The sequence below is a fragment of the Epinephelus moara genome, chromosome 11 (genome assembly GCF_006386435.1).
Source record: "Epinephelus moara isolate mb chromosome 11, YSFRI_EMoa_1.0, whole genome shotgun sequence".
NCBI classification, from domain to species: Eukaryota; Metazoa; Chordata; class Actinopteri; order Perciformes; family Serranidae; genus Epinephelus; species Epinephelus moara.
Genome location: NC_065516.1, coordinates 17,919,584 through 18,034,304, shown reverse-complemented (window position 1 = coordinate 18,034,304; position 114,721 = coordinate 17,919,584). Strand labels below are relative to the sequence as shown.

The 114,721-nt window shown below is 40.3% G+C and overlaps 4 protein-coding genes across 5 annotated transcripts; 2 read left to right on the top strand and 2 right to left on the bottom strand.

Annotated features, from left to right (window-relative positions):
- Positions 1-6,199: 6,199 nt before the first annotated feature.
- Positions 6,200-9,078, top strand: mnx1 (motor neuron and pancreas homeobox 1). The gene is made up of 3 exons (XM_050056717.1): positions 6,200-6,810; positions 7,618-7,778; positions 8,262-9,078. The coding sequence occupies exons 1-3, from the start codon at positions 6,321-6,323 to the stop codon at positions 8,544-8,546; spliced, it is 936 nt and encodes a 311-aa protein (XP_049912674.1). The 5' UTR covers positions 6,200-6,320; the 3' UTR covers positions 8,547-9,078.
- Positions 9,079-11,158: 2,080 nt separating this feature from the next.
- nom1 (nucleolar protein with MIF4G domain 1) lies at positions 11,159-23,796 on the bottom strand. Its single transcript, XM_050056213.1, has 11 exons — positions 22,636-23,796; positions 22,428-22,540; positions 20,578-20,773; positions 19,691-20,014; positions 19,468-19,578; positions 18,941-19,111; positions 17,483-17,604; positions 17,200-17,332; positions 13,616-13,747; positions 13,403-13,512; positions 11,159-11,750 (listed from the first exon to the last, which is right to left on the bottom strand). The coding sequence occupies exons 1-11, from the start codon at positions 23,575-23,577 to the stop codon at positions 11,573-11,575; spliced, it is 2,532 nt and encodes an 843-aa protein (XP_049912170.1). The 5' UTR covers positions 23,578-23,796; the 3' UTR covers positions 11,159-11,572.
- Positions 23,797-23,890: 94 nt separating this feature from the next.
- Positions 23,891-68,955, top strand: lmbr1 (limb development membrane protein 1). Its single transcript, XM_050056214.1, has 17 exons — positions 23,891-24,098; positions 29,373-29,445; positions 32,071-32,110; positions 33,241-33,380; positions 33,930-34,033; positions 41,562-41,688; positions 42,729-42,797; positions 42,940-43,004; positions 43,265-43,337; positions 48,121-48,210; positions 49,268-49,344; positions 49,836-49,913; positions 56,746-56,819; positions 57,089-57,179; positions 57,788-57,854; positions 65,310-65,471; positions 66,010-68,955. Exons 1-17 carry the CDS (start codon positions 24,036-24,038, stop codon positions 66,093-66,095), a joined length of 1,479 nt encoding a protein of 492 aa, XP_049912171.1. The 5' UTR covers positions 23,891-24,035; the 3' UTR covers positions 66,096-68,955.
- Positions 59,066-80,575, bottom strand: rnf32 (ring finger protein 32). 2 transcript variants are annotated; one of them, XM_050056216.1, is made up of 8 exons: positions 80,549-80,575; positions 79,757-79,982; positions 79,536-79,678; positions 77,965-78,122; positions 76,112-76,220; positions 71,792-71,959; positions 70,685-70,919; positions 59,066-59,089 (listed from the first exon to the last, which is right to left on the bottom strand). In XM_050056216.1, the coding sequence occupies exons 1-7, from the start codon at positions 80,561-80,563 to the stop codon at positions 70,689-70,691; spliced, it is 1,050 nt and encodes a 349-aa protein (XP_049912173.1). In that variant the 5' UTR covers positions 80,564-80,575; the 3' UTR covers positions 59,066-59,089; positions 70,685-70,688. The 2 variants fall into 2 exon arrangements, with proteins under 2 accessions (XP_049912173.1, XP_049912172.1); XM_050056215.1 differs by lacking the exon at positions 59,066-59,089 and having other exon boundaries at positions 68,818-70,919.
- Positions 80,576-114,721: the final 34,146 nt, after the last annotated feature.

The following is a 114,721-nucleotide window of genomic DNA, read 5'->3' as shown; positions in this document are numbered from 1 at the left end:
TGCTTTTCAGTGAGTGCAATTTTAAGTCATTCTGCAGAAGATAAAATACATAATTGATCCTTTCGCAGGTTCACTTACAGAAACCTTGTTACGGCTTTTACTGAATACATAGTTCACTTTTGCTTCTCAAATCTAGCTTGTATGCATCTCCCTGAAGTTGAAATGTTATAGCCAAAGGCACTGAAATTGAATGGATGGACTGTTTATTTTGATTATATTATGGATTCTATTTCAACATAGGCTATTTGATGGGAGGTTCCCAATCACTGGCACCCCAGTGACACAATCATCTTTTATTAACATGAGAAATTGTTTCATAGAACCCACATATAGCTGGAAAAACACTAAATAAATACATAAATAAAAGGGAGTAAAATCATATTTACAGCTGACAAAGCAATCTCACCACAAGGTTAATTTAGTAGCTGTTCTGAAACAGTTGGGGATAATGCGGTTGGTTGTCATACTTTTTGTCATGTGTAACGCAACCTTAAATTGACAGATAGGAATGGAGTGAACTCACTCTCCTGAAGCTTATTCTGGTCAGAGGAAATTGACCATCAAATACATTTTGTGCACTTGTGACAACCATCCTGTCCTGGGTTTGGTAGTCACACACTATGGGGTTGGTTGTCCCAATGTGATTTTAATAGGGGGGGGGAATTTTTCATTGAAATGCAACAACCTAACACATCTCCTGCATCATGAGAACATTAACAGGAAAAATTATTCCCATAAGTAAATTTTTTATCCACATGAAACAATATGAGGAATAATAAATGTCACAAGCTTCCCCATCTGGTACTTGTTGCTAGCGACTAAGCTAACAGCCACATGTTGTAGCCTAGTTAAGAAAAAACCTGTCTACACAAAACATCTCCCTTTGTATTTGTTATAATTATTTTATTATAAACCCACTGTGTAAAAGCCTGGGAAAAAAAACACAGAAGAGCCAGATATTTGCATTTTGACATGAAAAACACTAACAGCCCTCTCACCTCAATGTCAAGTTCCTTACCCCTGTAATGACCCTGTAGATGACCTCTGACCCCAATTTGAAAAATTCAGTACCAACATTTTTTAACAGAGAGTGAGATCTAATGAATCTGATAACCAACCCTGTCCCCCCCCCCCCTATTGCACAGTAGAGGAGTTTTCTCAGTTGTCAGGGAGCTGTTAATGCTCAAATTTCCATTTTTCTGGTGACTTCTCATCTGTGTTGGCTGAAAAACTGAGACTGAAAGTTTTTTCTTTACCTTGGAAACAGCCAACATGTAAATGGTTAAGTTCTTAACATATTTACATTTCCTTGATGTCTGGAGAAAGCTGAATACAGATTACTGGACATGAGTTTTGATAGAACACATTTTATTGCTCATTCAAAATCTTCTTTAGTGCTAACTGTTGGGTATACAGAATAGTGCCAATATGTATCCCTACTAGGTGACAATGGGGACATTTTCTTCATTATTATTATCTATTTATTTATCTATTTATGTTTGGCTTTCTGGCCTTTATGGGACAGGACAGTTTAAGTGTGAAAGGGTTAGAGAAAGAAAGGATGACACGCATCAAAGGGCCGTGGGCTGGAGCTGAACCTGTGGCTGCTGCAGTAAGGACATTGCCCCCGTATATAGGACCCCGGTGAGACTTTGGGCACCCCTTTTTTTCATTGTTAGTGGAGAAGTACTTTTTTTAAAAAAAAATAAAAAAAATACAAACAGTTAAACCAGTCAAATACAGCTAAAACAACAATGACCTGCCAGCCTAAGGCAACAAAAACAAATTCTGTCAACAAACCCAGGTGTAAAATGCTGCTGAAGGTGATTCTAACTCTTACAGCTTTAAAGTTAATTTGAATTTATTATTGTTTGCTGCTGCTATGTTATATGGTTCATATGAGTTTACTGTTCAATTAATGAACTGAACTGATTTTTTTTTTACTTGAGTAATAAAATATTCCCAGTGTGTTTGGATGTGTTCATCCTCTCATAGTGCTTAATTCCATGTGGCGTACCACAAGGCTCATTCCTTGGACCTATGACAGTCTATCTCATACATAACTAGAGGGAATCTACTGTCAACATAACGCTCTTCACACATAGTTTTCATAAACTGAGAATGTTGGACTCATAACCAGTGTACCAATGTGATGTTTGCAATGCCCTCTTTAAGATTTAGAATATTTCTAATATTGGGACTGGCTTAACTAGAGCTAACACTGTAGCTCCCTTGTTTACTTTTATCTTCACTAGTTATATGTAGACTTTAGCAGCTTATCTTTCTGAACGTTTGACCCCTTATGAGTCTGAACGTAGCTGGAGGTCTTGGAGGGATCTAACAGAGTCAGTATTACTTTTTATTTATTTATTTTTGCTCTGTTATAATTCTGCAAATTGAAATTAACATTATTATACTATGATGCCATCATTGGTTTGATGGGAATTGATTACTGTTTTTTATTTTCTGGGGACTTGTGTTTTTTTACTTATCTGTTTTTTATTTGCTCTATCTTGATTTTAAAACAAGCTTGTTCTGAAAAGTATTACCATATTACACATAAAGATGATAACAGGCCTACTATGATGATTAGTATTAAACGTAGTAAATATATTTCTGTATTGTAGTTTGTACCTCTCATTCTTAAGTCTTTGAATATTTGATACCAGCTAGAGAAGACATGGCTTTATCCTACCAATTTTTACACATATACAAACTATAGGTTCACATAATGAAATAGAATAAGACAGCCTAATAATTCTGTTTTTTTAATTTCAACCTCTCATGCATTTAATTGGATGGACTAAATATAAGAAACATTTTCAGAGCAGTCCTGTCCAATACAGCAGCACTACTTTAATTCAATACCTCTATGATAAAATCAACAAAATGTGAAAATGATGAGCTTCACTTCACTGCACTCAAGCTTCCCTGCCTCAGGTGAAAGAATCAAATTTAAAAATTGTTTAATAGTGAAACTAACTTTTAAATCCACGTTGGTGCATTAGCTTTTGTAGAATCAAAAACAGGCCCTGTCAGTGTCTGTCATAAGATTTTATTTTATTTCATTTTATTTTTTTAAGCTGCAATAGAGTCAAATATCCAAAAAATGGGATATGATGGTAAAGCTGACCAGGAGTTTCTTAACCTAAAAGAAAAGTACAATTTTAGAAAATAATTTTGTGTTCTAATACATATTACTTATTTATTTACACACTGTGCATGTGTTTTTGCATTTTTGGAATGGCCTTCAGCTCATTTTCATACACCAATAAATTAATTTGCTTTATATATTTGATTTGATACTGATTTAGAGATGTATTTATGGGAGATACTTAGCCTATATTATCATTATTATTATTATTATTATTATTATCATTGCACTCTTTATTCTTTTTGTCAACAAACTTATGACTGATATCATCGGGCATGTCATTGGCTGAACGAATAAAGGCTTTAAAAGCAGGAGGCTCAGGCAAATGGTTTCATCAATAAGATGTGATTGGGTCTATATATAATCCTGCAGGCTGAAGGTGACGCAGGTACACTCTCCATTCAAAGCGTATCGATAACACGTCTGTGACAAATTAAGCAGCAATATCGAATTTCATAAAGAGATTGAGATCCAGATGTTTCATTCTCTTTGCTTTAATGATCTCATACTCATATTGATATTTAGTTTATTTTCCGACAGAAATGAGGCAGCCAGTGGGGGTGTCAGACAGGTAGGAAAAATGATTATGAGCCACAAATGTTTTTAAAAGCAGTTTTTACACATTTGACGGAAGCGGCCATTTGTGCCAGGTATTTATGACGCAAAAAGAGACAGTGCAGGTCCCTTTAAATTGCCTTTTCATAATGAACACATTTACCGAAGGTAATTAATATATAAACTATCCCGATTTGTCACTTTGATTTGTATTTTTGGTTAATTGTGAAAGTAATTACAGAGCAAATTAACAGCTTTCAGGAAAGACCAGGGTTTTAGGGTCCGGTTCCATCTTGGGTGCCTTATTAATTTTCTCTCCCCTAGATGTGATGAAAAGGAGCGATAAATCTGGGTGATCGGTGAAGGCCAATACTAAATGGCTCTATATTTCACCGCTGCTTTAATAGAAATATTCATGCGGGGCCCTTAATGAAATTAAACCCGCGGTGGGGACATGGCGCAGCTCGGGCGCGTGGCGGCTGTTATAATAATCATTAGGCGCGCGGCTGATAAAACGCGTTTAATTGATGAGAGAAATGCACAATAAGAGTTTCGTTTGGCGACTTATTTCAGCTAAATGTCCAGAGGTGAAGATGTTTATTTAGCCTTTCGTAATATTATATTTTTATTTATTTATTTTTATTTATTTTTTTAACAAAATAGGCCTAATTGAGAGCAAAGATCAAATAAAAAGTTGCAGAAATTCAGAAAAAAAGGAAAAAGTTTATGCTCGAAAAATTTAGAAAAAAAATCAAAGTGTAAGAATTGCTCATATAATATTAAGACTATGTCATCAGCATTTTAATAAATAATTTTGGACGTTCAGTGGCAAAAACACATCAGTGAATTGACTCTCTCTGTCTCCCTTCCTCTCTTTCTGTTTTCCCCCCGTTTCCATGCAGGCCCACATCCCACCCACATCAATCTCCCCGTTATCATTCTGTAATTGGTCATGATCATCAGGGTCCACAATTAAATGGCGATCCTTTACTTGAAAACTACCCGGTGACTTGTTGATTTCCCCCGAGCAAATAAACGTCCCAGGAGCGCGGTTAGCTGATGAATTGACAAAAACTAATCAGCTTTATTGGTAGACAGGTTAAGGGCAACTGGGTGTCAATAATTCTCATTTTGACCTCCTCTTCCATTAACTTTAAGTGGCTTATTAGACCGAAGTCACCCGGAGCCACGGGCCTATTAGCTCCATCTCTCTGCTCATCACACTTCAGGGCTTTCAATTACCAAATCTTTTTTTTTTTTTAAATTCTTTGCTGCTCGCTACTGCTTTATTGTGCCTGAATTTGACTTATTTTGACAGCCACATATGGGTTTTCCAAAAGGAAGAAACTCAAACTGCCTGCCTTTGGTGATATTTTAATTTAATAAGAAAAATACAAACAATATTTTCTGTATAAAGGGTACAAACATGTAATATTTAATGGAGAAAATCTAATTTTAATGTGCGTAAAAAGTCTGAAAACAAAACTTGGTTTGCTGATACATTAACTTAGAAGCACTGAGGGTTCAACCTAATCAATTTGGTTCTACAGCCCCATTATAACAGGCCAGTCTGTCACCTCCAGCTCTGGAGAGCGACAGAAGGAGGGCTTTTACTTAAATTTCCCTGTTGGCCTCACAGGGTGCTTCGGCTGTTGACGTTCCCTTTTACGCACGCTTTTTTTTTTAAACAGTTTGCCATGTAAATTTAATAAGTGAGAATGAGCCTGATAACCTTACACATCACCTCACATGTTAGGACTGAAAATTCAGTTTTATATTAGTGAATAAACACGCATCCAGCCTGGTTTGGCCTGTGGTGTCATTTTAAATTTCCTATTTGTTTTTAAAAGCATGTTTTTATCGTCAAATTTCAGGTAAAGTAAAACTGAAATGTTGCTTAACCATCTCCCATATCCTCAGGTAAACCATGATCCAAGATAGATCATCCCTTTTGTTTTAATTCAAGGAAATTCTGGACTTACAATAACCAAAATACAACAAAAATTAAGGGAAATTATCTGGAACTATTGCGCCTTTTCCATATCAGGAAAAAAAATTAGTTGCTTTATATGATGGACATTCTGGAGCGCTTATGCTTTAGTAAAATGTTACTACACCTGCTCCTGTGACCTTGGTCAAATTGGTGATGTATACAGTCAGCCAATCCCCAGAAATGCACTCCTATAATCATAACCCGAATAAAATCCTCCTTTAGCCACCTTGGAAACTTTAACTCCACAAACCCAGTGTTATTGAATTATATATAGGCAAAAATAGCATCCAGTTATGTGATGAAAAGTTGAGTTTTATTTCAAACGTTTGCGTCATTTCCCTGTAATAGCAATATTATATAAAAGCAGTAAGGCAGCCAACAGCGTGCTCTACAGTGATTAGAGCAGAGAGGCGTTGTTGGGCTAGCCGTGACGCTTGGGCCAGCCCCCTGCAGACGGCTGCACCAATCGCCTCCATCTGACAGGGATTAAGTGTCACACGGAGCTCCTCTCTCACACTCCGGACCACATCATAACTTTTGAGAGGTGGGAAAACACCACTGACTTCTCCATCGTTTACGCTGTAGCAGAGGCGACAAGGACGCGCACCGGGGGCCCCGATGGAGAAATCCAAAAACTTTCGCATTGACGCGCTTTTAGCAGTCGATACACCCAAGGTGCAGACCTCTCCGCTGGCGCTTGTGACTTCCCTGTCCTCCTCCTCCATCCCGTCGTCTGGAAGTGTTGCAGCCGCTGAGCTGACCACCAGCGCCGAGTCTTTACGCACCGAGACGCCGTCTCCGCCGAGGATTTCCAACTGCGGCTTGATTCCGAAACCGGGTTTCCTCAACAGTCCGCACAGCATGGTTGGATTACATCCGCAGAGTACCGCAGGGATCCCCGCACAGGCTCTCTACGGCCATCCCATGTACACCTACTCCGCAGCTGCCCTCACAGGCCAACACCCTGCCCTGTCCTACTCCTATCCACACGGCTCCCATCACCACCACAGTGATCCCATCAAACTGACAGCCAGCACCTTCCAGCTGGACCACTGGCTCCGGGTCTCCACAGCCGGGATGATGCTGCCCAAAATGTCTGACTTTAACTGTAAGTGGCTGTTTGATTACAGAATGTTCTGGCATTTTTTTTCTGCCTTTTTTACTCCAAATAAATAATGTAAAAAATAATAAATACCTCTTTGGTTATGGATGGCGAACCAGTCTGGTCTAAAAAAGCATTTATCTAACAAATAATACCAATAAATATTTAAAATAATGTTGGCCTACATGATGCTGCAAAACAGCTTCTGTTACTCTGACACAGAAAGGCATGACATTCTTATTTTATTAAAAATAAAGTCAGTTTTTGATATTTATGGCGCACTATTTCCCTCACGATGCTCTAAGAGGCTGTCACAGAGTGATGGTTTTTCTAAGAGGAACTAAAATGGACAGATAATGGACAGTGGGAAAGTAGCAGAGGAGTGTGAAACCCACAGTCCACATGCTATTTGCTCACCAGATACTGCCTTTTTGTTTCTGCTCGTTTTAACAGATTTGGTCAAAATGGAGAGGCAAATAGCTTCTCTATGGAGATATTCATAAGTGGACGACCTTGGTGCTTCAGCACAGAGTGCAGAGATGTAGAGAGTTATATTTTATTACACCATAACAACTGAGGGCTGTCAATTTTGTTCTGATTTTGACGATTGCCTTGACGTTTTTTTTTTTTTAAATTGTATTATCAGTCATGAGCAGACTGTTGGTGTTGGACATTAATCTCTAATTATTTTTATTGTTATTTTTATATTATTCTATAAGTATTATAATTTTAAGACAGGAATTAATAAAAAAAAAGGACTGATGTAATGGTGTATGGAATTGATGTTTTTTTTTGTGCTTTGTGTTTTTGCAGCTCAGGCTCAGTCCAACTTGCTTGGCAAGTGCAGAAGACCAAGAACTGCATTCACAAGTCAGCAACTGCTGGAGCTGGAGCATCAATTCAAACTGAATAAGTATCTGTCACGACCGAAGCGCTTTGAAGTGGCAACGTCCCTCATGCTGACAGAAACCCAGGTAATATTTCTGTTTCAGTGGTGACTCATTTTTACCATTTCGGTTCCACTGTCTGAAGACTTCAAATGTATTTTTTTTTAAATTACTATTAGTATTACTTTAACTTGATTTCATATTCTGGAAAGAATTATAAAAGTGTGATTAAATCTCATTGTTTCATCTTCACTGCTTTACACTTTATCCTTACATAGTTTTTCTATCTTTCCATTGGTTTAAACTGTAAAAAAAAAACAAAAAAAAAAAACATAGATGGGCACCTGGAAATTAAAATATGTCACCTCTTTAATATTTTATTTTAAAAAATATGTACTGGATTAAATGACTTTTTATACATGTTTTTAGTGTAGTATAGTTGCAACACTGCAGAGGTCAATGTCAGGTTGACTGGTGACCTTTACGCACTCTTTACGCAAAGTTACGCACAGATGGCTTCCCGTTTTATAGGCTCAAACAAATTAACCTAAATTATTTTCCCCTCCTCAGGTTAAAATCTGGTTCCAGAACAGACGCATGAAGTGGAAGAGAAGTAAGAAGGCCAAAGAGCAGGCCGCCCAGGAGGCCGAGAAGAAAGGCAACAAGGGCGGCCAGGAGAAATCTGACGGACTCGAACAGTCGGACTATAACAGCAAGACAGACTCAAAAAACGGCAGAATAAGAGACTTCAGAGACAGTGACGACGACGAAGGCGATAATTTCATGTACAACTCGTCGGACTGCTCCTCGGACGACGAGAGGAATCACACCAGTGACATAAGTCCGCAGCCTTGAAGCTGAAGAAGGGGCGAAGGTGGCGATCTCCATTTATACAGACTGTGGGGGGATTGTCGCTATAAAAATGCAGTTGCATGTAACCCAACCTCTAATCACCTCCATGGAATTAATGAGCATTTTTTGTCATGAAAGGAATAAAATTTAGGTCAAAGATAGATGATCTTGGTGTCATAATCAAGCAATAAAGCAGGAGATTTAAGTTTAATAATAGGAGCATCACTCAGCACTCGGCTATAGACTGTAAACTGTGACATGTTGCATGGTTTATATGCAAACGCTGTATGCAGTAACATTTCAATAATACCCTATAGCCAACGCCACAGTAAAAAAAAGTCCGCGTCATTTGTCTTAGTTTGACCTTATTTTGTTCTTTGTGGTGTTCCGTAGTGTGCCATATCACGCTGGAAATAAATGTTATGTTTATTTTTCTATACTGTATTTATAAAAATGGTTATCCCAGTGCATGCTAAATTATTGTTTAGCGTCTCTCTTGGTGCAAACAATGTGAAATAAAATGTTTTTATAGAAAAGCTCAGCTGGCATTTTGGCCCCAATCTGTGTTCGAGTGTGTGTGTGTGTGTGTGTGTGTGAGTGTGTGTGTTTTAAATATAGTCCCTTGATTTACGGTTTGCTCGCAGTGTCTCAGCGCGGATGCGAACAGAGGCTCGTGTTTTTCTCCTTGCTCTGACAGGTCGGGTCATGGGAATTACTGTTAATAGCGCTGTCGGATCTGTGCAAACGTGCAGTGAGAGCAAACAGCGAGTAGGCAGGCAGACGGAGGAAACATTTCACACCACACTAGCAATGGGCTCGCATTAATAAACCTTTTGAGCGGCTTGTTGAGGGACATCTTGGCTGCTCAGGCACTATTTTCAGGGCTGAAATCATTTGGAATCTATTAAGCCTGAAGAGGGACTCATAGTTTAATTGTTGGGGATTTTTACTTGATGAAAAAAATAATATGCCAATTTGTTACCAGCCTTTATATCTCGTATAATAGGGGTTGATTAATTTCAACATTTAGGGGGGGGGGCACATGGGTCCATGCACAGAAAATGTTGAGCATCAAACACTTAATTTCCTCCATTCTGGTGAATTTTTCACACCTTTTTGAGCCTTTTCTGCATCCGTTCATTGTGTAAATGTCTTCGATTTTCTCAAAATATAAGTCCTCTGCTACTTCTACACTTTCTAAGTATCCAAGGGGACATGTCCACTGCATCCTCCCCAAAATATACACCTATGCCTACATGTTTTGTATCCAAATATAGACATAAACCGTCAAATCTTACCTGTTTTTTGCACAACATGAGGCAATCTTTTTTATTTTAAACCAAAAATAGCACAACAATAGGTAAGTATAACACACTGTAAGCCGCGCTTTGGGCTAAAAAAATAAATAAATAAAAAGTGGACTTCCTCAAATGCAAACCAAACATCCCATCAGCCTAATTTCCCTACCCACACAACACATTTATTTATTTAGGGTGTGTTATTAACTAATATGTTGATGATCTAATGATGTTCTTCCAGTCGGGTCGTTTATTCTAATATATTTTGATTCCCAGTGTGACTGTGCTGTGGGTTTACACTGTGCTACTTAGGCTACTTTACAGAAAGCACAGTCCACAACATGGGGCTACACTTGTCACCATTGTTCCCGCAGTCATCAGCGTTAAACTATAGCAGGGGTTGACTGATTGTGTGCCATTTGTAGCAGGATTACTAAGCGATCTGTTGGTTATCTTCGGCTGTTTGCTTTAGCTTTAGCAGACTAAATCAAAGTTCAGCTGAGGGTCAAGCCCAAGCAGAGTACACCAGGTAAAGCTGATGGTAACTCTGTGGCTCACGGCTGCAGACAATGGCCTGTGTATGGCCTGCACAGTGAGCCTATTGATCCCACTATCTCCACCTTGTCACTGAGAAATTCTCAAGTTTTTCCTCCCAGTAGTTTCCATCGTTTCTCAATAAAAACACCACTGCTACCCTGCATCTTGTCATTAAAAACAATTCTCCCTTCAACAGCGAAGGACATTTCCTCTGGTTGACCTTGGTGGCCCATGCCTGACCCGAGGCCACGCTCCAGCCTCAGATTGATACGGCCGCACCGATGGAGCTAATTAATAGGAGCAAGTATCAAATGTAACAGAATGACTCTGCTATGCTAACCATGCGGGCAGATACTGGTGTCAGCGAGCAAACAGAATAGGCTAGACTCGAGGCCCCGGGGTCATTTCATCATGGGTGTGTAAACACCGAATGAACGACACCGCCGTCCCTCTCTGTTCTCGCTGCTCTTGTTTATGTCACACTCACAGCAGGCCAAGTGGAAATATCAACAGAAAAGGATAACAACATACAAATATTCACTAATCAGTTGCGTTAAAGGCCCGAGAAAGACTTTATTAGAACGTGCTTTATTTTGTGTAAGAGTGTAAATAGACTCAGTAAAGCCCAGAAGAATGGTTCCAGGTGTCTGGACTTGGCAATATTAACTCTTGCTGTACACTGCCTACACGAGGGCGGGCGCAGAAAAAAACATGAAGGCATAGAAGAGGAAAACTGTTTGTGTCTTTTCACAGTGGAGTCAAACCTTCAGGCAAAACGTCCGTGATTTATCTGTGATTTATTGAAGCATTTATGACCGATGTTTTACAAATTGTGACACTCCAAATATACAAGCAGCAGTATGGACAATGTACTTGGGAATTATAGAAAATATCCAGGGTATTGCTATCAAATCGTCATGGAACTAACACTGTAGTTACTTACTGTAGAATAGGCACTGTGCTAAGACTGGTGTGTGTCTAAAGCATCAGTAACATTTAAAAATCTTCATGGTAACAATTATGTACAAGGACTCCCCAAAGCAAAAATATTAATTTAATATCACAAACATATTTATTCTTCTTTGAAGAAAACTGTAGGTTTGGGTTCGCTCCTGATAACAAGCCCTCGTCTGTCCCACAGTTCTGTTAGATCTGTTTGGTTCCCTGGTGTGTGTGGTTGTGTGTGTCCGCGTTTTACAGTTTGAGCTTGGCCTCTTTGGCCTCCATGGCTCCGGTGGCGACCTGGGCGCGCTCTGACAGCATGGCTGCTTGCTCAGCTGGTCCCTGTGACTGGGCATTCTTCAGCAGGAAGTGGCTGATGAAAAGCTTCAAGCCCTCCCGCAGCATTCCTAGCTTGGGAATTCCTGAAATCCTGGTGGATGGGAGACAATGAGGGACATTGATTTGAGATGTTCACACAGTGGAGAGGAGTGATTTAACAAGACGTGGGCTACTTGAGGTTAACATTCCCTAACAGGTAAAATAAACTTTTTAAGCCATGCTAGCAGCGTGGCTCCATTTTGGTCTCTTCACCAAACTGAAATATGTCAATGGATGGATCGCCATTAAACTTTGCACAGACATTTATGGTTCTGACAGGATGATATGTCAGATATGTTGGTTTATAACTAAATACATAACCTCTAAGTATGTACTGCATATTGCCTACTACACTAACAGTTAAGTATGCCATTACCAGCAGACAGTTGAAATATACTCGAGTAAGGTGTCTTCTCTGCATCACATGACTGTATCGATCATGACATTACCTGGCTAAGCTACTGTTGAATGAAAACTGTTAATTCCAAATGTAAATCAACATAACCTGTTCCACTTTATTTAACAGTTTCTAGTATTATTTTAAGGCAAATTATTATTATTAAATATTTTAATGTGAATTAAATTATTAAATATTAAATTATTCCTCTTAACTGTATAGGCATTTAGGTGTGTTAGGTTACTGTTGTGTAAACAGTATTGACGGCATTGCATTTTGGGACGGTTGTCCAGGAAGCTCACATCTCATACTAAGAAATTCTTGCTCATCTAGTGAACAAACAGGCGTTTCTCGTCACAAACATAATACATTTTTACGTCATACTTAGTATGAATAGTATGTTAGTATGGGATTTCGAGCACAGCCTTATAGGTTTGTTTTTCAGTGTGTCTTAGGACGCATTCACACTGGTGCTATTTGGTCCTTTGGTCCGCTTTAAACAAACCCCGGCCCACTTCCACAGATAGTTTGGTTCGTTTGGAGTTGTGTGAACGCTAATTCGAACTCTGGTGCGGACCAAACGAGCAAACCCTGGTCCACTTCCACAGATAGTTTGGTTCGTTTGGAGTTGTGTGAACGCTAATTCGAACTCTGGTGCAGACCAAACGAGCAAACCCTGGTCCACTTGAAAACTGGGGGTCTCCGTTCACTTGCAAGTGAACCCTGGTGCAGTTCACTTACAGTGGGAAATGCAAACGGACTATCCAGTGAACCAAAGAAAGGAAGTGAACCAAAGAGAAGAAGTGATGTAGAGCACAGTGCATTTTAGGTAGAAAAAAAAACCAAAGCCAGCTGTGCAAACCATGAGAAGCAGAGATAAAAAAAAGAAATAGTTGGAAAATGTCTCGTGGGCAGACGTGGAGTAGTGAGGAGGTGCAGGCGCTTACTGATATATGGTCAGAGGACAATGTATCACAGTCGTGCTACGCACAATGAATTTCTGTTTTCGGTCCTGGCCAATCGATGAGCCGGGTTTTCTTCTTCCTCATGCTTTTTTTCTTCCTGGTAAGTGTTCGTCTCGGGCAATACCGCCCCCAAACGAGCAGCTGTTGTAACTACGTGATATTGTCCAGGTGGTTTGGTCCGCTTTAAAAAGTCAGTGTGAAAGCGAACCGAACCAAATGAAGGTGTGAAATTTTTCAAGTCCCCCGGACTATCCTGGTGTGAATGTGCCCTTATTTTGAATTAATTTACATGTTTAAATCTTCAAAACTCTAAGAACTGAGTATATGAACAAAGAAGCTCACCTTCCAAATATGCTGACTAGGTCCTCAGGCTCAAGGTCCTTGAGCAGTTTGGTGAGCACCTGACGCAAGAAGCGCACTGTGGACTTATCTAGTTCTCCAAACTCTATTACCTACACAGAAAAACACAGAGGTGACCGTGATGAATATGTTTTAAGATTTAATATAGTTTAAAATGCAGTGAAAGCTTCAACCAGCATGTAATGCATCACTTACTTTGAGTATGGAGAGTGAGAGACACTTCTTCTGAAGGAAGTGGGTAACCAGCTGGACCAGGTTGTTAAAGGTGCTGCTGGGAAGGTTGGACAGCTCCCTGAACTTGTCCCATAGGTTGAACTGGAAAGTCATCTTAGAGAACACAAAACATTAAATTAAAAGACTGTACAACTGCAGTAACGATTTCCAAAAACAAGAGGGCTAACAACAGACACGGGCTTCTCTGCACAAGTAATCCTCTCATCCAGATCCAGTTTACATGTGAAAAGCAAACATTCCCACCAGCTCTGGTCCGAGCTCTTTGATGAAGGACAATGGTCATCAGTCTCTGATACGGACCCGCGGCCTACCTGGCAGCAAAGTAGGAAGTGTGGTCTCACCCCCATTGTTTGCAGTCACACTTTGAGTCAAATAATATCAGGAGGTGAGAGGTGCGAGAGGCTCCCACACTGCAGAGGTGAACTACAGGCCACACACAGGTCACACACAGTTTAAGAGAGTGTGTGGGCACACACATCAAACAGGTAAAGCTCTTTATATTTTCTCATGATGAAATGAACGGTAAACTGGCTTCATTGATTGGAGTGAGGTATAATTTTCCACCCAACCTTTAGAGTGCAAATAATCCATTTTCAAATAAGTACCAGAGAGAGTGTACAGCTGGTCATTTGCACTCTTGCACTTTTAGATCAACTGACTTTTTATTTGACTTCATTTTTTATGTATTCTGCCTTCATATGATCAAATGTGTTTTAGTATCATTATGTCATGGTTTTAGTCTGTTTGCTATTGTTTTCACTGTGAATTTTATGGTGTCTTTATGTCTGAAGCACTGTCCCTAATGAATTTTTCCTTGCGTGGGATAATAAAGTAGATCGGACTCTGAGGCTGGTGCTGCGTGCAAACCGAATTCATGACGGGAAAAATAAGTCGGGGTTTTTTTCTCAATTAAAAACATAGTGTCCTCGGAACTGATGTCAAACTGCCAAAAACAAACCGACAAGCTGCAGCAGTGAAACTTGTTGTTTGTCAGGCTATATGGTAGTCTACAAAAACAAAGAGAGTGAGTCATAGCTGCTGGTGAAGGCAGGAAGCGCGTGCCACGGGGGAAATTCCTGTCACCCTTTCAGGGAATTCATCATGTCACGTAATGGCCAGGTAGTAAAACAGCTGTAGTGTATTTTGACACTGTCAGCAAAATTTAGTAAATAGTAAAGCTTACCATTTCATTACTTCATATTCATGTAAAAATACATATATGTCAACTATCTGCATGAGAAATAAACAAAAAGAAAAAATCATCCACCAGTAGAGATCAACTTGACCCAGATAGCCTTGATCACTATAAGAAGTTTCCACTGTGATTTGATATGAGAATCAACGTATGCACAAGGGGAAGAAATACACATTATTAATATTATAGTTGGTTTTTTTTTACTTTTTGCAATAAAATTATGACTAATGAAATGACAATTAATCGATTCTTCAACTGACAGAAAAACAATTTGCGACTATCAATGATTATTTGCTGAAGTAAAATTTTCAAACAAAAACCTGGCCCGTTCCAATCACAAAACTGGGAGGGTTTGCTGCTTTTCTTTGCCTTATGTGATGAAAAAAGAACACGTTTAGGTTTTGGAGCGTTTGTCAGACAAACAAGCAATTTAAAATCATCACCTGAGGCTTTAGGAAATCGTATATTTTATTAACCAACATAAGATTCAGCATATTAACGCACTTATAAAATCTACAGCGACAAATTTAGGCATCACTTTTGATTCTCTGTGGACCTTGAACCATATGTCAATAATCTCGTTAAATCCTGCTACTTCCACCCAAGAAATATTATCAAAATCAAATCAGTTTTGTCTTTTTCTGACCTAGAAAAGCTAATTGATGCTTTTGTATTCTCGTGCCTCGACTACTGTAATGCATTGTTTACGTGCCTCAGTAAATCTTCAGTAGCTCTGCTTCAACTAGTGCAGAATGCTGCAGTTCGTATTTTAACTGGGACAAATCGTAGGTCACACATCACCCCCAATTCTCGCCTCCCTCCACTGGTTGCCAGTTAACTTCAGAATTGATTTTAAGATTCTTTTAATAACTTTTAAAGGTTTAGCGCCGAGTTATATATGAGCTTCTGACTACCTTTGCGCCAAGGTGTGACCTGAGATCCTCAAGCCTACCCTCGATAGTCGTCCCTGGGTCAAGGCTGGTAACTAGAGGTGACTGACCAGGGTTTTGTCATCAAGACCCAGAGGCTCTGGAATTCTCTGCCTGAGGAGATCAGGCTGGCTAGCACATTACCTGTTTTTAAATCATTGCTTAAAAGATACTTTTCTAGGAAAGCTTTACCTTTTAATGCCTGATGTGTACGTTTGTTATTTGTAACTTTTGTGTTTTATTTCCTGTGTATTGTTTTGTTGTCGTATTTCTATGCGCTTTGTAAAGCACTTTGTAATGTTGTTTAGATAAGTGCTATACGAATAAATATTGTTATATTTTGTATATATATTAAAATCATTGTTGGTACTGATCTTGCAAATTAGTTCGAAAGAATTAATAAGAGGGCTCTTTCTTACTATACATTTTTCCTAATTTACTGCCCTCAAGGTAACAATTTCATGTGTTAACTTATGAAATAATTGTTTAGAAGAAAGACTATTAATTGCATGTACTAATCTGACTGTAGTTGTGTTGTAAGCCTGTTTTATGGAACAAGGTTCAGTTTATTTGATGATGACGTGGTTGATAAAATCCAGGGCTCACACACCTTTTTAAAACATAAAAACTATGCCAAAAAGGACATTTTAAACACTTTTAAAAGGAGCTATATGTAAGAAATCTAAAGCAAATAGTCGTAAAATCCTCCTAATATGTCACAGAGACTAAGGAATAATGTTCATATAACATACTGATCTCACCGACAACAATAGTACAGCCAGAATATTCGCATTTAAAAAAATATTTTATGGTCTGCAAATCATGTTTATGTTTTGAATTTGTGTTTTGGCCTGTTGCGCCACCCACTGTCGTCTACCAGTCACGCAGTTACGACTGAGCTACAGCAGCACGGCAAGCAGCATTAGCAGTGTCCCGGTACATAGCATTAGCAGTCTCCTCAGCTGTATCCCGGCAGCAGCGTTAGGAGCAGAGAAGCTGGACTTGCTCGAACGGTCCGCTGGAAAACCGAAGATCAAGGACGGGAAAACCGAAGATCAAGGACGCAACGCGGCCCTGCCACGGCAGCCGCCCGTGGGCAAACAAATCAGTCTCCAGCGTGCCGCTGTCTAGCAACCTCGAATCTGTAGGGGAGGGGGGGCAGACACGACTCGCAGCAGTATTTTGAATTTGAGTGCAGTAACTGTTTTGTCCACATTCTTACATACAGCGCCTTTAAAGCTAAATTCCGTCAAATTCGAGGACTCAAAATTGCAAGTTTGATTACTTTTACAACACTTCGAATTTTTATAATGAGAACTTGCAGGCTCAAGAACTTTCAATAACCCATGTCTACTTTCAAGAATAGTTTTACTTTTTATTCTCAGTTGTCAGTCTGCGTGGGTTTTTATCAGTTAGAGTACCTGGAAGCGGCGATCTTGGGAGCAGAATTTCTCTCCCAGCACGGCGTAATAGGCGTTGAAGCTTTTCTCCTGCAGACAGCAGTCCATCAGAACATGAACAATCTCCCTCTCCTGCTTGTCCTTCAGGCCCATCCTTCACACAGAGCAAATAAAAGGCGTTAAAACATCACCCTTACAGCTGGGCTGCTTTAAAATAAAACACGGCATCTAATATTTCTGTCTTTCAATCTTTGGTAAACCAACTTAACATAAAGGCACGCAGCAGAGGTGAGTGATAACACACCTGAGCAGTTTCTCGAAGGCATCCAGGTAATCTTCGCTGGTCATAATCACACAGAAGATGTTTCTCCTGACCTCGGTGTTCATCCTCTGCTTCCTGGCCAGCTCTAAGACTTTGGCACTGAACTGAAACAAATGAAAAAATGACAATAGTTTCGTGAGACATTAGTAAACAGCTCTGACTAGATCTGCTCGGGCTGCACAATTAATAAAAATATGATCAAAAGTGAAATATGATCAAATGCAATATCCAAATTTTCATTGCTTATTTCCTATTTCATTTATGTTTCTCTTATTTAACCTTGTTTTATTTATTATTTAGTAACTCTTCACCCCATAAGATGTGCATTATTAATTTTCCTCGACTAAACAAGGTCAGGGTGGGGTCAATTTATAAGCCCTCCTCTGGTTTCCGACCTCATCTGCATATTCTCTAACCCACTTTCTATAAAGAGTGATTTGTACTGAATCTATAATTTGTTCCTTTTATATGTGCACATAAACAAACAATAAACTAACAACATAGCATTATAAATGAAGCACGGTGGTGTTAGAGAGACACCCCAGCCTACAAATCACATTCCAGACATAAGGGAACATGCTCATTTGGTACAGAACCGGCAAACACATCCTTATTATTCTTTCTTTTTTTTCCAGTGAAAGTGTAATGCAAAAATGACTCACTAAAATTGTGACTTATATTGTATTCTCTTTCAAAAGGATAACAATATGACTGTTATTTTGCAGACTGCGCAGACCTAGAGCTGAGTGTCAGTTTACTTTTTTGACGCTTGTGCTGATATGATGCCTGAGTTTTTGTACCAATATTAAAACAACACTGACTGCTGACATTGAAAAATATATCTGCAACAGTACCAGAACTTACTAAAAGTGTAAATAAATTAGTTCAAATTCAGCTAAATTTTGATCTATGTGTGCATGAGGAATAATTAAACAAGATTGTGAATCTGTACAAGGAACTTTTTTATACTTAGTGCAGGTGCTATATCTAGTTGGTACCAAAAAGTACTGAGGTTTGATACTCAGCCTGAATACTGACCAATTAGTACTGACCAAAAATGGAAATACTGTCTGTCTTCTAAACAATTAAAATATACCGTGGCCTACTGACACTGTACTAACACATGTAATTCACATAATGATGGTGATGGATGACTGATGTTCGGTGACAAAACATTTACTTTAATTTCAAATCAATGTTGGGGAAAAAAATCAAATTTGAAGATAACATAAAAATAAACGAGTTAATTCAGAAATAAAATAAACCAAATACAACCCTGCAGATGCTAGACATGCTGCAACACAGAGTAATACACACAGTATCTGCTTACTGCAACACGGCATGGCTGAAACCTTCCACATCAAAACACGCCTTCCTCCAACGCAGATCTATACTGAGATGACTACTGTATTCTTGTTATGGGTGGTTTCAGTGCTCTACCTGTCCCTCAGCAGTATTCTGTTTTGAGGTTGTGTTTCCTTGCTCGCCGATCATGGGCGCTCCGCTCCACGAGGAGCCGACGATCCACCAGCGGCCCACTTGCTCTGCTGCCAGGAGGTTATCCAGAGAGACCCTCAGTTTCACGTCGCTGCCTCCCGCACTGCGCTGGATCTGAAGACCACATTTACACATTGTTAGCCATGTGTTCACTTAGCAGGCAAACACTAGTTGTAAAATATTAAAGGACACCACATTCACAGTCCTGAAGTGGAAAACTGTTGAGACAGCCACTCTGCTGGTCATGCTGAAACACTTTGGGTCTGTAAAGGTGGAACTCTGGGGCCACCTGGTGGTACAAGTGGACGCTACTACAGCAATAACTATGTAGAAAGAACACAGTAACCCTTTTCAGTATGAGTGCCTATAGGCTATACATAACAAAAAAAAATCAATATTGGTTTTCACTAATGTGGAGAAATTAGGATATGTCAAACAAAAAATCTGGTCATGTTGTGAAAATCACCCACCAGAGTCCTCTGCAACTTCCTCAGTCTCTCCACAGGCTCAGGATCGTAGCCTGGGATCTTCCTCATATCATTGTTCTTCAAAGCCAGCATAGTTTCCAGCATGAAACGCACCTGAGAACATTCATGCATATAAACTGTTAGGTAAGCTTCCAACTGCAATACAAGTCAATGCAGACGCCAGAAGACTTTAGGTAAAAGTAAAAGGTAATTTTGTTTGCCTTACCCTGGTCTGATCCTGGAACTTTGACCCCACGTCGCCGGCCTTGCGCTGGCCTTCAGAGATGAGCTCCTTGAGAGCCAAAGCGTCGTCCTTCCTCAGCAAGAAGCCGACATTCCTCAGAACCAACAAAACTAGCTCAATGTCCTTCTCCGTAAAGGCTCCGACAAACAGTTTGAGGATATCGAAGATGAGGACAGAATGCACCACCTGGAAGTTGTACATGTGACCGACGATGGCGACCAGGTTGTCACATTCCTTGCTTTCAGTTGGATTTTTGTAGACCTCGTCAAACTTCCGCACGACTGCCTCCAGAAAATGGGCTCCCACCTGGAAAATGATCAAAGGGGAATATTAAAGACGTGGGATTTCTGTATGTTAATATCTGTGGACGATGACAGATAAATAATGGTCCAATATAACAGCATCACTCCTTTAATAATCTCTCAAACTGTGTCGAAAGGCAACTGTTGACTGTGGCGGATTTTATTGATGATTCTGTTTATGGTCATTTACAGGATGGAGAGTCAATACAACCGACAGATAACAATCCAATTACACCTTGAGCAAAGGAAACCAAGGTGTTAGACATCACTTTCCTATTCATTAAAAGAGCATTAGCTTACAGTAGAGATGTGTGAAAGCAGCTTATCTCTTTCAGGAAGAACAAGCCTGCAATGAATAATTTAAAATCTGATGTCAGTTCTCATGTCAGTGGTTTTGTTTTCTCACACGCATGCAGGGCGGCAAAATCAAAGTCTACTCGCTTCCTACTGTCTCTCTTATCAGTGGATGAGACAGTGAACTGAGGGCCCCTGATGGAAATCCCCCCAGAAAATAAAACCTGTTAAATTAAGCTCCATCCGAGCAAGAATTAAATAAGGTGTGTTTACTTCCAACCCGACGGCGTGATGGAGGACGCTGACAAGCAGGACGTGCTCCATCAGGAGTCTGTCAGGCATCAGGGACGGGGTGACGCAGGCTGCCAGCAGCACCTCCGTTAGGGTATCATTCATGTCCTTCCTGCTGCAGCTCATGTACAGCTCCTCCAGCTGACCACTGATGGACGCCATGTTGGGCTCACTCAGCCTGAAGAAGTCAGAAAATTATCACACTCACAACATTGACCTGCAAGAATCCATTCAATGTATATCTTACATCTGCAAAAATCCTTTAATATTTGAAGCGTAAGTTCTCCTCTAATAATGTAGCAAGACTAAGAACGTTAGTTTGTGTCTTGTTGTTAGTTGCAGGACAATCTCCTCCTCAAATCTTCTGTTTGCATTTGCGCAGCAGTGATTTCTTATTTGTCAACTCATCGATTAGTAAATCAAAAGAAATTAATTGCAAACAATTTTGATAATCGACTAACTGTTTATCAAGCAAAAATGCCAAACACTCACTGGTTTCAGCTTCCCAAATGTGAGGGAGGATCTGTTTCATTTTTCTGTCTTATATTATGGTGAAATTAATATCTTTGGGTTTTGGATTGTTTGGCAAATAAAACCAGCAATTTTAAGAAGCTGCCTTGGGCTTCTGGGAAATTGTGATGAGCATTTTTATTTATTTGGCATATTACAGACAAAACAATTGATAAGAAGACAAAAACAACTTGATGATAAAAAAAAAAGTCTATAGCTTTAGCTACAATATGTCTGTGTAAATCCTGATTAGAGATCTACAAACATGCTCCACATCTTGCTGCAAATCACCTGTGAATATTAGAAAGAAGGACCCAGCTGAGCATCTACGGGCAATGGCAACTTTTTCACAGTCCTGGAAACTAGTGCTAGTTATCTCTAAGATGAAGGTAGACTTGCAGATTTTATCTAAAGGGATGGACAGAGCACCCTGAAACATAGTAATAGTCTATTGACTGGAAATATATATATATATATATTATATATATATATATATATATATATATATATGTGTACACACACACACACACACACACACACACATATATATATATAGATTATGGGTTTTTTTTCCAACTGGAGTTACGTAGCTTTGCTCTAACAATCCTGTGAAATTAAAAACAAACAAACAAACAAACATTTTTTATGTCATTCCCTTGATTTCATGAGTATATTTACTGTAATGGATATACACATGTTTGCATTATATGCCAAAAACATGCATGTCAGTACCAAAGTCCTACCCCCTTTCTTTCTGCTAAGTGTGGAAAAGAAAATCCCGATTAAATGAGTGGAGAAACATAACAAATAAATATGCTTCCACACAGGTAGATGGTGCAATTAAGCAATTTACATTCAGTCATGTTCTGTGGCATGTATGAAGATTAATCGTGTCCAGATCTTGACAAAAAAAAAAGCAGCTCTCGTGGCCCAACACCTTACTGAGTCAGTTTTTTTTCTTTAATTTGTTGCCTGTCTGTACATATGTCCTAATGTGTAAGATACATCAGCAGATAACTTCTTACACTTAGCAGAAAGAAAGGGGGTAGGACTTTGATACTGACATGATATCTATGTTTTTGGCATATAATGCAAAATTGTGTAAATCCAATACAGTAAATTTACTCATGAAATCAAGGGAATGACACAGATTTTTTTTTAATTTCATGTTAAAAACAACATCTATCACAAGCTACTATTCATTCCAGCAAGCCCCTGAGTATATTACCTTGAGCAGTGGTTTGTTTTATTGCTTATGAATACAGCATCTGATTTTGTGAAAAGGAGAATGTGCTCTGTCTGTGCTGTGGTGAGACGGTTACCTGTTCACCAGGCCTTTTACGTTCCTCTTCAGTTTTTCTAGCTCAGCTTTGCGTTTATCATCTCCAATGCCTCGCAAGTGAGGTGGCACATACTTGCCTGCTGCAGCGTTGACCTGGACATTGAAAGATGTAACGTGCATCTAGATCCATTGGACAGCATATGAGGTGTCACTGGTAATGAAATAACAAAAGACATAATAAAACTCACAGTTTCTGACTTTGAGCCTGATGTGTCTGCTTCCTCTTCTTCTGGTTCCTCTTCATTTTCATTGTCTGAGTCAGCTGCATCACTTTCAACCTGCTCATCCTCCATTTCCTCCTCCTCCTCATCAATCATTTCATCATCATCGTCGTCGCCATCATCCACCTCATTTTCATCGTCAATTGAACCCATATCTTCATCACTGTCTTCATTCTCCATCTCATCCTCCGCTTCTTCATCCTCATCTGACAGCTGAGAGTCATTCTCATCAAGCTTTTCAAAGTTATCCTTGGCCATGTCCATGTCATCATCATCATCATACATCCCCACAGTCGATGAGCCAGAGTCAAGCATACCCAGGATGTAATCCAGTCCATCAGCCACAAAGGACTGAGGGAGACTCTTCTTGTTTTTCCTCTTGTTTAATCCCAGGTACCGCTCTAACTTCTTTATTTCTCTGTCTTCCTGCTCATTTGCCTCCAAAAGTGCCATTTTTCTTGATTCCTGAAGCTTGTTGATTTTCTTGCCTTTTTTGGAGGATGCTGGTGTTTTGGAGCTGTCTGATTTCTTAGTAGGAGCATCACTGGGCTGTGCTTGTGACACTTCTTTCTTTGCTTTCTCCTTTTTCTTCTTCTTCTTCTTCTGCTGCTGCTGCTGGGGCTGTTCCTCAGCTGATATCCCCGAGGTTTCACCATCATTATGGGGCAAACTGAGGGTCTTTTTACCCTCATAATGACTTTTCATTTTGGCTTTTTTCAGTTTTCGCTTCTGTTTGCGCAGCTCCTTTCTGCTTTTCTTTTTCACAAACCTCAAACCATGGTCATTGTCCCTTTCTTCAGTGCCACTTTTGCTTTTAATGAACTCATCCACTGCCACCATGTACTTCTGTAACACAGCATTTCCCTTCGTCTTCTTCTTCTTGCTGTTCTGCTTCCATTTCCCTTTCATCTCTACAACTTAAACTCAACCGGCTAAAGTAGCCGCTAGCTATAGCCGCTCAGGTTAGCTAACAATCTAACGTTACTGAACTACAGACGCTTTAAAACACAAGGCATACGTTTAACAGAGGCTGAAACTCGTTCCTATTTTAAACACTTAAATATCTTTAAAACGGCACATGTTTCTCCATGAGGACAGTTTTGTTTGTTGACCCGCGAGCATGCGACCATTTACTTCCGGGGTCACGCTACAGACTAGGCGCACGGTGATGACGTATTTTATTTTGGGGCGTTTTTCTTTTTTTCAGAACGGAGCGGGTTTCCTTCGATGTAAACTGTCTGTTAACCAGTCACAGCTATTTTGCAGAGCGAAGAAGACACTGGAGTTGTTGTTGCCATCGCTGCCAGTTGTACGAGCTAGCATGTAGTGACCTGTAGCCTCCTTTTTCTGTATTTGCAATATGAAGAATGGAAGAAGACGATGTTACTATCAGAGAGCAGAATTTCCACAGCCAAGTTCGAGAGTACATCGTAAGTAACGAACGGAGCGGCTAGTCGCGGCTAGCAGGCTAACAACGTCCTCTACTGCACAGAGACGTTAACGGTAGCTAACGTTAGCTTCACCTGTCAGTTTGACACGGCAGGATATAATAAGCTCTATAACGATAGTCGCTTTAATTATGTACCCTGAAAAAGTCTTATAGTATCTCTACTTTATTCAAGCATTGTGTAAATTAAAAACAATGAGCGAACGTGCTAATTAAAGTTAGCTTATGTTAGCTACCATAAACTAGTTGATTACAGTAGTAACTTAGCTGCTGTATTGATTGTTGTGGGACAGAGTTGTATTAATTGTCGTTGCACTAGCAAGATCTGTATCTGGGACGTGGACAAAATGTCCCAGTCCTTAGTAATTCAGTGTTTGTTTCAGTGAGGACTGAGACATCTCTGTAATTGTGGGACACTTAATTTTTTATTTAATTTAAGCTATTTTAAGCTTATATTTTCCAGCACAGTGGCTGTTGAAGCTGCTGATGGAGGGGAGATAGATCATATGTGTAAGGAAAGTATGGGTTGGATTTAATTTAGGATGGCATTGTTTCATAAAAACAATAACAGCTGACAACATTTTATGAAGAATTTAATCAAAAGTCAAAGATCTGTTTGTGATCAGTAACACTGAATTCGACACAAGTAGGTAGGGTTTCCTTAAATACAGAAAAGGCTTTGGTTGTCATGTGTTTAAGTCCTTTTTTATGTTTTATCGCCCTCAATAATGATTTAAGATGCCCTTAACTTCTTTTAATTTGATCTGAACTTGTGGTTCAGGAAGGGAACTTTTTATTTATGGCAGATATTTGTAGAGCTTGGGACAGGAGACATTTCCAGTTCAAAAAAATATGTTAAAATGTATGTTTTTGTCTGGCAAATGTTTCCCTGCTGTAACTGTACTTGTAGTGTCCCTGTGGGCTGGCCTCTTTTAATTGCATGCCACAATAAAAAACATAACTTACTATTGTCTGTGCCTTGAAAATTGCTGTTGCTTCTCTGCCGTGAACCACATTGTTTTTGAGAGTTTCTCATTGTCTAGACATAATTTTAAAAAACAAAAACAGTTTAAGGCAAGAAGGTTCAAGAGGGGACACTTTGTCTTGAGTATTACTGACAGACACTGTTGAAATATAGAAACTATCAAATGTCTCAACAGCAGGCAAGCTCAGCATCTCGGCTGCAGCTTGCACATTTTGTCCTGAGCATCTCTCCACACCTGACTCTCAGTATCCTATATCAACACTCTTAATGTAAGATGCTGTAATGACACTGTGTCATTCAACCGTAGTGCCTGTGGTGAGTCAGCCTATGGATTGATTTCTGCAGGCACAAAATTACTTATATGGTTGCATGTAAAGCTTGGCAATAGGCTATATCGATATTATATTGATACTGTGATTGTGGTTATTCTAATATCAAAGGTTTTATCTTTTCCCTGTTTTAAAGGCTGCATTACAGTAAAGTGATGTCATTTTTTTTAACTGACCAGGCTGTTCTATTATTTGCCTTTACTCCACATTACTGATTATTTATCAAGAATCTCACTGTGTAAATATTTTGTGAAATACCAATAGTCAACCATTGATATTGAAGTATTTGGTCAAAAATATTGTGATATTTGAATCCTTCCATTTTGCCCAGCCCTAGTTGCATGTACTTATTTAGCTGCCAAGGTTACTCTGGGTTGAGTTTCAAGTTGGTAAACATGAGTCAGTGACAGGATGATATGCTCTTATATGAAGTGTGGGAAACTGTTTATTCTGTTATTTGATCTGGTTGCAAAGAATTATTGAAGAATGCACATTGCTGTGTGAAATCAGGTTAACACAGGATAATGTATAATAGAAAAATAACACACACCAAGGGTTGTAGTGGGGTGCTGAGTAGGAAAAAAAGTGTTGCACACTCTGGCTCCATATGCAGATGACGTTTCGCACCCCAGGCTGACTTTAAGATCAACAATCATGATTGTTACTTGCAGCACAGGATAATGTGTCACTAGTTTACATGTGGTTTGGCCGGTAATTACATTTTCCACCGCCACCTCCAAACAAGGATGTAACATCATCAGGGTTTCACATGCTTTTGTAAACAGAGATGCAGTGGGCAGAATTGAGTTTGGAGATAATACAGTGTATATTTCCAACAGGCTTTCCAACATAACGCTACTCTTTCTTTCTGTAGTCTTTTCCTTGTGCATGCATTGATAAACTTTTTACAAACCCAGCTAATGACATAGGTAATCAGGTTACCTATAATGCTTTGGCCTGCATGAACTTATGTTTCACGTTGACACATCCAGGGGGCAAAATTAACTCTTTTGTCCTTTGGCCAAATGGCTTGTGAATGTTTAGATTTTACTAGCTACTCGGTAGATAACCATTGTTTATTTGGCTTATGAGTGAAGCAAATCTACTAGCCACATGCATATTTTACCAGCATTTGGCTCATGGATGGTGCTGATATTGTACCCTGGACACATCTGAAATAAGATTACTGCTAAAATAGTCTATTAATGACATCACTTAAGTTCAGGAAAATACTGATGAATTCATCTGCTTGCAGGAATTGCAGGATCGTCTCTCAGAAAAGATGCAATAACTGTCCCTCAGGTTCAGCTTGAGTTCATATATCATAACGGTGTGAAATACTCTTCCTAAGTTGGTTGGGGATGTTTGCAAACCTGCTTCCTTTCCATGTCCTTCATTGTGTTACCCTGTATATATATTTTTTTATTAGGGAAAACAAAGTGATGACTTCACTAGTGACTGTGGCGTTGACTGGTCTGCTTGTTGCTGTCCATTATCTCTCCCCAAACTGTTGCATTGAGTCTGTGGGTGTTTATCAGCTCCTTGCACCTGATTCTTGAGCCACTGTCCAAAAGAGTTTTGTAGCTCGTAAATATATCAGCTGTCTTTAATTTGGAAAGGGACGGCAGGCGGTAAGAAAAACAGTTTTTGCTCCAGCTGTCATATAACACCACATATACATCCCAGGTTGACTGACAATGTTTGGCATTTCTGGTCGGTTTGTCCGTCTGAAATGTGCACGGTCCGTCTGGTGTCTGGCTGAGTCATCTCATAATCCCAGCTCGGCCGTGATGAGTTGTGCAATGTTGACAGGGTGCAAAGTGCTGAAGTGGGAGCTTCTAACATTAGTTACATCCCGGTCACTGTCACAGTAGAAGGGGGGAATGTGGAATGTGATCCTTCTGTAAGACCATCCCGCTTGTTTTGAGGCCGTGGTTACCTAATAAATCCCATGCATTGGTAATTTCTGGACGACTCTGCGTGTAGTGTTGGCCTAATTAGTATTGTCAGATGTTTGAATACAATGATGCATTGCTCGTTTTTGTTCTTTAATCAAATAAATGGGTCATGTTGAGCCATACTGCTTAGTAATGAATTATTTGTGTTATAATGGGACCAGCTTTTTTCCTTTTTTTGCACACTTCAACAGGCCTATACGAAATGCACAGTTATTTTTGGACAGGAAGCACGCACATTTACATACTGCACAAATACTGAGTGATCAAGTATTATTAGAACATTAGAGGAAATTGACAGATTTGGGTGAGCAAGTCTGTTTGCACTCTTGTGTTTTGATCAGTGTGCAGCCTGGGCACTCCACAAATAAAACACAGTTACAATTAAAGCTATCAGAGCTTGATTAGGTGATTATTTTGACTTGTGGTAATCAGGCAATCAATCAGGTAAATGTTTTGGGATAAAAATGTGAATATTTTCTTTTTTTTAGTCTCCTGTGATACTTAACTTTATATTTATTGTTTGTTCAGTCAAAATTGAATACTTTTGTATATCACCTCGGGCCCTGGAAGCTTGTGATGGGTATTTTTTTGCTTATTTGTGACATTATGTCGACCAAATGACGTATAGCTCAATCTAGAACATAGTCGTTAGATTAATCGATAATAACAATCATGTTAGTTGAGGCCCTAAAAACTATACATTGGTTAAAAACAGCATGCTAGGCTGTTTGAAATGTAGAAAATGCATACATACGTTTACCCAGAAATGTCATGGACTACCTCTCATGTCACACAGTTGGTCATGGGTACATACTGAGGTGTCGATTTTCTCCCACGATCCAGGTCCACAACTGTGTGACTAATCAGGTTATCACATCAGATCATCACAGGTCTGCACATATAGAGCAGTACTGTACTCACTGTGGGCTCCACTGAAGTCTTTAAGCCTTTAATATACAGTGTAATATGCAGTAAGACAATCCCATAGCCTGTAGTATGTGATATTAGGGGTTTAAAGAAATATTGATACACTTGAGTATTGCAGTATGTTTTTTTTGATAATGTATGGATTCTCAAAAACACTATTCATGTTATGCTGTGTTTAAACCCCAGTTCGCTAGATAGTAGTGATGTAATTTATCTAGAGATGTTCTGATACCGTTTTTTCCTTCCTGATATCAATTGCAATTCTTGAACTTGCGTATCGGCTGATACCAAGTACCAATCTGATATTGCTGCATACAGCAACAAAAAAAGACCAGCTGTATGGGTGTGAAATGATTGCTGTCAGTATTGTATGGCATGCTCAGGTTAACCCATTCGTAAAACATGAACAAATACAATTTTCTAATCTTATCTAATTTGACTGTCAGTCATAAAATAATTAGGAATAAATAACAATTCCTTTTAAACAACTTAAAAGTGCAGTCACAAGTTTGTAGTGGTGGGACTTTCTAGTGTAAAATATTGCCAAATTGCTGATATTGTGCGAACGTTAATGCTCTACCTGAAATCAGTTCTTCTTCGGCACTCTAAAACTGTAATTGGCAATGGCTGCACAGCCCAACTTGTTGTGTAGGCTACCCGTTTTAGAGCAGCGAAGAAGAGTTGATTTCTGGGCAAACTGCTGTTTTATCTGGGTGTGAAACTGCTTAAAAGTTTAGTAATAAATTATGTGACATCAGATCAGTGCAGATGGACTTGCTATTTCACTCTTTCACTCCAATGCAAGAACATATCGTTAGTGTAAACACAGAGAACATGAGTCATAAATGATGCATGCATTGCTAGCTCCTAAAATTAGATTCGTAAACCATATCATATTGTCAGATTCTGGCAGATACACAGCCCTATGTGACATACAGGAAAAGGAGGTTTTAATCTTCTGTGTGTACTGTTGATATCAGTGTGCTAATGATTGTGGGTGCTGATTCATCTACACTTATAAAGAATACTGGACTAAGATTCTTATGTTGTCGTTTCAGATTTGCTTCCTCCTGTTTGCAGTCCTCTACATCGTGTCCTACTGCATCATAACCAGATACAAGAGGAAGAGTGGTGAGTGTTTCTGTAAAACATGACCTTTCACTCCGTGGGAACAGAAACCGGCATGATTTCATTGTCCGAAAGCATCTGTAACACTTACACACCATAAATTTGTTCACGGTGGACCCATTTCCACAGCAAACACCACACAAGTTAGTCTGTCTGTCTGTTAATGCTGTGTTTGCTCACACACAGAGCCCTTCATTGTGTTCTGACCAAAAGGAAGTCACGGCCAAGACAGCTTTAGGTGTGTGCATGAGACACCACACCCATGCCTGTAGAGTAATCTGCCACAGTCAGCTCTGTATCAGTGAGCCATATCCGCCCCAGATAGCTCTTAGGACTGTGGCAAAATGAAAAGAATTTGTCACATTGTGACAGGACAGGTTATGTCAGTAATATTGAATGATATTCAAACAAAGAGACTCAAGGGATCTTCACAGGAGGATACGTTTTGTTCATCTGTGACATCTCTGACACAGCAGTTTAGCTACAGCAGGCAGGAATGACTAAAAATAAAAATGTGACCTAGTTATAAAGGAGAAAACAGTGATGAAAAACAAGACGGCCCAGGCAGACATTATGAACTGTATCCCACTTTCACAGGACAAATTTAGTATGTCCAGGTCACCTAGGCTTCCCTTGTCTCATTTTGAAAGTAGACCACTTTGCACCAGAAATCCCTTCTGGAGTTTTGTACAGTAAAAATCTAGGCTGCTCCTCTCCTCACACCTAGTGGTTTGGTAGCCTAATAAATCTTTTCACTTACAGTGCAAAGGAACTGTGAAATAGGAAGTGATCTTACATGCACTGCTTTGAACAGTGTATTTGAGCATATCATCTACTGTATTAACATATTTAGATGATTATGAGACCATGACATTCATTTCTTATGTACTATTTTAATGCTACTGTGATACTTTTTTAAAATAAATAAGAGAAGGACTGATAAATCTGCTGTAAAAAGAACAATCAGTACAGGTGGCATATTATTTTTTTTTATTTCTGCTATGATGAAGTAATGGCAATTACACAATTTCTATTATTTATAACTATTTTTTACTATTTTTAACACCTCAAATTAGCATTAATCCAACATTTTCAATCAATGCTAAATACCAAAATCACTTTAATTTACACTGCTAAAAAGCACCTAAACTTATTTAACATTAATGAACCACAAGGGTCACAAACCAGATTGGTCACCAACATACAAATCAGCCATTCTTCATGTGTTGCTCTGAGGTCAGATCTAACCAGAGCCCCTAGGTTGTCACAAACTCACTCAGGGAATGTAACAAGGAGGAGTCCACACCAGACGTTTATTTAAAACAGACATGAATTATTGAACTCATGTTAACACAAACAACAAAGTGTGTAGTTCAGCAATGGAAGCACTGCACGGATGAGTGTTATGTGTGCTGTGGAGGCTCAGTCATGCAGGGTGGATGCCGGCTGTATTAGGGAAAAGAGCACACAGACTGGCCTTCATAGCTTGGAGGAAGGGCTGGGCAATATATCGACATTCAGGGTTCCCACGGTCAGGGAAAACCTGAGAAAGTCATGGAATTTCACGGTCACATTTTCCAGGCCTGGATTAGTCATGAAATTAGCAAAAGTCATTGAGAGTTTTGGAAAAAATATGTCATATAATGAAATTGTTACAATAATATTTAATGAATAACCTTTTATGTAATGTAACATAATTGTTCTAATATGCGTCTTTGTGTGACTACGTTTTGTTTACCATCACATATGCTTCTTCATTTTCTCCATCTGCACTCTGTCTCACCCTTCACGTATGCCAGCTAGCTAGAATTATGTTTGAATAGAGTCTATATCTGATATATTTGAAAGATGCTGGACAAGATGCTTGAAAAGTTTGGAAAATTTGTCTTGGAAAATGTGTGGGAACCCTGGCTGTTATATTGATATTGTGATGAGACTAGATATGGTCTCAGATTTGGATATCGTAATATTGTAAGTGTTGTCATTTCCTGCCTTTAAAGGCTGCATTACAGTAATATGGTGTAAATTTCTGAACTTAACCGACTTCTCCAGATGTTTTGTCTTTACCCACTTAGTCATTATATACACATTAGTGATGATTATTTATCAAAAAATGTCATTGTTTAATATTTTGCAAAAGCACCAATAGTGAACCCTACAATATTGTTGCAATATCGATATCAAGGTATTTGGCAAAAATGTTGTGGTATTTGATTTTCTCCATATCGCCCAGCCCTACCCGGAAGTCCAAGGTGAACTAGTTTAAGCCGACAATCCTCTCATGTCAGTCATCTGCCTGCAGACAGTGGGAAGGGTGTCGTAGCACTGGTTTTAAAACTATAACAGATGCATGCGGAGAAATAGTCGGCGTTTAAATCCAATTGAAAGACAATTGCGTTGAAAGACATGTCTCAAATACTGCTGTTTGGAACCAATACTACAATAATGCATGTTGGTATTAGCCGATACAAGTGGGAAAATATTAGATATTTCACTCTGCTTCAATGGATACACATAAATAAAAAATGCAGCCAGTGCTATGTTCTTCTAAGCGCTGTTTGAAGTATGATGATGTATGAAATGTGCAAAAACCTCTTTGTGAATAAAGTGTTGTGGTTTCCTTTGTAGATGACCACGAGGATGAGGATGCTGTTGTCAATAGAATATCGTGAGTAAAGCTGATTTCAGTTCATTCTTTTTTAGAAAAGTGTATTTTAGAAATTAGAAAAAGTGATAAAATGAACGAATTATAAGTATTTTGAATGGAATGTTAATAATTAATTGATTACTCGATCAACAGAAAATTGATCTGCAGCTATTTTTATAGTTGATTAATCATTTAATTTGTGAGATTCTCTGGTTCCAGCTTCTCATTTGTGAGGGGATTCTTATTTTCTGTGTTTTATATCATAGTGAAGTGAATGTTTTTGGGGGCACTGAGTGTTCAGTAGACAAAAAAGATGTCACCTCAGGCTCTAGGAAGTTGTGACTGACATTTTTCACCCTTTTCTCACACTCACGCCAAACAGTTAATCAATTTATCTAGAAAATAATCAGCAGTAATCACTAGTTGTCGCCTTATTACTAATAACTACTACATACAATCAAACAGCTTTGCATTAATTCAATGACTGCTGCTAACACTCTGAGTGTCTCACAGATCGTGTCATTAGCCAGAACTGTGGTGGCAAGTATCACGTATCACTCTGTTTAGAGTTGCAGTGCACACTCAGGGGTGTCTGTTGTAGCCGCATGCATCCTGTGTGTTTAGGTCCAGCAGAGCAAAATGGCACCTAAGGGTCCGGCGAAATAAAGGGAAAGCATTTCAGTAAATGAGAACCTTAATTGATATGGCGAAGTGGGGATTTTGTGCCGTCCCACTGAAGACCACTGAGCAGATGGTCACTCCCCTGGGCCCAATTTGGAGCCTCTGCATCTCTACAAATTGCAGGCTACAGAAACACAGCTAGTCAGTGTCTTTTATCCCAGGACTGCGGCAGGGGTGGATTAAACTGAGTAGAAAGATGATTGAAAGTGTAGACTGACAATGAGCCCACTGGCAGGTATATCCAGGACTCTTAGAGAGGTCGATCTCACTGAATAAGTTAAATCGTCACTTGCTTTTACTTATTTAGTCTTGTCAAACTGTGACTTATAACAAGCAATCCAAAATGAATCCCCCAGTAACCAATTAACAGACATCTGATTTGAAAAAGAAAAAAATCTGCATGTGTTAGTGTTTACCTGACTACTCCTAACACTTGTGTCTGTTTGGTGTGTGTCTCATTCCGTTTGCAGATTATACTTGTGCACCTTCACCCTGGCAGTGTCGGGTGGTGCCGTCTTCCTACTGCCTTTCTCAATCATCAGTAACGAGATCCTCCTCTCCTTCCCCAAAAACTATTACATTCAGTGGCTCAATGGCTCCCTCATCCACGGTCAGTACATCTCACAGTTCATGTGTCTTGTCTTCCCCCCTTTGTCTGTTTATTTAAAAATATTTCTGCTCTCCAAAGAAAGCTAATATCTCTCTAACATATTTGGAATACCAGTGATTAGAATCATAATGTACTCTTTACATTAATGTCAGAATCAATATGTGTTGATTAACATGCTGTACAAGTTGCATTGGACTAGCACCCACAGAGATGTTGTATTTCTATGTGGTTAAGATTTCTTATCTGTTTCATCTGCCTTGCCACCACATTGCAGATCAATTTCCGTTTTCATGTCACCAGTCAGTCATGCAGATGCTCATCAGAGTGTGCAACCACCAGCTTTGTCGATAAGGCTGATGGTTGCTGCAACAGCCACCAGGGGGCATTAGAGGCCACGACTTAGGCATGACAGAAAGACACTTGGCAGATAAAACCTGTGCTGGCACTTTGACTCACAACTACATGATAATATTTAAAGGAAAGCTCTCAAATTTTTGAGGAAACCTGTATATTAATATATGAATATTAAAAATTTGACGGTTTGTGCAGGTCTGTGGAACCTGGTGTCACTGTTCTCCAACCTTTGCCTCTTCATCCTGATGCCCTTTGCGTATTTCTTCCTGGAGTCTGAGGGTTTTGCGGGATCCAAAAAGGTACATTGTCTTAAATGTTTGTTGCATTACTTTCATTTTTGTTTCTTTTCTTTTCTGTGTGTTACACAAGATAACCAAGTATCAATAAAAAAGAATTAGAAATGGAGAATTACATTTTGTCAGAGTTTTAAAGTCTGAAACACACTTTGAAAATCCTGAGAATAATTATTAAAATTATTGTGATGCTGAAGTGATTTATTAACCGAGAGTCAAAGGTGAAACAAGACGATCTAATGTCTTAAATGTATGGCTGGAAAACATCTGAAGCTCTGAAATAGAAAAAGTGGAACCTTGTTTATTTTCTGTCTTTTGTGTAGATATATTTGCTTTGCTATCCACGCAAGGGGCTCTCTCTTAACAGCCAAAGCAGCAGCAGCAGCAGCAGGTGTCTTGTCCTTGCCCTCTCCCTGACTCATGCCACGGACTGTAACTGCCACTGCAGAAAGTTCATTAACCATGAAAGTCTGAATCTGGACTTCGCCCAGCGCCACATCCTGACAAACCCTTCCAATAAGGCCATAGGCTGCAAACGCTTCAACACTGCTGCATCGGCCCCACTGATTTAAAGCCTGATTCCTTGTCACCCCCTCCCCAGCCCCCTAAAATAAAACTTCAAAAGGACAGGCTAATAATCGAGTTGTAAGGCTCAGCGAACTTCCTCGTTTAATTGATTACCCCCAAAAAAAAGAGGCTGGGGGCTCGTGTTCCAAACGTCCATAAAGTCGCAGCGACATGACAGCACAATAGAGCCTCGCAAAATGGAGGGGGAAAGATTTACTTTTAATACACCTCTATCCTGTGTCACAGTTTGAAACCTCTCTGGTTTATGTCCCTCCTGGCAAAAGCACATAAAAATTAGTCTGTACTGTAGTGTATAGCCCGTTCTTTTCTTCCCCGGCCCACTAATTTGTTTCGGTTGGATTTCTTGAGCAGAGGGCAGGCCCTGATGTGTAGGAAGCAGGATGAGGGCCTCTTTCTCCTTTTTGTTCTTTTTCATTTCAGCAAGACTGTTTCTCGCTACTGATCTTCCATAAATTTGCGTAGAGGAAGCACTGTTCAATGTTGAGCTGCACTTCCAGGTATATATTGTGTGTGTGCTATGGAAGGGGTGGAGGTGACGCTCCTGTTTCACCTTAAAAAAAAAAATCTGAGCTGCCTGCAGAGTCAATCATGTGGCCGACAGCAAGGGGAATGTAAAACACAGATCCGAGTTTTTATAATGTGATATTATCCCTTTCCCCAATAACAGCATTAGACCACATTGTCATAAGGTTTTATGTGGCATTTTAACCTCCTGGGCTAATGTTATGGCACTGCGAGGTCCTTTTGACTGCGGAAATGAAGTGCATGATGAATTTCACCGCTAACGTTGTAAGGCAGCCTTTTCATGTGGCTGTGTTTACTTTTGACGATGTACTAAAAGACGCCACCAGAATAAAGATGGAAATGTGGATGTTTTTTTCTTATTTTAACTGTTCAGCTCGTCAGAGGCTCTGTCGCCTGAGTGATTAATAGTTTAACAAATTGTCCAAATTGTGGATGTATCGGAGCGACTTAGGGTCTTGATGTCAGATGTTATGATCTGGCTTTATTTGCCGCTGTAAAATGTCTCCCACTTTACTGCTCTGCTCTCAAATCTTTGCAGAAAAGCTGCATCACTGAGGCCACGAAAGGTCGTTGTGTAGCTGTGTACCTCCACAGCATGGTGTATTTGTTGCGTGTAAAGTAGTATTTTAAATGAAGCACTATGTATTGTTTGGCTGCTTTGAGTGCATTGGGAAAGATAAAAACATCCTATTTTGAGGCTTTACAAAGCATTTCTGTCACTTATAGTTGTCTGCACACCACCAGTAGATGGCATTGTAATGATGAGAGCCGTCCCTGTCATCCTTATTAAGATGATCAGCGTGTTCTGGCAGACTGTGAAGACATCAGTACCAGCCTTTGTTCAGACTTCTATTTATATCAAGGGACTTAAGTTGGCTTAATAATTACACATGACGAGTGTGATATCTGGAAGCTATATTTACTCAAAAACATCTAGATCAAGGTAAAAAAAAAAAGTTACATGACAACTTCCTGGTCTATTTCTAGTGTGGTCTGATCTTATTTTCTTTGCACTAATGCTCAGATGTTTACAATCCCCTGCTAAAAAATATGTATTCAAAGCCACAGCCTGAGCTACTAAGTTATTGTAACTTTAGTGTGATGAAAAGCGCAAAATTTCCAGGAGGTTTTAATATTTAAGGTTCTTTATAGCATCAAGAAACGTATAAATCGTGGCTTTGCCCTGAATAGTCTTTTGGTCTTACCCACAGTATTGAAATGTGTTTGATCCTGAAACGAGTTGGAACGAGTCTGACCCCCCGACTGACCCAGCAAAGGGCCAACAGGTTTCATCTGGTAGTAAAAGAAACTCCTCATCAATCTCATCCTAAGCCCTAACCCGCCAATGATGAGAAGTGTGTTTATTGTGGAGGGAAAGGAGGGGAGGGAGGGGAGGGGAGGGGGGGGGGGGAGAAAACGTCTCGCCGAGCAAACCCGCGTGGTGTTACTAAGATACTCCTCTTTGTTGGATCTCCACAATGGGGGCCTGGATATTTATTTCAAATCTCCTGCACATGCAGACATTTTTCCCAGGCCTTCTTTCGGGCAGGGCCAGCCGGAGAATATAAAGTGGTGTTTACATACCTTCCTTTAAGGTCACAATGTCTCCCTAAAGCTGCCTGTTACAATGTTCGTTACCATGGCAACATATTAGTTCGAGCTGGGAATTTAAAAAAGAACAAGCGAGTTGCTCAGGATTTTTTTCCCCCCTTCCTCTCGTGACTCAGTTTTTCTAACCTAAGTGATAAATTCTGTGGCTTAAATGATTGTGTTTCGGATATTTAGCTGTTTTTCTTGATTTTGAAATGACATAGCGTCCGTCATACATGTAGACTGGATTAGTACAACTTGTTTACATAAGTTTAAGTAGGGCAGAGTATTTTGTTGATACTTAGGCTTGACGAAAAAGCCAGGATACAGTCATTTATTCTTTGAAGACTTATCAGTCCGACACCTTTCTGTAATCAGAACAAGCTGTCGTCACTGTAGGATGTCAAATAAAACTGGGCAAACATCAGACAGGACTGAGGCTGCTTCCTTCATTTAAATTCTTCTGTTTTCTGACTCATCAGCCATGAAACCAGCAGGAAAACTGGAGTTTTAACTCACATCTCAAAAACCACGTTACTGAACTTTCACAACTTTTTTTTTTTTCCAAAAAATCCCCCTCCCTGTCCTGAGTTTGAACGATACGATGTGATGCCGATCATTTTCCATGCTCTCGTGTCATTGGTGCTTTATTAAGAAGTCTTATTAAGAGTCTTTAGAAGTTCATTGTGCAGCTTTACAGGGGAGTGTCCCTCTCCTCTGCTTTCTGTCTCTGACACGGTCACTGCGCTGTGGCCGACTGGTTGAAGGATACACTAATAAGGTCCCTGGGCATCTGGCATGTCTTTAGCAAAGAGGGCAGTACTTTTGCTGGGGAGCAAAGAAAAAAAAAAAAAAAAGGGACCCTGCCCCCTCTTTCACTTATTACACTCTTGGCCCTTGTTCCACACGCCCCTGACAGTGAGCAGAAGGATGGTCTGCGGGATGATCTCTGCCACCGCCTGCTGACCTGCGAAGGATTGATGGTGGCAACTAGGAAGCTCCTGCACCACCTAACTCTCTCCCTTTGTCTGATTTCTTTCTTTCTCTAACCCCCCTCACAACATCCAACACAGCCCTGCATCTTCCAAAGCAAATCATCTCTCACTCTCTCTCTCACACTTGTCTACCATTGCACAGTGGTGTTCAACTTCCAGAGGTGAACTCTCTGCTGGATTCGTCGGTCGAAGCACTACATCAAAGACAGTGGCAGATTGGGCTTTAGTTTTTCCTGCAGCACAAGCTAGGCGCAAAAAGCTTGTGAACTGTTTCCAGGCCCTCTGCGGCTTTGTGTAATTGGGTGGATTTGGAGGTTGATTTACTTGGCTGGTCGTGTGTGTGTGCGTCTGTGTCTGTGTGTGTATGTGAATCCATGCATGTTTGTGTGGTGCTGCATATGAAGCGGTTACTTTTCTCTCTGGCCACTACACGCATTTCTTGGAAGTCTCTCTAGTCTTGTTCGAGCATAGCTGCAGTTAACCAGCCCCTCACTCGATGTCGGTGTGAGGATCAGGGGATGCTGAATATTTCAGAGCTGCTATATTTAGAGGTAGTTACACATTTAGAATGGCAAGAATAGAAACTTTCAGCAGGCGCTCTGGATGCCAAGGCACAGGTCTTTTTCTTTTTTTCCCCCTCTCTTCCCTCACCAGTTGACAGTTTTATCTTTGATCAGCGATGATAGCTTAGTTGCACTTTCCTATTTTTATACTGTAGTTTTTCAAAGCACACGTTTGCCCTTCCTTATCTATGTGATGGGGAACATCTTAATTTTCCCCTTGCAAGAATAGGTAAGGATAGACACAACTTTCAATGCCATGCATGTGGACAGATCACTGAAACCAATCTGGGCTCACAGTTCAGCATCCTCTTCCTCCTGCACAGTCAAATCACGTCTGACACAGTGGATTGTTCCTCCAGCGAGGCAGCTACCAGGGATGATAGTAAGGGAGGTGACGAGCATTGCCTTTGCCCTAAATGATCTGAATGGGTAATGATTTGAGTCTTATAAATGATTGAGAGACCTATCTAAAGGGAATACACCTTCAGCATGGCATGGGCAGCTTGTTAAGGTGGACTGGTGCGCTTGAGCGGACGCACGTCCTGCCTACGGCTTCTGCCTGTCCTGATGCATCCTTAAGAGAGCGCGTGTGGGACGTGGCTGAAGTCCCTGAAAGCATTCCTCTCTCACCTCTCCTACCTCCGGGGAATGAGATGCGCTCAGACGTTGACTCCTCTCCTCCACCAGTCTCCCTCTGTTGTTCTCTCTCTCTTTATTTCCCTCTATCGCTCTCCATCTCTTCCTTTCTCCCTCCTTTTTTTCAAAAATTCGTTGGTGGTGAGTGTTTTCCTCGCTGCCCAGTTGCTTGATTGCAGCATCCATCTAGTGAACTAGTGAGTGTGTGAATGTGTGCAAAGGACCATGAGGCAGTCAGCAGGATTTAATGTCCATGTCAGATCTGTGGCTGCGTTTTTAATGTATTGATCTGCATTGAGTGGTGAATTTATTGGTGTATGGCATAACAGAAAATATGCATATATAGTTCCCTTAAAATATGTTATCACGGGGATGCATCTTCTCATGTTAAATATTGTTCCTTAAATATCGCTACAATTTTTTAAGGTTTGTTTTGTGCTGACTAAAGACTATAAGGCCCACTTACCCACTCTAACATTACCTGTCGAGTGGCTGCAGTGTCCACCTTGGCCACACTGGGGCACTCCAGACCCTGCCCACTTTCCTCCCTGTTGTGCTAGAAAATTCTGCACTCACTCACACAGGCTTTTCCTGAATCTCACGTAAGAGGAGGCGAGAGATTGCTCAGTGATAGCTAACGGATGCTACAGGGGATTTTCACCACTGACAGTGAATGGAATCTGAGAAGAAGCTTAAATCCCCATATCACTATCCAAAGTATGGATTGAGTAGTTCAGTGATAATATGTGGACATTATTTTTAGCAAATATGGCTGTGACCCGTGAATGCTCATATGCTGTTTGTGAGAAAGGGTAAGCGCTTTAAAGGATGCTCCACTCCAAAATTAGAAATACATATTTTTCCTTTTTTTCCTGGCGTGTTTTTTATCAGATTGTTTTGGTGTGAGTTGGTGTGAGTTTTGGTGTGAGAGATGTCTGTCTTCTCTTAATAATGGAACTAGATGGCACAAAGCACCAAAAAATACTTATAAAAAACTCATCAGCAATGTCTCTTTCTAGAAATCATGACACGGTTACTCAAGATAATCCAAAGACTCAATTGTAAGCAGTTTCATGTAGGAACTATTTTCTTCTTCTGGACTACACCAGCCAACCGTATCAACAGGCTGGTTTTCCACAGTCCACCTCACTGAAGGAAAGAGGATTTTCATTTAGTGAGCTGACATTACAGCTGAGCCAAGGAGGACGCCATTTATGTTTGCGTCTCACGCTGTCACAAGCACGAGTGTCTAGTCCATGAGTAGATGCACGCTTCCTTCTCTGTGGTGATATGGACGGTGTTTAGTAGAAAGAAAATAGTTCCTAAATGAAACTACTCACAACAAGGTCTGTGGATTATCTTGAGTAACCAGGTCATGATTTCTGGAAAGAGACATTGCTGTTGAGTTTTTCAAATGCAGTTTTGTGGGGCTTTGATCTCCACAAGCCGAGTGCCATCTAGTTCCATTATATTCAAGAAACGGCAAACACCTCTACAGTTGATATCTCCAACACTCTGCAACCCACACCAAAATTATCTATATTGACAAAAAGCACTACAGCTAAGAGAAAAATATGTATTTTTGATTTTGGGGTGGACTGTCCCTTTAAGAGTGAGTTAGAAGTGACTATATTTTAGGTTGCTTAGTAGAGAACCCGGCTGTTTAAGGACAGGTGGTTTGGATGACAATCATGAACTTTGTTGGGAAAGTAAATAAAAACAACTATGCCTTGTCTGATTTAATCTGTAGAATTGAAACCATTTCCATTCTATAAAGCCACTTGATCAACAGGGGGAACTTTCAAAGAGAGACCCCCTTCATGTACCTGTTGGCAAATACTGAACAGCAACCACACAGCCATTATGTTAGCTGGTAACAAATTGCTCATATGTCCCCAATTTAAGCAGCGCTCCAAAGGCAGAGAGCCCTTGTTATCCCGTGCCTGGTAGCCTACCTGACATGTGTATGAGAACGCCTATCTATCTTACAGTGCTAGACAGCTCGGCTCTCCAGCAGGGGGGGAAATGGAAACTGTGTGAACAGGTAGAGGAGAACTTTATTAACCACTCAGCAGTTTGTGACCCGGAAAACCCAAATTACCCCAAAACCCTCTCGTCTACGCGGCCCGGGACACGACCGTGGTGCTAAGGGAGCTCCTAATCGGCCCCAGATGGGAGGCCTGCTCTTGATCGCAGACAGTAGCTGACCCAGCCAGGCTTCATGCTCCTTACAGCACCCCCCGCCCCCTTACCCTTTTTAATTTCACCTCCGCCACCACCAGCCCCTGTTTGAGCCACTTTATAGACCACAATATGTGTGTATAAAAGAGCTGTTTTACACAGGAATCTGTGGGAGTGTTTATGTCATGTTTGTGTGCTGTGAGTGGAAACGATGGTGTTTAATATGAGCGAGGCAGGATGGAGATGTCTTGTAAAACGAATATTGTTTTGTGTTTAAAAAAAAAAGATATAAAATGTAGGTAACACCACCTCCCAGCTCAATGCAATGTACATCAATTTGATAAATGTGTTTTTATGTTGATATCAAATTCTTGTGCTTACTAATATACTGATTCCAACTGAACTAGCCATATCTAATTAGATTTACTTCATGTTCCTGTGCACTTCTTCTGTCAGGGCATTAGGGCGCGTATTCTCGAGACCTTTGTGATGCTCTTCCTGCTGGCTTTGCTCATCCTGGGTATCGTGTGGGTGGCATCAGCGCTAATTGACAATGATGCAGCCAGTATGGAGTCACTCTACGGTAGGTTTTTTTTTTTTTCTTAATTCTGTCATTTGTTCTTGTAAATCTGTTGTTGTTTTTCTAAGGAATTGTTCCACCATTTGGCAATACAAAAAGGCTTTTTTTGCCTCTGGCAGCGCAGAAGATGTAAAGACTGAAACCACTCTCACACATCTCCTTTTAAGGTCCAGTGTGTAGAATTTAGGGAGATAAATTATCAAAAAAGGAATATAATAAGTAGGTTTTCTTAAGTGAAAATAACAACTGTTGCATTTTTTGTGACCTTAGAATGAGCCGTTTATACCTACATATGGAGTGGATCCTTGTCCACGGAGTCCACCATGTTTCTCCAGTAGACCAGATTAGAGAAATTAAACACTGGTTGTTGATGGGGCCATTTACGTTATCACTTTTGCACATTGACCAATGTTAGTTTCCTACATGCTTGGCACACAGAAGTTTCAGTTGGTTGCAATCTCCAATCTCACCACTAGATGCCACTAAATCTAGCTTGGCTAACTTAAAATTCCCTTTTGAAAGATAATGTCTCAAGGCATTTAAAATTCCCAATTCTAACCATCATTATGATCACCTGTAACAATCTTATAAAACCAGGCTGTATGTTCCCGCTAAACCAATTGGATGGCGACACATCCATCCATTTACAACAGATGTAAATCGTGTCACTGAGTCGTGTATACGTTTTTTAGGGAAGCAGAAGCAATGGGATGGTGAAACATAACGGATATAAACATGTCTTTATGTCCTCCTCTAGGCTATTTTTGAGTTTTGGTGATGATAGCTGAGCATAAGCAACCACGGATGGATGCAATCTCAACAGAATACAAATTCATTGGGTTTTGAAAGTACCAAGTAGTCACACAGTGGGGATGAATAAATCATGTACAGGAATCAAAAATGTTTATGCATCAAGATACATTGGTAATAGTTTTGTATTTGCATTGTAACCTTCTGAATCGCCCATAAAATTAAAATTATATCACAAATCAAAATGTTGGAGTTGTGTGTTGTAACTAAATTGATGTATTTATTTTCTGTAGATCTTTGGGAATTTTACTTACCATACCTCTACTCCTGCATATCTCTGATGGGAGGACTGCTGTTACTCAGTAAGCCATTTAATTTCTTCCTAGACACACTGGAAAAAAGCAGAGTATAATTGTTAATTTGATCTATCATCAATTTATTATTGCAGAATGATTTCATGTTATTGTTGTTAAACAGTCGCTCTGTTTTCTGTCTCATGTGTAGTGTGTACTCCTGTGGGACTGTCCAGGATGTTCACCATCATGGGCCAGTTACTGGTGAAGCCAACAGTAAGTAATCAATATTTGTGGTTAAATGTAAAACTAGAAGTTTTCTCTGAAAGACTACAGAGTTGAACTTGAACGCTCAGACTCGAAACCACTTCACTCCTCTGTTCTGAAAGATGTCTGTCTCAGTCGGCCATTTACATGTGTGACAGAGGACTACAAATACATCACCAACTCATCCTCCCATCTGCCATCTCTCCAGTCCCACTTTGGGCCTAATTATAACCCATTTCATCTCTTCCTCCTCTGCTCCCTCCCTTCAGATCCTGGAGGACCTGGATGAGCAGATTTACTGCATCCATTTGCAGGAGGAAGCCCTTCAGAGGAGATTAAACGGTATGTCTGTGGGAGACGTGTTGGCACATTATAGGGGAGGGGAGGGGTTGACTGCCCTATTGGGTGTGATGGAGCGCGCCACACTGGAATCAATTAGCATTGAAAATTCAGCCACACACACATGGACAGACATCCACAGACACCGGCAAGAAAATCCACACAACTCGACAGCGGCCTTTCTCCTCCGCTGTCTTACTCTCATAACTTTCTGCTAAAGGGCAAAGCAGCCACATGGCAAGGACCATATTTTATGTTTAGGAAGTTTTTAAGGATCCATTTAAGACACTCCAGTGTCACTGTCACTGCTGGTGAAATGATTGCCTCATTTAATATCAGGCCTAGAATGGTAACCTGGGTAATAAGATGGAAATGAAATCTTTTACAAGAACTTTTGGCTCGGTCCTGTGGACATTAAAGTGACTTTTTCAGTGACTGAAAGGAGACCAGGAGCCTTGTGCTGGTCTCTGGACTTGGCTCAAATGGAAAGTTTAAAGAGTTTAAGGATGGTGATGATTATTTTTTTAGCCTGCATTTCCTTTTCACGTCCAGACCTCTGTGTTCCCAAATTCCTTGTTTGACGTGGAATCATCTCACAAAGCAGGAAGTATTTGGGCCAAGTTCCAAAACCTACTTTAATATTAACTCAAGCGTGCAACCAAGTGTACAGATGCGAGTAAATGAAGAGGATGAGCGTCCTTTCAAACCAGGGAGGTAAGGGAGATCGCTCCCTGATAACGCATGTTTTCGAATGCCACACCGGCCAGCTCCATAGACTGCCACCAATGCGTATGGTTCCTTAGGGCTCATTCCACGCTGCCCTGCTTTGAACTAGCTGATAGAATAATTGTAATCTGTTCCTTATCACCTCCAACACTGTTTGATCTTTACAAGTCTCTGTGAGGCAGAAAATAACTGTGGCCAACATCTCAATGTGCACTCTGAGATCAAGCTACACTTCACTTTTGCCCGTTTAAAAGAGTGGGAACAGAAGGTGAAGGAAGATGTTGACGTGAATGTATTCATGCACCTACTGTATTTACATGCACATGCTCGATGTTCACGCTCACACATAAATGAAACTAAAGGCTAGAGTGGTGTCCCTTTGATCTGCTGAGAGCGCCGTGGAGATGGCAGTTCAGGAACAGTTCACAGGACACACTCCAGAGGCGAGCAATGTTGTCTTCTTGCTTCACCTGTGTCCGCTCCGCATCCAGCTCCTCTAACAGATTACCCTCTGGCCCAGTTTGTGTGTGTAGACTGTTAAGCCACATCAGTTGATGCGTCAGTGTTTATTTACACATCTGGCCCTTTCTTGTCCTCTCTACATGTAGTTACCCATTTGTAATGGCACTGCTGATTGTTAAATCTTGCGCATCAGAAGGTGAAGCCGTAAATTGGTGCATTGTTTTCTTGTCAAGGGTGAGATGAACCTAATGTGCGAAATGTTATGAGGCATACCCTGAGGAACTCAGAAAACTCAGACTGGCAAACAAAAATCAGACTAGCTGCTAACACTTAAGTCAAGAGAAAATATTTTTACATTTTACATATGTTCTTTACTGCTTTTTAAATGTATTGGGACTTAAAGGTATGTAGGTTGTTCATAATTATGTTTTCATTTGTGTATCATCACCTAAAACTAAGAATTGTTTTGTTTTCTTTGGTTTAAAATGAGCCCTTCATATCTATATAGGGAGTGGGTCCTCTTCCACGCCTGGTGCACAGCCATGTTCCTACAGAAGCCCAGAACGGACAAAGTAAACACTGGCTCTGGAGAGGGCCTTACACATTTTTCGTTACCTAAAGGCCACCTTAGGTTCTCCAATGGGCTGGGAAAGGGACGAGTGAGGGGAGGGGCATTCAGTTGGTTGTAATGCAGAGCCTCACCACTAGATGTCACTGTATCCTACACACTGATCCTTTAAAGTTCCAAATATCTCAGACAAAATAAGTGATTTATGATTCAAGTTATGATTCAAGCAAAGATGCCATACAGTGGCATACAGAGGTCAAGAATTAGTTGCCGATTTCTCAAAACGGTTGCCAATGGCAACCTGGCAACCATTACTTTAGTGCCCTGCCTAGTAAAGCATCTTTGAGATGAATCTTCCATGCCAGAAGAACTCAAAGAATTCGGGTTGTAGGTGCAAAGGGAGCTCCCACCACCATCAAATACCTGCACATTGTACCCAGTGAAATAATAAGTAAGTAAGTTCAACAACTTACTAGCTGAGAAAATATTGTAAAAGTGCAATCTAGTAATCGGAGCACACAAATACACTGCAGCAAAGGCAATGTGGCAGACACACTTGTCCATGCTGCCCTCTTAAGACCCTGATCTGCTGATAGCAGAGCAACAGAGCGCCTGTCCAGATGCTATGCGGCACAATGACCTTGCCCGTGCCTCTGTTGTCTCAGCATGGTGTTTAGCATATGTGTGGATGACGTAATTTTTCGACTGTGGTGAAGGTTGGAGAGGATACGTTGAATTACTCTGGGCCTTCCTGGCTGCCAGAAGCCTCACTCAGCATCTCTGCCTCGCTGTAACTCAGTCTTTTACTTGATGCTGCCAGCAGAAGGAGAAGAAGGATATATTTAACTCCAGTTTAGAGTGATGTCATTGAAGATACTGCAGCTGAAATTCTCACCATTTTCCTCTACAGCTCTGAACAACTGATGATATTGTTCTTTGTCTTTAGTTAAATCTGCTGTTTTTCGTGGCTATTAAGAACTACTGTTTATTTGATCAATGATTTATCTGTGCTGGCTGACGGGTATGGCCATGTTTGGATATGTTATGCACAAAGGTGATAGATTAGTTCACTTGCGGCTGAGCAGATTTGGCTACCCTGAGGCAGTGCTCAGTTCATCTCTGGAGAAAAAGAGCTGTTGAACTGTCCGTGACATTTCCTGTTGTGTTGCGACTGCATTTGCTCGGAGGGTTCAAACTTTCCCCTGCTTAGATCCTGGGACAGGTATCTGCGAGGGCACAGACAAGACTGTTAACTCTCTCTCTGCCTGTCTATCTCGCCTCTTTTGCCTACTTAAACCCATCCAGACAGGGCGTGTCATAATAACAGAGGGAAGAAAAGGGTTTGATCAAAGTGATTGGTCCTTCACTCCTGTAACAAAGATGAAAGATGGTATTTTTATTGCACGCTAGTAACGGTGTAACACTGAACTAATTGGTCTTGATCTGCCAATCACCCCAGGGGATGCAAATGGATACTCTTCCACTTTAGCTCCTAGGGGCCTCTACGCTAGAGCGTCAAGCTGGAAGGAAAACAGAGTAAAATAGATAAATTAGCCTTAAATGAGCCGGCCTTGTGGTTTTCCTGGAGAATCCCTTGCTGTCTTCTCCAGCCCACTCAACCAGTTGTGGCATGTGCTAGACAGCTCCTGACACAAGAGATTATTTTTACTTGTTTGAGATCACATTGTTATGTTCCGAGCAGGATTACTTGTTTTGATGGGAATTCTTAATAAAGATAAGTCAAATGCCATATGCTGCTGAGGTAAGACAAACACAGTGACAAGACAACATCCTCTTAATTAGGAGGCTGTCTTCTATTTTTTTTTTTTCTTTCAGATTTGTTGTGTATGGTGTAGGAGAAATGCATGAAAATACTGATTTCCAACTGAGACAAGAGCAAAAAAAGTGGTGCTTTAGTTTGTTATATGTTAAAACAACATTAGTGCTAAAATAATTAGCCAACTGACCAAAAATCTATCCGCTGTTTTGTAGAGGTGGGGGAAAACATTGATACAACATTGTATTGCGATATTTTGTGTGGCAATATTTATTGATACGTGAATGCCAAGTATTGACTTTTTAAATTATATAAATTATTAATACTGCAAATACAAATTAAACTATTGGCAGCCTACTAGAATTATATATAATATAATTACTTTTTTAGTCCACTAGATACATTTTGCTGCAATAAAAATGTAAAAAAAAAAAAAAAAAGATGGGTATTTTCACCCTTTTCTGACATTTCATAGGCCTTAACTTTTATAAAAGTACGTCTTGTCATATTTGCTAAAACTGTCACTACATCCACACAGAAGTACATAAAACAGATATGTCTGAAATAGTCATGTTTCCCTTTCTCCTCATAGCGCCTCTAATGGCATTTGCCAAAATCTACCACAGCTTTTTGTAAATCAACCAATCAGAGATGAGCAATCTCTAACGCAGCTTTCACCGCTTGTGAACTGTGGTCAAACTCAAACTAGGCAGCACTGATTAAATATGAGTCAAGATTCTGTTATTGTGTTGTCTGTTTCTCACCTCAAATGCTTTCAGGAACATATTTTAGTGTACTGTTTAGCTGTAAAATGAGAGTTTGTTCCAGCCAGTGGGTGGTGCTTCATTTCGGCTTGACTGTTTTACAGCAAAACCGTATACTTATGGTTCTGAAAACATTTGGGTTGAGAAATAGGCAGTGCAGTAACAGTATCTAGACTTAAATTTGATCAGAGCTGCCTAGTTTGATGAGCAGTGATTGACATGATTGACAGCTGCGTTAGAGACTCTGATTGGTTGTTTTTGTTCATATGTGTTAGATTCTAGTAAATGGAAAGAAATATGTTGTGCACAGTTTATCTGTCTAATGTTCAGCAAATATGACAGTTATTTTCATAAAAGTTGCCAACTACAGCTCTAATGATTAGTCCATTACTTGAAAAATTATCTGCAGATTTATGTTAGCTGTAACCCCAGAAAAAATCTGATCATACAATAAATTACAATTAATTTCAATGGTCTCTGTTTCGGCAGGATTGTCCTCACACACTTATCCCCGAGGAAGCTTTACTCACCAGCTCAACAAAGAACTGGACAACATTCGAAATCAGAGGAATAAATTGGGTAAGTATTTGTATTATGTGACAGGGCTGATATATTTTGTCTTAAGACCTTGAATTGCCATGGAAATATATGCCAAGAAGTTAGCTTTTTACATATTGCTGACAGGCAGCCGCTTTCTCCCCGTCTGCCTTAATTTCTTAATTTGGACTTGGACCAGAACTGCCTGATAATTTTCCATCCATTTTAGGATATTATAAATGAGGCCTGAGCCTTTTGGGGAGCAGGGTGGGGGGAGGAGAGCACAAAGGCACTTAGGATATTGGACAAGATGCAAACTTTATATTGTAGCAAGCCTTTTAGTGATGTCATTAATTTAGAAGGATGGTGCATATAAAGTGCACTTGGCAAACTTCTCGGGCAGGCAGGGTGGGTGCACTTTGAGAATAAGGAGGACTAACAAGGTTGGAAATAGAGAAAGAAAGTCAATATGGCAAGGACTCGAGGGCAGTCAGATACACATTGTAGGGTACTGTGGATGTCCATAATAGAAGATATAGTGCATGTGGTCTGCAGGCTGTCAGCAGTGTCTACAAACATGACTGATGAGCTGTTGAAATAAGAGGAAGATGGAAGAAATAAATGTGAAATGTTTCATCTGGCTTGGAAAAAATGAGGCACAGTAGTTGCCTACCGCACACACACATTCTGACCAAAATATAAATCACTGAATTAATTTTGTTGCATTTTCTTTTTATCCAGGATTTATTATTGTTTCCACTAATTAAGGCAATGATGAGTGTGACTAATCAAAGGAAGGAAGAGCATCAGTTTTGAAGGTTGTGAAATGTATATTACCTAGAGGGGGGTGGTTGTGATGAGAGGTGAGATTGTGTTTGCTGCACACACTCACGATATGTTTTACCAAACCAAGCTGTACAAACTCTGTAAATAAAGCCAGAGGGCTTGAGGTTTCAGTATTTACCTTTGATGAATGTATTAATTAACCAGTGGTGGAAAGTGGTTTGTATCTCTGAATCTTGTAATTAAAGACTTGGTTATACATATATATCTTAAGACTAATTACCTCACAGTTTGGCTCACTCTCATTTACCCTCAGAGAGAAGAAAGAAAGCATCAGGTTGGGAGAAGAACTTGTTGTATCCCATAGTGATGCTGATCCTGCTCGCAGGAACGGTGAGTGCTGGGACTGACCTATCATTAAGCCCAAACTGTTTGCTCATGGCGTATACAGCCTGGCTGGTGGCCACTGGGACTAACACCCTGTATCTCAAACCCCATCCTCGTAACAGCTCTGAGTCTGGGTGTGGAAACTACCTTTGTTTAATAGCTGTTTAAGACAATGCTGAATAGCCACCTGCAACAACTGTGATTTTCAATAGATTATAGTGTGGGAATACTATTTATGCTGCCTGATGTTGTAAGGTGAGACAGAAAGACCATGTGAGAGGCCTGGCACGTGCATCAAACAACCCCACATTGTTCAGGTTTTGAGAAGCTTAACGCTGGAGCACTTTACAATCACAATATCGTTATTATGCATTACGGATCAGCAGGGCCCCCACAATTCAATTATATCATAATGCCAGATACTTTGGGGGATTTGATCAATGTTTTTATAATTATACCATGTGTAAACAAATCTCTTTCTTCCTCTTTGTCTGCAGACAATCTCAGTTCTCATGGTGGCATTGAATATCCTCTACCTTTTAGTGGATGAAACTGCCATGCCCAAGGGATCCACGGTAAGCTTACTGTCTAACCTAAGTAGGGATACATCGATTCGTCAGCCAAACATAGGTATTGGCTGATATTCTCCTTGTTGACTGCCATCGGCCTGTCTGCAAATAAGATGACATTCCCTGATTGTACTGGCAGATGTTTTTCTGCTGAATGACATCAATTTTGCGCCGGCTACAAAGCAGGCTAGAGACTAATATTGCTCAGTTGTCCTGGGGGAAACATATTTGGGATAAACAGAGATCTTTCTCAGGATGCTCTTGGGACCAAAGGACCCAGTAAACTTGATATTGACACATCAGGGGACGCACCCTATTTTATCCTCTGATAATGCCACACTGTGAACGACAAATCCGTGTTTACGTTGGCTGAAAGAAAGCCAGTTAATGTAGTTGTTAGCAGCAGCAGGCCAGAAATTACTAGCATTAGTAGCTAGTAATAGCATAGTGTTAGTTCAGGCAGGACACAATGTCAAGCTCAGCTCACATCCCAACTACATCAGCTGATCTCAAACAGCCAATCAACTGATGGAGCAGCTGACTGATGGAAGGGAGTCAGCTGATAGAACACACGATTCGTTTCTATGCAACCAATTGGCAAATCTCATTCAGGGCGCCCTATTTAAACTGCTCTGGCCTGCCTACTGTTGCTAATTCCTCTGCAAGCTACTTTGCAACCAGCCTCCACCCCAGCTCCTCCTTTTCATGTTGTCTCTGACTTATCAATGTCATTTCTGTTTGTCATTGATGCTGCTCTGTTTTCTTCTGTGGGGTCTTTGCTGCTGCTCTCCCTCCCTTTGGCTTTCCATGTAGGCACATGGAAGGGCAGGGAGGTTTGCCCCAGAACAGAACCATACCACCAAATATAATACTGCAAATGGAAATAAAGGTTTCTTTGACTAAAGTATTCCTAACTAAAGTATTCCTGACTAACACTTTATGGAGGTTGCGTTGAGTTACATTATGATACGTTCAAGGTCTATCCAGTAAAAATGACTATTGGGTGAAGGTAAATTTTAACATTATCATGACGTATTCAAATGTAATCTTGTAAAGGGTTTTTGGCGAGAAATTTGAATATAGTTTGAAGGAGAATTTTGTTGTTGTTTTCACAGTAATATAAAAGACATACTACAGAGAGAATTATGATGTAATGAAAAGGCTTCGAAGCAGATGTTTTTCATGTGAAAGGTTATGTTAAAGTTTGTTTCATACATTTGTATGATAGAATTTGTGCTCATTCAAAGGTAGTGTAATGGAGTGAATGACTTAAAAACAGTTAAATTTTTTTTTTGTTTGTTTGTTTGTTTCCTTGCACAAAAGGGGGAACAAATAACACCAAAAATAAAATAAACAACACCAAAAAAACAATGGTATCGGCTTTCGGCCAGTTGTTATTTTAATCAGTGGTATCGGCCCAGAATTTCCCAATCGGTGCATCACTAAACCTCAGTACATTTTCACCCCCCCACACACACACAAACCAACACACGCCCAGAATGTAAACTGCAGAAGAGCTTGCCTATCAGACCTGCCATGTTCCTGGCGGGGACATAAATCAAATTCCGGATATGCTCAGATGCGTGTTGGAAGAAAAGGCTCAAACAGATGTTAATCAGGCTTGAACCTTGTGCCTCTGGTTTTGTTTTGGAAGCTCATTGAAAGTCATTTCACAGCAGTGTGCAGATTCAGTGAGCTTGCTACCTGTCTCAAGTCCACAGTGGGTGAATAAGCTGCTTTTCCTCCCTCCTGCAAAGCCAGACAGGGCCAGGTGAAGGGCTCTTACTGTGAGGCAGACTAACTGAGTGTGGAATGGCTCTTAGAGATTCTCATCTCCGCCTAACATGCAATGTGTTTTAAGCTCTCCTTATCTCATCTCATCTGCAGTGACAGAGCTGCGTGCGTGCGTGTGCTTGTACGTGTATGCGTTTGTGGTTGCATTCTTGTCTGAGAGGGGGCAACATAATGTATCCTATTTCTCCCTCATTTCATTTCGCGTCTCGCGGGCAACTGACAGAGCTGCCCTCGACATTCCAATTATTTTATTGAGCAGAGATGTTTTCTTTGGCATGACGCATCGTAGAAAATCCCCCAAATTACACTTGTCATGCAGCTTGAAGCTGTCCTCCCTGACAGTGTAGCCCCACTAAATGGTTTACGCGTTTGTTGAGCTGGATGGATGCCACACCTCTGATCTCACAGCACTACGAGGGGTGGGGGGATGTCTCGCCCTACAAAACAATCGATACTGATATGATATCCATCTATCCACCCCGTTAACCCTCCAGCTCTCGAACTCTCTGCCCTTCTAGCGCAGAAATTCCCTCGCAGTTACCCACACTATGTCAGGAAGAAGATAAGAACAGAAGGGAGAAAGTGATATAAAGAAGTAGAGAGTGGCTGGTGTGAGGTCTGGAGGAGGTAAAGAGACTGTGGGAAAGTCAAATGAGGCCCCGATGCGCTGATTGTTATGGGGGAAGAGCACAATGGAAGTGCCCTGTCAATGTTTGTCTTCTCTTCCTACTAAGCATCCTGCCACGGTCCTTAGCATACTGAGCAGAGCCTGGACTGCCTTTACAGAGCAGAGCATGGAGGGGGAGAAGGATGATGAGGAGCTGGGAGAGAGGAAGGAAAAAGAGCAGGGAGGAGAAGCAGGTGGATGGAGATGAGGTGCAGAGATGCTGTAGAAGCAACAATGGGAAGGAGGAGGGGAACTGGAGCTGCCTCTGTCAAAGGACACTGTGTTTTACAGCTTGATGAACAAGCACTAAGAGGGACCAATAAAATTGTTACTGCAGGCCCTCCTCTTTGGTAGCCACAACACTTGACACTGTATTTTGTAAAATGGACAATTAGCTGCAACTGGACTGCAATTTTCACCTCACTAAAGTTGCCCTTTTCTGAACACACACACACACACACACACACACACACACACACACACACACACACACACACACACACACACACACACAATTCCCCTGACAAGCTTACCTTAGCTATGACCTTCTGAGATTTAAATATATATCCAATGTTATCTGTTCTGGCCATGATGAACGATGTAAATTTAACTTGTAAGCTATAGCCATGATGCTGTCAGGTTAGCACAAAGTAGAACTAGAAGGAAATGTTAGAATCCATTTTGATTCATATATCTTGACATTGTCATCACACCTCTTACTTATTATTTAAAACTAATTATAGGAAACTGATTCTGAAATAAGGAACAATTTGACAGGATGGTCTTACAGTGAGAGTGAATGTACCTCTGGGACTACTATTGTACCACTCATCGACAATAAATGTCTGGAGCTCTACTGTTAAAAAAATTGGATAAATTATGTTGACATTTTTATGGCAAGTTGAAGTGGAATTAATATGTGAAACTGCTATGGCCAAAAGAATAGATAAAGTAGCAGCCACAATATGAGTGGTATCTGAGCAAAAACTATGTCCAAGTTTGCCTTTAGAATTTCTCCTATTTCTGACTGAGACACTAAGAAGGAAATGTACAAATGAATAGCTGTCTATATTAAAACTACCAAGGTCTACATTTAGAGCAAGAACGTACAACATGAATTTTGATTTTATTATTTTGGATCAAGGATTCAGGAAAGTGTTGGGGCATGTATTTGATAGAAGACAGAAACATATTGTACCATTGTTCTTGATTGACGTGCACCAATTTAAGTTTTACATGTAACAGTCTGTAGGATGTTCTTGGCGTTAGTTGCCTCATGAAAACTGTGTGTCAGCTTCCCAGGAACAAGGCTGGGGTCTCATGCATAACTGCAGTGTACAGACCTGAAAGAAGTGACCCTACTTTGAAAGCAAAAGTTGTGATCTATGAAAGCAAACGTGACGTTAGAATGTGTACGTAGTGCTATGTGTATAGAAACTCTTGACACATGCATATGAACATTTTGGGGATAGAGGCCAAACTGGCAACACAGATGGTGAGGTGGTGAAGCCAGATTGTAGAAATCAAATGTGCAGACACTGATCATTTATAGTTGAATGTGGGCGTGTAGAGGGCGGGATATGAGGCCGATCCATGTGTGGACAAGTCCAAGTTGATTTGGGATTTATAAAAGGAAATTGCACTGGCAGGCGTACGCAGTTTTCTAAACCAGTTTATTTCTTGGCGCATGCTGTTTTCAGCATTTGTGCACACTTACACTTTTAGTATGGATCCTTTGCACTGTTTTATAAATAAACCCTTGGGCTACAAGCAAGGTATGGCGCAGTGGACGCACATTTGCCCAAAAAGACTTTTTCCGATACACAATTATTACCAAAGGTTGTCTATAAAACTGAAGATTTTCAGAGTTTCCCAAAATGACTGTTCTGTATAATCAGAATCAGATCCATTTTGTCCAATAGCATTTGGAAGCCATATTAGTAAATTATTTTATCCTATGAATGCGTGTTTAATACATCCATGGAGTCAGAATAGCAGATTATTCTTTTTTAGACAAAGCTTTCAATTTACTAGAGGTGCAAATGTTCACCACTGAGTGAGTGCTGGTGAGGTGTTTGCATTATGTTTGTGTGCATGCAGTACATTCTGTGTCAAATAATGGCAGTCTCTTGATTGAAGCCTTAGCCTCCAACAAAATTTAAAAACAATGGAAAGTAAGTATTAAAGGTGTTGATCATATGGAGACGTCACTTTAGAACAGATGCTTTTGCTTTAGGGTGGCTACCACTCATACATCTGAGCCCTTTCAGAACTCTGTAAAAGAAATCAACGGCAACTGTTTATATTAAACTGTATATATTATAGTAACTATGTTTTTATGACTGCGTCTTTCTCCTACTCACTAGATGTGTGGTAGCTGGGGGAATTATCTGGTGTGCAAGTGGATAAGGGTTAGGAGGGGTAGGGAGTTAGAAAGAGTTAGAGTTATGTAAAAGGTAGAGAAGAAGAATAAGGATGTCTTTTGGTTAGCTCCGTTTTCCTAGAAGAGCACTGAGAAAGCACAGACCTCCACCAAAGCAAAATGTCGGCAGTGCTCCTACGACAATTGCTGCTGATAACACAGTCGCAGACCAACAGTGGTGGGATGGTTTCATCGCGAAAACTTTATGCGCACCCAACGATCCCCCGTGATTGTCAGAAGTTATTCCATAATCCTGTTTACAAAGGCACCAACCAACAAATACACAAGCTGCACCAAAAACATGTCCTCCTTGGGGGAGGCAATAAATTAAATTGAAAATAAAAAATTACTTCTGGGACCCACTTGAGGTCAGGTGGTCAGGACATGGGGCACAGTTGTGTGTGTTAATACAACACCGATGACCTTTCAGGTGCACAGGTATTGCGAGGTGTTAATCTTACAAGCAACAAATGCAATGTGTCTGCTGAAGCAGCCGTGGCAGGCAGCACAGACGAATCTACCAGTCGCCCCCCCCCCCCCCCCAACCCCTCTTCGCCGAGCCCTCCCTCTCTTTGACACACACAAACACACACTCCATCACCCTTCCTGCTACTGGAATGAAAAGAAGTAAGAGTTGAAAGGAGGCGTACTGTGAAAGCTAGCTGTCCTTAGCGCGCGCATATTGCGAGTGCACACACACACAATCTTAATGCATGCCCACCCTCCCTCCATTAATAAATTACATCAGATGCTGTCTGCTAATTCCCCGTGTAAGAGAGAAAGAGCACTGCACCATGGCTCTGCAGTAAGCTCCCAGGGATGACAGTTGCATAAAAAGGCATGAAACAACCTGCCAGGCTTTCCTTTTTTCTTCGGGCTCTTTTACAAAACAAATCAGGATAAGGACATTCAAGGTGGTTAAGACATAAATGAAATACAATAAAAAAGTAAATAATATACTAAAAAAAAGAAATGTAGGACCCATACTGTAAATATATACTCTGCAACTGTATAATGTAATGGTATTGCAAAAATAGTAAATACTGCACTTTGCATTGACATCATGCATTGGTATGGTGAGGTGCAGTATTTGAATTGCATTGCTATACAAATAAACTGCACGATGAAATACAGCTGTGTATACATGACACAGAGACAGTGTAAAGGTTAGGTCTATTGTAGACTATATAGTGATACGGAATTTACTGAGCAGTAATCATATATACTTCATATAGCTACATGATTATTTACAAGATGTGAAAATGCAGCACACAGTTTTTAAACAACTTAAATCTGTAAATAAGTATGATTTTTTTTTTCAGGTATAACTTGTGTAAGTTCAAAGTTAGCAGTCTGTGGTCACTTCATACATGTGGACATAATGTATAGTACTGTATACAACACACTGATCCTTTTCGTGGATCAACTGCGGTGCCATGTTCAACAAAAGCAAATATTTATCATTTGACAACACAGATGCTTGGTATGTGCAGCGTATGTAGATGTATGTCTTTTTCCTGCTCTAGTTTCAAAGGGCCTTAGGGCTTTAGGGGTTGGAGGGGTGTGTGTGGGGGGTACGCCTAGTGTTTGCTCAAGTATTTGTTTTGTTGTTTTTATGTTTTTGGCGTGCTTTCAGCCTGTACACTCTTCTTACCGTAAGCAATGTGCCGTTTTTGTTTGAACACCTGTTCACATATTGTATGATCGACAGTGATTTGAAAAGAGCCTCTTTCATCTTGTTCCATTCATTACTTAGCCAATTTGATTCTGTCTTTCTCAAGTGGGGAAATTCTTCATGCACCGCATACTTACTTTGCAGGATTTCTGTAATTGCATGTGTGTGCAACTGCCTGCAGTTTCCTTTTTTTTAAAGTTGTTTTTAGATGTGTTTATATAAGATTGGTGTGTGAGGGCATTGAATAACCCAGTTTTCTGTCTGTGTCTTCATCTTCCAGGACCGAGGCATTGGGAACACCTCTCTGTCCACATTTGGTGTGGCTCAGGCAGTGCTGGAGATCATCCTCATGTTGTATCCTTTCAGTGACCCCCCCCCCCCCCCCTTATTGTCTGTGGCCAAAGTAGCATGCTCCATGGCCAAGAGCAACACTGTCAAACCAGCTTTGTTTACCCAGGACATAGTTCAGCCGGACATCTTCCGGAAGACATGTTGTGCTGTTTCGTCACCTTTTATGGTAGCTGAAAAGGTGAAGATTTGGGATACTTAAAAAGACAGCTCAATGAAGCTGCTTTGCTACCAGCAAAGAAGAGTTTTTGGCCCTTGATTGATTTGCTCATCAGCTACTTGATGGTGTCCTCTGTCGTTGGCTTCTACAGCCTGCGAGTCTTTGAGGGACTCACTCCCAAGAGCGATGACACAACCATGACAACGGTAAAGATGGGGTGTGGGGTAAAGTGGGGGCAAGGGTGCTGAGATTGCTCCTAAGGTGCTGATGTGTTTGGGACCCCCTGTGTCTATTTCCTCTTTTTTTTTTTTCTCTTCTCTCTCCCGCCTTCCTCTCTCTCTGAACTCCTACTGCTCACTAATGTTTTCCTCAGGTCCCCTCAATGGCTTTAGTTGATCTGTCCAATATTTGTTTGTGGGTTGCGCAAACACTGGCAAAGTGCAAGCCCTCTTTCTTGTAAATCAGAGGGAGAGTGGGTTTTTGGGGAGGGGGGGTGGAGGATGTGTGCTCTGTTTGGCCCATAGTGGCACCTATTCACTTGGTAATGAGTTTGGGAGTGGTGAGGCTTGTTAACTAGCCATGACGCCCCAGTGAAAGGGCTTGAAAGGACAACAGAGAGAACCTGGTAATGAGCAACTTCAGAGGTACTAATTGTACAATATGTGGAACCAATTTAACATCAAGTGGCATGTGCATATGTGTGGGCATGTCATGGCTGAAAACTCAGTGCAGCTGATACTTTTTCCTCACAGGTCTCATAACTATACATTGTGTGCTTGTAAGATCTGAAGTTTGCTTTTCTGTTCATTTATAGATCATTGGTTGCTGTGTGTCCATCTTGGTCCTCAGTTCAGCGCTGCCAGTGATGTCCAGAACTCTTGGTGAGTACAGGTGTGGGTGTGTGTGTGTTTGCCTGCTTGTATTAGAGTGTGTGGGTATGCTAATTTCATAATTCACACATAGCTTGTGTGTACAGATTAAATGTTTAAAGCAACATTTTGCTACCTTCAGATCTAGGCTAGCTGTTTTCCTCTGTTTTGGGGGGACAGAGTTGTCTCACCTTTAAGCTGGCTGAGGAGGTAGTAAAAGCACCACATCAACATCTGACGACGTGTTGTGTGTGCCCCACAACTGAGAGATTTAAAAAGCAGTTAGAAACAGTAAGCAGCTAACTCCCAGAAGAGCAACTGAAAATATCTGCAAGCTGGGGAGAAGTTGAGGTCCAGAAGCTCCTTTCCCTCCAAGCAGAGGACAAGATTAACCATCATAACAAAGCAACGGTATGACTGTTGTTGCCATGTTACGCCATTTATATTGTTAAGAAATCAACATCTATATGTCACACTAGACGCTGATGCTGTTGTGTTAACGCCCTGATGCACCAAGCTGACAGTTGGCCTTTGATCAAAGTTGGGCCATTGGTGAGCGGTTGCTACCATCGTCAGGTTGGCCCTCATGGATGCTAGTTGGCCTTTTTAAGCTGATTCAGCATGATGAATCGGTGTCGGCAATAATGGGGCCTGCCAGTGAATGAAATCACTCTGATTGGCAGTTCAGTTCAGTGCAAGAAAAGAAACAGAAGTGAGGAAAGTAAACAAAGAGCTCAAGTCAAGAGGGAGTGAGACCCAAACAAACTTGTTAGATAAGGTAAGTTTTTTTTATTAGCCACAAACTCTTTAAGAAATGTTTCATTATGGTTTGTGTCATTGTTTAGTGGCACACAGTAAATAAGTTTAGTTCTTTCTTCAATGGATTTTGTTGTTAATGTGCTAACTGGCTAACTAGCGTCAAGACAGTCTTCCGGTTCCCCTTTTGAATGAGGATTACAGACTACTGCCATCCGCTGGTGTGGAGAGTTATTTCCTCTCACGTTTGTGCCGAAAGCACGTGCTGGTTGATCACTGGCTGTAGTCTTTGCAGTGTGTTCATGTGCAACTTTTTGGCCAAGACACAGGGGCGTTGGGCGACTCAGCAAGGGGCCTTCGTTGCCACTCGTTCTCTGTAGTCAGTTTGTTGTGTCTGGGCCTTTACATGTCACGCCTCTTTTGCTTCTGGAACGCCAGAATGCTATTTAAAATCACACACTGGGGCGCCATTATGTCACCGTTGTTTAGTTCTGTAAAAAAAAAAAGGCAGCAGACTGAAGGGTCTTTGTCACAGCAGTACTGCCCTATCTCTCTGTAAAAAGGGTTTTCATATTTAGTGCAGACACAAGATTGACATTGATCATTTAATTCTTTGTCAAGAAAAAGAATAAGCATACAACTTATTCCCAAAATATCAAACTGTTTAATAATTAATCACTGGAAAAATGTAGGTTGAACTGAATTTTCAGAGATGCTATAACAACCACGCCACAAACAACCAAAGAGTAAATGCCCCTCCCCCATCATAGTTTTAGATGCTGCCACCACCAGCAAACCATTAAGGTTAGCAAGTTGAATTCTCCTATAGTTTCCCATAGTGACATTAGAAAGCAGTGCAGGGTGAAGGGGTAAAAATGACAGGAGTAGCACCATCACAATGGCACTAATAAACATGCAGAGTGCAGAGCACAGCTGTTCAAATAGCACTACTCTGTGTGTGTGTGTGTGTGTGTGTGTGTGTGTGTGTGTGTGTGTGTGTGTGTGTGTGTGTGTGTGTGTGTGTGAGAGAGACCAACAGAGTGGGAAAATGGGACGGATCGAGCATACAGTGACTCATTGGGAGCTTTACAAAATATCAACAGGTTCTGCTTTGTGACGCTGAATAGATTAAAAGGAATAAATGCATGAGACAGAGTTGAAGAGAAAAGGCCTCCCAGCTAAAGAAAAGACATGTGGAGAGTTGAGTGTGACGAAGTGAGATGTTAAGAGACAAGAAAGGGTTTTGTGTGTTGATGTGAGGGTTTTTTTTTTGTGCGTGTCAGTGTGGGAAACACGCACTGTATAAGAGCAGGGGAACTGTACCACAACACAAAAAGTATGGTAAAGTCTGTCTGCTGTTTTTAAGAATGTAGGGACAAGTAGTATCCAAACACATTCACTAGTTTGTTCACAGGTTATGGTTGTCTTGAAACTCCAAATGGAAAAGTTTAGTGGTTGAACTTTATCACAGTTTAGGCGTGTTTGGTACCACGGAGCTTGATTTAAATTTGTGGGACAAACCAATGATGTTTTAACAGAAACTTATTTCGGCCTGTCTCTAGAGGATATAAATAAGCGGATATAGATATTTTATAACAACACTGTGTCAAATATAAATTAAAAGCAATGTCACAATGTGAAAGGGGTCACTCAAAGCTTATCATTTGTGTGTCTAGCTTGCAACTTTACTATATTGGTTCACTCTCACCACTCTCTTTCCACTGCATGGTACAGCTTGCTCGATTCGACTCACTTTTGGTAACAGGTCCTTTTCTCTATTTCAGTTATGACTGCAGATAGTACTTCCTCAGTGTAGGCAGGATTATCAGCTGATCGTCGCCATAGAGACGCCATTTGAAACTGCAGTGACATAATCTTTAACGCAACACTGGCTGAATACTTTCATCGACAACCAAATAGAGAAACATCTGCATTTTGTCAATTGTGCAGCGTAGAGTTAGTACATAGTGTACAAAGTGTACGCCGTTATTTTGCAGGCTGCCATTTTTAAAAAAATCTGTGCTGAGTGGTTAAAATTTTTTGGTCACTATAGACGGTAGCTTGGCTATTTAAAAATGGCAGATCTGCCCGTGTCGTGCAAGTGACTATTTTAGTGATTATTTTCTTTGATCAATCAGTGGTCTGCAGTGTTTTTACTCCACCTTCTAGTATCAGCTAGGGCTGTACCCAAATATTCGGATATTCGAATATTCGTTTCTATGGGTAGGTATTTGTTACGAAAATTTGGTATTCAATACTCGTTTTTTTTATTAACTTTTTTTTTTTTTTTTTGGTTACATATTTTTTTGGTGCTAAATGTAGTCTTTTTGTTGTTGGTAAATGTAGGTTATCAATAAAAATCAAAACTTTTAAATTGCATTGTTAAAAATGTGAAAATATAGTATAGCCTACCAACTGAGCTTGTGCGCACGGCACGCTTGAGCGCATCCGTCTGAGGCTGTGGATCAATGCCAAGTTTTACCACTTTATCACTATTCCCTCTAACTTGTAGCTGTTTTTTCGTTATCTTTTGAATTTAATATGAATTATGGAACCGTTTTTGTCAACGTTTGTTTCCCCCGTTTTGTACAATAAATTATTGTTTAAAGTTTCAACAAGTTTCTTTTGGAGTGCGTGACACAAGTGTGTTTTGAAAACGACCGCGGACTGTCACCTGCTCAACGCATCAGTACCTTCGGATGCCATGACAGTAATAGCCTAATGATCATAAGAATAATGTCAAAATAACATTTACAGACTGATTTAACAGACGATCACTGCTGCCCAACCCGCAGGTCCATTTGCGGGTCCATCGGGTTAAGGGTTGACTCGCGCATCACTACTCAGCTCAGTCTATAAGGCTGTACACACAACAGTAAGGCTATAGACATTATATTCTATTCAGGCCGGCAGAACCAGCAGCGCATCGGCTCTACAGTGCACGGCACTGCTGATTAACCATTTTATTGCAGCACAGAGTGTCTGCCAGCAACCAATTACTTGCAGAGGCTTCCTACAACTTGCAGAGGCTCCCTAGAGCAAAACTGAATTGCGTAAAGCTGTGCCATACCCAAATTTGCATGTTCTAGGCTAGCAGAGGCATGACCCACCCTACTCTCCCTTTGATCAGCTGGTACTTGTTGGCTTTGTTGGTTGGGTTTGTTAGGTTAGGCAAGAGGGGTGATATTTGTTAGGGTTAAGAGTAAGAATGTCCTGGTAAGCCAATCAGAGGCAGAGTAAGGCGGGTCATGTGTTTGCCATTTGGCTGACCATGCTTTTAAAAACCCAATGCACACGTCCTGCACAGTAAAACAAAAGAGAATCAACTGGTTATTTGTTGATATCTTTAATAACATCTAACTAATGCTTGTTGATGTCTGCAGTCACCGCAGACAGAATCAAATGTATGTGTTTTCCAGTAAAAAATATTTGTTTTTAGGCAGCAATTATATGAAGGGGGGGGATAGTATGCCACAAAGGTCTATGGCTGCACTGGCGTGTTCTTTTGCTCTTGATAGAATGGCTCATTGTCCCTTTTTTGGAGGAATAGCTCATAAATTTGTACTTTTTGTGTTGTGATTTCTTGATCTGTTAATAGCCAGAAGCAGGCGTGACACAAATGCCTGTAGTCTCACATATTAAGTGTTGCTCACATACAAAGAGAATAGCCTCACCCTGATAAATCCATCATATGCTTCTTGGATGCATGACCAGCTGCATGCTAATGTCTCCAACTCTGCCACTGTCCCCCTGACATTTCAAATGCCAAGCATCTTTTTACCCCCAATTAGATTTTCTCAAATTACCAAACCGAGATCAGAACCTTTGGCATTAGAAATGGATGTAGAGAGACCACAGTGGCAAGCTGTATCGACTGGGGTCTCCATCATCTCTCTCCCTGTCTCTTCACAGGCAATTTTGTTAAAGGTCCTTGATGCTTGCAAACTGCTTACTGCGGCTGTAAATACATCTCTCCAGACACTGAATCGATTGCCCAATCTAATTGAAGACAGAGGCTGTGAAGATGTTACAGGAGAGGTAGAATGTATAAAGACTTGTGCCTCTTCAGTGTGCCACATCTGAATCTAATTTCCGTATACACGACTGAAACAGAAAATTGCTGTGGTGCATAATTTTAACATTGATGCGATAATTTCCTCGGTCAGTGTCGCATGTAAAATTAACATCTCAAAAAAGACGTAGATACCATTAGTAACATTATATACAATCGTACACAACAGGTTATTGAAAGCTTAATTATATCAGTACATTACTTTATTACTGGATGGCACAGCTGGCCTATCCTTGTGGTTGAGTGCAAGAACACTCGGACTGGCAGGCCAAAATGGATAAGCACGAAAACAATAGGGTGTTGATGGCTTTCCAGGCAGCATGCGATCAGCTGTGACAGATGGTTTGAAATTGGTCTAGCAGTGTGAAGCTAAAAGGAGCATGCAGGAGAAACCACTCCTTTATCTCTGTCTGCAGGTCCTAGGAGAGAGATGAAGTCCACCTGCGTACCACCTTTGCTGCTATACTTAGTCACCCATCCTTTCATGCACCGCAGGGAATCGTCCTTACAATACTTCTAACCAAGACACAGCCAAGTGATGGAAATAAGCATTAAGTTTGCAGTGCAGTGGATCTGTGGTTAGTTGTGGAAGCCGGAGTGGATTTGTTTCTATTATTACTAATATTTATCTACTGGGGATAAAAAGTAAGAACATGAACACCTGAAATTATCAGGTGCAGATTTCGTTTAAGAGTAATCTCTATTCTTGGTTTGAAATTTGTCCGAAATTGTGCAACCCCTCAGCTTAGAGGAAACATACAAGAATGTGCTTGTTTATTGTTTGAATTGGATGTGTCCCTAGCTCAGTGGCTGACTAAGGTAGATGTGTGTACAGATGACTGTGATTCTATGGAAGCCCCGGGAAAATTGCCATGATGCACAAAGGGCACAACGTGTCAGTCATACGTCATTACATTTCACAGGAATTGTATCTTATGATTTTATGTGACAAATACAACAACTCTTCTCCTTTCCAAGATAATCCATCATAAACAGCATGATTACTACACAGGTTTGCCTTGGCATGGTCACAATAAAAGGGCACTCTAAAATGTGCGGTTTGATCACACGGTAAAACGCCACAGATGTTTTGAGGGTGCGTGCCATTGGCATGCTGGCCGCAGGAATGTCCACCAGAGCTGCTCCCTGAGAACTGAATGTTCATTTCACGACTATAAGCTGCCTCCAATGTCGTTTCCGTGAACTTGGCAGTACATCCAACTGACCTCACAACTGCAGACCACATGTAGGGACACCAGCCTAGGACTTTCACATCCAGTGTCTTCACCTGCAAGATCTTAGATCTTGGTCTTAGACCAGCCACCTGAACAGCTGATGCAACACATGATTTGCACGACAGAAGGAACTCTATACAAACCATCAGAAACTGTCTCTGGGGACTCGTGCATGTTAATCATCCTCATAAGGGTCTTGACCTGACAGCAGTTTGTCACCATAACCAATTTGTGCAGTTGTGAGGCTGGTTGGATGTACTGCCAAATTCACCCAAACGTTACTGGAGAAGTCTCATGGTAGTGAAATGAATATTCAGTGTGTCAACAGCTCTGGTGGACATTTCTGCAGTCAGCATGCCAATGGCACACACCCTCAAAACTTGAGACATCTGTGTCGTTTTGTTGTTTGATCCATGCACATTTTAGAGTGACCATTCATTGTGACCATGCCAAGGCACATCTGTGTAGTAACGATACTGTTTATCAGCATCTCAATATGCCACACCTGTCATGTAGATGGATTATCTTAGGAAAGGAAAAGTGTTCTCTAACACCTATTTTAACAAAATTGTGACCAAAATTCGACAGAAAAATGTCTATTGAGTGCTTTGAAAAAGTCGTAGCTCTTAAACTCAAATTTTTGTTCACTGTATATTTGGAAAACGGACATGATGCACATAGGGCTGATGTATCAATTTTACTTCACTACATTTCATTGGAATTACATCTTATGATTTCCTGTGGCAAATGAATTGGTTGAAACAATTTTTATTTATTCATTGACTCTGAGGGACACATTGATCATCATCACTATAAATATCCTACATTTAAGGCTAAAAAAGGCTAATTTTCAGCTGTTCTCCCTCAGCCTGATGTTAAATTGGCCATTAAAACAACAAATAAACACACAACATCAAAAATTAGGGCCAGAGAAAGCAAAACATAAACAGCTAAATCGGATAAAAAGCTCAATTTAATCAATGGTCAGACAGTTTAATATTTGTTTTTATCCTATTTCACACAAAAATTGTATCTGAAATACATAAAATAGTTTCATATGTAAGCCCCTCTGTCAGATCGGGTCTTTTTACTTGTACCATTGAAGAGAGACACTGTGAAGAATTTTGCTTTTATACACAATCTTGTCAAAGGGAAGTTGGCAAAATAACCTTTTGTTTTCCCAGTTTTGTTTATTTTCTGGAATTAGCAACACTTTGGACTTCAGTAGAAATCATTTTGCTTCCTGGTTATCACACCTTTGTATTAGAGCTCAACAAAGAAAGTCAGACCAAAATAGTAATTGTGTTGTTTGTCATAAGCACAACCAAGACATTGCATTTTACCCAATGAGTATCGACTTGCTTTCTAACAAAGACATTTGACTCGTTTCTCTGTCCTTCACAGGTATTACCAGGTTTGATCTCTTGGGAGACTTTGGGAGATTTAATTGGCTGGGAAACTTTTACATCGTCCTTTCATACAACATGCTGTTTGCGGTCGTGACAACTCTCTGTCTTGTGAGAAAATTCACCTCAGCGGTACGGGAGGAGCTTCTAAAGGCCTTAGGTAAATTTATTGATTTATTTTCATGTGTTGTAAGGGTCTCTAACTAACGGACGAAAAATAGTTCCAGACTGCACCACATATTATTTAATTATCCTACAATAAACAATCCTGCCTCTGATACTCTGAATACACTGTAGAATATAAAGCAGTCTGTTTCGTAGTAACATTTTGACTTCTCAATTTCATCCCAATTTTGCATCCACAAAGATTTGGTCTGAAACACTGACAGCACCAACCTACTCTGTGGCTTTGGAGGGAGATAGTGTTTATTTTTCTCAGACAGCACAACCTGGAGTGACAAAATGGAAGAAATTGCGGCGAGATCCAATGTGCTGCGGGACTGACATGTGACAGAGGATGGGGCTAGTCTCAAAGGCTTGTGGTGACAGGCCCTGGATGTTTGATACACAGGGTGGGATAGGGTTAGAAAATGTCAGACAGAGGCACTGAGGGGGAAAAAAGCACATCAATACCTCTGTCTAAGTGAAAGTCTGAGGCTTTTTAATGAGATTTCTTTCCCTTATCTCCCGCTGCCCAGGTCTGGATAAATTGCAACTGTCAAACAGCCCCACGGACCCTGAATCTGGGAAGCTCTCGGCCAACGGGCATCAGAAAACTCTGTGAAAGGGACGATAGATCAACACATAGACACACACGTACACACACATAGACACACACACACCTTAGCACAGCCAAAGGGAGATTTCGACAGTACTGCCTGACTGCTGAAAGGTGAAAGGGATTGGAAGGAACTTAATAAACCCAGGCAGTGTCTGACGGATGCCGCAAATGGAGGCTGAGAGCAATTTAGCTTCGTGACATTCCATCCTCTGCGTCTCGGATGGAAGCTGGGACAGAGCCAGGGATGAGACTGAGGAGTGAAATAGACTGGCATCACTGCAGTGACCTTGATGTTGACCTCAACCGCGACTGTGACTTTAAACCACCCATCTCTTGCTTCAGGGGCACTCCCCAACCCCCCAGCATCCCTACCTGTTTTTCTTCTACAATCTCCTTACCACTGCACTAGACAAAATCAAGAGGGTATAGCAGGTTTAACTATGTCTTTTTTCTAAGTCTTACATCTAACTAAGAGGCAAAGGGTTCTTTTCCATCACCCTGCTCCTCCTCTTTACTCAGTATAATAAATAGACCACCACAATTCCTTTAGACTCATTTTTTTAATGTCGATATGTCCACGGTAATCGGTGTCAGCGATACACAGAGCATTTGCAGTTTGTGGTCTCTAATGATTGGTCTTTGATTGATATGTGAACTGATCCAGGCATGATAAGGTATCATTTTTTTATTTGTTTAAGCTCAAAATGTGAAAACAAGAAAATGTGCTTTGTGAAGCATGAAAGAAGTCAGTTATTCACTCATCACAGCCAGTACATAAACCTGCACGGCATCAATACAACTCACATTATATGCATCGGCACTGTCTTCCCTGATGGGTCTCAGATTTTAGCACCCGTGCTGTCATTTGTCTTTTTTATTTGGCTTTACTCAAGTGCGCTTTAACTTTATCGATGATGTCATTAGTTTGTATGAAGTAGGGTAAGAACATTTTTTTAGGTGCTCTAGATTAGACTTGAGCTACTCTACAAATGGGAAACTTAATGGGAGTTGTGTCTACTTCGGTTCCAAAGAGCAGAATGCTTTAGTGTATTTGGAGCTGACTCTGTGGTTGTATTTCCTGAAATTTTATTATGCACATGGTAAGAAAATGTCATCACATTTTTGCTCATCCCAAAAAAAAATTAAGAATTTAAATTCACAGGGCACAGAAAAAAATTGTCAATTGTTTTTGTAAATGTTGTATTTACATGTACATATTATGTTGTGTTTCATACCTCTTTTGCATTATTTGGATGTAAATATTTGGGCTCTCGTTGAGCCCACTGAGGGTCTGACTCACTAAGCAATCTGTATTTTGTTGTACTTTTTTTTTTAATAACACCTAAATCGAATGCAAACCTGTAACGGTCTTCACATACAGAATGCATGAGTGAAAAATGTGCAACTTTGCAGCCGGTAGAAAGACTTGGTGACTCAGGCCCCATTTACATGTAGATGTATTGCTGCATAATCTTCTGAACTGTGATGTTCTTTGTCTCCAGAACCACCTTAAATGCCTTATACGACGAGCGTCTCGCAGGCTTGATGTTAAGGTTGTTTCTTGTTCTGTGTCGTTTATGTACATGTACATATGTGTACATGTACGTTGTTTGTCTCTAGACAGTTCCACTGTGATCCCCTGTACGCCACCGAGTTCCTAGTCTAAAGCCAGCTGGATATATCGAACACCTTGCTTTCTGCCATGAATGTTGTCACAGAAGCTCTTATCTAGTCAGAGGCTCCATTTTGAGACTCATTCATAACCCATAAAACTTGAGCACTTGCTAGGATAGGGCTGAGTGATGTAATGATGTTTTTATGGCAATATAATTATCGTGTTTTTATGATGACTAAAGTGACATGATGACAAAAGAAATGGAACTGAGGAAATTTTAATTTATATATGCATTTGAAACGTTTGTTTCGCAGGACAGGAAATGTTTTACATCAAAGCTGTCTGCCATTGGTTGTTGCTATGTTACAAAGACTGGATTTAAAGGAAATGTAACTCTCAATCACGAAACTCACGCTGAAGCCACCTTCTCAAATAAGCAAATCGGACCCAAGAATGTTTTGTAAGAGGTGATCTGTACAGCTTTTACCATTCAAAGTCCATGACCATGTTTCTGATTTTGAAAAATGTTGTTTCAAGAGCGCAGTTTTACCCAAATTATAAACTGGCAGAAACATTTGGTAAATATGTTTGGTATGTTGTGTGCAATTTAATTTGTTAAGTACGTGTCTAAAGCTATTTTATTGTCGAAAGGACCATGCTGATGATTTTGAAAAATCAATATGGCTCAATGTGTTAAAGCAAAGCAAAAAGGATGATACTGTAAATTGGCAAAAGATCATTTTAACTGTTGGATGAGTTGTTAAAAGTAAAAAGAAATGTATGACTTGATTTGGATGAACTACATTAATGAAAATGGCCTGAGGTAGATTTTATTTTCCAGATCCATCCTAGTTGTGCACACATCCACTCAGCTGCAGACTGGTTACACTGGGCTCTGTATTACTTAGCAGGGAAGTGTCACTCCCGCAATTAAACATCACAATCACTCCTCGCAGTAACTTCTGAGTTAAGAACTGAGAGGGTCATTTACTATTCGCGCAAGCTTTTCTGGTTGCCTTTACAGTACATCTCTGTGTTGTGTGGGGGTTTCAGAAGTTGAGAGTTGGCCTGTACTGTAAGAGAAGCAGCTTTTTTTCTGTACTGTCTCTATGTCAGTTGGTCTCTGCATGTAAATTTTGGTACATGTTTTGTGAATGTATTTTTTTACAATTTCTCAGTTTGCTAAATGTATGTTTCGTTATTTTTTTGATGTTTGTGTGTTTGCAAATAAAAGTAGAAAAATGCTTTGTGAACATATTTTCCTTCGTCATTGTGAAACCCTGGAACTCAGTATTGACAGATGAGTTAACAGAGTAGTTTGACATTTTGGTAAACATTTAATTTTTTGCCAAGAGTCACATGAGAGAATTGATACAGTCTCCTGTCTGTGCACCAGGAGCTAGACCCAGGACCTATTTAGGGTAGCTAAGCATAAAGACTGGAAACGGGGGAAAAGCTAACCTAGCACTGTCCAAAATGAAAAAATAATTAAAATTAAAAATCCCAAAAATGTGTATTACAGCATGTGCCTCTGTAAACTCACAAACTGTTCTTTCCCCATTATTGTTTGTGTGCTGTTTAAAGGAATACCTCTCCCACAAAATTATTATTTGCATATCAAATACTCACCCAGTGTTATATTGAATTCGTAAAGTAATGTTTTTCTGGAATGCTTACATGGTAAACGAAGAATCCAAAAATGGCAGAGTCTTCATTAATTAAAGGCAGGCTGTTCACAAACTCTCATACAACCCCCGCAGTTTAACCCATGTCTCATTTATCCAGTTACAATGCTCAGTACTTCCCAAATGCATGCTATTTAGCTAAAACTTTACTTTTTAAAACATTACTAAATACAAGCGGTGCACATGGGCAAATACGTGCATTTGAACTATGCCCGTACATTTCATTGAGTTGCCCAGGCGCACTCCTTATCTGTGCATGAGACTGTTTATGCATTAGTGTTTTAAATAGTTAGGATTTAGTGAAAATGCATGCATTTGGGAGGTACTGAGTATCTGACTGGATAAATGAGACTTGATTATACTGCAGGAGTTTGTAAACAGATGTTTTGATATAGTTTTGCTGTTGTTAAACATGGCCACCCTAGGGCTGTGACAGTAGAGAGTTTTTCTTATCACGGTGAAAAAGTAACGCATCATCGCGGTTTTGCGGTTTACCACCAGTAATATCTGCCGTCTTGCGTTCAACATACAGGTCTAATTCTGCCTGTTTACTGTTGCACAGCAGCCTTCACTGTTGATAAGCTAATACTTGTGACGTCTAACCAGTCAGTGATGTTGGCGGGACATTGAGCGTGGCTACAGAGTCATGACTGCAGACAGAGGGGCTGCACCAGAACCAAAGTAGTGTATTTTTTAATGAGTTTATTGTATTGGCACCAAGAAAAAAAGTAAAATAAAAAACAAACAAACGTGATGACGTGACCCTGGTATTGCAGTGATGCAGTTATCGTCACAGCCTTAGGTCCCCCTATGACTTCAGTTCATCAAGAATTACACAGTTCTCTGATTCTTCGTCTACCCTTGTGGCATGTAAGAAAAGTATAGTAAGTATTAGTAAGTATAAGTATTCTTCACAAATTGAGTAAAAGATATCCCAATGGTCATTTTGTGGGTAAAGTACTCCTTTAACCAGCACACAAACATATATGTATTGTGTCGTGTGTCTGTGTGTACCTTTGATTTTTGAGAGAAGCCACTGAGATGGACAATAAGCTATCTATCTATCTATCTATCTATCTATCTATCTATCTATCTGAAGGTTGCCTGCCAACCTCACACTGACATGACTGCAGAAGCTACTGCAATTGGCTGCTGTTTGCCAAGATATAGTTACAGCCTGTCACTCCTGATAAACCAAAAACTGTCATGTTTACATGGAACTATTCCTTTCATCAAGTTACAAATATTACATCATGAGATGATCTAAAATGCTGTCTTGTGTAAATGTGTACCTGGTTAGATGAGTTTTTTGTGGTAGACAGATCTGCATAGGGGACAGGAGGGTCTGCTCTCTATAGAAAAGGACTCAAAGGCCTCTAGACAGCGCTGATGGAAGACATGGGAACAGGACAGAAGCACGGTGCGTCTACGTTGTTGATGGCTGGATGTGTCTGCTTCTGTTGGGAGGCTCGGGCTGCACAATGCAGTCAGGCAGATGGGGCAGTCCCAGACGCCTCTGTGGATAACCTGTTGAGTTAGAAACAATAGAAGTTCTCTGACTACTTTATGTTATGTAATTTTGTGTATAATTTTTGCAGTTGATAAAGCTGTAATGACAGTGACTTTATCCCTGTCACTGCTATGTCATTGTAAAAAACTCTCAACTAAAGTCTGTTGTCGACTACCTGACAGGTTTGATCACACACGAAGTGACAACATGTTTATCAGTGATCCTTATAAAAACAAAGCAACACACGCACAGCTTCAATGATTAACCAGAGACAGCTTCCTGTATTTAGGGGCCAACGTGCCCAGCCATTAAATGTTTCATAACGAGCTGCACTCCGCTTTATAGAGTTTGCACCCGTGGAAAAGGTGCAAGGCATGTGTTGAAAGCACATTCACTGTTTGCTACTCCATGTCAAGGCTGAGCCACTCCTGCCTTGTGCTCAACCTTTTCACACCAGATAAAGAAGAAAAAAAAAAACCAGACATCTTCTTTGCACACACCCCGCCCCCTCTATGGAAAATGGTACTGGCTGCAATGAAAGCCAACAATGGAGCCTTATGGAACAGCAAATCTTAATGTCTTTTCAATTCCTCCACAGCAGTCGAGGCGATGAAAAGCCTGCCGTGCATTATCAGACTGGCTCATGTTTTTTGTAAACACAGAGGATTATTAGTCTACCCACTGCCATTCATTTGATAAAGTGAATGATCACCTCTGGAGAGGTGTACTTTCTATACTGCAGCTGTGATGCTGTCGTCCCCATGCAAGCGTTAACATGTCAAGGGAAAGGCAAGGCTGGGAGAAGAAGACTGGGATTAGATATTTTTACGGGCCTTGTTTAATGATAGAAGTGGCTCCTGTGTTCAGCACAGCGTGTCTCGTTCCTGACCTGGCTCTGTATTCGGTCCCAGTCGCTCTCCTGAGGCTCGGAGACGTGTTTTCTCTCCAGCTGCTGGAACACTCGTCTGCTTGATGACAGGGAGCGGTTGATATCACTCAGAAAAGCCTCCGTGTCGGTGTGACAGTATCGGACAAAGCTGTCATTCAACTCCTGCAACTAATTAGAAAAACCATTTTAGTGGCACAAAGGAGGCATGTTTCATTCAGATACACAATAGAGTCGTGTTTTCGGCGAAGGCTAATTGTTTGTGTGTATTGTAATGGCTGAGGCACGCTGACAGGGTGCAGTTGTTAAACAGCCAGATCAATACAGTCACGTCTCCCACTAACATGGAGAATTAATGGAAACCAGTAAAAAGAGGAAGACGGTGCTGGGAAACGTGGAAACACACAAATCTCTGACACCTTTTCCATCTTCTACACTGACATAAACATGTCCTCTCCTCTGTCTTGTACACTATGAATTACTGCCATATTTCCGGACCACTTTATCCAGCAGACAGGGTCCTATATTTTGGGAGTGGGCAGGTGTTTCTTACCTGGACATAACTTACATCTAATAGTGTTTCTGTCTTTTCAGGCAGATCCATAGCTACCATTAAGGCCATTTTTCTGGGAATTTGGGCATTTTGGCAAACTGGTGAGAGTATACATTACACATGGTGTCTTCTTATGACCTAGGATATTTAAATTTGACGACCTCAAGATTAGTCTCCACCATAATGTTCTCCCTGGCAGAGTGAAGAAGGCTTTAAAACAACATTTAGACATTTATGTTAAGGAAAAAAACAGCTTTATCCCCTAAACACCATTTTAAAGACAATATATTTTTGTTGTCAGGTCATATTTTTATGAGAGGTGTTTGTATTGAGGAGTTGGATTCATAACCTCAGTCAGCACAGTTTCTAAGATGTGTTTTAAATGAAGTATCTCCATTTATTGAAGCGCCATGTCACCTCTTTCACTCTCAGACTGACCGATTTTAAAGACTTCTTTCTATTGTCTGTCCTCCCAGAACTCATCTGTCTTCTACCATTTACAGCAGCTGTTGCTAGGCAACAATTAATGCCTGCATATGCATTTTTTTTTTTATCAGAAACATATTCAGTAGTCAAAGAATGGGCTATTTATATATACATAAGTTCCAACAGCACTATGCAACTGACCAATTAACATAAATGTCTGCATGTAATGTAGGCATCAACATCTTCAAACCATCTCCATGACAACTGAGCAAACTGCATCCACTGATGGGAGACCATGAGATGTGGGTGAAAGTTCTGGAAAAACCAACCAAGCAAGTGATCCTTGTGATAAGAATTGCTTTGTTAAACATTTTCACTGGTTCAATTACTGGATGTGATTCATGTTACATATTACTAAACAGTAATGTAGGGCTCCAACCAATAAATTTATCTGCTGATTTTCAGTTAATCAATTGATTGACTGGTCTACAAATTATAAAAAAAAAAGTGACAAATTAACACAAGAATTTCCTGAAGCTCAAGGTAACGTCTTCAAATTGATTGTTTTGTCTGAAGCCTGAAGTATAGTTAAAACAGTTCAAAAAAACAAGCAGCAATGTATCCATAGATCATAAAATCAAACAATTCCGTACTATACAATAAAACTTAATAAAATGACTAGCAAAAATCTTAATTATAAATATTAAGTACAAAATGATCATAAAGTCATCATCAGTGCAGGTCACCATATGTGTGTCTCCGTTAAATTAGACCGAATATGCCAGCTTGAAAAGGTGTGTTTTCAGACAGGACAGAATTGCAATAATCAATACGGGATGTAAACGAAGAATAAACAAGGATAGCAGCACTCCGTAGTGTAAGTGATGCGCGAAGACGATTAATATTTCATTGATGAAAGTATGCAGACCGAGTGCCATTATTAAAAGTAGTGCACACCCGGATAAAAAGGCAGTTTTCACAGAAATCAATTCTCTTTGCTTTAAAACGCCAGCCACTGGCAACTACTGTCTTAGAGCAGCAAAAATAATTGATATGATAGTTTAATGTTAGCCATCAGCAAGATGTCAGCAGTATTGGCAATATTTGGACAGGAACGTCCCACCCATGATAAGGCAGCATGTACAGCATGCAAAGCTTTAGTTTCAGGGTTAGTAGTAAACAGCTGTTCAATGTGCAGGTTCAGGTGACAGAGTCAGTATTATAGGAAGGCAAAGATGGTATTGAAACATTTCTAAACGTCACAGTTGAGATGTTGTAATTCGGCAATGTCTGTCAAAACAGCTGCCAATAATTTGTCAACAAACAAATGCAGCTCTACACTACATCTGGGAAAACAAACTGCAACATGTTACTCCAGTAGCATTAGCCTCAGCACCTGTTTGCATACACGCACTTGTTCTCTCTGTCTGTGACACACCTACACACACATACAACAACAAACCCCATCCTTTAGCCCGTCATAGTGACATTAGAATTGCTTTACAGCAAGGCTTTTATCACTAATTAAACAACTGCTGACCACTGGGACGAAGGCTTTTATGAGCCGGGCTGACTTTTCGACAGTCAAGGCAAACAGTACAGCCTGTGGTGAACTTTGCCTTGCTCTACAGGAGATGCGGACAGGAGAGGACACAGAGGGGGAAGAGGAGGTGGAGCGCAGAGGTGTTATCTCACAGCAATCCATCTAGATGTCGGTAGTGTCCCCCTTAATGTGTTGACTCAGGGTCGGACCTCAGAGGTGAGTAAAAATTGAAAGCTGGGCATCAGGATCAGCTGATAACATTTCTGAAACTGACCCGATATGTGGGAGTTTTTTTTTTTCTCTTTCCAAGGAACACCTGTGGCTTCGCGGTACAAAGATGCTTTATGGCCTCCTGCTATCACAAGTAAAACTGAAAGAATAGGTTTTTCCGTCTCGCACAGGTTCCAGCCCAGCACTAACACGCCTGTTTGCATTACAGTCAGCTAAGCAAATAAGTCTTCCCCTTGAAAATCAAGTCAATCAGACCTGTCAGCGCTGTGTTGCGCAGCTCACGGCTCTTGAAGATCATCCTCAGTGTGACAAAAGATATGAGACAATCTCATGACCACCCACAACCACTGAATCACACAACTTGAATGTAAAGTGTCTGACAGCGTCTATGACTCCATGTGGACCCGGACATGGCCTAATGTGTGAGAACAGAGTTAATTGGTTTGGTAAATGCGGAGTCTTTGTTTACGTGACATGTTAAGGCATGGTTTATAGGCGAGATGACAGAGACTGACAGGGGGATGGGTAGGACACTCCGACCCTTGCAACACATTATGAGTGTGGCCCTCACACATTTGTCACTTGTGCTTAATCAGCCTCTTTGAAGCGCAGGAGCACTCTGCGTGATTACAACACTCCACGTAGAAATAAACAGGGCCTGTTCTTAAAGACATTGGACATAGAGTGCATCTGTTGAAGCTATGACTATTTCTAAGCAGGGTTATTAGATGAATTTATACAAGGAATTTCCTGCATCCCTGAATAAGTGGTGTTTGGTTGAAAGAAATGGTGACCGGTCTCGTCTTTGGTCATCCAAGGCCTCAGTTGGGGGAGGTTCACTAGGTGGCAATGTTCCCTTTTCCTGTGAGCCACCATGAAGGCAACACAGCCTCGGAGTCAAACGACCCCATCCACTGGCTGCTCTCTAGACCACCTTTAAATAATCCCTCCATCAAGTCCAGTCACTGCATGATTTATAGCTTTGAAATGGGACTAGTGAACAAAGCTTGAAATGACAACCTGCATCAGGAATCCAAGCGCCCTGGTCAACCTCACCTCTTCACCCTTTCCCATCTAACCCAGTACCCTGCTACACACACACACACACACACACACACCAGACATATATAGATAGATGAAGGAATACCAGAACCCCAAACAGGAGACATAAGGCTTTTGTGTTGACCCTGGAATGTCCAGAATGTTTGACTAAAACACAAAACTCTCTCCAAATTAGTGGACAAACAGTGTATGATTCACAAAGCATCAAAGGAACTTGAGAGGGTGAGAGCAGGTGAAGGTGTGTGCGTGCGTGTGTATTTAGGTTAGCAGTGGGGTCAGTGAGTCCCTGAAACCCATGTCTCAACTCTCGAGATGTGATGTTCGTCACAGGCTTTGTTTGACCAACTAAACAGTCTCAAAATGTCACAGTGGAAAAAAAAAACAGAGACTTGAGGAGACAGATGATGGGCAGTGTGACCTTATGTAGTATGTTAAGTGTGATCCAAATAAGCATGATTAATCTATAAGACCTTGATGTGATGACTGCAGATTTGAAGTCCAAACTCACCTTTGCTTCAAAGAATTTCCGTCGTAGTTGTTTGTCCTTTGGGCAAATGGATTTTCTCAATTTTCTGTATCTTTTTCGAGCAGCATAGCCTCGCCAGCATGCTTGAATCCTACGCACATGCATGAACACACAAAACATATTCAAAAAGTCACTCAAAACTGTCTCAAAAATGTATTGATTGCTATTTTTATGTGAAGCTATGAGCTTCTTGGTAGTGCCAATCAATTCCTTGAAAATAAAATGACGTTATTTGTCACATGTAAAACCTAAACCAAGCTAGAACAGCAAGTGTGACTCAGTGTATCCCAATGTAGATTGCCATCTACAGTACATAGATAGCTTGGGTACAAGCAACATACATTTTATAAATAGAACATTTTTGCATGTGCAACTATGATACAGTCAATTTGATCATGCCTCCAGTGTTTAAAGGAAACTTTGGTATTTTCTAACTTGTACTCTATTTCCCATGTTTTTGTGTCTAAGTGACTAATGGAGATGACAATTTTTGAAATTGGTCCAGTACCACTGGTCCAGAGACCACTGTAGCTGCAGCAGTGAAACAGGCTGCTATGTAACCCCTATGGGCAATCGTGCATCTTCAATTTATGTGTACTGAAAGTGATTGTTTTTGCCACTGACAGGCTCATACTGTTTTTATATGAGTCTGACAACATTATGTAAAAGACCCTGCAGAGAAATTAAACGTTTTTCCTTACCTTTCCCTCTTTGTTCGTGTGTGCAACCAAGTCTTGCTCAAGGAGAAGTCTTGTTCTGAAATCCTGCAGACCTTTCCACATTGTCAAAATCTGCTAAATATATTTAGTCATGATGAAGAAAACCTTTTAGATAACGCTAAGCTAGGCTTTCTGTACTCCAACAAAAGAAACTCTTCCCAGCACTCCTCTGTCCAACTCTTACTAACGTTTCCTTCGATGTTTATTCTGCAACAAGTCATGAGATTTCAGAACGGGACATATCCTTGTACGAGACATAGTCACAATAATGAGCAGACAAGTGATGAGTCAGGAAAAACATTTCATTTCGCTGTCGGGTTCTTTCCATAATGATGCCAGACACTTCTAGTAACAATCTGAGCCTGTCAGTGGCAAAAAAGTACTTTTAATGGACATAAATTGACGGTGCACAATTGCCCGCAGGGATTACATTGCAGCCTGTTTCGCCGCTGCAGTCTTTCTCAGTACTGGACCAATTGCAAAAACAGTTGTCTCCATTAGTCACTTATGGTCTGTGTCCACATAGTGTTTTTCTACAGCAGAAAAGTGGTGGCAGGGTGCTATGGAGCACTTCATCCCAGCGCTTTTTTTAATGACATGCTCTGCATGGGTATGTTTCTATGACAACAATATCTTGACACTAACATAAGCTAGGTAGCTAACTTGATGCTACATTACAGGGTACAGCACTTTTTTTTCTAGGCAACTGCAGGTGGCCGCATGTACTCTTTCCTCATTGGGAACAACTGACAAAAGACGTTGGCGCTGAGAAAAAAAAATGCTATGAGGACACAGGCCTTGAAAAATACCTTGGTTCTATTTAACGTAAAGCAGACTGACTTCACTCATGCGAAAATGTGCCACGTAAAAAAGCCATTGAATTGTTTCAAGTATGGGGTAATGAGTATATTTAATGCATAAAACAAATTTTAGTATTGGGGGGTGTTTCTTCCTTTCGTGCTAGATGAGAGATGTTGTTTTGCCAAAGTCACTTGATAAGATAGTGTGATGAATTCTTTTTGTGCCTCAGTGTGAACAGGGGTGTCTGTTCTATATAATTATTGAAACACAAAGTATTTCATGTATTTTTTTCCCAAATTAATTTAGAGCACGTACTTGGTGGCAGACTGGTGTCTGAAGAGGCGAGCTGCATCGTGAATCACCCGTGTCTCATACTGCTCCTTTCTGCACATTGGGCAGCACTTCCTCCCAGAAAACCTCTCAAAGGCTTGCAAACATGCTCTATGGAAAACATGAGAGCAAGACAGCAACACCTAAAAAGAAAAAAAAATGACAAAATGATTTAGTATATGTGAAATGAATGCAATAAAAAAAGAATAAACATATAAAGCTATCTTGCAGTTAACAGATTTCATAGGTTGACTGACTATATGGGTTGAAATGTCCCCAGAGGACGCTGTTGAATGTGTATTGGTTTTCAGGTTTTCTTAAAGTGCTTAGAAAAAGCTCTTATACAGTATACAGTCTGTGCACATGCTGTGTGTGTGTGTGTGTGTGTGTGTGTGTGTGTGTGTGTGTGTGTCAGCCTTAAGCCATGTTAAATCTGTGTGTATTCATGCACGTATGTGAATGTGTGTATCTGCCTTTAAGTGTTATTTGCTGAGAGGATAGAGGGAGTCAGCAGGACCCCCAGTGGGCCGGCTGGGACCTGGACTATAGTCTCTTCTACCTGTGAGAGCGACTCTTTTATCGCCTGAAAGGAGACAGCCACAGCTATGGGGCTTGGCACACAAACCAGTTTACTCAGATCTCTAGAGGGCAGGGGGGAGGCGTATTGATTTCCCATTGTTTTTGGCCTGACCAACACACTCCATCACCAGTGAAAGGGCCCCCTGCAGTGTACAATTTCCAGGAGTTCGACAAGCCATTAGACCACTGAGAAATTTCACCTCTCACAATGCTTTAAGGGTACATGCTACAGTTTATGGACACACACACAATATAGAAATGGAATGAAAGAGTAATAGAAAGCAGAGGAACATGTTTCTTTTAAATCATGTCCTGTTGTAAAATATTTCCAGTTTTAATATGATATAAACTGGGCAGAGAAGCGACTATTTCAGTCCACACATCTGACATCACATCACACAACTGCTGCTGTAAGCATTTTTAATTGTCATATTAATGCGTGAACGCAACACAAGACTGCGGCACACAAACGCATTGTTACAATATGAAGGCTTGCAGGAAAATGCCAAATCAACAAAGATTCCCTCCTGTCACTTTCCCTTGTTAGCAGGCTCTAATTAACTTTTTTTTTCCCTCCCTGAGTCAAACTAATATTTACACGTGCATCTATGGCAACTGTGCTTTGTGAGGCCGCCTATTCTAGTCCTGCATTCTTGAGGAGATTGGCATCTTAAAAGGGGATCGGAAAGGTGTAAAAGACTGAATGACCCTCACAGTAACACACTGATTGCTACATCATCACGTCACAGTTGAGTTCCAAGGCAGTATGGGTAAATTTGTACAGTTGTCTACACAGATTAGAACATACAGGAACTGCAGGGGGAGGTGGTGGTTGGGGGTGGCTTTGTGTGTGTGTGTGCCCATGTGTGTATACGGAAACACAGGTTTCCCTGAGGACAGACAGAACATTGGAAACATGTAAGAAGAAAGAGGTCTCTCACAGAGTATTAAAAGTAGCTACTGTGTTGGGGGAATACCTGAGGATGAAGGCGAAACTCCTCCCTGCATACTGCACAGGGCTGAGCTGAGTCCCCCTGCTGAACAGACCTCGCCTTGACCTGAGTCCATTCGTCCTCTGTCAGTCTCCCTGCAGGGGAGGCCACCAAACCCAACTTCTGAGCTAAAAGAAACACAAAAAAAATTATATATTCATAAGTCACATAAATAAAGCCTCTCCAAAAATGTGTGTTCCTTTTACCTAATGTTAAAGGAGGTGGAGCAGAATCAAGCACATATTCCCTGTTGTCTTGGTGATCCTGTGCCCGCAGTGTCCTTTCCTCCACCCTTTTTCTAGGTGCTTTTCTTCTGCATCTCAGCAAAGGGTCAGAAAGTGGGAAATCTGGATGCAGCAGGCTGCGTGTGATGTGATCTTGAAAGGCAACTGAGGTGATCACCAACTTGTTGCTGGCTTTAGATGCCAGACCCTGTAAAATATGATATAAAAGCTCATCACTGTATTTACATAAAGTGCACAGTAGCAAATAGTATTAGTATTTATCTCCGACCAGGATAAGCAATAAATACAAATAAATGCATCCTGAACCATACTGTCTAGACACAATAATAGCAAAATGGAGGAATAAATCACCGCACGGCCAAATGGAAAATGCTCTAATTGCCAAAGATAATTCACTAATGCAGCAACGAGTGTGTCAAAGAAATTACTTTTTAAAACCGACACAAAAAGCTGGCTTCTGCTTTCACTAAAAGATAGTAAGTCTAACCTCAGTTTACTCATAACTTAGAGAGTACGTTGGTTGTTCTCAATGTAAGCGGAACCGTGTGGAGCTCAGTGCACACAGGTGTTTGCTAGCAGGTGCCAAACAGACAACACAACTTCGAATTTTTAGTTTCAAATATGACGACGGACAAAGTCTAAAGCTTAAATATAGGTAAAAGAGAAAACCCTGACGATGTATGCGACATTGTTTTTCATTTTAATACGTAAACGAATTAATAAAATGGGCTGAAAATAAGCTAAAATCCAAACCTTCCGCATTGCCATCCTATCAGTGAAGTGTTTCAGTGGTTACCAGGTAACCAGTCAAGGCCCGCCTCCTCTCCATGCCAGAGCATCATCGCTGGCTCTGATTGGCTGAGCTGAAACCTGGATGTTAGCTGATTGGTTGATGTAATTGTGTGATGTGTTTAATGTCTTTCGGTAATACTTTGAATCTCTCAATTAAAGCTGCTCTGTGTTTTAAATCATGTTTTAAGGTTTGTAAATTATATAATATAATTCATTTTCACAATATTCAAATAGTTGTGGAATGTAACTAAGTCCATTTACTCAAGTACTGTACATTAGTATATTTTTCTTTCATTTCTTTCATTTTCTAAATTTAATTTACAAACACACACACACAATAAAACATTGGAATGGGGATACACGTTGTTAAGCTGCTTGTTAATGTTTTCAATATCAGGTTTCTGTCAAATCAGTTTTTTTCAATTTACAGTAGCTAGTTTAAGTGCATAAAACTCAAGACTGACAAGATGGGCACATCTGCAAGCAGTTATAACATAAAAGCAGGAGTAAGACACACTGTTGGTAAAATATAAACCTAAAACTCAGTGTGTGCTTCATAACCAGTAACTAGGGTGCACTGGGGCCCATCGTAGCTACCTTATGCCACTGGATATCTTGTATAATTTTCTCATATATTGAAAATAAAAATCTGCGAGGAGAGAAAAAACAAGAGAGTATCAACACCGCAAACTTCCATTCCTTTCTTTGTCCAAGGAAAAAGTAGAAGAAGGAATGGTCATGATGACAGTGGCAGTGTTCGGGGAGCCAGACTTGGGTGTCAGTTCTACTGGAGTCAATGGGGTGGGCACTGCAAATTACACTTAAACCCATCATATCTTTGTTGTTTCAATTTTGACTGAATAATTCTTTCACCAAATTCAAAAACACACATTACATGATGTTGACCTGACATATTCTATTTAAATATGCATGTTTGTTTCCCTTGTCATTGGTCTCCAAACAGATCAGGGCTCAGTCCAGCAGCTGCATCTCAGAATCTGCTGGACAGAGCCATGATGATGGGTATAAGAGTGATTTGCAGATCCTGCCCCACTGACTCCAATAGAACTGACACCAAAGTATGGCTCCTTGAGTGTTGTGACTGTTCCTTCTGCAATATTTTCCTTGTCTTTACCTCCCTCCCTTTTTAACCAGGGTCCTAGGAATTCCAGGGGGTCCCAAAAATGGGGAATAGTTTATTTAATTATTCAATTCACTATAGAAGTAAGCCTTATAATAATAATAATAACGACTTTATTTGTAGAGCACAAAGTACAAAAGTGTAGGTTGTGGCTGCAAATACATACACCCATACACACGATACGTCTATCAACTGTTAGGAAAGGCAAAACTGTAAAATTAAGATTTCAGACGAGATTTAAGGATGTGAACAGAGTCGGCTGATCTGATGCTCAGTGGTAGGCTGCTCCAAAGCTGAGGACCAAGAACTGGAAAGGCTCGATCACCCTTTGTCTTTAACCTGGAGTCTGAAACAGTTAGAAGACCCAGACCAGCAGACCTGAGGGGCCTGGGTGGAGTGTATGCTGTGAGAAGCTCTGGTGCCAGATCATTAAGAGCCTTGTATGTGATTAACAGAACTTTAAAGGAACATGTGAGTAAGAGTCATAATAGTGGCTATTTTGATTGTAGGATACACTTACTTCACGGTTAGAAGAATTAAAAACTGGAATTCTTAATCATACCTAACAACCAAAATCTTTTCAGATAGAGGTCCCTGAGGCGAAATCGTATCATATGTAGGTCCGTCACCATAAAGTGTATCAATATAGGGATCCTTGACATTAAAAAGGTTGAGAACCACTAAATAAACCATTAAAACACTTAATTACAATTACTTCATACTGTTACTCCACTATAATTCAGAGAGCTATATTGCACCTTTTACCTCACAACATTTACCTGACAGCTAGTTGCTAGTTACTTTGCACATAAATAACTTAGATTGTAGATTAGTTTATATGATATTATTGTTGATAAGATTAGTTGATTAAATTAACCAACAGAATAAATAAAACTTTAATTTTGTTACCTTATTCATCCATCAGTGATAATAATCAAACAATCAAACAACATTCTGCTGCATAATAAACACTTTTATTTCTGATGTGTGAGTTAGATGCAACCTTTTAACTGTAATGGAGTATTTTTTACACGGGTGTTCTGCTATTTTTATTTAAGTAAAGGATCTGAATATGTCCTCCACCACCGCTGGTAGTTTTACATTGACAAAGTTTTCGAGGTTTATCCCCTTCTATCACCATACGAAGACAATTTTGCTCTTTGAAAACTATGTGCTGTGTCTCAATCTCACTAATGATTATTTTATTGTCAGGCAGTTGTCAGTGAATAGTTGGAACCTGACCAAAGGAGGTTAGTCTATGTGTCTAGGTGACTCACCAAGCTGTCGTCAGAGCAGGCACTGAACAAAGCTAAGCTGCTCATACCTGTGCTGTGAGCTAAGGGATCCCTCCCAGGTCACCCTTACATGGAAAACCATACACACAAACACACAGTCCAAACCTGCTCTTTTTGTGAGCCTGATGAAAAGTTTGCTTTATTTCTCACACACAGCGCGGGGGTGTGGGACTTTTAAAATGCTTTGCAGCCTTGATTGACTTTGATGTGTTCAGTCAGAATCGGTGAAAACAGATGGCCGAGGAGAGGGCTAACGGTGAGGCCTGTCAATCCAGGGAGTCCTCTAAGAAAACAAAGTGAAGACCTGGCTCTGGGAGAGGAGGAAACCCCTGAGCTTCTCAAGAGGCTGCTGCATTCTTGAGATTAGGGCAAGAAAAACGCAGACCACTGCTGTTAATGCCCCAGACAAAGGCGTGGAACAATTTATTAGTTAAGAATTCAAGCTCAGAGCTCAATCAAAGGCCTGTCGTCCACAATGCCAGACTTTGGGCTTTGGGTTTGTTGTTTTAAGTAAATAATCATGCTTAAAAGATATGGCAAAGATGGGGCTCAAGTCCCCCATAAAGCCTGCATTCTTCCAACTGTCATCAGAATGGATTTCTGTGTGCGCTTTTATTTTCAACAAGTACATTGTTTGTCTTTTTCTTTATGAATACCATTTTAAAGAGCTTTTTATTTAACTTTCTTCCCCCTGGACCTCTTTACCTGATCTGTGGTATTTTTGAAAAGACAACTCACCTTGACGTGCAAAGAGCTGATGACTTAAGCGAAAGGTTGAAAAAAAAAGAAGGGGAAAAAAAGCTGTGTGTAGAAACTGCTTTGCAAATTTGTACCGACAACGAAAAGGAACAGGCAGTTCCTTAGTGCTCATAGACATTCTGCGGCGCTGAGACAAGAGCTGCCAAGACGTTAAACTAAATCACTGTAGAAAGTCAAAAGAGGCACCTGTGGAAAAAATCATGTCAGACTAACATGACAGTAATCAATACTTTAGTAAATAACAGACGTGGGACCAAGTCATTGTTTTGTATGTCACAAGCAAGTCCCAAGTCAAACTTTGACTTTTGAGCCCTAAACAAGTCATAATGAACTCTTTGTCAAATGTTATGCCATTTTAACAACAGAGTAAGTAATATTAGGTTTACAAAAATCATGTATGCTTTTTAAAATTCATATTTATTTGTTAAAACAAGTTTGTTGCAGAGTTTGGCTACATAGCTGTTGAGGTAATGTTTGTTTAGCAATAGCTCTCTTACTGTACTCACTGTATTTTGGACACTTGCTTGCATAGGCTACTTTATATTTGTTTCAAAACACTTACAAGTGGTTATTCTCTATTTTTTTTAGCAATCTGTCATGGGTAAGGTGGAATTACTTTATAAAATGTGCGACCTCAAACATTGTATGGCCATTTAAGATATTTCTTTATACTTATTGAGCTTTATCACAATAAAAAAAACACCCTAAAAAATAGTATTTTGACAATACAGGCTCTCCTGTATTGTGCTTCCAGTCTCAAAATCCTCTCCACCGGCCATGTTGATAAGCCACAGGTGCACATTGGAAACTCACTGTGATATCTCTCAAATGAATACAGTAGATGCTTCCTGGATGGTCAAAAGAGGAAAAATGAGGGAAAAATGATGACACTGATATATATTTCGTATGTGACCTGGATTTTTTTATTTAAATACTGTACATCAAAAGGTCAAGTATCTGAAATGCTGTGATGTCCGAAATACAGTGAATCTAAGTTAACTATTAAGTAATTACCGTTCTTTGTGCATCTGTAATTTTCAATGCATTTTTTGTTGAACACTATATAGTTTTTGTACATAAATGAAATGATCTTTGGTATCTTTTTTTTTTTTTTTCCAAACTGCTGCTCAGTGAGATAATGTTTGTTCTTCATGGTCCTCTGCTAAAAACTTGATTGGATGCTGTTGGACTGGTTCAAACAAAGTGGATCATCTGGAGAGTTAAGCGTTGACTTGCTCGGAGTGAGTAGCATTAATGTTAGTTGATTCAGGAAATGAGTGGACGTGAATTAGTTTGTGATACACTTTTTAAATAACATACTTTTTATTCTTTGTGCTAAGGGAAAGGTGTCCAGCCCGTTCTCACTCCCAACTTGTCAAATACCGCCACTCAGTGATTTTGGGATCGGATATTGATGTATAGGCACCAAGGGTGTAAATATAGACAGTGCAGGCAGTGGTGGGGTTGGGGGTGCATGGAGAGAGTGGGCCCTCCAGCAATGCATTGAATGGAGAATGAGCCCTTAAGAGTGACTGCCATCTTGACAATATGCCTGTGTTCAAAGAAGAACTCTCATTAAATCAAAAATGTGCAGTCAATAGCATCTATATCTATCTATCATCTATTTGCCTTATATACAGATATACAATGAAGATCGCTGGGTAATATGTATGTTCATGTCATCCTATGTCAAGTCTCTGATTATGTGACGAGACGAGATGTGCACAATGGCGTGCACTGGGGCCCATCTTAACTACTTTACGCCACTGATCGGCAACCTTTCGTGGCAGCTGCCATTTCTGATGCCTCTGGCCACAGCTGAATTTGTTAAATACCACTGCTCTGTCAGCGATCTTTGCGTAAAACACCGACACTCCAAAACACTCTTCACAGCGGTATGACACACACCGAGCAGCAGCTATTTTGATGGCGAAGGCAACTACCACAGGATTAAGAGCAAGAAAGGTGGATGGGTCAAGCAAACATCAAACTTTCATGCGGGAACCCACTGTTTGTTTCCCGAGTGAAACCAAAGTTATTATAATAACAGCATACTGTGCTAGTATGCATAGCATGTTACAGTAGTAACATATGTTACATTATTAAGAACTGTACTTATTGTAAGCCAAACCATGATGTTCTTTTTTTACACCTGACTATGTGATTTTGTTGCCTATCCTAAGGAGATCAACATAAAAACAAAGTGTTTCACCCACGTAGTACGTTTATTCTAAAAAAAGACTATATGCATGAAATGAGCAAAAACTACATTTCCTGTGAAAACCAAAATGTATTTTTAAAACACACAATGCATGGAACAAGTGTCAATTGAGACGCCATCTGTGAACGTCCAAAATGAATGCAGGAGGGTACTGTGGGCATCATATTTTGATGTTATGGTCCAATGACGGCAATATTTGGTGAGTTGGGATGAGAACAGGTTGCAGTATTAGTATAGTATATTCAGGTCAATGAGTTCAAGTCTGAATGAAGTCATGAGTCGTCACTGTTAGAGTTGAGTTGTAAGTCTTTTTTTAATTCGTTAAGTCAAGTCTAAAGTGAGCAAATTTGTGACTTGAGTCTGACTTGAGTCCAAGTCATGTGACCCGAGTCCACACTTCTGGTAAATAAAGCATCTGAGTGAATGCACAACACTCCCATGATACTGAGTCGGTTCATACTCATAAAACAGGTCTGCATCCATACATCATACACTGTGATATATTGCATTGTTGTCAAATGAGTAATTGCTGTGAGATATAGATGAGAGAGGGCAGCCCATAATGGTTAATTAACAATTATGTCAGCCAGTGAGATGACCAGGAGACCAATCACTTTGATAGGAGACAGTGGAGGGGGACAGAAATCAAATTATTTTATGACTTGACCCATAATGCTTCCTTAACATGACTTTAATCACTCCATGGTGGATAGGAGTCCCCCATGGCTATCTGGGAGTGAACCAGTCAGGAGTGGAGGACGGCAAGGCTTTACTATTTGCTGTTATCTCCTGCGTCATTGCTGAGTAAGTAAGCTATAAAAGAACACAGCCATCATTACAGCCGTTTGGTTGCTTTTCAGAGAGATGGAGCTCCTAATGATTAGACATGTCCTTTGTAAATGAAATACAAATCACCCCAGGCTTTTGGTTTTACTTCATTTACTAAGTGCTACATTACCTCATACTTTGGACCTAACAATGGATTTCCTATAAATCTCAGGGTAGTTGAAATGATGAAGGGGCTCACATATCACGAAATGTGCCAGTGCTTATTAGCACTTGAGAAGTTATTGATCGGGCATTTTGATTAATATCTGCTGGGGGGCTACGGTGGCATTCAGAGGCCCGTGGAGGCCTGCTGTGAAACTGGCTGGGACTTCTCCCTCTCACTTACCTCCAGTTTGTGCTGACTGCCAGCCTGAGCTCTGGCGAGACGACAGCCACTGCAGCGTCCCGATGCCAGGAATAAAAGGAACTCACCCTCTATTTCCCAATTCTTCACCATTATTCAGACATAAACATATTGAAAGCAGGAGAATGGCTATAGAGAGTTTACTTATTAGATACAGCGTAGTGTATGGGTCAGCACCAGAGAAGGAAAATTGTTAGATAATTAGCAATTTTGTGCATTATGGCCTAAAACCACACTCAAATCTTATGAGATACATTTTCAGTTAAGATATTAATTCATATACAGGCCAGACACTAATTACACAGGAGCAGCGAGTTCCAGTTGAAAGCCAACTTTCCGGTTTTCACATAATGCAGTTAATAATGATAATATGGCAAATTTACTGCTTGAAATTCCTGGTAGTTTCTGAAATGCTGAGTCCTTGATTTCAGGCAGTGGTAGACAAAAGCTGGCTTTTCATTTCTAGTCTGCGACCATTGATTTAGTCGGCTGAAATGACGACTGTCACTAAAAGATTTTATCAGCAGTACCCATGGGTGTATAAAGAAAATTGGATACAATATTGGAGGTGGGATCCCGTTCATTACTATGAAAGCTGCTCAGTGGAGCATGAAGCCAAAAGTTTCCGCATAGTGGGGCCCATTGGAGACTTTGCAGGCTGAGCGGCTAACTTCTGCCAGCTAACTTTTGGATTTGCCCTTCGCTAACTTGAATGGGGATAAAATGATTAAATCCTGTGGCTCTTCTAGACCTCTGAAATGGTATTTTATGGGGGCTGTTACCCTCAAAAAAGTTCATCCACTTATTTACAGACATCTCTTTCACCAAGTAAGTCAATGGGAAAAAGTCTATTGGGCCTAATGGCATCATGTGGCGGGCCTGGGAGCTGAAGTTACATGGTTTGGTCACTATGTCATATTGGCTTCAAAACCCTGTGCTCTTCCTGGGGGCCTGGCGGTACCTAGCTAGCAAACGTTAAGCTAACATTAGCACCATGAGTTGGTTGCAAGGGGTTATCGCCATGGATGTATAAAGAGAGCTAATTACAGCATTCGAGGCAGGGCATCATGTAGCCCACTTTGCAGGCTTAGTGGCTTATTGCTGCTAGCCAAGTGGCAAACTTTTGGTTTAGCCCTTCGCTAACTTGAGTGGGGATAAAATAATTTAATCCCGTGGCTCCTTAAGACTTCTGAAATGTTATCAGAGCAAATGAATCAAATCCCAATAGCGAAACAAGTAATTTCACTGGGATTGTGATGCTCAGAAAACTTCATCCACTGATTGACAGACATCTCTTTCACCAAGTAAGTCTATGGGGAAAATCTATGGGGATCCCAATGGCATCACATGGGGAGCCTGGAAGTTGAAGTTACACTGTTGGGCAATGACAAAAATTGGCTTTAAAGCCCGGCACTCTTCTCGCCTGGCAGTACCATGCTAACTTTAACAACATGAGTTGCTTCAATACTCTTGACATACCTCAAAAAAAATATCCACTGATCTACAGATGTCTCTTTCACAATGGTAAATGGACTTCACTCATATGGCGCCTCTCTGGCCTTCCAACCACTCAAGGTGCTTTTACACGACGTCACAATCACCTATCCACCCGTGTACACATATTGGTGGCCAAGGCCACCATACATAGTGCCACCTGCCACTCAGTAAGCATTCACACACACTCACACACTGATGGAACAGCCATTGGGAGCTGTGTGGGGTTTGCCCAAGGATACTTCAAGATGCAGACTGGAGGAGCTGGGGATTGAACTGCCTTGAGATCGACCTGCTTACCTCTGAGCCACAGCCACTCCTACAATGTAAGTCTAAGAGAAAATTTATTTTTGGGCCCAACGGCATCACATGACAGACACTGAAGTTGTAATATTACAGCCACTGTGCCACACTGCCTCAAAGCCTGGCATTGTTCCTGGGGGCTTGGTCATCTTCAGGACTCAAAAGTGAAGCCAATGCGGAAGTGTCTTAAACCTGCATTCTTTCTAATGGCCAGTAGAGGCCAACTTCACTGGTTGCAAAAAGAAGTCCACAAAGTCTACAAGAAAAACTAGTAGTTTTTCTACTCACTTGATTTAATACTCAATTGCTAGTTTCAAGTCTTCTTCAACACAGCATGATGTTAATTTTGTAAATTATGTTCCCATTTAGCATAAGATAGGCAATAAAGCACAGCTAACTTCATAAGTTGCTGCCACTGCAATGTCCTCTGGTTCTTCATTAGATCAACCTCTCGCTCCTCCACAGCTCCATCGTCACGTCCAAACATGACCACCTCTGGCTCCAAAAGAAACCAAGATGACAACGGCTGAAATGCCAAAATTGAGTTGTCAAAATGTATTCCACAAACTAATGGGTCACATCACAATAGCTTTTTTTTTTAAAAACAAAAAAGAAGTCTTAAATATGCACGCCACTGAATTGAGGGTAGAGCTATATCTTTAAGTATGATGAGGGAAATTATAACTTCAAACTTGTGTATTATTTTTTCACAACATAAATCTGTTTTCTTAAAGGTGAGAACTACTGCATTAATCCGTCACAGAGTAACAGAATTTCAGTTTGGGTTACTTTTGGCTGAGCTGAACATGCAGCGATGATTTCAATGTAATGTCACTGCAGTGGGAACCAATAACTTCTGGCATGGTTGTGCGGCCATCTTTCTCCATAATGGACAATAATTGAGCAGAATCCATCACTATAGCTAGAAATAGACCACCATAATGGCCATAAATTGTGCCCTGTGAAGGCATGAGCACTGAAAATCCAGCCGCCCCCGCTGCGTCTGAGAGGCACTGCAACTTCTACACATTCCCTTTCATCCTTACATTTTGACTCCATGCTGATTACATACAATGCACATCCATTCGAGTCAAATCATACCTTTTAAGCACAGAGTGCAGGCGATTGACCTTTGAGGGGAGTTACAGGCACAATCTGTGGCAGTAATTCTGCTAAATAAAAGATGCTTGATTGACAACTTGACATCAAATTTGTCTGATGTCATTTCCAGATCCATTATCACACCTTCTGATTATATTTCTAAGATCAACACATTAATAAGTGTTATCCTTGGACTGGAAACACAGAGCAATGTTTGTCATGGCTGTGGAGAATTACACACACATTCATCAACCTGCTCAAAGAGAAGCTACTGTAAACTTAATTAACTTATTTCATTTTTTTTTAAAGGAGCACCTGAATTAAACAAGCAGTGCTGCTGGAGACTTCCTTCCAAACTCCATAAATCAGCACCAGCTGCTATTTCATCTGACTGAACGGGTGCAAAGAGCATGAAGTTTGCCTGTGCTGTGGGGAATGTGTTTGTGGTGAGTCTCATAAATGCCAAGTTCTTTGGGCAATAAGAATAAATATCACAACCACTCTCTAGAATTACCACATAATTGGGGACTTTCCGTGTCTGCACAGGACCCCGCTGTCTCCTCCCTCTACCCTCCATGTACTACAACGGATGACTCCATATTTAAGTGATGAGGGGTGGGAACACGGTGGGAAGAGCCATATTTAGCCCATCAACACACACAATTTAAGACTGCTTCAAGACAACAACAATTTTTTTTTGAAAGTGTGTAACTCAGTGAGCAACTTTAAAGGGTTCGTACTGTTCATATTTACATGTTTTAGTTTTTGGTTTTCACATAGTAAATATTATTTATATTACATACGCCCACGTGCAACTCATCTAAACATACAGAGCTCAACAAATGGGATGAATCCTTCTGCCAAAGCCGGTCCTCTTTATCGTACATGCAGTACTATGTAGTGATGGTATGTCATATGAACTTGGGAGAGGCACATCCATCATAATGCTGGAACCTGATTGGTTAAAGCAAGGCAGACGATGGGAGGTGTTAGTGTGAATGAAGTCATTCAGGACCAAAGCCAGAAAAGGATGAAATCGATGAGAATGCAGTTTTTTTTTCAATGAATTGCTTGATTACAACACTTCAACACCTTAACTTCTACTTAATGTCACTAAGGGAAAAAGTATAGAAGTACTTGGGCATCCTGATGAGTTTGGGATTTAGGGTGCTGACTATGTACAATAAGAGAAGAATGGACATTCCCATTCAAATCAAAGAAGTAGAATGGTTAAAGCGGCAGCCATTTTTACGTGTACCATTGTGCCAACTGTTGCTGACAAACTTCCGTCAAAGATACTCTATAACAGAAGATAATGCATTACAAGCTGCGCCAATGGTACTATATGGTACACACTTCTGGTCTCCTAAGTGGGCATGTTCGTCCCTCCCCCGCATTCCCCCGACCTAGTTTGAAAGTGTAGTAAATGTCGTGTGGATGGATGAAAGTAGATTCAAAACTATACAACACTATATAAAGTACAAATTTTATGTTTGCTCTTTATCTTTCAGCTCGTTTTTATGCGCTAGCTTAATGCCTGATATCAACAGAGTGTAAGATCACGTCAGCTGTTCCCAGATCTCACAGAGTCTGTTTCTAAAACAGAGACATTTCTTGAACAAAGTACATTTTTTCCTGATTTGTCTGTCTGAAATAATGCCATTTCAGTGTTGGAAAGTTTAGAAGCATTGGGGCTTGTGAAAAATGGGTCCAGTATTTACTTCAATAACTGTGAGGTGAAGGACACAGTCATAATCTGTGCTCACGTTTACTTTTCCCATCAACGGTCTCTGAGGTGAGGTTTTGCGCAAACTAAAATATTACCGTATTCCTTTGTTTCCTTTGTTGCCATTAATTGCATGCTTGTTGAAACTTGGCGTACTGTAGCTGCTTCCGAAGAACGAGTGGCTGCTCAGTTGACAGCTGAGAGGCAGAAAGAGAGTCCGGGGGGACAAACAACGTGCAGATCAGCATATTTTCACATCTAACTCGATGAGTTAAGGATTTATTTTGACCAAACCAGAACTTGCTGCAGTGGACTGACTAGATGACTAACAACACTAAATAAGATGGTTTTTAGTTTGTTTGTGTCGAGTTTGAATGACATGAGTTTAACAGTGGGTTAACAAAGTAATTAAGCTAACTTTAATTTTAGTTTTGTAAAAGAGAGAAACTTGAATTGGTGTATGGTTGTATTTTTCTTTTAAATAAGGAAATTAGATGTAAGAATAGGCCAAAACTGAATGCTTTAACTGGTGAGTGTGACACGCTTTATGGAACCACTGACGTGTGTCATCATAACAATTAACAACAACTGCCATTTTCTTTTGTACTTGTCAAATCACCACGGCGAACAGTTCAATGGCCCTTCTATTTAGTCTATTTCTATGGTGCTGACCATGTAATAACACTGGGTGCGGTTACATGATGGCTTCTCATTCAGAATGAAATAAATCTGAATGAAATCATTTGGAATTAAAGTTTTTCCAGGTAGTATACATGGGGCAGGGAAGGTTTCTGATTGGATAGGGGGCGGGGCGGATGCTACATGTTTATGTTTACCGGAAGAAAACACTGTTGTCCTCGTTCCAGATAACAAGATGCTTGACGACGCCATTCTTAGTGCCTTTTTTGGGCTTGTTTTGCTTATATTCTTGAAGCAGCAGTACGACAACAACCTTGTTCTGCTAATGCTTCGTCTGTTGAGGAGGAGAAGGGAGGTACAAGGTCGAAGAAGGGAGATAGATGACCGTGCTGTGGTGAATGGAAACCAGTTAGTGGAATGAGTCCAAATGCTCTATCTCAGCCTGTTGCTGCGGAAACGAGCATGCGCAGAAAGACCGGAATGAACTTAAAGAGGAATGAGTATATACAAGTGCGAGAAATTCTTTCATTTGGAATTAGAAACGGAATATTCCAGCCCCTTACGTTGGATTGAATTTTCAATCGCATTGGCCATTTTCATTCCGAATTAGTTGTTTACAAGATCACTTTTAATAGGAATGAACATTCATTCCAAATGAAAAGGGAATTAAACTGCCCATGTAAACGCACTCAATATCAGTGTTTCAAGTCCAGCCACAGACATGTGTCTGATGTCATTCCCCTTTTTTATTCTCCCCTTATTCCTCTACTTTCCATTGGCTTATAAAGACATAACACAAAGAAAAAACAGAGAGCATTGCCTTATGACATACTGCATGCAGTGCATTACAACCATACATCTCCTGTCTCATCCCCACCTCTGCATTCAGCATTAAGCTGTCATACATCAGCCCTAGTAAAATAACCCCAAACAATCTGATCGTCAAAAGCGAAGCCGATCATTAAAAAAACATCAAATCTCTGCTGTCTAAATGACACATGTTGCTTCACCATTCAGAGGGCAAGTCATTCACCATCGCTCGCACACTTCAAAGCGTGTTGAGATTCTGCCAAACAAGCGCAGTCTCTTGGTTCCTTGTTGTAATTTTAGTGCGTGATGAAAGGTAAAGTAGCAACACTTATTTACTTGTTACTCAATGTGCCAGAGGTGCAGCCGCAGATGTTTTTGTTTCCATTATCTGTCTCATCGAATCTTTTCCTCCGATCATCTGATGAATGTTTATTTATGGATCTCAGCTTTGATGGAGAATATCAAATAACTATATACTAATGACAATAAGCCCCATACCTTAAATAACTAATCATCTATTTATTTATAATCAAGATTTCACTCCTGTAATGAGAAGTTATAATAAATGTGAGTTTTTCCTGCGGCACAGAATTAATTTGTAATTTGTTAGCTTGAATTTGATGATGTGATGTTTGATTGTCACCATGTAATTGCATTTCCCATGGTGCATTCAGGTGAGTACAGAAGACTTTGAGAGACAGCTTGTAAACTGGCGGGGGATGGGAAAGTTGGATATTGGAAAAACTAAGATTTGAGTCATAGACTGAAGCACTGGAACAATTACAGGAAAGGAAAACAGTAACAAAACCCTACAATGTGTTTAGAAATATTATTCTGCATCTATAATGTACATTAATTTACTGTTCTACCCCAGATAAGCCCGAATAAAGTCTTCTCTCAGTGATACAGTTAGTTTTTCTACATGAATGTGATTTGATTTACATAAGCTTCTCCTGGCGGGACCACTCCCGACCCATGCTCGTCATGTTAAGTGCAATGCCAGGTAACATTTCTGCATGAGTTGCATCCATTCACTCACATGTGAGGGGACACAACCGGAGGATCCAGTGGGAGAAGTGACAGGCTACTGGCTGTTTGCCTGCTCAGTCTTTTCTGCCAAAGTAAACAGGTGAGCTTCTCATCTATTCACACCTCTGCATGCCGCTGACAGAGAATCACATGGAACAGAATCAAGAAGAAGCACATCAGAAGGTATGGACAATAGTTTGGCCTACTTACAGCGAGCAAAGGTGTTTTGATAGCCGATGTTGCCTTATCAAACTGGATATTTCAGGTACAACTTCGATGTGATTTTGCTTAGAATATAGGAAAAGAGCTCTTTTTCTTCAAAGGTAGATGTGGGGTACTTTTTTGGAAGACTAGAGGTGAAATGGAAGATCAAGGCGAGTAAAGTGCAGCGCAGCCTTGTTTACATTCCTACATATAGTCCCACTCAACATGTCTCATTTGACACCACAAATCAATTTTAACAGAGATGAAGTGGAGAAGAACTCATGAAATTCAAACATTTCTCTGATGTATACTCCAATTCGCTTAACCTTTTGATAGGGTCAATAGCGCTACGTCAGTCACGGTGAGACGGCTTTGTGTTTATTTTCCCCCCAACATTTGTTGCATACTTGTGCTGAAAAACAGGCCGCCGCAGCTGCCTGCTGGGAACCCAAGATGCCATACAAGCAGCACAATACAGGGCCATCAGAAACTGACAACCTTTGAACTGTCACTCCTCAAAACGACTGAATCTGCCGAGGCTAAACAAGATGTGTCAGGCTAAACAAGCTGGTGTGTAAGCAGACATTTGAAGGTCATGCAACATGGGAACCACAGACAAATTCTTTATTAAGAAGCTCTCTGACCATACAGAGAAACTCACCTACTGTACGCGCACACACACACACGTACACACACTCTGCAGTGTACACTCACACCTTACCCACGCAGCAGTGACTTCAAAAGGAACAAGGAGATAAAACAAAATGAATTGCAGACACATCAAGCCTCCCATGCCCTTTAAAGCTTAATTATACCTGTTGGGGTGATGAGAGACACATCACAGAACCTAGTGATTAATAAACAAACGCCGCATCCCATAAAGCGTCTGACAAGTCCCTGCTCATCGCCCCTCACACTCACAGTCTGGGCTCAGGTGGAGTGCACATATCAAAGTGTATCAAACAGGAGTGAAGTCGACCCAACCTTGGCCAAGGCTTAACCCCCCGTCCTCCCTGTCCTCATCACTTGGCCGTCTTTGCGCTCTTTCTCCTCCACCTGTCCGTCTGAAGGCCGATGAGAGCATCATCCAGACACGTGCTTCACAGCACCAGTCTCAGTCTTTCATCTTTCATTGCCAGGCACGGATCACTCGACTGGGGCTTTGTACCCGCCGACATGGTAAGTGTCGCGTTTGCCGGGGTTTTGTAAACAGACACACCTTTTGTGAAAGATGATGTGAACGAGATGAAGTTACTAACTGCTGGAGCTGCGCGGCTGTTGCTGAAGGAAGGGGCTGACCCGAGGCTAAGGGCATATTAGATTGCCCTGTCTTGAAAGGGGTACGTGTCGAGTGAGAGCCGGCACAGTGAGCACTTACAAGAAGTTGTCAAAACTCAGAAAACACCAGCAGTGAGACTTTCATGAGTGGCAGTGGAGCTGTAAGGTGTGGGATGAGTTTTCCTGCCAAACATTTAGGCAAAACTGAGTGCTAATTAACTCTTTGATTATTATCTGGGCCCTGTGGTTTCATTACAGTGGTGGAAAATGTCATGCTAAATGCAATTATGAAATATCTCTTCCTAACTTGATTAAAATCAAATTGCAATAAAGAAAGTCCCTCATAACTTTAAGTGTTTGTCTTTTTTTAAGATCTGCACAGATGCACGTTCATATCCAAACTGATGTACCACTTTGAGTAAATGTAACTAAACACAGACACAATGAGGCTGTTAGACCCAACTGTTTGTTGTTTTGTCAGACTTTTGGTATTTCTTAAGCTCCTCACCAGTCACTGTGTTATTACGCTGTTGGCGATGCATGCTTCTTGCTTTAAGCTGCTTTAGCCAAACAAATGTGATTTAGCCTAATCATTTCACTCAGACAGAAGTTGGTATTGTTTGGGGTGTTTTTCCACTTCATATCCACTTTGCTGCCATGCTTCAGGTACATGTGCTAAAGTTTACAGCACTCTGAATTTCCACCCAGCAAGATGTAAAAAGAAAAAGACAGCACATATAGCTACACCAACAATGTGGTTGATTAATGGAAGAATTCAGTTTCATGTTTAAAGCTGCACTGATCGATACAGAGAATCATCACTAGACTCTGCAGTTCCCCTCAGCTCTGCAAAACATTTTAGCATCTTTCAGCTCATTGTTTTGGTTCTTTACTGTTATTGCTCAGTCTCTCTTCAAACTTGTTTCCAGCTGCGACAGGCAGCTGTTTTTATTGGAAAAACCTCTGATGAACCCGCTGCAAGCTATCTGCACAACATTAAACAGAAAAAATTAGCAGCTAGGTGTTGATGCTGTTGAGTAAATAAAGTAATGTAATACTTTTTCAACAAGGGGCCTAATATGAGTAATTCCTTACATGTTTCAACACACTTGCCCAACATTTGTGGCCAACAACATGACTCCAAATGTTTCCATGTCTACTGGATGTATGGGGAAATGTTTGAAAATTTTTGTTTGACGATGACAATGAAAAGGCAGTGAATTATTGTGATTAGGGTCACCTGGTAGAATGTGAGTCCTTACCACAACAGTTCAGTTCTGACCCATGTCCCATCCCACCCCCTCTGGGCCCTATTTAGATGGTCTAAAAGGCAAAGCGCCAGGCGTGCGGGGCATGGGTGTGTCCCAGTCACTTGCTAGTTAGACAGCGCGTCTAACTAGCAAATGACTGTACGCCATGGCGGAGAGTCTAAAAGGGTTTGACTTACTCTGTGAATTAGTCATGGGTGTGTTTTGGGCGTATCATTCAATAAGCCAATCAGAGTGTCACCTCTCATTCCCTTTAAAAGAGGCGTGATTGGAGCGCATGGCGGAGAGCTAGTTAGATGGCGGACCTACCAACTGGAAAGAGTTAGAGCTTAGATTCTCTGCGCCTGACCACTCCAAATTTTTAGACCAACACACCCAGAGAAGCACAAGTTAATTTGCTAGTTAGACGATGAGGGCACAGGTGTGAAAATGACAACTGCGCCTGCATCTAAATAGCAATGACACTTGCAACATGGATTATGCGCCCTCCGCTGTCCGCTTTAGGCCATCTAAATAGGGCCCTCTGTCTCTCCTCTATTTTCTATCAATCTTCAGCAATATTATCAATTAAAGGCAAAAAAGGACCTTCTACCCAAATCAACCATTACATACTTGTGCCACACATTTAAAAAATAAAGAACAAATTTAAGTTTTCCACTGCTGTATCGACTACCAAGATACCCATTATAGTCCCAAACTGAGGAATCTGTATCATTTACTGTTACACTTTGTATTTCAAAACAGTTCCAAAACGATTTCATTGCAAGTTTAACACTAGTAAGCTAAAGCATGATTGTGTGCATTTTAACAAGAGCTTAAACTGGAAGAGTATCTGTTGCATGAAAACCAAATGTACAGACAGGCTATTTGTAATTTTAGCCTGAACAATACCAGAATTCATAAAGTCAGTGGTAGAAACCAGACGATCTGCAACCTCTGTGACGATAATCGTTTGGACAACCTGGTCTAACTCTAACTCTTTATTAATCCCACAAGGGGCAATTGGTTTGAGCAGTCCAGCACAACAACATGTGAACATAACACATACAGGGGAGGGAGATGTGGTCCATGGGTCCAGCAAACACTGACTTTACCTGCGATAGCGGTGTTCGAATGGTGTTATTTTGAAAGAGACAGAATGTTAACAGTAAATTTCCGTGAAAACATAAGTTTATTTTGAAGGGAGACAATGCATGTAACAGGCAGAACTTGACACGGTGTCCCAGAACGTCAACAACCAATGCGCCCAGAGTACCTTGCACGTCGTATCTGGACGTGGAAAGTCCATGACCAAACGTCGATATGTGAGGAGGTTGGAGTGAGAATGTGTTGGTTTGGGAGATGAGTATCATATTTACTTTGAATGTAAAAATGTGAGCTTAATAAATTATAGAGAAAGATATCTAAAGTATTATTTCAAACGCCCATTTCATTTCATATTTATTTTATCAATACAATCAGATTAGCCAAAAGTTAGTTGTAAACTCAGTGCCTTTTTGAAGAATGTCTTTCCTTTGTTTAAGTAATATTTGTTGTTCTTTAGCCATGCTGTGTGCCATCATTTTGTTATTATTGTGTGTGATGTTTGTGCTCCTAATCATGTGATCATGAGTTACATGAAATAAATAAATAAGATAAAATAAAATTACATTATATAAACTCTTAACACATTTCATATAAACTTTGCTGAGATATAAAGCACATACTAAAGGTTATTGGGTGTCACATGACAACTGCTGTCATAACTACTGGCTATTAGGAGAGCCTGCGTGTTGTAGTGCTGGGGACTGGTGATAGACTTGGACCAAATGAAAGGGCTGACAGAGACACTAGAAGTGCGGTACAGTATAAATGATCATGCTTTGCCATTGATTTAACTAATGATGAGTGCTCTGAGTGCAACAATAGTAATTTTGTCATAAAGCTGTCAGCAGTTAATCAATCTGTTAAGGGTTTTCCTCCTTCAATGTAAGATTTATTAAATGTTCATGTGGGCTTGTCCGGGCATGCTCAGGTCTGCCTACACAAAGCAAGTCTTTGATGTTCCTATTTGTCACATCATTATTTCATAGCTATTTACTGAATGGTTTAAAATTAAGGTGACATAATTGTGCATTTTCTTCAGGAGTTGACAAGACAATTTATGCTTCCACTCTCACCTGTGTGATGACTTTTTTTTCTGTATATGGGTTTGTCTGAGCTCCTCGGGCTGTGTCTCGTACAGCCAAGACTTGCAGCTGCCTAGAGGTCTTTCTAGGCCTGCTGGTACATCTGCCAACAATAGGAATTTCCCCAGTTTACACAACTCGAACACAAAGTGAGGTTATCTCTAAAGATTTAGCCTCATTGTTTCCTTTTTGTGGGGTTCATGCTTCTGAAGTGACTGATGTTACCTGAGAATCTATTAACTAAATCAGCTTAATCTCCTGTGATTAATGTCATCGGCGTTACTCACAGGGCTGTTTTGTAACTTTGCCCTCTTTCATATAAAAAATAATGCTGTAAACTTGTTGCATGACTCATGCAAACCTCATTTAACAAATAAGTGACTAAGTAAAAACCTTTTACTTTTTAAAATGTTCTTTTCTTGTTTCCTCTGACAGTTTCACCTACATTGTGGTCTTCCTACAACACAAATCACCTCTTTACAAACAAACAAAAATCATTAGTTTAGAGCCTTGTTTGTGAAAAATATGGCATTAAAAATATTATGGTCTCAGTTCTGATAGCCCACAATCAACAAGAATACAATCAAGAGTCACATGTTGGACTGTTTCTTGGCTGGGGGCAGTGACCCCCTGAGGTCTAGGCATCGTCTCGCTGAATGGCAACCTCACATAACCTCCTGTAAGTCTTTGTAGAGATTGAACATACAATAACGTTTAATTAGAAAGCTTTAGAGGTGGTGGTAGGCTTGGTTTTTTAACTTTAGGACAGAGCTGCCAGCAGTTTCCCCCTGTTTCCAGTCTTGATGCTAAGCTAAGCTAATCAGCTCCTGGCTGTAGCCTTACATTTAGTCAACAAGTATGGGAATGATATTGATATTCTCTCTAATTATCAGCAAGAAAGTGGAAACTTTTTTATTTAAATTAACATTTTCGCCCAATCCCATTTCTAATTTTTACCCTTACCCCTCGTTTTCGAGTTCCACCTTGTCCCTTATCCCAGAATAATAGTGGTTGAAATCTCCACCTCTGAAATGGGACAACCCTTCAGCGTCCTGATATTACATCGGTAGTTGCTGATGCTGGCGTTTATGTAAACAGACATGACAAATGTTGCTAGACATTGCCAATATGCAGTTTCCTGCTGTGGTGATTCCTATCACCTAAGCTACAGACAGCTTTTTGCAGTTGTCAGGACACACACGATTTGTTCACAACTTAAGTTTGATGCTAATAATTAATAAAACAAGTCATTAAATTAAAAAATGACACTGCTTTATTACCAGGCCACTAGTGGTGCTTTGTAGGTTAATGTTAGCAACCTATGCTCCTGCCCTGCCAGTCTGCAATGATATTGGAGGAGCAGTAACAAGTCCAGCAACTTCGCTGCCGGACTTTAGGTAAATTGCGAGCATCAAATGCCATCAGAGGTGGAGGGGGGCACATGGAGATGTATCAAAATGTGGGGTTGTCATGCACACATCAGCAATTACGACGTAACGTTAGCTAGCTAGCTAGTTTGCTACCAAGACACTGGCATAGTTAGCAAACTAGCATTAGCATTCGCGTTATCGTTCGCGGTACCAAATCATTACAGACTGCTAAATTAACCCAATAAACATATTGCTGGCTTATACCCAACAACAGTATAGTGGTGCGTAGTGCAAAAAACACATGCATTTGTACAATGCAGCGATGTTCACGGTCACACAGTCCTCAGCTGCCATTTCCAGTTTGAAAAGTGGCCCCTCCCCTTCCGCTACGTAGCCAAGATGGTGACCATTGAGGGCGAGAAGTGTCCATAGTTCCACACTCAACTTCTTGACCGTTTTGAGTGCACCATCCGGGTACTCATAGTGCACTGCATTTTTCCATACTTCTCAGTGTGAACGCACTTATGCACTCAAAATATTAAGTGTAAGTACAGAAGTACGCGATTTAAGACACAGCATAAGATGCATTGAAACGACTAAGATTAAACTAAGATAATGCAATCCTTACAGTAATTTTTAAATCTTTATAAACCAAGAAGATACATTTGTGGGTTTCTCTCGTTGCTTGCACAGTGAGCTTGCCGATGATTTCTCATAACCTAGGTTTGGAGCGTGCCTATGGAAAAACCTTTGTTTGGAGGGCCATGTAGCCAAACCACTCTATCCTAACAAGAATCTGGACACCCTACCGCCAGACGTGAATGTGTAAAATGAAGGGTTTAGGGCAAAGGGTATATTGGAATCAGGTCTAAATTGTCTGGCAGATGCAAAATGAATGAGCTATATCCTGCAGATAAAAGATGAATTCATTTTTATCTTCACAGTCTATTGTGTAGGATTTAGTGGCATCTAGTGGTGAGGTTGTAGATTGCAACCAGTTGAAACTTCCCCCTTGTGATGAGTGTGTAGGAGAAGTATGATGGCTAATACGAAAAATGCAAATGGCCCTATCTAGAGCCAGTGTTTGATGTGTCTGTTCCGGATGGACTCTGTGGAAGATGAACCGCTCAGTATGTAGAAATGAACAGCTCATTTTAAGGTAACAAAAACACAACAATTCTTATTTTCAGGTGAAACTATTATAACTATTATAAACTAATGAAAACATAGCTATGAATATCATATCCCATTTTAGCCAATATGTCCCCCTAACTTTAACTCTTTGGAGAAATAGCCAGAGTTTTTCTCACACAGTCATCATCCAAACCTCTCATTACATGCGGTAAACATCACAAAATCCCCCAGAAAAGTAGATTTGAATTTTAACTAATATTTATAATGATGTATGAAATTACTGTTTTTGCTGTGGGTGCTTGCTCTTGGTGCTCTCCCTCTGCCACTTTGAAGTCAAATATTAAAGTGCTGTTTAATGTGGTCATGGGTTGTTCATATATTGCCTTCCGACTGTAGTCAGCTCCTCTTAAATACATAGCCAGGGCTGTAATTTTTACAAGTTAAGGCAAAATGCACTCTAAATACAGTATCATAGTTTCAAATGGCTGGGATAACCATCTCATTTTGTATATATCACCATTTGATATTCAGTCAGCCATCCTTTCTCTCATCGAGTGGCACGGTGTTATTAAAACGTATAATCATAGATTTTGTGAATGAAACGACTCACTGTCGAGTCAAAATGGTAGGTATGAAGCACTCACTTAGAGTATTTTAGACCCGGCAAGCCTCCAGGTGTGAATGTGTCATTTTAAAAGCATGAATTCTTTCCTCTCTGCGTTGGAATATGAACACAGGTTTACTTTGATATGTGGCAAATAAAGAAAACAACAGAAACAAACTGATAAACAGGCTGATATGAAGCTACTGAGAGGCCTGCTCTCTAATCGTAACAACGACATTATATTTCACAGTGTTAATCCCATTCTGATGGTGATATTTGTAATTATACTGTATGCTTTTGGACAGGGCTCACAGCACACACCCTGCTTCTTGGCATGTGTATTTACTATCTGTTTTATCTTTATTTTTATCTCTGTCATGTGTTTCTATAGACGTGTCAAATCTGTTGCTTAAAGTGGTCTATAAATATGTCTGTTTTGACACGATTTGGCTCAAAATAACCTTTCACAGAGCACAAATGTAAGGCTTTTATGTATTTCTAGCCTTCATCTGCTAAAAATGTCTTGAAATCTGCGGCATCAAAGCGGAAAGTGCCGGATCTCTAAAGTGAAGGCCCTCTCGAGCCTTGCACTTATTAGGTTTTGTCTGCAGATCTCGTCGGATGAGCGGATGATGAATAGTGGAGGGGAACACTGCTGGTAGCTGGGCGCAGACCACCACAAGCTCCCCTCTGTGTCTCCTCCACCAATATGAAGCGCCATGGTGTTATGAGAACAGGATAGCTCTTGAGACGCTCGCCTTTCACTCCTGAGATGGTGCGTAAATAGAGCAGGAGCCGACAGATGGGCCTCAGCAAACTGGTCCCGTTGACCTCTCAACCCCACTGTCCATCACTCCCCTCGTCGCTATAAGAAAATGCAGTGGAATTCCAAGGAGATTATCATCCTTTATGTCCCTTGGTTTGCCAGCCATTGCAGGCGGTGGATATACAGAATACACCAGGAAACGCAGAGCACATTCCCAGGATCCTTACACTGCAGCAGCAGGAACACTGTGTCCTGATCATGTACTCAGTTACATAAAAGTTAAAACATGAAATCATGCAATCAAATATATGGTTAAATGCTTCAGGTATGATCCTAATCTAAAGATTTGAAGTGATGTCTCACACATGCCCTCCCTACCTTACCCTGTCCACACAAATAGCATGACGCGACTTCATGCTGCCAACCCAGCTCTTTTGTAATATCATTATGTAGTGCAGCTTAGTTTTGACGCACATTCAGCCCACTGCTGTTCTGCTACTGTTTACCTGTTCACAGCATATGTATGGAGAGGGCGGTAATGAGAGAGTCGTCTGTCTGAGTGAGGGATTTGAACTTGTACTGTGAGACAGAAGAAAGAGGAGACTAGCAATTTGGAAAATTATCACCTGAGATTGCCTGAAGCTATACTTTTGTATATTCTTGTTCTTATTTTCAACCTGTTTCCTGGTATAAGCAGGACCTGCCCAAGGTTTTAGGGAGTTGGTAGCTGCTGTAGGGAGGCTGATTCATTCATAATTTTCTCTGCGTAATATTTGTCTGCCTTCATTTTATTCTGGCTCACTGTACCAACACACTTTAGTGTTCACTTACCATGTTATAGGTAACTTTTAAAACACATCATATCTAAGTACTTCCATAAGTTTGAACAGAAAGACAGTGTTCCTCTTTACACAGTTGTGCTAGGGATTAATGGACTTTTATTTATTACTATTCTTTTTATGTTGTTTTCCTAAACTTTTTGAGACTACATTTTACCTGGTCTTAGATTAAAGGAACACTTCACCCACAAAATGATCATTTGTATATTAATTACTCACCCTGCGCTAAGTTTAATTCATGAAGAACACTTTGCTTTTCTCACATGCCTCCATGGTGAACGAAGAATCCAAAAACTGAGAAAATTCTCGATGAATTGATGTTAAACGTGGCTCTCATTTTCTCCATTTTTGGATTCTTCATTCACCGTGGAGGCATGTGAGAAAAACAAGGTTTTCTTCATGAATTCAATAGGGCCACAACGATTAGTCGACTAATCGATGACTAATCGACTATTAAAATAATCGGTGACTATGTTAGTAGTCGACTAATCGGTTTGAGTCATTTTTCATAGAAAAGTACTATATAAGTACCCCAAAATACTCTTACTGCAGCTTCTTACATTCAGATATTGGCAGCTTTACACACTCTCCCATGATGGTGAACTAAAACCCTTTGGCGTGAGTATGAAACAAGACATTAGATGACATAATTTTGGGGTTTGGGAGAGACAGACTGTCATTTTTCAACATTTTAACACATTTTTCGATAAAATGATTAGTCAGCTAATCGAAGAAATAATCGAAATATTAGTTGACAATGAAAATAATCGTTAGGTGCAGCCCTAGAATTCAACACATGTGGTGAGTACGTAATATACGAATGCTCATTTTATGAGTGACATATTCGTCATACGTCAGTCATATTTTGCTGATTTTATGCTGAGCCACCCATCTCAACATATTTCGTGTGGAGTAAACCACATTAACAGGGAGTGAAGGTGCCAAAACTTCCCATAAAGGTTCACTGATGTTTAGTTCTAACTGGGGAAGCCATGATAGGTGTTTGTAACCATGATTATTGCACACACTTTATTTTGGGTTATTTTTATTACTTAAGTTAATGTGTTATTTATTAATGGGTACGTTTTTTGTATTTAAGTAGTAATAGATTTAGCGTTAGTGAGTTACTGGTAAATTATCATTTCATTGTCATTTATAGCAGTTTGTATATTGCTTCATTTGTATTTTCATGTGTGGTGTTTAGGCGGAGTCGTTTTGTTACCTTGGTTATGAGCTAATTGGTTCCTACCTGCCCTTGTTTAATGGGGACAGGCATGAGAGACAAACAAGAGAGAGTGAGTGCCTCGTGCTTAACAGTGAAGAGAAGTTGCTGCAGACTTGAGGTGTCCTGAGGCCTCTGGGTTTAGGATGCTGACCATGTGATAGAAATGAGTCTGGCAGTGGAGCTGCGTGTCATGCACATATCTTTTTTATATCCTTCCATGCCTGCTTTTCACTGTCTTTCTATCTGATGGAAGCAGTAATACCCGAAACAACATGCCCTTTAAAAAACAACATGGTTCGTACTTCCATGGACAGACAGTGACCATGTATAACTACCATCTGACCCATGTAGATTATTAATCATGTTAACTTTCAAAGGATAAGTTAAGATGATCGCAGAAACAGAAATAATATCTTTCCAAACTCTGATTTCTTTGGACAGGACTTCTTTGTGTGGCTTTGGAAGCAAGTAGTTTAACAGTTTATATGATGTGTACACTTGTGATTTGTCGTCTTTGGTAATTTGGAAATTGCCTTACTTTGGAAACTTGCTTTACTTTGCTACTAACCCTATAACTTTGCATCCATCTCAATATGACCAACTCACAGCTGCTTTGTAATTTAACTGTGCTTTTGTTTGAGTTGCATCCTTGAGGTGCATTAGTCGACCCTCTCTGTGTGTCAGTGAAGTAAACATTTGTGTAGCATACTTGAGTCTGTTGCTGATCCTTGCACAGAGGCATTTTTAGCATTCCTTGTTGAATTTTAATCTGCTTTGCATTTTTTTGTTCATACAAGCAGACGGAAACAATTCAGCATTAGCTGGTCAGGTCAGCATTGTGAGTTGTTTTCCATGCCAACTGCAAAGAATTAAACTGCTTCTGTGAAAGATGACGATTGATGCAGTCACACGACACACTCATAACTTACTGTTTACTTTTTTCCTAAATAAAACCGAGCGCATGAAGCGGACAGACAGATGTTACAACCGTGAGTTTACTTTCCCAACATTATGCTCACATAATATTTGCAGTGCTCATACTCATCCCTCACTATCAATATTTTTCATGCACCCCCTCAGCGGGTGCATTCAGTGACATAGTTTTGAAGGAAAGCACACTTACTTATATAACAATGCTGATTAACAGAACATTTCCCTTTTGTAGACGACCACAAAGAGCGACTCTTAGCGTCTCTGTGGCTGAGTCACCACACAGCTTGGGCCCCATTCATGTTTTTCCCATGTTGCAATTTACTCACTGAATTAGGCTCGGACCAAAAAAAAGTGTTTCAGTCCCAATTATCATCTGGCAAGGAGAAGAGGCGGTCTGGGGTGGGGGGTGAGATACTTAAGCCTTTTCACTAGTGCTGCCTTGTTTCCCCTGTTCCTCTCCTTGAGAGAGTAATGTGTTTCCTCACACAAAAGGAGGATCTTCAGAGATATGCCAAGAGTCTGGAGAGTGTGTTTGCTGGACCTGTGAAGAGACCTCTTTAGGAGGCTTTGAGGACAATGGAGCATGGGCACCGGCCGTGGTTTACTTTGTCCACGCCAAGCATTTCACACGCACCCGGGGCAACAGCCGGTCTGAGCAAAGGCACAACATTAGTCTGAGTTATTGAAAAGGCCTTTTTCATCTTTGTCACCCAATCAGTGCAATGATCGCTCTGAGGGAGTTATGTTTGACCAACACTTTTTTCTACTTCTTGAGACTCTCCACATTCTTTACCTACAAGCTACTTTTTGGTTTCCTTCCCTCTTTTAAATCTAATATGTATATTTTCAGCATTTTTTTACGTCACATAAGTTTTGTATTAAGAATAAGCTTCTCTTTTCTTTCAAGGCAACATTTCAGCACAACACAAGATCTTCCTCAGGCTTATTGGAGAAGATCTTGTGGATTGAAATGTCGACTTAAATAAAAGAAAAACAGTCTATTTATTTGGAGCCTACAGTGTGCAGACCTCCTTTGTGACCTTTGTCTTGCACCTGAGTATTTTCGCCTGGATGTGCACACACTTGATCCCTCCTCTGTCTTAGAGTAAGCTCACATGATATTGTAATGAATCAAACTACAAACAGCAGGATGTCCATAGTCTGATGTGATTGTGCGGCTGATACTGCTTCCTGTGTGTCTTTGTTACTCATAAATATTGAACAGGAATCAAGCAGAGGATGTAATGCTACAGTGTGTTACTACGAGCCAAATAATTAACATAGAGAGATGAAGAGGATAGATGTCACTAATGGAAACTCTGCCATGACAGAGTCAGTGTGGCTTTGCATAAAATAATTCTGCAACGGCGTAATCTATACTGTGTGTGCTAATACTACAATACAATTCATTAAAGTATCTAATGTGATGTGTTTGTACATTATTAAGCAAAGTAATTCCCTATATTATTACATTTTGCATCAGTTTAATAATACTTATTCATCAAAAAATGCTTTTGGTTGAATTTGGGAACACACTAACATTGAAGAGGACCAAAAAATGCCATTCTGAATGATCTACAGCCGAACCGAGGGAGACACCCGATACATCTTCATTATAGCTGAAGTTTCCCATCTCTCCTGCGCCTCCAGTCTCAGCCTGCTCCATTTGCCCCGTCACATTGTTCATATCTCAATGGCCAGGCTGTTGTTGCTATAGCAATATGTGGAGCTGACAAGGGCCCAGGTTGCTCCTGATTTAAGTAAATGGTACCTTGTGGTGTACGTCTTAAACAGTCTCTGCAACGTGTATATTAGGAATGGACAGACTTGACAGTGTTGGTGTATGCATGGCTAGAAACGACTGATTTCAGGGAGATAAACACATTTAAATCATATACAAGGACTTTAAAATGCACCTTCCAGTTATGATCCATTGCTTCTCAAAAGCAGCACACTCATTTAATTTTGCTTGGATACATTGCAAATATATTATTTCATTTTGTTTTGTTTAGACTTCACTTCCCTAGTGGGCAATTTTTCAAACAGCATGCATACAATTAACTGCATATAGCAGCTCAATTATTATGAATTATTAAGAAAACCTGGCCTTGTCATGTTGTCATCATAGATGAAGTTGTATCCTAATAGAGCTGAGTATAACTGAAAAACTGCTGTTAAATATGATGTATCATAAACTGAATGATAAGGTGAAGTTGTGCGTGTTCAAGATGTATTTTAGGATCAGCCCAGTCCCCTGAAGAAAATGTTGGCATTGTATGTTTCTGCAAACCATGAATGTGTTTGCACATTTCATATGTATCACATATGTTTCATATGTGCCAAGAAAATTGGTTGTTTTTTTAATGAGGCATTGCTGCTTTCCTGTGAGAAATTTGCCACGAGAAGTGGGTATTTTAAGCCAAAACACCATAACCAAATGGTTTTTGTGATGACACATTAACCACAGCATTGTTGAAACTACATGACAAATGTGATGGTGTGTTCTTAGGATATTAATATGTATATATATCTTCTTCATTTGTGCTTTTTGTTAAATAACTAAATTACTAAAATAGCTAGGCCATATCATGACTACTTGATTTCTATCATCCTTGCAGATGAAAATACAGTGATTATATAGTGCAAATTATTACCTGTGCCCTTAAAAGTCTGCGTGAACTCTGGGACAACAACACACCCACCTGTGCATCAATCACTTGAGACAACCCATAAATACTTTGTTATGAACAGGAACCTGATAACGGTGGCAGCAGAGCTCTTAAGAAAACACAGCCATACAAACCACAGACTCTGTTCAGCATTTCAGCCGATGTTGTGTTAAATATTAATCTCACACTTTGAGAGCAGCATTCCTGTGAGATCACAGTCGAGGCAACTTGTGGAATGCAACGTTAAGTCCTGAAACTGTACTTCCTGGCTGTGAGCAGAGGCATGCTGGGAAGGCCTGTAGATACCTTTTACCCTCTGTCTCTCAACAGGTGGCTCTCCCTTCCTGATCCCTAAATTACTGCTCTTCTGTGAGACCCTCCATAAGGGATGGGTTTGACAAATATGATTGCCGCGGTTGTATTCTCTCTTTGATTTAAGTCAACAAAAGCATTGTGACAGCTTGCGCTGACATTTGGACTTTGGCTTTTGAAGACCATTAAGTTCATGAGGTGAAGGTGTGACTGTATCCCGTACCCAAACAAATAATAGCCTAACTGATCACATGGTACGCGTCTTGAGCAAGCATGTGCAGGCAGATCTGTGGTAGTCCTTGTGAAATATCTTGATATAAGCCCCACTTGCCAGACCACATAATTAGCTTTTGACCTACATTTCTCCCCAAGCTTTTTGTGCATAAGCTACAGGTCAGCTTCACTGGGACTGTGACTCGACACTTCAAGGAAATCTTTATTCTCTGACCAGAACTAAAGAAGCCCAAGTCATTGACAAATGTCTCACAGTGTTTGCCAAACAAAAATGTAACCTTCTTTTCACAAGTAACAGCTGTTTATGGTTGTGTTGCCTCAAAGCGAATTGAGAGGGCGTTTGTGCATGACTCACTCCAATTGTAAATGCTAAAAGATAACTTCCTAACACTCAAAATCCTCCTTTGATGATGTGATGATGTGGGTGGACAGGTCCGTGAATGGTGCTCCACTGTATGAAGTTTGGCTTCTAATGAACTGTCTGAATAATATGTTGTTTCTAATGCTGTGCACAACAAATCACAGACTGAACGTGTAAAACAACAAAACATAATACAACAACATAACATGACGCAAGACATAATATAATGTATCCTGGCGTAGAATAATGTACAATAATATGACATTTATTACTACATCCATAGAATGACGTTTACACATACACTAATATTCCCCTATTATTCTGAATATTACAATATTCCACATTTCACACAGGTCATGTAAAAAGCATATTCTGTTTATATTTTTCAATTTAAAATGTAGCATTTTCAGATTAATACACCTTGGATATGCTGAAATTCATCAGGCTTTAGGAGCAGTCTTTTGACATGTACACAGTGCATTTGGAAGGTTTGTGACACACGGCCTCTTGCCTGTTTGTGGTCAGGTCTTTGCACATAAAGCAACTCACCAATAGTTTTCAAGGCTGTGGGGTAGAGATGCATGCCCAAGTGCCCACATTTCTGGTCCAAAGGAGAAACACACCTACTTTTATGAATTAAAGTTTATTAAATTTCAAATTTTTCAATACCAAATCACCGGACAAAACCCCCATAAATAAAACAGAAAAAAACCCAACACCAGACAGAAGACAGAAAAATAAATAAATAAAAGAAATAAAGTAAAATGAAATGAAAAAAAATTAAAAAATAAAATAAGATAAATTGGCTTATACAAATAGATACAATAGAAGCAAATAATAAAAACAATAAACTGAAGCAAATCAAAATAACAGTATTAACATGACATGTAAGTAAACTTGTCAGATTCCAACCATTTCATTGTTAAATGTGCACTCACAGTCCATAAAAGATAAGTGTCAAAATAGCATCCACCTATTTTTAAACATTATAAAAGACTTGGATATCAACAGGTTTTTGGATATGCACAAATGTCACATTGCCAACATTTACAAGAAGGTGGTTGAAGGAATGAGGAGGGCTGTGTTCGCTTGGGGGAAACACAGCTGTACGTAAATGAGAATATTAGAGGAATATTCATGTTCATTACTCATGTAAACACCTTGGTAGAAATGTTGTCTTTTATGAAATAAGGGCAAAAACTAAATATTTTGTGCATGTAAACATAATCGGTTTGACATGACATTCATAGCATAACTTAAAGAGACACCCCATGACATGACAGCAATATTTTTTTCCCAAGAGTTTTCTGCGTCGTCTCGCCCTACCTTGCTGTGATCAGCTAGTGCTAACCCCAACCATGACCTCTTTGACCTTACCCTAACTGAGTCCGACCTCATCAAAACATGACATCAGACAAAATAACAAAACGCGGTGTAATGTAACATGACACAATATAACATGACATAAATGATAATGACCCAAAACAGAGAGCATTCCCAACTCTATAGCAGAAGTTTAGTTCTTACTATATCCTCCTGTTGGAAAAAAAAAATCAGTGCAAGAGTTAGCAAAGGTCAAGGTCATATACCGCCACCGGCCAAAGGGAGACATAATATTAAAGTAGACAAAAATTTGAACATCTTTTATATAGCTGTGATCTTATTCCTGTGAGTTTCACAGCAGTCTTTCTAGTTTTGCATTTTACAACACGACTACATCCTTTACTGTATATACAGTAACACTTAGCATTATGCAAAGAGTATGGATTCTTTAATGCCAGAAGAATCTTTACTCTATTTCATAACTTATTGTTTTCAAGAGTCACCCCAACAATATCAGAAAATCTTTTATGATTCAGGGATTGACATGAAATTATTAATTTCATATATATTTAGTGCGGAAGATCAAATGATAAAGATACAACTCTTCTTCTTGGATATAACATGTTTCACTTATTCTGAATTGCCATCCCCCAAAAACACAACATGAGCAACTGCATATGATCCCATACAACTAAAGCACTGAGCAGGAAAAGTAGACTGATTATTACGTTTCTATGATAATTAAGAAATTCATGATGACACTTGACTATTTACCATAGCACAGCCTTCTTTTTGTACCTAGTTTGTGCAATAATCTATTTATGCGAGAGAACGCTGATCGCCTGTGTAATCCCAGTCGAAATTCTTGTGGTGAAAGAGGATGCAGGCCTTACAGCAGATTAATGCCATGACGATGTGTTCCGCTGCTGATGAGAGCAGGCTAAGCAGTTTCTTTATGGACGGTGGAAATGTTTGGGTTCCCTGCACAGAAGGACGGGGGGCCACAGGGTGACATGCGTTGCAGAATTCATACTGTTCTTAATGTTCTCACCATAGAGAAGAAAGGATTTGAAAAAAGAAAAGACAAAGTAATTCAGGCCTCTTTTGTATAAAATCCTCCCAAGAGCTACTCAGCCCATGATTTCATTATCAGTCCGACTTACACTAATCCTCTCAGAGTGGAGTTGGCCCTTGTTAGATGTCTATACTTGGGTATCAAAAAACCCTGGGTGTCAATGGGGAAGAGGGATGGGAGTGTCCAATATGCTTAAAGTTTACGTGTGTGTCTGTGCGACTGTGTAATTGTGCATGTTTGCAAATGAGCATAGACATGTGTGTGTGTGTGTGTGGTGTGTGTGTGTGCGTGCATGTGGGGGAATGCTGGATGTTTGAGATCATCCCTAGACGCTCAAGACTGTTTTGATTTCCCACTTCATGGAGAACGTGAGAGTAATCCCCTCAGGATTCCCCCTCTAGAGGTCTTTAGCTGCCATAAGCCACCATTCAACAGGCAAAACCCAACATGGGCTTTATACAGCCTGCTGGTATTACTGGATGATTGGGGAGGGGAGAAGGCTTAATCTGCCCTGGTGGCTAACCTGTCGCTGAAAAGAAACCTGCGGGGAAGCCAGCCATGAGACTGGTGGGCTGACAAAGTATATTGTTCATCCTCTGGATACACTGAAGGAAACCTGGGAAGGATTTGTAAACTGGGGGGCTTAATTATAAAATACTCAATTAGTTTCTTATCAATGACACTAATGGTTTTTGAGCTTTTATCAGGCATTTTACAAATTAAATTTAACAGCGAGACGGCAGCTATATTTTAATTAGTTCATTCATATTAGTAAAAAAAAAAAAATGCAGCTAGGGCGATACGTTTAGATGCTTCGGTGCTTTTTTCACTGTGAATGTTGAATGTCCACGAAGCTAAAATACAAGACGTGCTATTTATTCTTATACTTCTTTTGGTTACTTTCTGTGCACACTTCTTGCAGATCGTCCACACTTTTCAAAAAGCATTGCATTGCCGTTTTTGTAAGAGAATGTGAGAAAACATTTTTTTTTTCTAATTTCAAAGATGTGAGCAATTTATCTATCTGACGTTTATAGTTATGGACATTTTAAAATATTACAATAATCCTCCAACGTTTAGCTGCCCCACCTTGATTGTTAGCTTGAGCTGCTGCAGCATAGTTAGCCTTCACCGTTGTAACACTTGTATCGATTTGTCGGCATTTCATTTACATATCAATAACTCACCCTGTGTTACATTGAATAAGTGAAGAAAACTTTGTTACCTCGCACGGTGAATGAAGAATCCAAAAACAGAGAAAATTCTTGATGAATTGGAGTAAAAGGGGGCTGTGTTAAGAACTATATCAAAATGTCTGTTAACAAACTCTTACGGAGCTCACATAGTATAATTCAAGAATCATTTATCCAGTCATTTGCTCAGTACTTCCAAAACACATGCATTTTTGCTTAAACCTTACTATTTAAAACACTTCTACATACAAGTAGTGCACATGGGCAAGCATGCACGTCCAAACACTGTTTGTGCATTCCATGGAGTTGCACAGATGCGCTCTTCATTCATGCGTGATACTGTTTATGCAGAAGTGTTTTAAATAGTAAGATTTTAGTGAAAATGCATGAACATGACTGGATAAATGAGACTTGGATTATACTGCATGAGTTGTGTGAGAGGTTGTGAACAGATGTTTTGATATAATTTTGCTGCTGTTAAACTCGGCCCATCTTTAATTTAATTCATTGAGAATTTTCTCAGTTTTTGGATTCTTCGTTCACGTGTGCATTTTCATGAAAACATTACCATTTAAAACACTTTGGCTTTGACAGCCTCATGCGAGCAGGAGTTGCACGCCTAGGCAAGTGTGTTTGTTTGAATTCTGCTCAATAAAATGAACAGGCAGAGTTCAAACGCACGTGCTAGCCCAGGCGTGCAACTCATGTGCGGAAGTGTAACAAGTGTAAATATTAAGGTTTTAGCAAAAGTGGATGTGTTAGAGAACTACTGAGCATACGACTAGATAAATGAAATGTCGATTATACTGCACAAGTTGTATGAAAAAAAGATGTTTTGATATAGTTTTGCTGCCTTTTACTCTGATTCATCAAGAATGTTTTTTGGATTCTTCGTTCACTGTGGAGACATATGAGAAAATATAAGTTTTTTTCACAAACTCAACGTAACACAATGTGAGTAACTGATAGACAAGTGATCATTTTGTAGGTGAAGTATTCCTCTAAATCATTTAGTGGGGAAGGAGTTTAGTATTCAGATATTTCCCGTCTACTAAACATAGTCATCATTTCAGACTTCATGCTTAGTTGTGGATCAGAGTCTGCTTTGGGTGCACTCAAGTAGAAACAAGGGGGTACATTGCATTAAAGCACCCTGACAAAGATTAAGAGGCAACTGATCGCTGGCTGACATTGCTTAACATTTAATCTTTAAGTTCAGTAGCAGCAGCATGTGATGCAATGAACTGCAAAATTAAAAGAAACAATATGTCATGTTGAAAATATTTTCTTAGTTACAACTGGCATTGCATGTTGACATGTTTGCCAAATTCTCCTGCCATTCAAGTAAATCCAGATGATACACTAACTCCCTTTTAAGTGCTTGATCTGAAAGCAAGTATTGTTAAGAATAATAACATGGATGTGGGATGGATAATACTGACAAGGAATTAGGTGACCTGAATGCGAT

Coding starts and splice junctions, on each gene's coding strand:
- mnx1 (XM_050056717.1), top strand. CDS start 6,321: ATGGAGAAATCCAAAAACTTTCGCATTGACGCGCTTTTAGCAGTCGAT. Junction 6,811..7,617: donor CAAAATGTCTGACTTTAACT/GTAAGTGGCTGT, acceptor GTGTTTTTGCAG/CTCAGGCTCAGTCCAACTTG. Junction 7,779..8,261: donor TCATGCTGACAGAAACCCAG/GTAATATTTCTG, acceptor TCCCCTCCTCAG/GTTAAAATCTGGTTCCAGAA.
- nom1 (XM_050056213.1), bottom strand. CDS start 23,577: ATGAAAGGGAAATGGAAGCAGAACAGCAAGAAGAAGAAGACGAAGGGA. Junction 19,112..19,467: donor GGAAGTTGCAGAGGACTCTG/GTGGGTGATTTT, acceptor TGTGGTCTTCAG/ATCCAGCGCAGTGCGGGAGG. Junction 17,333..17,482: donor GCCTTCGAGAAACTGCTCAG/GTGTGTTATCAC, acceptor CTCTGTGTGAAG/GATGGGCCTGAAGGACAAGC.
- lmbr1 (XM_050056214.1), top strand. CDS start 24,036: ATGGAAGAAGACGATGTTACTATCAGAGAGCAGAATTTCCACAGCCAA. Junction 43,005..43,264: donor AGTTACTGGTGAAGCCAACA/GTAAGTAATCAA, acceptor CCCTCCCTTCAG/ATCCTGGAGGACCTGGATGA. Junction 48,211..49,267: donor AAATCAGAGGAATAAATTGG/GTAAGTATTTGT, acceptor ATTTACCCTCAG/AGAGAAGAAAGAAAGCATCA.
- rnf32 (XM_050056216.1), bottom strand. Junction 79,679..79,756: donor TCCACCTCCTTTAACATTAG/GTAAAAGGAACA, acceptor TGTTTCTTTTAG/CTCAGAAGTTGGGTTTGGTG. Junction 71,960..76,111: donor GGAAATTCTTTGAAGCAAAG/GTGAGTTTGGAC, acceptor TTTTCTAATTAG/TTGCAGGAGTTGAATGACAG.